Source organism: Nicotiana sylvestris, chromosome 6 (assembly GCF_000393655.2).
Source record: "Nicotiana sylvestris chromosome 6, ASM39365v2, whole genome shotgun sequence".
Classification (NCBI taxonomy): domain Eukaryota; kingdom Viridiplantae; phylum Streptophyta; class Magnoliopsida; order Solanales; family Solanaceae; genus Nicotiana; species Nicotiana sylvestris.
The window spans coordinates 176,383,470-176,527,648 of NC_091062.1; the positions used below are offsets into that span (position 1 = coordinate 176,383,470).

The 144,179-nt window shown below is 38.3% G+C and overlaps 6 protein-coding genes, 1 non-coding gene and 1 pseudogene across 10 annotated transcripts; 2 read left to right on the forward strand and 6 right to left on the reverse strand.

Moving 5' to 3' along the window:
* Window positions 1-12,076: 12,076 nt before the first annotated feature.
* LOC138871727 (uncharacterized) lies at window positions 12,077-12,481 on the reverse strand. Its single transcript, XM_070149625.1, has one exon. The coding sequence runs from the start codon at window positions 12,479-12,481 to the stop codon at window positions 12,077-12,079; it is 405 nt and encodes a 134-aa protein (XP_070005726.1).
* A 14,202-nt stretch (window positions 12,482-26,683) lies between these two features.
* Window positions 26,684-33,675, reverse strand: LOC104228553 (uncharacterized). The gene is made up of 9 exons (XM_009781030.2): window positions 33,491-33,675; window positions 33,200-33,321; window positions 31,822-32,328; window positions 28,907-31,161; window positions 28,555-28,824; window positions 28,399-28,479; window positions 27,380-27,488; window positions 27,218-27,284; window positions 26,684-27,041 (listed from the first exon to the last, which is right to left on the reverse strand). Exons 2-9 carry the CDS (start codon window positions 33,309-33,311, stop codon window positions 26,945-26,947), a joined length of 3,498 nt encoding a protein of 1,165 aa, XP_009779332.1. The 5' UTR covers window positions 33,312-33,321; window positions 33,491-33,675; the 3' UTR covers window positions 26,684-26,944.
* Window positions 33,676-34,172: 497 nt separating this feature from the next.
* TRNAP-UGG (transfer RNA proline (anticodon UGG)) lies at window positions 34,173-34,244 on the reverse strand. The gene has a single exon. It is a non-coding gene; the product is annotated as a tRNA-Pro (tRNA).
* A 3,350-nt stretch (window positions 34,245-37,594) lies between these two features.
* LOC104228554 (uncharacterized) lies at window positions 37,595-44,155 on the reverse strand. The gene is made up of 2 exons (XM_009781031.2): window positions 44,077-44,155; window positions 37,595-41,217 (listed from the first exon to the last, which is right to left on the reverse strand). Exon 2 carries the CDS (start codon window positions 41,095-41,097, stop codon window positions 37,897-37,899), a length of 3,201 nt encoding a protein of 1,066 aa, XP_009779333.1. The 5' UTR covers window positions 41,098-41,217; window positions 44,077-44,155; the 3' UTR covers window positions 37,595-37,896.
* Window positions 44,156-59,963: 15,808 nt separating this feature from the next.
* Window positions 59,964-67,590, reverse strand: LOC104216023 (bifunctional 3-dehydroquinate dehydratase/shikimate dehydrogenase, chloroplastic-like; annotated as a pseudogene).
* A 34,718-nt stretch (window positions 67,591-102,308) lies between these two features.
* Window positions 102,309-106,935, forward strand: LOC104217544 (FHA domain-containing protein PS1-like). 3 transcript variants are annotated; one of them, XM_070147653.1, is made up of 7 exons: window positions 102,309-102,661; window positions 103,281-103,489; window positions 103,740-104,930; window positions 105,249-105,384; window positions 105,500-105,882; window positions 105,986-106,241; window positions 106,331-106,935. In XM_070147653.1, the coding sequence occupies exons 1-6, from the start codon at window positions 102,355-102,357 to the stop codon at window positions 106,235-106,237; spliced, it is 2,478 nt and encodes an 825-aa protein (XP_070003754.1). In that variant the 5' UTR covers window positions 102,309-102,354; the 3' UTR covers window positions 106,238-106,241; window positions 106,331-106,935. The 3 variants fall into 3 exon arrangements, with proteins under 3 accessions (XP_070003754.1, XP_070003755.1, XP_070003753.1); XM_070147654.1 differs by having other exon boundaries at window positions 105,986-106,236; XM_070147652.1 differs by having other exon boundaries at window positions 105,986-106,935.
* Window positions 106,936-107,234: 299 nt separating this feature from the next.
* LOC104217545 (protein SENSITIVE TO PROTON RHIZOTOXICITY 1-like) lies at window positions 107,235-109,917 on the reverse strand. 2 transcript variants are annotated; one of them, XM_070147655.1, is made up of 2 exons: window positions 109,675-109,917; window positions 107,235-108,888 (listed from the first exon to the last, which is right to left on the reverse strand). In XM_070147655.1, exon 2 carries the CDS (start codon window positions 108,703-108,705, stop codon window positions 107,383-107,385), a length of 1,323 nt encoding a protein of 440 aa, XP_070003756.1. In that variant the 5' UTR covers window positions 108,706-108,888; window positions 109,675-109,917; the 3' UTR covers window positions 107,235-107,382. The 2 variants fall into 2 exon arrangements, with proteins under 2 accessions (XP_070003756.1, XP_070003757.1); XM_070147656.1 differs by having other exon boundaries at window positions 107,235-108,891.
* Window positions 109,918-110,879: 962 nt separating this feature from the next.
* On the forward strand, window positions 110,880-111,562 carry LOC138871728 (uncharacterized). The gene is made up of 2 exons (XM_070149626.1): window positions 110,880-111,104; window positions 111,251-111,562. Exons 1-2 carry the CDS (start codon window positions 110,880-110,882, stop codon window positions 111,560-111,562), a joined length of 537 nt encoding a protein of 178 aa, XP_070005727.1.
* The last annotated feature ends 32,617 nt before the right edge of the window (window positions 111,563-144,179 follow it).

A 144,179-nucleotide genomic window follows, 5' to 3' on the forward strand; every position in this document is an offset into this window, starting at 1 on the left:
TCGGCATACACAGCATTTAACTTCTCAAAACCAATACATACTCCCAAAACCCGGAAACCCATGAATCATAAGCTACGAAACATAGTAAAATGCTCTAACTCCGGAATGTCTACAATAACAGTAAAGATAGAAGGGTTGTCACTACAAGATAGAATAAAGAGAGAGACTCATCGGTCTGCGGATGCGGCAGATGTACCCCAAAGTCTCTGAAAGGTCGCCTCGCCTCAATAATGATAGGCCTGAGTAGAGGTATCTGGATCTGCACATGAAAAACATACGCAGAAAGGGCATGAGTACACAACATCGGTACTCAGTAAGTGCCAAGCCTAACCTCGGTCGGGTAGTGACGAGGAAGGTCAGGGCCCTACTGAGATAAAATAAATAGTAAGATGACAGGATAAGATAAGCAGTACAGTTGAAAACTAACGATAAGAATTTAATACAGGAAAACAAGGAATTAAATAACTGAAACAGAGGCAAAACAATCACAAGGAAATAACCGGGGATCTCTCAATATCCCGAGGATCTCTTAGTACCCTCAATATATGCCAGGGATCTCTTGGTATCCCGAGGATCTCTCGGTATCCTTAATGTATGATAGGGATCTCTTGGTATCCCGAGGATCTCTCGGTATCCTCAATATATGCTAGGGATCTCTTGGTATCCCGAGGATATCTTAGTATCCTCAATGTATGACAGGGATCTCTTGGTATCCCGAGAATTTCTTGGTATCCTTAATGTATGATAGGGATCTCTTGGTATCCCGAGGATCTCTCGGTATCCTCAATATATGTTAGGGATCTCTTGGTATCGCGATGATCTCTTGGTATCCTCATTATACGTGCTGGGGATCTCTTGGTATCCCGCACTTCAGCTCAAATCGTAAATGCGTGCAGAGGATTTCCCGGGATGTTGTCCCGTAGTCCCAAAGTAAAACACACAACAATGGCACAAGGAATACTCAAATAAACTCAACTCCATAACAAGGTAACATAGAAAATTCTAACCTAGCATGCTTCACGTAATACAAATAAGGCAGTTAAAGTAAATAAAGCAATTAAGTCAATTAGACATGCTTCTCTAACTAACAGCAGGCTTAAAAGTACAAGTAGAATAAATAGAAAGGGAAAACACAATTAAAGTTACTTCATGAAAATCGAATTTTCAACAATTAGCACAAGTATGAACTTGTCACCTCGTGTACAAGGCATTTCAATTATCACAATACCAATCCTAAGGGGAAAGTCCCCCACACAAGGTTAGATAAGCCACTTAACTCGAACCGGCTCAAAATCAACTCGAGACCACGTTCTTGCCACGAGTATTAGACTCCAAATGGCCCAAAACTATTCAATTCACTTTCATAATGTAAATAACACTTCAAGTAACTGATTCTACAATTAAATTCTAAGCTAATACGTGAAATTATGTAAAATGACCAAAATGCCCCTCGGGCCCACATCTCGAAATCGGGTAAAATTTACATTTTCATACACGAGTCTAACCATACCAAAATTATCCAATTCCGATACCATTTGGTCCTTCAAATCATTATTTTACATTTTTTAAAGATTTCACAATTTTCTTCCAAAATTCCATCCCAAATCACGAATTAAATGATGAATTTAATGATAGATTGATGTACTCTAGCCAAATCCGAGTTAGACACTTACCCCAATGAATTTCTTGAAAAACTTTTGAAAATCGCCAAAATCCGAGCTCTCTAGGTCAAAATATGAAATAAAACCCTAAACCTCGTATTTATAGTGCAGCTCCCGGATTTCTACCACTGCTAACCGCACAAAAACCAGTGTTGTTCGCGATGGATTTGATTATAGTGATAGGCTTTAGTATTTTGGCCATACATTTCTCTACAGAAGTCCAAATTGTGGTTTCTTTACCATTCTAGAAACTAGACTCGAAGGGCTACAACTTTCGTTTTTGAATCATCTCAAAATTCCTTGTAGATCAAAAGATATAAGCTTCCGAAGTCAGACTATTGAAACTTTCCTCACCGCGGACCGCACTGGATTTTGTACGGCTGCAAAGCCCCCACCGCGGCAGCACAAAATCCTGTGCGGACCGCACTGGTGGGTTCAGAGGTCTGCAACTCTTCTGGACCTGCACCAACTATGATTTTAGGCTTAAAACATTCTGTAACCTACCCGAAACTCACCCGAGCCCTCGGGACTTCAAACCAAATGTACCAACACATCCCATGACATCATTCAAACTTGTTCAAAACTTCGGAATGCTCACAACAACATCAAATCACCAATTTAACATAGGATTCAAGTCTAAGAACTCCAAGAACTCTTAAATTATGCTTTCGATCAAAAAGTCTATCAAATCTCATCCGAATGACCTGAAATTTTGCAAGCACGTCACATTCAACACTACAGAGTTACTCCAACTTTCGGAATTCCATTTTGACCCTTACTAAAAATCTCACTATCGGACCGAAAACTTCAAAAATTAGACTTTCGGCATTTCAAGCCTAAATTAGCTATGGACCTCCAAAACACAATCTGATCACGCCCCTAAGCCCGAAATCACCCAACGAAGCTAACGGAACCATCGGATTTCTATTCTAAGGCCGTCTTCACACTGTTCCGACTACGGTCAACTTTCCAACACTTAAACTCTCATTTAGGGACTAACTGTCCCAAAACTCTCTGAAACTCAAAACCGAACATCCCGGCAAATCAAAATAGCAGAAATAAACTCAGGGAAAGCAGTTAATAGGTAATCGATGTATTAATTCTTAAGATGACCGGTCAGGTCGTCACACCCATCATATCATCTTGGCCAATATGGGCAAAATCATCAACGTATACAAGCTAATCAGGTGGTGGTGCGTATATAATGTCATAACCTTTCTCATATCCCATATACATATATATATATATACATATATAACACCATCTGTTCATGGGTCAATGTATATGAATGCAATGCATAAAAAGTACATTAATAAAATCTCCTGGAGTCTCATAAGACCATTATGCCTTTGAATAATATCATAAAGTAAACCTTTTTATTTTTTCAACTTGCGTATTTTTCTGAGACCCATGCACAAATGATAGAATAACATAACACATGGGGAATCAAGAACATAAGCATCTCTATTATTTCTACGAATAGAGTCATTTATGGAAATTGTGCATTTGCTCGTTTCGTTTATGCCGTATAGATCATGCCAAGAGAAAGAAGGGATAGCCTTAACATACCTGAACCGATTTTTTTGACAATCCCTTTAACACCATTAATTGCGATAATGCGCAACGGAGGATCGATGTAGGGAAGAATCCGTATGATATTCTTTGAGAAAGATTGCATTGTACTCCCTTTGAATCGCAAAACCTCATTGCTATAACATCAGTAGTCTCGTATGATCTTTTGTAGCAAAGTCGCATTAATGGAATTTTGAATGAGTTCCTGAAGCTTCACTTCATTTTTTAGATTCAAAGATTGATTTTGAAACGTTTTCTTAACCTTTGGGAGTGGGTCCTACTATGTGGCTTAGTTGGCCACCAAACTCCTTTAAAATGATACCTTGAATATTGATTTAATAGTCATATATTATGACTTTGTGGGCTGCCACGCTTGGGGTGGTCAGTCTTATCCAATCAATGTATTAATTAATTTCTTAATTAATTTGCTAATCCCCCATTAACCAATTATTCACATACTTAAGAATTACCTCAAATTATTTAAAATACTACTCACTTTTCACATGCCTTATATATCTTACTATCATGGTCATGTAGTACCTTGTATGGTACTAGTCCATAAATATCGGGTATTAATACTCGGCCCGTATTTTATCCCAACATGCCAAACTTGAACGAAAATTCATTATCTTTGACTTGTTTTCCCTCTCACCTTTACGAATTTACTCGCCACTTATTTGAAATACATTAATACTTATAATCTCCAAATAATCTTGTCCTTGAACTTATGTCAATTATCTTACGACAATTCAACGTACATTACTACATGACGTAACATTGTCATAATATAATACTGCAGGGCGTAATATCATCGTAATATATTACTGCGGAGCGTAACATCATCGTAATGTAATACTGCAAGGCGTAACATCATCGTAATATAATACTGCAGAATGTAACATCATCGTTATATAATACTGCGGGGCATAATATCGACGTAATATTGGGGGGCGTAACATTTCGCATGGGCTTTGTTCCTTTGGCATGAATTGATGATAACATACTGATTTTGGTTAGATTCAGAGCATTTGGAGACCGGATCGAGAGGCAAGGGCATCACAGAGTAGATTTTCGCCCGGTTTGAGGTAAGTAACGATTGTAAATCTAGACCTGGGGGTATGAAACCCCGAAATTTCATACTGTTTGATAAATAAGGTGACGCACATGCTACGTGACAGGCGTGTGGTCATATACCCATAGGGATTGTGACTTGGTTCGTCCTGTGGCAACTCTAGAGTTGCATATTTTTATAAACTCTATATGAAATCTATGTGTTTAGAGATGATTCTGTTAACTTGGGCTAAATGCCATGTTTGGGACCTTGTGTCGTACTATTTGGACCCTCAGGGGTATTTTACTATTATCCTCACACCGTTGTGATTTGAAAGCATATCCTCAGTCATGATTTTTACTTGTTTATCGTTTGATTCAGTTTCATTACTTTACTTTCAAATATATGAAAACTTTTTTGGCTGAGTTCCCTGATTTTTCACTTAAATGCCCAAGTGACTGTGAGGTTGAGGACGGAGAGAGGTCGAGGGCCGGATGGTGAGGATTATATACTAATGGATCGGACTCCACGGCGCAGTGATATATATATATATATATATATATATATATATATATATGTATATATGGATCGGGTTGCACGCCGCAACGATATAGCGCTTGGGTTGTAGGAGCCCCTCCGGAGTTTGCACACCCCCAGTGAGCGCGGTCGACTATATACAATTACGGATCGGGCTGCACGCTACAACGGTTATTATTTTGAGATATCTATTGAGCGGGGGTGCTGAGTGTGAGTGTTGATGGATGAAAGTCGAGTCACAAATGACTAGAAGGCTTGCCCGAGGGGCTATATTTATTAGTGATACCTTGCCGAGGGGCTTGTTTATGAAATTATTGTTTTCACTCTTCTTTTATACTGAGCCTCTATTGAATAAATATTTTAAATAACTTTTATTGAAACTGGAGTTTTTACGAGATGTTCGGAAATTGACCTACGGATTTGACTTTGTTATTCCTATTGAGTTTTTACGTTAGACTATGTATATGATTTAAATGTCCGTCACTGCACTCAGCCTTTATTTACTTTGGTTACTTACTGAGTTGGCGTACTCACGTTACTCCCTGCACCTTGTGTGCAGATCCAGGTGCCAGAGCATCCAAGTGAGAGCATCCAGCAGCTTTTGAGTATTTTTCGGAGATAGCAAGATAACTGCATGGCGTCCGCAGTGCTGCTTTTCTCCTTCCTATCCTTAGTATTATATATATTTCAATTTTATCTTGTATTGAGTAGACAGTATTGGACAGTATCTTAGTGGCTCATGACTAGTGACACCAGAATCGAGCAGTGTTTGATGTATTTGCATATTTGGTTTCCGCTTATTTAGGCATATTAAAATGAAAGACTTGTGATCATAATTGATTTGGAAATGAATTTACAAAAGACCTTATGTAATTAGTGTTGAATGGGCTGGCCTAGTACTGTGATAGGCGCCATCACGACCGGACTGGTTTAGGGTCATGACAATGCCACAGAAAAAGCAATAATATTTTGGAAGCCAGTCTCATTCTGTTGTATGTTCAATTATCTAATGGCCAAGAAGATCTCATGTCATTGTAAATGTTTAGAAACTCACTTTTGAAAGGAATTGTAATCTAGAGTTTATGAGTCCATTAACATATCAGATATTTTCTAGTTGTAATGATAATAGCTAGTTGTTACATCTAATGGTTTCTCTACTTTTTTATACACTAACTCATGTCTGTCTTGTAATTCGGTTTGTAGTCATCACGGATTGGGGCATCCAAAACTAGTATGCCAATGTCTCTTTCTTTGCCTGAAGAAACTTTGTCATTGTTAGATCAATGCCCTTTGCTACACATGAAGAGGATGTTCGGGATAGTGGAGATGGTAAGTCAAATGTGTTTAAGCTGTGTGCCTGAATCATCAAAAAAGAGTGTACCATATTTAATCAAGTCAAACTAATTGTGTAGCTGTATGATGTTAAACTTATCCATATTCTAATTAATAATGTATTCGTCACAAATGTTTAGTGAAGCCTTCCAAGTAAATAAGTGATCTATACAGCCTTTTTGGCATCTAAGAAATTAATAATGTAAAGCAACCATTTCTTCACAGACATGTTACTATCTAATCCAACTTTGGTCTTTACTGGTCTATAAAATGATTTTTTTATAAGTTGATTAATGAGTCCCATGCATCTGAATCTTAATTCTTCTGATGACTCAATTGAAATAAGTGTTTCAAAATTTTTAGTGACCTCTAATTCCTAGTGTATTCGAGAATTTTGTAGTAAGCTGTTAAAATGTTATGATAAAATATTTGATTTTTTCTCTGCGCTTCGACCCTTCAAAAATTGATTAAATGAACAAAGAAATTACTCCTGCTCCTGAGAATGAGGACAGGGAAATCCCTAAAGAGGAAGCAGTTTGTAGGATCAAGGCAATACGTTCCAAATGGAGTGCAGCTGCAAAAGATGACCTAAGACTTGTTCATGAGGACTATGCGATCATGTGGTTTAGCATGAAAGGGAACAAAACTTGTGATGTTTGTCGACAGCAAGTTTCTAATTACCTGTGACTTTGCTTCGGGTCCCAAGTACTAGTCAACGAGATAACAGACAGGAGCACAACAACTCTACAAGAATAAGGTGAACGTACATCACGTGAAAATTACGATTTTTTCACACAGTTGTATTACACGCTCTAAATTTTTCTTTGTTTTTACATTGATTGTTATACGTTTGCTTTGGGAGATTTGAAGAAGTTCAATCTCTGGTTTCCGTTTGATCCTTTCAATTAGTGCTTCTTCAACATATGTCTGCATTTAATATTAAAAAATAAATTGAATTCTTAGTTGTGAATAGTGGGATTTTGAATTTCCGTCATTGCAGTGCTTGGCAAGACTTCATGGTGCTTGTTTTGATAAGCACAATATGCTATTTCTTCTTCCTTGAATAGTTACTGGTGAGTATTTTAGCTTCTAAATAGAATTTTAAAAATAACTTTGGTTGAGAACCCCACCCCCCTCCTCCCAAAAAAGAAAAAAGAAAACACACACAACTGTTGGAACATAGAAAAATAAAACTTATGTGTATCTCGAAAATATTTATTTATCTGATCCTTGGATGCCCCTATTTCCTGTTCAGCTGCTTGTTTATCCGAGAGTTGGATAGGAGTAATTGAACAGGGTCTTTTGGTAGTGTTATTGTACGAAGTGCCACCAGTTATATTGATCAGGTTCTTATCTGAGCCACCATCCCGTTTTCTTTACCATAAAATCTAGAAAAGTAGGAAAACCATAATGTGTCTCCAGTGGTGGAACTAGGATTTGTTCAAAAAAATAAAAAAAGAAGGAACTTATCGGAACAATGATACAAATTAGTTGTTACTTGGTTAAAAAACAACAACATGAAATGCTTTGTTGTCCTCTTTTTCCTTCCTTTTTTTGGGTTGGATTTTTGTGTGTGTGTGTGGATTTTCTCCCTCTTAGTTCTGTTGTTGTGTATGCATGTGCGCGTAGGTAACTGAGGCGGATTCAAGATTTATAGGTTGTGGGTGCTTCACTGATTTTAATTTAAATTCTAGATGACCAAACTTTCTATCTATATAACAACCTGTGGGGGTAAAACTGATTATAAGAAAATAAAAGTTGAATCCAAAGTTCGAAAATCACAAGTCTGAGTAAGAGGAGAGGCAATCAAGGCCCTACCTAGATGATTGCATAATATGCAGACAAATATTCTCGAAAAGTGATGATTGAATAAGTGAGAGATAATCTAATAATAAGAAAATCCTCAAGCTCCAACCATGATGTTGGGCTTTCGAGTCACTGAATGAGCAAAGTAGGTAAAGCCATCGCTTGGCTCCTATTGGATTGAGGTTTATCATATCCAAGAAAAAAAAGAGAAGATTCTGAAGCATAGATGACATGATCTTTATTACTCCCTCCGATCCACAATAATCGATCAATTTATTTTTTTATTTTGGTCCAAAATAAGTGTTATATAATCAAAAAAAAAATTAATTTTTTTCCAATATTACTCTTATGTACGTATCCCTAAAAAGTCTTTTGCTCCTCACATTAAATTAAGTTGCATCATTTAATTAAGGGTAGTTTAATCACATTAACTATTTTTGTCTAGATTTTAGTATTTCTTTAATGGGTGTACCAAAAGAAAATTGATCACTATTGTGAATCGAACGGAATAATTATTTTCCACTATAAGTACGTCTATCCAATAGACAAAATGATATTTTTACTTTGATTGAATATTGGGTTTTGAGAAATATCCATGTGATAATTATTTTTATATGATTATAAGCTCCCCAATGAGCCTGGTTAGAAAGAATGTCCCTTTAGAACATAAGGCAGCCTTGGCCTCTGCCTGCATCTTTTTATTACACTATGTTATATCATTCTGTCACGACTCTAAGAGCTATGATTCTAGGTCCTCTGTCCTGAGAAATAATTGAGCTCAGATTTTTTTAATAGCTAGAAAATGAAAAATTACAGCATACTCCCTCCTTTTCAATTTTTAAAAATTGTAACATTTGTGTGTATTAATATATAATAGTATATAGGTTGTACTGAAATCATAATTACAAGAGAACAAAAGGAAAGAATAACTAATCTACATTGCAATCAGTATTCTAAAACTTCTAGGATTGATACAGCATGTTCTGGGCACTTCTGTTTACAACAACAATAACTACCCAGTAAAATCTCACAAAGTGGGGTCTGGGGAGGGTAATGTATACGCATACCTTACCCCTACCCTGATAGGGCAGAGAGGCTGTTTCCGATAGACCCTCGTCTCAGAAAAAAGAAAAAGAGAAGGAGACAATTCATTAGTAACTCCAGTAGAAACCATAATAGTAACAGAAACATAACAACCAAAAGATAAATGACATGCAATAACAGTAACCAGTAACTAAGGCCTGGGGCTAAGATAAACAGCAAGGATAGTGTGGATTCAACATAAACTGCAAGCTATATAAGATCAACCCTAATCCAACTCTACCTCACCCCCGGTATAAAGTACGCAAAGCTCTACTACCCCCTAACCTACAACCCTAATATTTGACCTCCAAACCTTCCTATCAAGGGTCATGTCCTCAGAAATCTGCAGTCGTACCATGTCCTGCCTGATCACCTCTCTCAAATACTTCTTAGGCCTCCCTCTACCTCTTCTCGTACCCACCATGGCTAACCGCTCACACCTCCTCACCGGAGCATCAAGGCTTCTCTCCGTACATGCCCGAACCATCTGAGCCTCGCTTTCCGCATCTTGTCATCTACAGGTGCCACGCCCACCTTCTTCCGAATATCTTCATTCCTAATCTTGTCTATCCTAGTATGCCCGCACGTCCACCTCAACATCATCTATGCTACCTTTATCCTCTGGATATGGGAGTTCTTAACAGGCCAACACTCTGCCCCATACAACATGGCCGGCCTAACCACAGCTCTATAAAACTTACCTTTGAGTAACGATGGTACTTTCTTGTCACACAAGACTCCCGATGCAAGCCTCCATTTTATCCAGCCCGCCCATATAAGGTGAGTGACGTCCTCGTCGATCTATCCGTCACCCTGGATCATCGACCCAAGATACTTGAAGCTATCTCTCCTCCCCGCACTTCTGTTTACACCAAAAATAAAAAATAAAAAGAACGTTACTCAGTTTGATCTTCTGCACTGAATTGCTATTGTCTTCAAAACATCTAGAGTTCCTCTCCTTCCAGATTATTCACCATATACATGCAGGGATAGTCCTCCATCTATCTATGTTTCTAGCTTCATCCCAACTAGTAAGCAACAACAACAATAACAACAACGACCCAGTAAAATCCCACTAGTGGGGTCTAGGAAGGGTAGTGTATACGCAGACCTTACCCCGACCCCAAGGGAGTAGAGAGGCTGTTTCTGAAAGACCCCTCGGCTCAAGAAGACAAAAAGAAGGCGAAAAGAGGCAATCTATCAGTACCCTCAATGGAAGCCATAGAACAAAGAAAAGCATCACCAGAACCAGAAAATAAGTAAAAAGCAAAATAATAACTAGTAGATAAAGTACATCACTAAGAGGAACAAAAAAGTAGTGTGAACTCAACATTAACCACTAATAGTCAAAGACCAAGTCCTAACATACTAACTTCACTCTGCGGCGTCGTAGAGATATTTTCAACTACCTCCTAACTTACAACCTAAATGCTCGATCTCCATAACTTCCTATCTAGGATCATGTCCTCGATAATCTGAAGCCTCACCATTTCCTGCCTGATCACCTCTCCCCAATACTTCTTAGGCCACCCTCTACCTCTCCTTATGCCCACCAAAGCCACTCACTCACACCTCCTCACCGGCACATCTGGGCTTCTCCTATGGACGTGCCCAAACCATCTGAGTCTTGCTTCCCGCAGCTTGTCATCCATGGGGACGACACCCACCTTCTCCTGAATAACTTCATTCCTAGTCTTATCCATCTTGGTGTACCTGCACATCCACCTCAACATCCTCATTTTAGCTACTTTTATCTTTTGAATATGTGAATTCTTAACTGGCCAGCACTCATGCCCATACAACATGGCCGGTCTAACCACCACTCTATAAAATTTACCTTTGAGAATCTGAGGCATTTTCTTGTCTTGCAGGACTTCAGACGCTAACCTCTACTTTATCCACCCAACACCTATACGGTGTGTGCTATCCTCGTTGATCTCCCCATCCCCCTGAATAACCGACCCAAGGTACTTGAAACTGCCCTTCTTGAGGATAACTTGTGAATCAAGCCTAACGTCCAATCCCGCTTCCATCGGCTCAGTGTTGAACTTGCACACTAGGTACTCCGTCTTAGTCCTGCTCAACTTGAAACCCTTAGATTCAAGGGTCTATCTCCAAACCTCCAGCATCTCGTTGACGCCGCCTCACATCTCATCAATCAGCACTATGCCATTAGCAAATAACATACACCATGGTACCTCCCCTTGAATATGGTGTGTCAGTGTATCCATTACCAGGGCAAAAGGGAATGGCCTGAGTGCAGACCCTTGGTGTAACCCCATAACAACCGGGAAATGCTCTGAATCGCCTCCCACTGTCCTTTCCCGAGTCTTAGCTCCATCATACATGTCCTTAATTACCATAACGTAAGCAACCGACACACCTTTTGCCTCTAGGCGCCTCCATAGAACCTCTATAGGAACTTTGTCATAGGTTTTCTCCAGATCAATAAACACCATGTGCAAATCCTTATTACTTTCCCTGAATTGTTCCACCAACCTCCGAATAAGGTAGATAGCTTATGCGCTAGAACTCCACGGCATGAACCCGAACTGGTTGTCTGAAATAGATATCGTCCTCTTCACCCTCACTTCTACCACTCTCTCCCAAATTTCATGGTATGACTCAGTAATTTGATACCCCTATAGTTGTTACAACTCTGGGTATCACCTTTGTTCTTATACAACGGAACCACAGTACTCCACCTTCACTCCTCCGGCATCCTCTTCATTATGAAAATAACATTAAACAACCCACTCAGCCACTCCAAGCATGCTCTACCCACACACCTCCAAAATTCTACCGGAATTTTGTCTGGTCCGGTAGCTCTGCCCCTGCTCATCTTACGCATAGCCTCCACGGCCTCCGCAACCTTGATGCGTCTACAATACCTAAAGTCACAATGACTCTCGGAATGCCCCAATTTACCTAGCACAATATTCCTGTCCCCTTCTTCTTTCAGAAGTTTATGAAAGTAGGTCTACCAACTCCGCTAATTTGATCATCCCTCATCAACACTCTACCGTCCATGTCTTTAATGCACCTTACTTGATCCAAATCCCAAGCTTTCCTCTCTCTCTCTCCTTGGCCAGCCTGAATAGCTTTTTCTCCCCGCCTTTGGTCCCAGGTCCTCGTATAGACGAGCAAAAGCCGCATTCTTAGCCTCCGTAACCGCCAGCTTCGCCTCATTCCTAGTTACCTTATACATCTCATTGTTCTCTCCCTTCTCCTCCTCGCCAGTGCTCTCTACTAGCTTCAGGTACGCCACCTTCTTCGCTTTAATTTTACCTTGGACCACTTCATTACACCACCAGTTACCTTTGTGACCACCAGAGTAGCCCGACGAGACCCCTAACACCTCTCTCGCCGCCTTCCTTATATAATCCACCGTCGTTGACCACATAATGCTCGCGTCTCCACTACTCCTCCAAGCTCCCATAGCTGCGAAGCTCGCTTCCAACTCTTGATCATTATACTTAGTCAAGGCACCCCACCTGATCCTCGGGCGTCCTTGTACAGACCTTTTTCCTCCTTATCATAATACCGACGTTCATCACCAAGAGCTTATGTTGCATCGCGAGGGACTCACCCGGGATAACCTTGAAATACTTGCACAACCCTCTGTCACATCTTCTGAGGAGGAGATAGTCAATTTGCATCTTTGCCACCGTGCTTTGGAAAGTAACCAAATGCTCCTTCCCCTTGTGAAAACTCGAGTTAGCAATCACAAGCTCAAATGCCTTAGCGAAATCCAGCAGCGAGGTACCTCCTCCATTCCAATCCCCAAAGACGAAACCGCCATGCACCTCACTATGGCCTCCTACACACGACCCAATATGTCCATTGAAATTCCCTCTTATAAATAACTGTCACGACCCAAAACTGACCCGGTCGTGATGGCACCTATCGTGAAACTAGGCCAGCCGACACAACTCTCGAATCAACCATTTTCTAATAAAAGTTGTTTTTTATACCATTTATAAACAATAATTTTCATAATGAAATTTTTGAAAAAAAGTACAGAATAATTACACAAGCCCGACATCGGGGTGTCACTAGTCATGAGCATCTACCAAGTTCTGAATACAACAAAAATCTAAAAATGTACTAAATACAGTAATGAAAAATGAGGGGAAGGAAAGCAATGTTGCGAACGTCGTTCATCCACCTTGCTAACTCCGATGACTCCGCCTCCGAGCAATCAACACATGCTACCGGGTTCCGAAATGCCTAAATCTACACACGAGGTGCAGGGAGTAATGTGAGTACTCCAACCCAGTAATTAATAAGAGTAAATAAAGACTGAGCAGTAGGAAACAATGAATCCACATTTATGATAAACTCAATAAGCACAACATGCTTTCAAATCAGAATACGAGTCAATCGTCTCATTTAAAATCCAGCTTTTGGTAAAAATCATTTGAAAATGCTTTCCAATAGTTTCAGTAGGGGTTCAATACCATTTATAATAAAAGAGATGAAAACCATAATTGGCCCCTCGGGCAAAATATAGTTCGCATACAGCCCCTCGGGCAAAAACAGGAATCATAAACACCTCATAACATAAAAATCTCAGAGGAAATAAACAAGCCAAATCAGTGATCGAATTCCGAACATCTCATAAATACTCCAGCTTAAATGAAAGTTGTTTAAAAGCATTTTTTCAATATTTTCAACAAAGGCTCAGTATAAAGAGGAGTGGAAATAGCAATTACATAAAAATAAGCCCCTCGGGCAAAGCATCACTCATATATGTATACAGCCCCTCGGGAAAGTCACTCGAGACTCAACTATCATCAATCAATGCTCACACTCAGCACTCACACTCAATAAGTACCATATAGTAATCGTTGCGGCGTGCAGCCCGATCCATATATCGATGCGGCGTGCAGCCCGATCTTTATATATAATTGACTGCGCTCACTAGGGGTGTGCAGACTCCGGAGGGGCTCCTACAGCCCAAGCGCTATATCGCAGCGGCATGCAGCCCGATCCATATATATATATTGCAGCGGCGTGCATCCCGATCCATAAATGTATAATCCTCACAACCAGGCCGTCGACCTCTCTCAGTTATTAACCTCACAATCAGACCCTCGGTCTATCTCAGTCATCAACCTCACAATCACTCGGACCATCAGTAAAACAGGGAACTCAGCCCAAACAGTTTTCACATTTTTAAGAAGTAAAGTGATAAAACCAGATTTAAACAATAAACAGGTAAAACATGACTGAGGATATGCTTTCACAACAAATAAAGTGAGGAAAAATAGTGAAAGTGCCCCTAAGGGTCTCAACAGGTCGGCACAAGGCCCCTAACATGGCATACAGCCCAAAATATAATATCATTCTCTAAAATATGGAATATCATAAGATTTCAAATCAAATACACGACTTATCAATCGTACGGGACGGACCAAGTCACAATCCCCAATGGTGCACGACTCCACGCTCGTCATCTAACGTGTGTGTCACCTCAAAGTAGCACAACAATGTGAAATCCGGGGTTTCAAACCCTCAGGACAGTATTTACAATCATTACTTACTCGATCCGGTCCAAACTCTAGCCCGCGATGCCTTTGCCCTCACGAATCGACCTCCGGATGCTCCAAATCTAGCCACAATCAGTACATAACTATTAAAATATGGTAAGGGAACAAGGCCCACTCGAAAATATCCAATTTAAATCAAAAATCCCGAAATTGCCCAAACCCGACCCCCGCGCCCACGTCTCGGAATCCGATAAAAGTCACATCAATAAAATCCTCATCTTCTCACGAGTCTATACATACCAAGAACATTAAAATTGGACCTCAAATGGCCCCTCAAATCCCAAATTCTAGGTCTCCAATTACAAGCCCTAGTTCTTCAATACTAGGCTTAAATTCCATGATTAATTAGGTAGAATTCACATAAGAAATGAGTATAAAGTCATAAATCTTACCTCCAAGTGATTCCCCTTGAATCCCTCTTCAATCCTCTTCAAAAAGCTCCAAAAACGACAAAAAATGGTGGAAATAAACCCCAAAATCGCGGACAAGACGACTATTTAAACATTCTGCCCAGGCCTGAAATCCTTCTTCGCGAACGTGGTCAAAGCCTCGCGTTTGCGAAGTACAAAATAACTTTGACCAGAATTTCCTCTTCGCGATCGCGACCTGCCCATTACGAACGCGATGCTTCCTCAGACTAAACCTTCGCGATCACGTTACAACACTCGCGAATGCGATGAATAAAAATGCCTCAAGTCCAGCTGACCAAATTACTCTACGCGAATGCGGTCCACTCTATGCGAACGCGATGACCAAACATCTAGCCCTTCGCGAATGCGTAGCCTTCCTCACGAACACGAAGTCTTAACTTCCAGCCTTCACCAACTAACCCTTCGCGAACGCGAGGGCCTACTCGCGAATGCGAAGGACATTTCTCTGCAACACTGATCATCAATTTTCTGCAATTCCAAACAAAATGCAATGGTCTGATTGACCATCCGAAACTCACCCGAGGCCCTCAAGACCTCAACCAAACATGCCATATCCCATAACCTCATTCAAACTTGTTCCGACCTTCGGAACGCTCAAAGCAACATCAAAACACCAAAATCTCATCAGATTCAAGCCTAAGAATTCAAAGAACTTCCAAATTACGCTTTTGTTAAAAAATCCAACCAAACCACGTCCGAATGACCTGAAATTTTGCACCCACGTCACAAATAACACAACTGAGCTACTCCAACTTCCGGAATTCCATTCCGACCCCTACATCAAAATCTCACCTATCAACCGGAAAATGCCAAAATCTCAATTTCGCCAATGCAAGCCTAAACCTTCCACGGACTTTCAAAATGCATTTCGATCACGCTCCTAAGTCTCAAATCATCTAACGGAGCTAACCAAATCATAAAAATTCTGATCCAAGATCATATACTAACAAGTCAAATCTTGGTCAAACCTTTCAAATTCCAAGCTTCATATTGAGAACTGTTCTTCCAAATTCATTCTGATTACCCCGAAAACCAAAACCGACGATATACATAAGTCACAATACAATACACGAGGCAAGTCATGCCCGAGAACTGGCGAGCAAACTGCAAAAGCTCAAAACGACTGGTCGGGTCGTTACATCCTCCCCCACTTAAACATACGTTCATCCTCGAATGTGCCCAGAGTTGTTCCAAAAGTCAACCAATCGCTGAATAACCTTACCATGCATATACCCGAAGGTGATCCCATGCCACCCTATCTCGTATAGGTCCGATAACATAATATAACTGAAATTTCACAGTCCAACCTAGCCCATGAACCTTAGAACAACATTTCCACTTTTGAAATCATCCACAAGATCAAAATCTCACATCTATACTTTGACTAAGCCCGAACAAGTTGTAATAACCCATACCCACAACCTTGGTGCAATTACATAATATACCACATAACTCAAACGCTTGCAGCAATAACTTCTAATCACAGCAGCTGCACACAACAACCGAATATCGATAGAAAACCTCATATCAACTAAAGTCTCATTCCAACACTTTCATATACTGCCAATAATAAATGACACACGCAGTAAGCCATAACCATTTTCTCATATCAGCAATTCATGAAACCACTTCTCCTTTGGCAAAGACCATAGCAAATTTCTGCACCGAACCTCGATGTTATCCTTCCAACATACTGAAATCAAATCCGTTTGCAGTCATTAAGGATCCCGACGATCTCATCTAATCCAACACAACTACTCTGGTGACATTGACACATCAATGCAGACTAAAGCCACAACTTGTGCAATCCGTGCACCAAAAAGCCACAATCCGAACTTACTTAAATCATGAAAATAACTCAAATGAAAGAGTTGTACCACAAGTTCACTAGTACCACCACAACAAAAGGCTGAGAACCCGCCACACATTGTAGAAATAGAACACACGAATCTAACCCGTAGGATCATAGCTTCGCTCCAATGCGCGACCTCATCCAAACACTAGTTCGCATGAAACACCTTAAGTCACTATGCTCAAAATCGACAACCGTGTGCAATATGATGTCTAAAGCCAAGGCAATCATCATAACCACCGTGAAGCAATTACATAACACCACACAACTTGAATCATCCACCGAGCAATACCCTGTACTCTTCCCGCTCGAATTCCACTGAGAGGCCCTAATAACACCGCACCGCATGTGCCTATAACCAACAAATCCTAACGGCTCGCAACACAAAAAGGTAACTCATAGATACCCCTGATTACGAATAGCTTAATAACAACCAAATCAACACATCCCTCACCAATGGCAACTCGAAGTCAACAAAATCGTCTCGATGCAAAACACACATCCATATAGGTCTACCAATGAACCACGCATCAACTATAGTCACACACAATGGATAAATAATCCTCCGAAGGTTCACACTGACTGAATCATAGCACACACTATCATCTGACTAACTTACTCACATCTTTGCCGTACACAACCATGAGCTAACCTGTATATGAGAACTTCTAGTCTCCAAGTCCATAAAGCACACGAATTACCATATCTGATCCCAATTCCGCCGCTCGCATATATAACACACCTCTAGTACTATATCATCTCATGAGAGGTACACCTATAATTCTTCTGAGCCACCAAGCAAACTCAAATATCATCCGTCGATCAGACAAGATAGTGCCGAAATACCAATAAAGCATCCGTAACTCAAACACATCGCCATTTTCTGAAATGTTATACCCTCATCAAGCCACACCAATCAGTGATCTCATTTATCTAGTCACCTGAAGCTGCCCATGATATCTAAGAATTTGTGACCTTCCTTTCAAATCTGAAACGTGTCCTTACACATGCAAATCTCAATCCTACACAACATACCGCATAAACCATACCATCCTAGGATAACCACGAGAACTTCATATCCTTTCCAGGCCACAAGAAGCTACGTACTCAATTAGCCAAGAACTTTCCATTGAACCCATCTAGAAGAAAATCACTACACCTCCCACGCTCCTCATGCTAGTAGAAAACGTACACCTCCAAACCGTAGTAGAAAGCCATCAAGAACTCTCCGAATTTTATTTGCACAAAACTAAACCGTCAGGACTGAATCCTTATAACTCAACCAAGCTACGCAGGCCACTAAAACCCAAGAGCATTGTCGTAAAACACCTGTATAAACTCATTACCTCATAAGCATCCAAAGAACTAATCATATCCCTTCCACACCGATCCGGCCTACTACCAAGCTATCCCACCTATCCGAGCTTCCTTCTGATCTACCGTCAGCTTGACACTTCTTCTTGATACAACACCACAATTCCTCAACTCAGACTCACCACACGAGACCCAAGCACAAACGCACACCGTCTAAGACTCATAAGCCGCTGAATACTCTCTTAAATATTCCCAAAAGCACCACATTCAAAATACTTTACTCTGAAGAGACTTCCTGCGAATCTAAATCCGTTACCTTTACCTTCCTGATACTGATACATAGAATCCCATAATTGATATAGAAATGCCACAGATCTTGACATCTTCCAATGAAAACTCAATTTCTAGCCACACATACAACTTGAAAATACCCAATTGTTACATGTAAAATCTTTAACACAATAGAACCATTCTCGAGAGTCATCCACTCTACTCAAACCGCAATTAGCCCGATCAAAAGAACCAAACAACTTGTGCCTCATTAGCACTTCAGACACTGTAGAATGCAACCTCATCCCAATACAACCAAGCAACTTCCTGCTCTATGCACCGAGCATCCTTTACCAACAACAATTCAAGACATTCCGTAATTCTCACACACCTATGAAGCATACTACAACCTTTGTCAAAAAATTTCCTTTACTCGAGCCATCCTTGGTCTTAATCTCCGTAGGCCATAACTGATTCACCAGTACGCCTCAAACTGGAACCAACATAGCACATAACCATGCAATCAACTAATCAATGGCAGACTCCCCCACTTGGCTTGAAGCCATAGATCAAAACACACTCAATAACTCATAACGCATATACTCTATTATTTCCATAATATCATAGTGAGATTAAACTCAACCCTTCATACACTCGTGAAACACAGACCACCTGGTACTTTAAATCTTATACAAATCTTGCATTCACTCTCGTAACAGCTGAACCCCACTCTCCTAAGCGACCCAAATTTAAATTGCAACACATATATACACTTGTAAATGAGATCTCCTAACAGACAATATAAGGATAACACAACCTCAGAATACTCCGCAAAAGATAACCCACTTGCTTTGCCTCCAACTAACATTTCTGTATACCTTCTACGGTCATAAACATTACGTAGTCACTTAGTCTTCCTAAGTCTAAACTCATACCGCAACATGAAATTTACTTCACTCCCAACTAGGAAACATAAAAAGATTCTTCACACGCCCATAACTCAAGGCTATACCTCAAATTGAGATGAAAATCAAGTACCTAATATTTCTTGCTGCCCCAAAGCAGACCTTTCTCGTCTTATTCGATTCATATGAACACATCTCGCAGTCACTTCACCCTCATCACGTAGCTATCCAGTCATTACTTCCCTTAATAGGGATACCACAGAACATATAGATCTAGAATCACGCGCTCACGCAATCAACACCTCAAGGCTCAAGCTATAGGCAAAAATCTGGCCCCTAGTCTTCCAGACTGGCCCAACATCAACACATAGAGATCACATCTCGCCCCTCGATCAGGGAATCACAAGCCATCGATGCATATCTGATACTGAGCGCTAATGCGCGCATACGAACGCGTGGAAGGAATTCAAAGAGTTACTTTTCAAGCTGAATCAAGGATGCACGATAAGAATTCAAGAATGTGAAGTTTTTCCTAAAGGTTTTGTAGCCTCCTGAGGATAAATACAGACGTCACCGTACCGATCCATGAGACTCTACTAAACCTACTCATGACTCATGAGACTTATGTAACCTAGGCTCTGATACCAATTTGTCACAACCCAAAACTGACCCGGTCTTGATGGTGCCTATCGTGAAACTAGGCCAGCTGACACAACTCCCGAATCAACCATTTTCTAATAAAAGTTGTTTTTATACCATTTATAAACAATAATTTTCATAATTAAATTTTTGAAGAAAAGTACGGAATAATTATATAAGCCCGACATCGGGGTGTCACTAGTTATGAGCATCTACCAAGGTCTAAATACAACAAGAGTCTAAAAATGTACTAAATACAGTAATGAAAAATGAGGGAAAGGAAAGCAATGCTGCGAACGTCGTGCAACCACCTTGCTAACTACGATGACTCCGCCTATGAGTAATCAACATCCGCTACCGGGTTCCGAAATACCTGAATCTTCATACGAGGTGCAGGGAGTAATGTGAGTACTCCAATCCAGTAAGTAATAAGAGTAAATAAAGACTGAGCAGTAGGAAATAATGAATCCACATTTATGATACACTCAATAAGCACAACAGGCTTTCAAATCAGAATACGAGTCAATCATCTCATTTAAAATCCAACTTTTGGTAAAAATCATTTGAAAATGCTTTCCAACAGTTTCAGTAGGGGTTCAATATCATTTATAATAAAAGATATGAAAACCATAACCGTCCCCTCGGGCAAAAAATAGTTCGCATACAGCTCCTCGGGCAAAAACATGAATCATAAACACCTCATAACATAAAAATCTCAGTGGAAATAACAAAGTCAAATCAGTGATTGAATTCCGAACATATCATAAAAACTCCAGCTTAAATGAAAATTGTTTAAAAGCATTTGTTCAACATTTTCAACAGAGGCTCAGTATAAAGAGGAGTGGAAACAACAATTACATAAAAACAAGCCCCCGGGTAAAGCATCACTCATATATGTATATAGTCCCTCGGGCAAGCCTCTCAGTCACTCGAGACTCAACTCTCATCAATCAGCGCTCACACTCAGCACTCACACTCAATAAGTACCATATAGTAACCGTTGCGGCGTTCAGCCCGATCCATATATCGCTGCGGCGTGCAGCCCGATCCATATATATAGTCGACTGCGCTCGCTGGGGGTGTGCAAACTCTGGAGGGGCTCCTACAGCCCAAGCACTATATCGTTGCGGCGTGCAGCCCGATCCATATACATATATATATATATATATATATATATATATATATATATATATATATATATATATATATATATACCCGATCTATAAATATATAAGCCTCACAACTAGGCCATCGGCCTCTCTCAGTCATTAACCTCACAATCAGACCCTCGGTCTATCTCAGTCATCAACCTCACGATCACTCGGCCCATCAGTAAAACAGGGAACTCAAACCAAACAGTTTTCACATTTTTAAGAAGTAATGTAATAAAGACAGATTTAAACAATAAACAGGTAAAACATGACTGAGGATATGCTTTCAAACAAAAAGAGTGAGGAAAAATAGTGAAAGTGCCCCTAAGAGTCTCAACAGGTCGGCATAAGGCCCCAAACATGGCATACATTCCAAAATATAATATCAATCTCTAAAATATCGAATATCATAAGATTTCAAATCAAATACGCTACTTATCAGTCGTACGGGACGGACCAAGTCACAATCCCCAATGGTGCACGACTCCACGTTCATCATCTAGAGTGTGAGTCACCTCAAAGTAGCACAACAATATGAATCTGGGGTTTCAAACCCTCAAGACAGCATTTACAATCATTACTTACCTCGATCCGGTCCAAACTCTAGCCTGCGATGCCTTTGCCCTCATGAATCGACCTCCGGATGCTCCAAATATAGCCACAATCAGTACATAACTATTAAAATATGCTAAGGGAATAAGGACCACTCGCAAATATCCAATTTACATCAAAAATCCCGAAATTTCTCAAACCTGTCCCCCGGGCCCACATCTCGAAATTCGATAAAAGTCACATCAATAGAATCTTCATCCTCTCATGAGTCTATACATACCAAGAACATCAAAATCGGACCTCAAATGGCCTCTCAAATCCCAAATTCTAGGTCTCCAATTACAAGCTCTAGTACTTCAATACTAGGCTTAAATTACATGATTAATTAGGTAGAATTCACATAAGAAACGAGTATAAAGTCCATAAATCTTACCTCCAAGTGATTCCCCTTGAATCCCTCTTCAATCATCTTTAAAAAGCTCCAAAAATGGTATAAATAAACCCCAAAATCGTGGACAAGATGACTATTTAAACATTCTGCCCATGCCTGAAATCCTTCTTCACGAACGCGGTCAAAGCCTCGTGTTTGCGAAGCACAAATATTTTTGGATGCAATGGTCCGATTGACCACCCGAAACTCACCTGAGGCCCTCGGGACCTCAATCAAACATTCCAACATATCCCATAACCTCATTCAAACTTGTTCTAACCTTCAGAGCGCTCAAAGCAACATCAAAACACCAAAATCACATCGGATTCAAGCCTAAGAATTCCAAGAACTTCCAAATTATGCTTTTGATCAAAAACCCAACCAAACCATGTCCGAATGACCTGAAATTTTGCACACACGTCACAAATGACACAACGGAGCTACTGCAACTTCCGAAATTCCATTCCGACCCCTATATCAAAATCTCACCTATCAACCAGAAAATGTCAAAATCTCAATTTCGCCACTTCAAGCCTAAACCTTCCACGGACTTCCAAAATGCATTCCAATCAGGCTTCTAAGTCCCAAATCACCTAACGGAGCTATCCAAATCATAAAAATTCCAATCCGATATTATATACTAACAAGTCAAATCTTGGTCAAACCTTTCAAATTTCAAGCTTCAAACTAAGAACTGTTCTTCCAAATTTATTCAGATTACCTTGAAAATCAAAACTGGTGAGCAAAGTACAAAAGCTCAACACGACCGGTCGGATCGTTATAATAACCTCTCGGCAGGCAGAATATTACACATAATCTCATCCAACCCCTCCTGAAATGCCTTTTAACCTCCTCATCCAAGCCTTCTTACGGCGCATAAGCATTTATGACATTTAGGGTACACTCACCAACCACCAGCTTAATAGTCATTAGTCTATTATTCACCCGTCTAACCTCTACCACATACTCTCTAAGATCCCTATCTACCAAAATTCCCACTCCATTTTTACCCCACAGGACTCTAGAGTACCACAACTTATACCAATCCACATCCCTCGCCCTCGATCCTATCCACCTAGTCTCCTAGACACACGCTATATTAACCTTCCTCTTCTGGAGAATCCTATCCAACTCTATAGACTTACCCGTCAATGTTCCTATGTTCCATGACCCAATTCTCAACCTATAGGCTCTCTTGTTCTCCTTACCTCCCTTGCCTTCTGTCGCACCCCCTGTCCCCCGCCCCACCTCTTACCCCTCCTGAGGACATGACCTTATCCCAAACTGCAGCCACTATACCTACAACAGGCTAAGGAAGAATCACACTACAAGCACGCTAGTAGTATGATTAAACTAATGCAAACTAAAAATGAATACAGTTTAGGTAACCCCAATTAGAGGGTAGAGGAGGGGGAGGTACCAACTCCCGAGAATAGAACCTGAAATTGTCTTTGTGTATTTGATGATGTTGCGGCACCTGGCACGTTCCCGTCCAACTTCCTATTGTCCCTTTCTGACGCTCGCCATATACGCTCTCTTATTCTTGTGCGTGCGCTTCCCGCTCGTCTCTAATACCACCAAATTTACCTATAAGACACACAAAACAGCGCAGAGCAAAAATAAAATGAGGGGAGGGGCTATCACCGCTACCACTGGTGAAGCCCAACTGTGGCAAAAAGGGAAGAAGGGAACCCCTATAGTAATGGTGAACTAGTAGGACTAGATGTTACTCAAATGAAAATTCGGTATGATACGCACTAATTTGTTAACTAAATAATGATGAACTACAATATTGCAATAATTTTTAACAAAATTTTTAATTAATAATGGTGAACTAATAGAACTAATCTATTAACTAAATCAAAGTAAACAAAAGGGGGAGGGAAAAGGGAAAGAAGAAGGGATAAAAGATAAAGAAAGAGAGGGGCCGAAAGGGGATAAGAAGGAAGGGTCGCCAGAACTAGGGACAACGATGAGTCAGCAGTCGCCGGAGATGTCCGCTACAATTAGGGTTGGGGTGGGGAGGAGAGGAGAAGGGGGGAGAGAGAGGGGGTGAGAGGCGAGAGAGATGGGGGGTCTTACCTGCCGGGGTGGTCGCCGGTTCCCCACATAGAAAGCACCGAGTTTAATTTAGATGAGGAAGTTTGACTCGACACGGAGTTTAAGAGAAAGAGGGGCACTTTTAATACTTGTGGTCTTAAAAGCTTAAGGGGTAAAATCTTTGTGAGACTATGACATTTGTATGGTTATAAAAACTTCTCATTAAAGGTAAAATGGGTAAAACAAAAAGTTTAAAAACTGAATTATTTCCAATTATAGAAATGTGTCATTCTTTTTGGAATGGGCTAATAAGGAAAGTGTGTCATCTAAATTGAAACAGAGAGATTAATATATTCTAGATGAGTAAAGCAAAGTGCAACTATATGGCATTTATTTCATTTCCCCCAACTTGGTTCCATAATGTTGGAAAAGCTTAAGATGTCCGGCAGTTCCTCTATCTCAGTGTTTCCTATTCATCCCTGGTGATGCATTCAAAAGATATAATTTTTCTCCAATATATAGTCTCTGCATAATTGTGTTGTTGTCTCACAGTGGCGTATTCAGGAATTTGAGTTCGTGGGTGCTTAACTTCATTTAATGTAAAGTTACCGTCAATCAAATCGTATAAGTGCGCAACTATTTAAACACGATAAAAAATTAATGAGAAACTCATAGTATTAATATTACAAATGCCATAAAACTGTGATGGATAACGCAATTGACGAGAAAGAAAAATAGTGGATTTTATCGGAGGAACTCTTTATTTTTTTAAAGCAAACTTTCATTTTATTTCCTTGCTATAGTGAATTAGATGAAGTAGAAGGAAAAGCAAAAAAAATCAAAATCAAAAGAAATTTAAAAGAAAAACAGTATTGGATCAAAAAATCGATGGTGAAAAGCAAAAAAGATGACCTAATAATTGGAGGAAAAGAAAAATAGTACTTGATTATATAAGAAAAGAAAAAGGAAGTAAAACAATCTTAATCCTGCTAGTCAGTTTCGATCTCTCAACCTTCAACTTTCATAACCCTCCAATACCCATTCTAAACCAAAGCACCCACTAGCTTTTGTTACTTGGGTGCTTGTTGTTTAATTATATTTGTTCCCTTAAATTTTCTAATGTAATTATACGTACTTCGAGCGGAGTTTAATGGGTGCTCAAGCATCCAATTTTTTATATGTAAATCCACCCCTATTGCCTCAGAAATTAGACCATTATCTTGGTCCTTTTATTAGTTGCCTAAAAACTCCACCTTACTTAGGAAGCAAAAAAAGGGTCATAAAGTTTTATCAAACAATAATTTGTAGAATTGATTACCTTTCCTTTCTCAATTAAAAACATTAGTGTGTGTGTCAACTGCATTTTGATTGTCAGCATTAGAATAGAATATATGCACATCCATCAGCTTATATATCTTGTGCCAACTCTTAGGTAGAAAGGTGGAATTTGATGACGCCAACTACGTGGAGTGGAATGTCGTCCATCAACTTTTATATCTTCTTCCAACTCTTAAGTAGAAAGCTGGAGTTTGATCTGATGACACCAACTACATGGAATGAATGTTATCTTTATATTTTATTATTTGTGCTTTGTGGAATTCATATTTTAAATCTGTTTCTTTAAGGTTCAACTCAGGCGCTTGTGATTGCTGCACCATTTGCGGTTACACAGGTCTTTTGGCATCTATTTTTGCTGTCATCCTAGGTACGTCTGAGCGCCTAAATTTTATTTATCAAATACTAGCCGACTTAGCTTGCGTTATAAATTTTTCATTCAAAATGCAGCTATTAGAGAGTACATATATATATATATATATATGGACATATGCCTGCCGCTCTAGAGTTTGCTCTTGTGGCCATGTTTTCTACTCTGGGAAGATTACGCAGTTGGTATTTGATAACTCTTGGATATTTTCTAGTCTGTCCATCGAGGATCCTGTGCCTTCTTTAACCATAACAAAATTTCTAGATTCACAACTCATGCAACCAAACCCAATGCAGAAAAGAAAATTGTGCGCGCACACACCACACTTTTGGCAGATATGAAATGAGGAGTAATCTTGTCTTTTGGCAGATATGAAATGAGGAGTAATCTTGTTGCAGGCAGTCTATTCAGTAATGATAGCATCAATCAGTATTGAGTTTTGGTGCTTCTATGAGTCTCAGTGTATGTACATTCGATACTATTCCTGGCGAGTCCAAAATGGAGAAATGATGAAGCTGTATAGGAGATATTGTAACAACAACAAACCCAGTGGATATTGTACATGCTTCTTTTTCACGTTGAAGATGTATTTTCTTTGTATTATTTTCTCTTATTTCTTTTCCTCATCATCTTATGTGATGAGGTGGTTGATACCTCAAGAAATCTGGTAGTCAAATGCGTATACCGATATAGGTAAGGTAGTTATCGCTTGTCTTCTTTCTGTGTCTAGTACTAGAGAATAGTAGCTCCATGTAGATGAAAAAAGACCATGTGACATTTGAACCACAGTAGATGAAAAATTGCTGGCACCTAACTTGAATTATCTTTTTTGGATGTCCATTCTTAGTCGGAATCTGGAGCCAGTTCAAGATACAACAGGACAAGCTGTCTGGAAAAAGACCGTGGAGGACAAATTATATAGCACAAAATTGCATGAAAGAAGACTGAAACGCTATACATTAAAAACAAATTAAATTTACAGACACCCTACACTTATGATACAAATGCCTCTTAAAGGAATGCATACGCCACTCTTTTAAAAGACAACTAAGCCTCAAGCCTTATTTGCATTTTGCAACAGCGAGGTATTGATTGTTATTTTTCTTCACCCATACTGTTGAACGAGTTCTCTTAACATAATCTGTGAAGAGGCGGTACCTGCAGGACAAATATGGCTGGTTAGACAAGGATATTCATCTTCATATCAGCAACTAAAATTCGGAGGCAAATGGGATCACATATTGCAATATTTTGGCTGAACCATCCACACATTCATGCACCCAAATTCTCATCATTATCATAAATAATCGAAGCAGTTGAAATTAAGAAACCACCTGTCAAACTCCAGTCTCTGAGTAACTATCCCATTCAATAGGAGCTCCGAACTATACACTGTTGATCCTGTAGATGTAACAAGGGATTGCATTTGCATGATTATTCAAATTTAATACAAAACTTCTTATTGATTTTACAAGGTAAAAGAATAAGAAGTCTACCTTTCTCAAGGAAAGGGATGCAAACTTCATAGTCTTCTTCACAAGATAAAACTAGAAGATCGTCGGGAACATCCTCTTTCATAACCGATCTACCAAGTCGCTCCACTGCCTGAAAAACATTTGGAACAGGCGTTACCAAGCACGAACAAACAGTCAATAAAATAGTTATAATTACGGAGAGAGGATTGTGCCTGAACAAATACAGATTGATTATGGAACTCTCGCATGGAGGGTGTGATAATGATTAACACTAGAAACACTAGTAGACACTAACTTCAAATTATAGGAATTCCAAAATATTTGACGTACTTTTACACATAACCACAGAGTATAAGTTTCAAGAATTCAAATCCGCCCATTTGTAGTGTGGATTATAATCCATACCACTTGTTTTCCCTATCAAAGAAATCTTCCAAAAAATTGGTTACAAATGTTTGCTTCAGCTACCGTAAGTCAAACTAATGATCGTTTTTCTCTTCTGAAAATGGTAACAGTGTATTCATCAGCATTAAGGAAATGCTGGCCATCCTATTTACATATCAAAGTCAAAAGTCAAAACTAGTGAAGATCTTAATATTAAAAAAGTCAAACTAATGATCTTTACTATGTCATCACTTATCACCTATGTTACCATGGACATCATCTTGAGCACACACTCAAATATATGATATTCAACATATTTAATAAGGCTGGTTCTAATCTTTCATAACTAATCATGTTGCATTTATAGCGGATAGGAAGCATACACTCTACCATATCCTCCTGACCATACAAATGAAAGACTGGTTTTGTCTCAGGTATTCACAGAAGCACCAATATATGAGAAGATGGACTGAACCTTTTGAATCTGCTTGCTTTGGACTTGAGACAACACCTTTTTTTCAAACCGGAACTTAGTATGGTACCAAATTGTGGCATCGAAGATGATTCAGGTGAGTGGATAGAGCATATGAATATCTTATCCAGGATGGTTGAATTTTAAAGTGAAATAAAAAAGGGGTAAAGAGTAGAGTACACACCAAACCATGAACTGCCTTCACCAAACTTGCCAATATATCTTTACCAGGCTTTGTATTTGGAGTGGTAAAAACTCTATATCCCTGAAAATAAATTACTATGAGAAAAGGAAAAGCACAGCTGCTGCATCTAATAGTCACCCAAGGCAGCATGTTTACCAGTAAAAGGGGATGTTGGCATGCTCGTGCTAATGAAACTGGCATGCTGAAGCAGAACTCTTTTTCCTTTCTTGCATCTCTCAAGATATAGTTTTTCTCATCAATAAGACAGCTAGCTTGTCCACAACTCTCAAGCCATAGATGTGTCACCACAGGTTTCCCTACAGCAATAGCTTCTAGCATGTTTCTAGTGCGAACAAATTCATCAGCCACAAAATGAGTGGCATCGGACATACATGATACGCTTGAGGCTCCTAACCGGGCTAAGATCTGCAAGAAGAGATGATAAGGTGATTCCAGTTTAAAACATACAATATTTGCACAAACAAAGAAAATATCATAGCGAAATTACCTTCTTTTGCTGTTTAGTACTATCTGCATCCAGGTGCTGACTGAACAAGACTCGAACATTAGTCATTTCTCGCCTCTTCCTAGAATCTTTTAAGGTGGAGCCAATTTGTGTTCCAGTAGAATGTAAGGAAGTGATTTCTCTCAAAAGAGATGATCTTGACATATTCTTCCTGCACGATTGTTTATGATACTCATCACCCATACAAATAGGTGACACAGCATTCTTCTGGATTTTTGAATTGGTGGGAGTGGTGCATGCTGAAGCTGACGCTTTACACTGCTCTCCTGTTGAAGATTCTGTTCCTTGTGCTTCATCAACAGATCTTGTTATCTCTACATTAGTTTTCCTATTAGAATCTTTTATGGACTTATGTAGAATTGTTTTTGCACTTCCATCAGCAAAAGCATCATTAGTGCTGTTACCATCCAGATGTCTTTTATCTATGCCTTCCTGTAAGAGCTTCTTACGAGACCCCCTCTCTGAGGATGCAATATTGGGGAGAGTGCATTCAGGTGTACACTTTCTCCTTTTTGTGCTGACATTAATTGAAGTACTTGTCTGGTCACCTCTTAATCTTTTTGACCTTCTACAAGATTGAGTAGTGGTCTCTTGCCCCATGGTAGGCATCTTCCGGTGACTTCTTCTTCCCTTGGGATAGTCTACAGCAGAAAGGCTGGCCCACGTTGATTCCATATTTCTTAGGTTGGCAGTTTGATTGGTAGCAAGTGTACCTTGATCCATCAAAGTCTCACAAGCATCAGCATCTGTCCCGCTTCTATCAAAAGCGGCAGTGGCAGACAGACGTCTTTTTGGTTGACTCTCTACCTGCCGCTGCCTAGTTCGACGAGCCACAGGTGTGGAGTGACAATCCTTGACAGACAAGGAACCTGCGCTTGCTTTTGGTGGTCTTTCTTCCTGTCTTAACTCTTTTTCTCTTCCCTTTGAAGCATGGAGTTTCGTCATATTTGGCTTGATCATTTTTAATCCGGCCCCTTGTTCTTCATTGCCTTGCTTCTCGATAGTTTTCTGTTGTTTCACTCTTTCTCGATAGTTCTCTTCAACTAATCTGGCATCCTTCTGCATTGTGCTTATGGACATTCTTGAAGATCGTGCTTTTTTCTTGGAGGACCTTCGCTTTGACAGACTCTCATCATCAATTCGATCTTCGCAAGAACCATCCGTTAATGTCTTCTCATTGCTACAATCATTTTCCAGCGCAGGAGCTCCAAAGCATAATGTTTGCATAGCTTCAGCAGCTATTTGAGTATCTAAACCAACATTTAGCATGTCAGGAACATCGTCTCCATTACCATCGTCAATCATTCCATCACCAGCGCCCGAATTCAGTTGTTCATCCAACTTCTTAACAAAGTTTTTTCTATATCTGGACTTTGATAGTTCACTTTTCACTCTACTTCTACTAGACAATAACCTAGAATCAGAACGGGGGGAACCCTTCAACTTTTTGCTGCTCAACGGGTGCTTTTCCTTTTCTCCACTACCTTTAACTCCCCGTCTTAAGGGATCAAGTGAACCACGCTTCGGAGGTTCAGTAGCAGGACTCCTGCCAACAAGAAGTTCCTTTTTCTTCTGGAAAAACTCTCCACCTCCTTCATCTTCACGATTGTCATCCCAATCAAAAATCTCACCCTCCGCATCTGCAATTCCAGCTGCTCTCCGAGCCAAACTTTTTGTCCCTTTTGCAGCAGAGACAAATTTCGATTTTCCAATGGATGACTTACCAAAGTCAATATGTTGATCAAAATCCAAAGGATTGAGCTTAAGAAACTTGTCAACAACATCTAGTGCATTGGCCTGAGACTCCTCTCCAGGTTCTTGAGAATCTACATAACTTAAACCTGCCAATCCATCTTCATAGGCAAATTGAGGCAAGTCCACTGTCTTCTGAGCATCATTGTTGCCATCTTCTGACCCTTTAATTTCAACAAGTATCTCATCTCTGAAAAGTTTCCTCACAGCTGAACTACCAACTTTGCACCGGTTTCCATTACCTACATCATTCATTTGTTCGTCATACTCCTCACAAGCATTCGGGTTAAGCTCCTTCCTGACTTCAGATTGAGGTCCAACCATAGATGTCACATTTTGGCCAGGACTTTCCTTCTCCAGAAGATTGCCATTTTTAATAGACCGTGTACTTCCTTTTGTCCCTTTATGGCTCATGTCATAAGCAGCCAAACCAGAAGCCCTGACAGATGCAGCACGGATTGAAGTAAACCCTCGTTGCAGAGATCCTGAAAAAAATACATGATTATAAGACCTCCAAAATTCAGAAGCAGCTTTGTTATCAAATCTTCAAAGGCATTCTGTCTGATAACGAATATGGTTAGAATATAGAAGTTGAAAACATAAAAGGAATTCATCAACCACCTAAAAGTACCAGCATACAAGTGTATATTAAATACTTTCATGTACTGAATAAGAGAAGAGAAATCCAGATTCTAAAATATAAAACAGAGAAAGCGAAGACCAAGCCTCTCTTTCAATAGTAAAGCTTTTCCTGGATACAGCAGAAATGACCAACTGTAGACACATAGAGTTCAGAACCATAGTCAGCAATTACATACTAAATATCAAAATACATAATAGTTGACGCACTGGCAAAGAATATACAGATCCAGCTAAGTGAGGAGGCCTATTTACAGTGAATTTTAAAAACTGGATGGCGCAAAATGTTTTGTCCAATTTTTCACTAGTAGAAGAACATTTCAATTAATTGCAAATTTAAGGAATGGATTAAGAAAGGGAACTTTTTGCTCAGTTATAGTTCCATGCAGATCCTGCATAATCAAAATGGAAGAAAAGAGATGGTAAAATGATAAATTTAGGCCAAACATGTACAGCGTTAGAACTTGATTAAAACGAATTATCTCATGATAGCGAAACCAATTTACCTGATTGATGCTTGTCATTGCTTAGAACATCTGATTGTGAAATCGAACTCTCATAACCCGTGTTGGAATTGTTGCTTTTAGTAAACTTCACCTGATCAATAGAACTGAGGCTGTGTTTCATTGAATCATCATCTGATAACTCTTCAGTATCGCACAAGACCTCAGTTCTATCACTTCCTTCACTATCTACGGCAACTTCGACGTTGCACTTTTCAGATGTCCGGATGCGTTCATTTTGTAGACCATCATGATCTTCCACCACTTGGGTTTCACCACCTAAATCCACCCGTTGAGTTTCACTACAAAAATCCACCACTTGTGTTTCACCACCAAAATCCACAACTTGTGTTTCACCACCGAAATCCACCACTTGTGTTTCACCACCGAAATCCAAAAACTGGTTTTCACCACAAAGATTTACAAGTTGGGTCTCAAAGGCATCATTGAATAAAAGACGGTCATCAGCAGGAACCATACTTTGGTTACGGTACAACTCAGGATCCTTCCCTATAAATATAGACCAAATTGTATCGTTAGGGGAAAAAGCAATTTAGAATTAGAGTTCCAAATCTTAGAGAGAGAAAAAAAGTATCTCCCATATATTTCACTAACTTTGCATTTTCTTAATCTTCTGAAACCCCCTTCTCATCCTAAAGAAAAAGGTAGTACTCCCTCCCTCCCACTTTATGTGATGCGATTCGGAGTACAAGGGTCAAACTATCTAATTTTAGGTGTAAATTCGAGCATAGGATCTTCAAATTTTTTGAAATAAAATTAACATATTTGGAAACTACGTAAAAAGTAGTATAAGTCACAAAAAATTTAAAACATTGAAAAGGCATCGAGGTCAAAGAAATTTTTTTTTTGACTCTCCGAATTGTAACCACATCACATAAGGTGGGGCAAAGGGAGCAGTAGTCTTGCTTGAAGAGTTCCCTCTCTGAACAATGGTATCAGTGATAATCGAAAACTTAAAAAGCACAAACAAAATAAGTAACATCTCAAACTTTTCATTCAAAAGATAAAACAGAGTACACCGTATCACACTTATTTGGTTAAAAATCCAAACTTGAGCATATGTTCTCTTTTATTCTTTAGCAGTTAACTAACAATTGGCCATGGCTAATCAATACAACCACGTCACAGCAGTTTCAATCTGCTTATAAAATCAAACTCCAAGTAACTTTATAATGCAGCAAAGATTATTGATGCACTGAAGATATCTTCTGTTAATAAAGGATTCAATTATTTTTTTTCTTTATCCTTTACAGGCAAGAAAATTAAAACTTTAAATTGAAACCCTTATATTAACATTTAGGAATAATCAACATACCCTAATTTACCCCAAAAAAATTAGAAAAAATAAAAATAAACTTGCCTGGGAATGACTCGGGTGAAATTTGAGTGTCCACTGGCTGTGTATTGTCATTACTCAAAATACCCCTATTCGGGTCAGGATTGTTCGCATTCTTTTTTCCACCGTCTACCATCTTAATTCATCTACAATTACATACCAAAAAAGAATAAATAAATCATAATCATAATAATAGTGATAATATTAATTGACACCAAGCCAAATATTATGCCTTTAGAGCACAATATCCCAATTGAATAAATAAATTTAGAAGAAAAACAAACTGGAAAAAGTACACAAAAATAAAATACTTACTGCATCAAATCGGATTGAATCGGAAACGTCGGAGAAATACGCCGGAGAGGTTGTGGGTGTAGTTGGGGGGGGGGAGTATAGGGTTAGAGATTAAAGGAGGGAAAATAGGGAGAAGTGGGAAAATTTCTTAATTTGGAGGGAAATTTCTGCCTTTTTATGTTCTCCCGAGTTTCTACTGCTACACATAACACACTACCGTGGCCTTTGGTAAATGAGTACTTTTATTAATTTACTTTTCCTTTCCTTTTCCTTTATTTATTTCAATTTGTACAATTAACCCTCTTTGGTTCTTTGGAATAAAAATGCGTTTTGAAAATGTTACATTAGAATGTTTAAGCCACTTTAATTTTTCCTTAACAGAAATTCCTTCCTTAATTGGTTCAAAATTTTATATAGTATCAGACATCAATTCGTTAGGTTATAAATATACTTATATAAGTATATCTATTTTGAATCACGACTTTTATTTAAAATATTTTAAATGCTTCTCAAATAGTATTTACAATCGTATAAAATGAGACATAAGAGTAATAATCTATATTAGTATCAATTATTGGATCTTGTCTTTTAAAGAACAAAATTTATTTTATTGCTTCTTTATTAGTAGAAGTTATAAAACAGGTAAACATGTATATATGCTAGTGTTGAAATTGAGCCAAAACAATTTAAGTATTGAGCAAAAGGGGCATTCCGAGAATCGAACTCGGGACCTCTCGCACCCAAAGCGAGAATCATACCACTAGACCAAATGCCCAGTTGCTTTGAAAGTTCAATTATTTTTATATAATTCATTTTAGAAGACGGATGAATCATCAACTTTTGATCTTGTTTGGAGTGGTCATTGCAGTGTTATTTTTATGGAGATACTTCTACACAAGCTTGTGATAAACTTTGATTGGATAACGGTAAACTTTTCTGATGATATTCGGTATGTTATTCTCCGAATATTTGTGATTTGATCGTTTCTTCAATTATGGTGCTCCTAATTTATTTTTTTATTTTTTCCACACTTCTTGTAATTCTAAGAAACTTGTCATGTATACTAACAATCGCATCTTTATCGAGATTAAGATAATAAACTACAAGAAAAATTAACAATCGCATCTTTATCGAGATTAAGATAATAAACTACAAGAAAAATTATCAACCGCATGGAAATATATTTTTATTTTTTGTAAAGTTGTTGACATGTAACAAGCGGTGTAGTCATTCTGTGTCAAGGGAGGGGAGAAATTCAAAAATAGCCAGATTTACAAGTGGTCATTCAAAAATAGCCACAGTTTCAAAAGTAATCGAAATTTAGCCATTTTTTATGTAAAGATAAATCTGTACGAAAACACTATTCAAAATCCGAAAAAATACCCCAACATAATATACTAGAGTTCCGGTATAATATACCGATCCAGCATAATATACTGGAGTTTGGAGTACCGGTGCTCCAGTCTCCAGTATATTATACTGGAGCCAGCAAAGTATACCGGTCCAGCATAATATGCTGGAAATTCATACACAGGTGCACCGAACTCCAGTATATTATGCTGGACCGGTTTCTGTTGCAGCAAAATAGTGATTATTTTTTAATAACTTGGCAAATGCTGGTTATTTTTGAATGACCAGTCCGAAAACTGGCTAGATCGTACTATTTTAACTTAAGGGATGGGAAAGGGGCAAACGCATACCCTTTGCTGAAAAATATATTACGTGTATAAGTTAAATACTGCGTTATATGGTTATATATTATAAATTGAACACCCTTAACACAGTTGAATGAGCGGTTTAGGATGTTCGAAGTGAAGTGTTGTTCATGGGTTCAAAGTTCTACCCATTTTATTTGGCATAACTAAACGGAGACCACCATGTATGGTCTATTTAATTCTTTTTCAATGTAATAAAATAACTCTTAAAACTTAAAATTTATGGAGAAATAAACAACTAATCTTAAAAGTAATAGTTTTTTAACTAAGAGTATATTTGGAAAGCCACCTAGGAATTGGATTTGAGTATAATTGGGTGTTGGCATGTTTGTCTGGCCAAGTAATTACTTGGTTAGCATGGAGTTGGTTGTAATTACACTCTCCAATTCCCAATGGGGAGGGTGAAAATTGATTGTACTTACACTGTATAATTGAGCAGAGGGTCTTTCGGAAACAGTCTCCCTACTCCTGCGAGGTAGGGTAAGGTCTGCATACACATTACCCTCCCCAGACCCCATTAGTGTGATTTTACTGGGTTGTTATTGTCGATGTTTTTATTTTAATTTATTTTCTTTATAATTTTTATTTCCATTATTTTAATTTCTTTTTATTTTATTCTTACTTTTTAAGTTCTTTTTTAATTTTAAAATATATTTTTTCTGTGTACGATACTTATCTATTATTTCTATACCTTTACTTCTTATAATTCCATGTAATTGCTCGTATATTTTATTTTTTATTTATTTTATTTTCTTCATTCAGCGTAACTGCGTTATTATTCTAGTTTTTGAAACTACACCTCCTAATATTAGAGATAATGAGTTATTAACAAACTTGGCATATAATGAGTGATGTCATTAAAATAGAATTTTGTTGTTGAATGAGGTTATAAACTTGCTATGTTTCTTAATCTTAAGTTGTATTCGAACTTATTTTTATTATGTTGGAATTTGACATATGTTAAACTCTTTTTTTTTTTTGGATTTTGAAATTTTGTTATATTTATGGTTCCAATATACTTGTTTTAATAGTACTGGCTTGTTATTTCACATTGCATGTTATTCGTATTTTAGTTAGAATTGATAGATTGGTTTTGTCAAATATTTGAATAATGTTATAATATTATATTAATAAATATTAATTCATCTTATCAAACATGCATTACATGATGTTCTTACAAAATATATGTTTTTAGTTTTTATACTTAATTAAACTAAATCTTATTAATTTAAAAAATATATATCAATTTTTTATACAATATTAGTTATAAATATATGATTACTAATTGAGGTATATTCAAGAAACAATATGCATATTAAATACCAAATCTAATATCATTTATGCTTATAAAAAATCATTTATAAGCATATATTTATTATACTAACTTTTAAGTTTATTGCTTCATATAAAATTTAATTTGATAGTGTAATTACACTTGTGCAACCAAACAATATGTTTGTAATTACGCTGTAGTTATGTTATGACAAATAAACAGGTCGTCGTAATTACTACATTGTGTAATTACTACCCTAGTAATTACACAAATTTTAATTACCGAATGGCTTTCCAAACAGACCCTAAAAGTTATTTTATAAATAAATTTTATAATTTAAAAGTCAAGCTTCAACAAAAGCTCTCTACAAACTATAAATCCTTTCAGCTCTCTCTTGTCTTTGGTATGCTTACTTTTTATTAGTAAAATTTCTAATGTGTTTTTTTTAGTTATTTTAATTTTAATTTATAAAATTATAGTTTTATTAAATTTTTTTTTATTGGTTAGCTAAATGTTGCGCAGTTTGATCTAAAAATTTTGGTACACCATTCATCGACAAAAAAGTTATTGACTTTTTAAAGTGTGAATGTCTTTGACGAAATTCCTAGCTACGCCACTGCATGTGATCAGGAGGTCACAGATTTGTAGCCTTGGAAACAACCTCTTGCAGAAATGTAGGGTAAAGTTGTGTATAATAGACTTTGTGGTCCGGTACTTCCCCGGATTCCGCGCATAACGTGAGCTTAGTGTACTGGGCTGCCCTTTTTCGTCATCTTTCTTTTTTAAAAAAAAAAAGAGAAGTTTGTTTGCACAAGGAGTGTATTGCATCAAAGTACTAACTGTGAACACAATGTGAACTTGAACGGAAAGAAGAGAGTTACTTACAATGTTGAAGCACAGTTTTAACTAAAAAAGGAACAGTATGGTATTCAAGTAATAACAGAAACAATCACCACAAAGATCGTATACCTCCTTGAGCTATTGACATCTGACAAAAATGTCTGATCCAAGGCAGGGTACAGTTGCTCAAAATCTAGTCATATTCAAACGGAACATCTATCTTCAAAAATACTTGCTCATTAGCCTTGTGAGCAGGAGAGTGCAGGTGAGGAGATCGATCCTCCAGTAAAGCTCAGGACTTAAACATAACATTCAACTGGTAACAAGGCAATGAGCACCCATTACTCATAATTTAGCTGTTCACAAAAGCTGCATATCAGTTCAAACAAAGACTATTAAACTAAGTTCAAAGGCCTGGGGAGCATTTCAGCATATGTATCAAGAGTAAACTAACTCCTGTACAAAAACCCTCACATTCTGGGCTAGGATATAAACTAAGAAAAGATAAGTTAATAGGCATGACCATCCTGTACAAATATCCACACATTTTGGGCTAAGTAAACAAAGAAAAGCTAAATGCTGCTTCACGTCGCCTTTGTTCAGTCTGTACAAAGTAAATAAACAGGCATTGCTGCTGGATCAAGCTCCCAGAAACCTCGCACGATGCCACCTCTCTCTTCTGTCAGACGAAAAGCAGGAATTTGATGAGAGAACCTGAGCTGCTCAGCTAGAGATATTTTCACCGTTCCATTTGCCTGTTCTTCCACTTGAGGCTTGTAGACAGACTTAAAACCATTTACCCGTATTAGGAACTTTAAGGATATGTACTTATCAGTAACATCCACAACTTCAACAATTTCATACTCACAATCTTCTAGTTTGTCACATTTCAGCTGAGCACTCCAGTTTTTATAAACTGCCCAAACTTCACCTGTTCTGGGGAAGATCTTGTAGACACCCTTCTTCTCCATAGGTTGTGGTCCTACTTGATGCGAAAAAGCATTGGTTTCCGTATATGTGTTCAGCTTTCTATTTTTAAACTTAAACATTCCACAACCAATTGGCATTGTTTTATCACGCCACTGTATTATGCCTTTAGGTGGTGGACAGGCATAAAACCAAGCCACGTGCAAGGTAAAATTAGGGAAAGGATCTATCTTCTTTATCTGGCCATAGTACCTCGGCATGCCGTCTTCATCACCGTAAATTGCCCAAAATTGACCAACTCGAAACTTCTCCAGTGATCTCTCAGCGTCAAAGTTGTGGAATTCGGGTTCAGGAACCTCATTAGCTACTGATGCAACACAGTTTTCTGCAGAATTTACTGAATCCATGCGACTGTACATCATACAGTTAGCTGTCTCTCTTTGGTCTAAGGATAAATTATTTCCTAAGTTAATTCTGGATTGTCTATCAGCGGGATGTGCATTTCCTTCAGACTTCCCCTTCAGATCAACAGAAGATGTATCTCCTTCGGATTTTAGCTTCACTTCCACCCCATCTGCAGGAGGTAAAACGTCCCATGGCTTATCATCCCATTGTTCCATCCTGTCTAGAGGTGATATATCTTTATCAGACTTTGCCATCGGTTTCGAATTTATTGCAGAAAACGGATAGTTTTCAAACCCTGCGTTTGATTTTGGCAAAGAAGGGGCCTCTCGTCTCACCCTCTTTGCTGGAGATCTAGGACAAGAGACATCATTGTATGCATTCCCATGCTCGACGTCAAGATCTGCAGACGCAGAAATGCCTAGTTGGTCAATGGGTAAAGAAGCAGGGTCTAGTTCGAAGGATCCTTCAGGAACATCATTCCTCTCCATGCCTATCATCTTAAATGAAGGAACTCTATGAGAGAATCTAAATATCTCCTTTGCAGGAATTAGAAACTGGCCACTTTCCCCTAGTTTTGTTGCAGCTCGATGAAAAAGACAAGTGAAGCCTTTTACTTTACCCAAGTATGCAACATGAGCACCAATATCATCAGCATAGTCTGACAACACCTCAACAAACTCATAATTGTACTTTTTCTTGCTCTCAATATGAGAATACCATTTCATATCCCAATCTTTAAAGATTGCCCAAGTTTCTCCTTGCTGTGGAAATATCTTCATCGTATTGGAACAGCTGCTTTCATTTTTTGCACAGGCCAAATGTGAGAACATAGGATGATCTTCAGCGTATTCTGAGCTTCCCAATTTGAACCTACCACAAGAAGCTGGAAAACCCTCAGATAGCCATTTGGTTTCATTTTTATCCAGCGGATCGGGCTCTAACCAAGTAATGCGCAACTTAAACACAGGAAAGAAAATCTTCCTGATGACTGCATAGAATCTCGGCATGGCATCCAGAGTATCATAAACAGCCCATACTTGCCCAACCTTAAAGCAAGATTCCTCCCTATCCTTTTCAAAATCACTAAAATCTGGGTCTGGATATTCAAAAGTTTCTGGCTCAGTCATAATAGAAGGCCCTAGATCTGAGGGAAGATCAAAGGTTTGTCCACAGCCTTTTTCAGGTACAGCCGCTCTTGCATTTGCATTCTCAGCTTCCTGCTCTGTGTTCTGCAAGCTCTCTTCAGAGAACAAACTTTCCTTTAGTTTCTTCTTTTCTTCACTGGGAGTTGCTGCCTCAGACAAATTCTGAATCAAAGGGTCTTCTTCTTCTTCTTCACCACTTAGATTCGCACAGTAAGTGACACGCTGTCTGGACCGAGTAGATCTTCGCTGTTTCTGGTCACCAAGACATTGAGAATTCTGCCCAGGCGGATGATCACACTCTTCAAAATTTACATCTTCTTCAGAATCTGTGCTCGTTGATGAATCACAATTTTCACTAGATTCTACTGATATCTTCTTTCTCTTTGTGTTTTTCCTTTTACATTTCCCTGATAAGCCCTCCTTATTCATTTTTCCATATGCATTTTCCGAGTTTCCACTGCTACCAGACTCCCGACCAACCTCTGAGGGAAGCTTTGACTGTATAAATTCATCAGCAGCCTTCTTCTGACAACTTCTCTTGGTTGCAGGGCTCATACAAGTGTATTGGGAGCTATCTTTAATATGATCTTGGTTTGTTGTATCATTCTTCTTGGATGTAGGCTGACTCCTATTGGTTCCGGGTGTTGCATCTGAAGCAATTACTTCATGACCTGTGTAGGACTTTTTACAGTTTTGACACCATAAAAGCCTATTCATCATGGTCTTATAATACTTATACTTAATAGAACAGAATGGGCATACAGTCCAAAAAGTTGGTTGGCTTCTAGGAACTCCTGATTGAGTGCCGTGCTGATTCATGAATTCTGATCTGACATTGAACTTGTTTTGTACCCAAGGATGTGACCTGATATCTGGCTGGCCGCAGCTTGTTTGCTGCATTGGTACTTGAGATCTTCCTGAAGGAATGCGTCTACTGTTATACAACATTCGTTTTTCTCGATCCAAAAGCACCATTTGAGCTTCACCAATCAGCGTAAAGGCATCAGCTGCACCAGGGAACTTGTTCTTATCAGGATGTAGCAAGAGAGCTAACTTGCGGTATTGCTTCCTGATAAGAGAATCATCAGCTGTTTGATCCACATTAAGAATATCGTACCAGTTTCTCTCGTTTCCAAAAGTTTTATTCTCCGCAGAGCAATGCACGTCACAAACCAAAACCATCTGCACAATGTTCTCCAGATTAGGAAAAAGCTCCTGGGCTTTAGATGCAAGCCTTTTAGCTCCAATGAAATCTCTATTTTCCATCTTCTTTTCAGCAATCCCTCTAGCCCTGATCGCCTCTTCTTTGTTGCAGTCCAGCATTGGTCTACAATTTGATAGTAACGCTCCTCTATTTACCTTATGCTTCAGAAGGTAGAATTCAATAGAAGCAAATGTTTAAGAAACTATAATATCCAGATCAGCTGTTCAAGTTCATGTAACCTGCAAAATATCGGTCAACTCTCAGCTTAATTGAGAAAGAAAAAACTAAAATGATTAGTTGTTCGGAAATGCAGGTCATGCAGCTAGACGTTTCCTATTTTTACAATTTTAATGAGAAAAAGCAATGGTAACACTCTAAGCAGTTTAAATCGAAAAGGATTCACATTTGACAGTGGAAAAGAAAGAATTGAAAAGGTGTTGCCAAGCATGGGGCGGGTTAGATATCAAAATCAGTTACTGTATAATTTCATCTAATGACTACACAATTCAACCCCAAAGTGATCATCTAAATACCTTGCCAATTTAAACAGTACCAGGCTTTCAGTGGGGAAATAAGTAATGTTTAACACACTTTATCACTTTCTTTCTACCCACTTTACAAAAGATTAATTCTGACTTAATTCAATGCTTTGCTCTATAAATAATCCTCTTTTAGCCCGTAAAATTCAAAGTCAAGTTAAAGAACATACACCAATATAACAACTAGAACCAAGCTTCTAAAGATGTGCTCTCTCAATCAGATTATCTAACAAACTAATTATGATTAGAACATAAAGAAAAGATAGATAATCTACCATACTAATCACCAAAAAAAGTTCTCCTACTCAACAGAAAGAGCAATCCATTTCTAGTTATCTACCAGAGAGGAAAATTAAATGAGGTGACACAGCTCTGAAAATGGTTGGGTTGGCCAAGAATATGCTTTAAATTACTACACACTCACATCTAATCTGAAAGCTTCTTTCTATTCATTTATATTTTCACACACATTACCATGTTAATGATTTTCACAACCAAAATATTGCTTCACTAAAGCAGACACTCATTCTCTTTCCATGCTTTCCTCAATACCAATTGCTTAGATTTCTCTGTTAACCTGAATTCTATCAAGACTTCCCTTGACTACAACAAAGCCTATGCTTATAATTCAAAGAACTGCTAATTTGAACAGTTGCAATGTCTGAAATAGAATCTCTATATTTCCAATTTGTGATAGCAAGCTTTTCAATCTTTGATACTCAACTTAAACACTTAACAAACCAAAAATTGCTCTTCACTGTAAAAAGAGAATACATCAAACCTAAAATTGCTTTTCAATGCAAAAAGAGTATGCATCAAGCTCATTTGAACTACATAAATACACACATGCAAGTATGTGCGAGTGTACACATACATCCATATGTATGCACGTATGCATCATTATCATAACAAAAGATGCAGGATGTTTATCAAGTATTAACCAGCTTTTATCATATTATCTCGTAATTTTTTGGATATAGTATCATTTTACCGGCTATAGGGGAAAGAGGGAGTTGAAACCTGAGCCAAAGGGAAGTTTATGATTGAAGTCTTGCTATAAAATTAGAAAAGCAGTTTACTTCTATACTCTCAGTCTCAAAACGAACATCCAACTTTCTTCTTAGTTTTTTCCATATTATGTGCTAACAACCGACTTCTACCACATACTATTATTATACTAAACCAAAAGTTACTTGAATCCCACCTTTACCTCGCTTTAAAAAAGTTTTTCTCTTTACTACTTTTCAAAAAAAGTAATAAGTAGAAGCAACTCGTGCACCACAAATATTCCTCCTTTAATGTTAAATGACCCACATCTTGGACTTCAATTCAATTTAGAAGGGAACTTAAACCAACAACAACTAAAATCTAAAATCCTAAACTAGAGGGGGCCCATTATATGAATACTCTTGCATCCATTGTGCTCTATGTGAGCCCATTCCATCTTCCTACTCAATAAATTTCCTTTTACAACAAATTATGGGTTCTCCCATGACTTTGGTTCATCGGCAAAGGTAGTACGGCGCAAGATGTCTGCTAGGTACAGTTCACTAGGAAAAAACTTGGTATTGCGTAAAAGGCAAGCCAAAAGACTTCTCAGTCATCAAAAGGAAATTTTTTTTATGGGTTCTCAAGAACGTATTTTTTTATCTAAGTTTCTTCCAGTGCATTAGCTATCTCCACCCCGCCCAGTGGAGGAGCTGGAAGGTTTACCTACAGATTCGGCCAAATCCGTAGTTTCAGTCAAAACCCTTATTTGTAAAAGAAAATCTACTACATACCTATAAAAATTAAAATAAGACCTAGTTACTAACACCTAATGTTTCTACCCTAGAATTTAGAACTCATAAAGTTCAAATCGTGGCTCCACCTCTGCCTTTGTCCCTGCCTCCGACCCAATCATAGAAGTTTTGAACTAAAGGTTCTCTAAAATCTCTCATTTCTACTATAATAACATACAAATCTCCAACCAAACTGAAAAAACTCCGACAAAAAACTAAATCAACAACTAAAATGGAAGCATGGACAATTTTACTTGCATGTATTTCGTACTCAGTAATCCAGCACTAATGGGAAAGAATCTCACTATTCGTGTATCAACAAGATCACAACTTTCAAAGAAAATGATTAAACAGCCAAAAAAAAAATCTCACCTTTCTCATATAACGGCAAACAAACAAAGTGGGTGTTTTCAGAAACTAAAAAAATTAGACAAAGACGCCATTTTTAGTGCTTCCCGTTAAACATGCAACGCTATAGTTAACATTTTCACGCAGTGTACTTATACCAAATACAATAAACATTCTAAACAGAGTAAGTAAAAATAAGTCATTCTCGCCAAAAATACATCCAAAGTAAAACTTAACTTGCACAAAAAACCCTACTTTCACCCGGAAAAACAAAATTTTATGCAAAAATACAAACCCCAAACTGGCGGATCAAAAAAAAAACACAAAGAAAAAAAAAACAAAAAAAGCACTTTTACATGTAAACAAACAAGAAATGGCTTTTGATCAATTTTTGTTTAGAAAGAAGCATAGAGTGTATGAAGAAGCTTACACATTGGGTTTAACGTGGAGTTGATGAATTGTTTGAGGAGAAGAGAATGCAAAATAGAGAAGTGGCAAAGGGACTGAAAATTTGTATATGGAAGATGAACAATGAACAGTAAGGGAAAAGTATCAAAAGGTCCTTAGAGTTGGGCTTAATTACGGATGTTTCTGTTGGTCTTTTTCCTATTTTGCCTAAGTTCAGGGGCTAGGAAAGTTTTAATCTTTTCCAATTATGCCCTTGACAGAGCAATTAATTTGAGTTTTTTGGTCAAGAATGGCATTGGATATATAATTTTGCGTGATTGTAGAACATTTTTAGTTATTTTTAATATACACAAAGAAACGTTTTTGTATAATTTAATTATACTTTTGATCCCTCGGTTGTTGATAAATTTTATTTTTAATCCTTGAGATATTTTACTAAACATTTTATATATAAAATATGCTATATTTAGATTATTTTTAGAAAAATACTATTTTTAAATCCAAAAAATTAATAATACAATTTTAACATAGCACATGGATAATAGAATTGTTTAAAATTTAATAGCTTGTATAATTTGTGAAATTTCTCCAACAAAGGGATCAAAATTGTGAATCTCAAATAATTAAAGGTGGAATGTAGTGTATATACTTTTTTTATATTATTTTATCTTCTTTGATACCTAGTTTTCTTTATTGTTAAATTAAGAATCATTAATTATTCTTTAAGGAAAAAGACTATGGAAGTTTCTCAAATTTGCTATAGAAAAATAACACACTAGAAACATTGCTCGTGGATAGTAATGCTTCCATAGAATTTCTCAATCGACCTTCATACACCTAATCTGATACGGAAGCAATTAACATATCAAAGAATTGATGAAGTGGACAACTTCACACAAAATCTAAGTTTAGTATTTTTGAACCTTGCATTTCTGAGATTGGAGTATCAGATTCTTCTTCTAGATCTGCTTTAGATCTGCTTCTTCTATAATACACACACTTATATTAACGGGTTGCAGATCGGAGCTTCTGGCAGATCCGATTCAATTCTATATTTCTTCTTTCTTTGGTAAGCTCTATCTCTCTCATCAAAATCAGTGAAATTTACTCTCATTGTCAGCTCATTTGCAGTTTCAGCTCTTTTAATTTTTTAAACCCATTTTCGGTTTATAAGCTTTGTGACGCTGAGATTAAACCGGTGTTTTGGTTTCCGCATTTAAGAAACTGTTACTACAAATTCTTAAAGTCCTTGCAATTACTGAAGTTTTAGTTCCGTCAATTTTAATCGGAGATTTTCGTTTAATTTTTGAAAAATGGGTTTCTTCACTATTTGTTCATCCTAGTATAAGGTAAGTGTATTCCATTTTTATTTACTGTTTCTTCATTTTCTAAGGTAGATTTCAGTTCAGATTCGTTAGGGTTTTGGGAGTTGCTCTTTTATTTACTGTTTCTAAGGTAGATTTCAGTTCATTTTCTAAATTTGAGGATTCCCTTCCTGCTCTTAGCCAAAATAAATAAAACAAGAGGATTCCCTTATATTCTCGTTTTCTTCTTCTCCTTTCCTGGTACATTTTATATTGTTGGGGCTATACCAGTGGTAGCGGTGATAGCTCCTTCTGGTTTTTGGGTCATGGTATTTTTTGTGTTTTCAGGAATTCTCAGAGTATTGGAGACAAGTTGGGCGCACGAGCACTGGCAAAGGAGAGCAACCTGGGCGAGTGTCAGCAAAGGGCGGTAGGAAGTGGTGCGTGAGCGTACAACTACATCGAGTACAGCAAATCAGCCACAGGTTTTGTTATCGGGAGTTGGTACCTCCTGTTTTACCGTTTCCCTTTTGGTGTTAGCTAAATTACTGTTACTTTACTTAGCAATAGTTAAACCTTTCAACTAGGATACTAGTTACCACTTGTTTCCTTCTAGTTTGATTTGTGTACGTTGTGCACTAGCGAGTCTTCTCTAGATTGTTGTAGGTGTAGTGGCTGCAGTCTGGGATGATAGAATAAGGGCATGTCCTCGGGTGGGGAAGAGTGTGGGGCTGGGGTCAGAGGGTGGGTCGGGTAGTAGGGGGTAGAGGGGGCAAGGGAGCCTATAGTTTGAGAGTCGGGTCATGGAACATAGGTTCACTAACGAGTAAATCCATAGAGTTAGCGAAAATCCTGCAGAAGAGGAAGATTAATATAGCATATGTCCAGGAGACTAAGTGGGTCGGATCGAGGGCGAAAAACGTGGATGGGTATAAGTTGTGGTACTCTGGTGTCCTGAGGGGTAAGAATAGAGTGGGTCTCCTGGTAGATAGCCATCTTAGAGAGTCCGTAGTAGAGGTCAGACGGGTGAATGATAGACTAATGACTATTAAGTTGGTGGTGGGTGTGAGCACGTAATTTTTGCCCTATATATGATTATTCCCAAAATCCCAAACAAAATAATTTTTCTTTATTTTTACAATTTTTGTGCATTTTGGTGTCATTTTCTGATAATTGTTGCATTTTTATTTGCGCATGTTAATTTTTATAAAATACAAAAATATGCATTTTTGCATTTAGGTTTTAGTTTTATATTTTTAGTATCAATTAAGGGTTAATTTGTTTAGAACAAAACATGAAAAATCACAAAATTAGTTCACTTTTGCATTTTAAGGATTTTTTTATTGTGAATTTGTCATGAAATAGTTTTTAAACAATTTTAGGAATTAATTAGTCTTTATTTTGAAATAATTAGGACTTCATGTTAGTTTTACATCTTTATAAAAATTAGTAAAAATTATAAAAAAATTTAGAGAAAGAAAATAAGAATAGAATAGGTGGTCTTAAAAAGACCCAAAATCTGGGCCAATTCCGTTCTTAAACCCCCCCAGCCCAAACGGATCCCAACCCAAAATCAATACCCATTCCAACCCCAGCCCAAATCACGCTCCATCAGCCCATAACCCGTTCCCACCCGGTCCAATTGTTTAAACTTCAAACGACGACATTTTGGATCAGTTAATCATGGTCGTCCATCACCTTTCATCCAACGGTTCCTAATGAATCTCTGTTTCAATTAAGGCTTTTCTGAAGCCTTAGAGACAAATCAGTCTCTTCCTCGTACCCCTTCTCATCAACCTCGTACTTCCCTGACTCCTCACCGGAATCCTCGCCGCCGGTGAACCAAACCCGCGCCACATGCCTCCAAATTAACACCATTGATTCACCATACCCTCCTCTTCCCATTCCCCATATTGCCATCCCTCGAATCCTTCTCCATCTCGTCGAATAATCGTTTGAAGATTTTCCGGCCACGACGAGACTTATGCCAAACGGTCCCAAATCTACACCGTAGGATCGTCGTACCATCCTCTACCCGAACCCCATAGTGGTATCTCTCGAATCTGGCTAGAATTGGCCGAATATTGGAAAGAAGTTTTCCGGCCAAGCACCTAAGGTGTCCAATTGCATGCAATCGACAAAATAGGGTTCCTGGACCTCCATCGTAAGGAATTGATCGCCAATAGAGCTCAAACGACCCTAGGTATGGCCGAATTTAGAAATAATTTGACTGGCTGGCATCTTCTGTTATCAGTAAGGTTCTTAGCTCCTTCGTTGATGGTTTCCTAGTTGCTCTTAAATAGTTAATAACTGGCCTTACTCATCTTGTGCTTTAATTCACACTTCATGATTTGTTTCATCAATTTGATAAATGAAGGTCTGTTGGTGATAAGTGTAGTTTGCATCTTAAATTGATTAATTGTTTTAGTCGTCAAGATATGTTTATTTGTTTTTTAGTTTTAGGTGTTTCAAACTAACTTCATATGGGCATTTGATTGGGTGTTAATTGTTGTGGTAATGGGTTCGAAATTGGTATTAGTCGATTAAACTCTTTTGGTTAGCTAGTTGTAGTTCAATCAAGGTGGCAGGTTAGTAATTCTATAATTAAGCTAGGGGCAGTTGGGGAAATTCAAAATACACTAAGAGCTTCTAGATAGGGGTTTGTAAGTAATTTATAGAGAATAGTGTCATTTACTTGTGTGGCAAGTTAGAAACAGAGGGGATAAAAAAGCTAAGAGAAAGAGGGACTAAAAGGAAATAAAAATTGATGGGCTGCCTATAAATAGTCATGGCATTTGCCTGGTGAAAAAGGGGGAAGAAGGGAGAAGAAAATCAGAGTGACATAGCCATTACTAGTTCAAAAAATATTTTTTTTCATTTCGAGTTTTAGATCTGAAGAGAGGGTAGATTTTTGAAGGAAATCACTGTTACATTGAAGACGTTGTTGTAGTTTGCTGGTAAAAAGGAATTGTTGTTCTGCTATTTTTCCTGCTCGATTTGGGTTATAAGCTGGTTCTGCTGTTGGATTCTGTTGACTGTTGCTGTTCGATATTGCATCTGCCAAGCTGATCTTCCTCTTTTCCTTGCTTTTACTTTTCCAGGTACATATTCCTCAAACCATGTAACTTGGGGCTCAAGGTGGAAGTGGAATAAGGAAATGGGAAATTTGTTTGACATTTGTGATGTCCAATTATGTTCAACCATAGTTTGTATCACCTCACTATACAAATTTTAACTGTGAGTTTGTTTGATTGAGTGCATCTGAGAGTGGTATGTTTGATTAATTCGTTCCATGTGGGTTAGATCCAGTCCCTCCATGTATCAAACATCCAAGCTCATTCATGTATAGCTTAGGGTGTGATACTTTGATTTTAAAATATTCACACCTGCGTCTATTGAGTAAGGTTGCAAACGAATTTGGGTTTACGACTAGATTTGAGATTGTTTCTATCTTTGGTTGAATTTAGGAACTGTATTTGTTGTTCTTAGAATGTTGTGTGAGACTTCACGGTCTAAAATGGTCCTTTAAATAATGGCCTAAAAAGGTTTCATCTTTGTTAGCTCATGATTAATATTCTGCTTTTCTCTATATATCTTTACCTACGTCGCAAGGGTTCGAAACTGGATTTTATAGTTCAGCTCTAGTGGTTAGTTTATTATCTCTGTATAGCTATCTCTTTGAAGTCAGAAAAGATTGAGTGAAATTGAAGCTGTTAAACGCTAGCATGTGAGCACGCAAATTGAAAATTAGCACATAGGATTATAATTGTTTAAAAATTCGATAAAATCACTTTTCTTAAAATCGGGTGCGCATTGATGCGGCCCAAATCTAAATCTCGATGAAGTCGAAATGTGTTGACAATTATGGGCGCATTGATTGCGACGGGGTTCGAAACGCGTTTTCACGACATCGTAATTCTTATAAAATAAATAATGATAAAAAAGAGGTTCACAAATTGAGATGAGCTCCACCGAACGAAAATAAATAAATGTGGGGCCCTCAATAAATGGTTATTAAAAATGATTAGAATTTGGGAGGGCCATTTAACGAACTTCACGGTTTCTCCCCAAAATAATATTATGTTAGAATCTTTAGGCGCGATTTTAATTAAGTGACCTTCTTAAACTCGGGTGCGCATTGATGCGACTCAAATCCAACTCTCGACGAAGTCGAAATGCGTTGATAACCACGGGTGCATTGATTGCGACGTGGATCGAAATGCGTTTTCACGACGTCGCAATTCTTTTCAAATAAATAATGATAATAAGCGGTTTCACAAGTAGAAGGCACATAAGCTAGCATGTATTAAGATTAGATACAATTAAATACAACAGTTAAGCGACCGTGCTAGAACCACGGAGCCCGGGAATGCCTAACACCTTCTCCCGGGTTAACAGAACTCCTTACTCGGATTTCTGGTTTGCGGACTGTTAACAGAGTCATAAATTTCCTCGGTTCGGGATTCAATCGGTGACTTGGGACACCATTAATCTTCCAAGTGGCGACTCTGAATTAATTAATAATTAAATCCCTCTCTGATTGTCCTTTAAATGGAAAAACTCCTTACGCCCTTCCGGGGGTGTAGTGAAAAAGGAGGTGTGACAGTGGGTGAGGGTACTTTAAATGTCGTTAGTGCGTACGCACCGCAAACAGGCTTGGATGAGGATATTAAAAGGCGCTTTTGGGAGGGGTTGGATGAGATTGTTCGTAGTATACCGCCTTCTGAGAGGTTATTCATAGGAGGAGATTTCAATGGTCATATTGGGTCATCTGCAGGTGGGTACAATGAGGTGCATGGCGGCTTTGGTTTCGGGGAGCGGAACGGAGGGGGCATTTCGCTGTTGGACTTTGCCAAGGCTTTCGATCTAGTCATTGCGAACTCGAGTTTTACGAAGCGGGATGAACATTTGGTTACTTACCAAAGTTCGGTGGCGAAGACTCAGATTGACTATCTCCTCCTCAGGAGATGCGACAGAAGGTTGTGCGAGGACTGCAAGGTTATCCCAGGTGAGACCCTCTCAACGCAGCATAGGCTTTTGGTGATGGACATTTGTATTAGGATAAGGAGGAAGAAGAGGTCAGTACAAGGACGCCCCAGGATTAGGTGGGGCGCCTTAACTAAGGATAAAGCTAAGGAGTTGGAAGGAAGGTTATCGGCAATGGGAGCTTGGAGAAGTAGTGGGGACGCAAACACAATGTGGTCGACGACGGCGGACTGTATAAGAAAGGCGGCGAGAGAGGTGTTAGGGATATCTATGGGCCACAATGATGGCCACAAAGGGGATTGGTGGTGGAATGCAGTTGTCCAAGGTAAAGTGGAAGCAAAGAAGGCGGCTTACCTGCGGTTAGTAGGGAGCACTGACGAGGAGGAGAAGAGAGAGAACATTCAAAGGTATAAGGTAGCTAGGAAGGAGGCGAAGATGGCAGTGACGGAGGCTAAGACGACAGCTTTTGCTCGTCTGTATGAGGAACTAAGGAACAAAGGTGGGGAGAAGAAGTTATTCCGACTCGCTAAGGCGAGAGAGAGGACAACTCGGGATCTGGACCAAGTGAGGTGCATAAAAGATGATGACGGCAAAGTTTTGATGGGAGATGACCAGATTAAGAGAAGGTGACAGACCTACTTTCATAAACTTTTGAGTGAAGAAGGGGATCAAGATATTATACTTGGGGAATCGAGGAATGCCGACAGTCACCATGAATTAAGTAATTGTAGGGACATTGAGATCGATGAAGTCATGGAGGCAATGCGTAAGATGAGAAGGGGCAGAGCTACCGGGCCAGACGAAATTCCGGTTGAACTGTGGAGGTGTGTGGGTAGAGCAGGCTTGGAATGGCTTACTGCATTGTTTAGTGTTATATTCAAGACTAATAGGATGCCTGAAGAGTGGAGGTGGAGTACAATGGTCCCGTTGTATAAGAACAAAGGTGATGTCCAGAGCTGTAACAACTATAGGGGCATCAAATTACTAAGTCATACCATGAAAGTTTGGGAGAGAGTGGTAGAAATGAGAGTGCGAAGGACGGTGTCTATTTCAGACAACCAGTTCGGGTTCATGCCGGGGCGATCTACCATAGAAGCTATCCACCTTATTAGGAGGATGGTGGAACAGTACATGGATAGGAAGAAGGATCTCCACATGGTGTTTATTGATCTGGAGAAAGCGTACGATAGGGTTCCAAGGGAGGTCTTATGGAGCTGCTTAGAGGATAAAGGGGTCTCGGTTGACTATATTAGGGTGATTAAAGACATGTATGATGGAGCTAAGACTCGGGTTAGGACAGTAGGAGGCGACTCTGAACACTTTCCAGTTATTACGGGGTTGCACCAAGGGTCTGCGCTCAGCCCATTCCTATTTGCCCTGGTGATGGATGCACTGACTCATCATATTCAAGGGGAGGTGCCATGGTGCATGCTATTTGCTGATGACATTATTCTAATTGACGAGACACGAGGCGGCGTCAACGAGAGGCTAGAGATTTGGAGACATGCTCTTGAGTCTAAAGGTTTCAAGTTGAGCAGGACGAAGACGGAATACCTCGAGTGCAAATTTGGAGTTGAGCCGACGGAAGCGGGAGTTGAAGTGAGGCTTGACTCTCAAGTCATTCCCAAGAGGGGTAGTTTCAAGTACCTTGGATCGGTTATTCAGGGGATCGGGGAGATTGACGAGGATGTCACACACCGTATAGGGGTGGGGTGGATGAAGTGGAGGTTAGCGTCGGGAGTCTTGTGTGACAAGAAAGTGTCACCGTTACTAAAAGGTAAGTTTTATAGAGCAGTGGTTAGGCCTGCAATGTTATATGGAACTGAATGTTGGCCGGTAAAGAACTCACACATCCAGAAGATGAAAGTAGCAGAGATGAGGATATTGAGGTGGATGTGCGGGCATACAAGGATGGATAAGATTAGGAATGAAGATATTCGAGAGAAGGTGGGCATGGCCCCCATGGAGGACAAAATGCGGGAAGTAAGACTCAGATGGTTCGAGCACATTCAGAGGAGGAGCATTGATGCACCAGTGAGGAGATGTGAGCGACTGGCTGTAGTGGGCACGCGGAGAGGTAGAGGGCGACCTAAGAAGTATTGGGGAGAGGTGATCAGACAGGACATGGCGCGACTTAGGATTACTGAGGACATGGCCCTTGACAGGGAATTATGGAGGTCGAGCATTAAGGTTGTAGGTTAGGGGAAAGTTGTGAATATTTCTACAGCACAATAGAGTGAGACTAGCCAGTTAGGAGTTAGACTAAGAATGTCATTGGTCGTCTATTGATGCAGGGCTTTACCTGCTAGTTTTTACTATACCAACCATCTATTTCGTATTTCGTATTCTGTATTTCATATCTCTTATATTGCTGTTATTTTATTATGCATTTTTATGGTACTAATATATCGGCTCCTGTTGCTTTTTTTGAGCCGAGGGTCTCCTGAAAACAGCCTCTCTACCCTTCGGGGTAGGGGTAAAGTCTGTGTACATATTACCCTCCCCCAGACCCCACTTGTGGGATTATACTGGGTCGTTGTTGTTGTTGTTACATTTTTGAGATTGAGCAAAAGATGTCTCGGGAATCATATACCTTCCAGCTTAGGGATAAGGTCTGCGTACACACTATCCTCCCCAGATTAGGGGTGGACATCGGTCAGTTCAGTTCAGTTATGAATATTATCGGTTTAGTATATCAGTTTACAAATTTGATAAACCGATAACCGAACCGATAAAATATCGGTTATCGGTTAATCGGTTATTGATCATTATCGGTTCGGTTATCGGTTTACCCGATAAGATAACTCAATATAAAGTTAAGCAAAAAAGAGAAGAATTCACATATAGTATACTAAAGACTTACGCTAGAAGTAACTAGTAAGGTCTATGAAGAATGAAGATGAAGCAACTGAAGAGTACGGTTGAGAAAGAATAGGAGAGAATGAACTGAAGCCCTAGCATTTGTATATACTTAAGGGTAAAGTCATAATTTTATTAATTCTTATTGGGTTATCGGTTAACCCATTGACAAAATTGGCAAACCGAGACCCGAACCGATAACCCAATAGTGAAAAAATTCTAAACCATTATCGAACAGTTAACTCAATAACCCGATACCGATAACCCAATAAACAATTAACGGTTCGGGTTATCGGTTTTACCCGATACATGCCCAGCCCTACCCCAGACCCCACTAGCGAGATTTTACTGAATCGTTATTGTTGTTGTTGTAATCAACATGGAGATGGCTTCTCAAAATCCAAGACATGGTTCCATTTGCCACAACTTAAATCTAAGTTTTTCTTCTTTGACAAATATTGTTCTACTTTTGAACTGATGCTAGATTTTTTCTCTAAAGGTCAACGTTAAAAGTATAATTCACAATAAAATTACTTTTCTTTAACTATGAAGGAAACATCGTACTATACGTACATGTCAGGAATTGATCTTTCTTAGAATTTATTATGGTAAAATTCATATTGAGCTTGAAAACATAGGTGCCATATAAGTTTTAAATATTTCGCATAACAATCTCACTTGAGCAATTGTTGTTGTTGTTTCCTGTATAGTACTTCTTATCTGGTATAAATATGGAATGATGGAAGATCAAGTTTTAATTTTTCCACTCTTAGATATATATTATTCTCTTTATCAGCTACCTACAGCAGTAACATACGTAAATATAAATGATATAACTGAAACAAAAATTAATTTCCTCCCAGGATAGAACGAATTACACACTGGTGTAGCGGTACTTCAAACCCCAATATTTCAGCGAACGCAAAGTTCGGCAGCAAATCACACTTACAGTTGCTTTGTTTGTAGTTTTAAAACAATGCAGAACAAGGGAGGAGAACTCAGAAGTCGAATGGAAATTCTGAGAGGAAGGAATGCAATGTATAGCCGATGTTGAATTCTTACTGAAGAGGATATTAGATTGCAATTCGTTTTTCCAGTGTATACACAGTGTATACAGAGTGTAGTTTGAGTGTATACATAGTGTATATCAATTATATACAGAGTGTATATCAATAGTATACTGAGTGTTTCGAGTGTTTTTTTCCAGTGTGTTCTACTTTCTCTACAACTTCTGCTCTATTTATAGTAGTCATGTGAGAGAAATCCGCCCCCTCCATGGTGGAACAAGCATTAGGATATCATGGAGGAAGCACTTACATAGTGGAATGAACATTTGCTTGGTGGGAGGAACACTTGGCCATGGTGGGAGGTGCACTAGGCATCTTGTTGCTTTCTTGGTGCAACACAATACACGGATTGGAAAACATCCGTTACAAACACGGATTATATCACGTTAATATTCACTATTAACAAATAAATTTGGTCCAAATAATTAATCAATCGATCGATCATTTGATCAAATTCGAATCCAAATCCAAATCCCATTTCCCATTCACCCTCATTTTAAGACTATTTCATCAACAATCCAAAACTCAACAATCCCCCACATGAATGGGGAATGGCTATATCACGGAAGTATGCATGAAAAACTTGTGTGATTTGCAAGCAAGAATTAATTGCATCTGGATAAGTAGGTTTCCCTTTGAACTTTCCGTAGTGAACTTATGTCGGATATACTCGGTCAATCGGTAGATTTGATATCTTTGAACCGTCGAACTTTAGTGTATACCTAGACAACCATAAGTCACACAATCAATCCCTTAACCGTCTTTGGTTCTCATTGTTGTGTTCGTTTCAGCCATGAACACTGCCTGGTTTCATAAGTGCGTAGAGAATTGGCCTTGCAAAATTCTCCTTGAAGCGGCTAACACTTCACACTTACATAGGTGATTCCTAAACGTGTCATCCCGTAGATACACTATTTGATATACCCTGTATCAAATTTAGAAATCATTAAAAAGCCTTAATGCTTTATCCTTGGTACTGAACATTGTCTCATCACGAGAATGGACTAAAAAACAAATTTTGTTGACAATGTTGAACCGTCATTAATGACTTTGTTTGATCTCCTTGAACCTAGATCTTGGGATCTCCAGTCTTCTAGGTAGAGTTACCGCCACAATGACTTGTTCTCGGCCATAGTCTCATTCCCTCGATGATTTCTCAACTACCTCTCTAGTTAGGCCTTTTGTAAGTGGATCCGACATATTATCACTTGACTTTACATAGTCAATCGTGATAATTCCTCTAGAGAGAAGTTGCCTAACGGTTTTATGTCTTCATCGTATATGACGAGATTTACCGTTATACATAACGCTCCCAACCCTTCCAATTGTCTCTTGGCTATCACAGTGTATGCATATTGGTGCCAACGGTTTGGGCCAAAATGGAATGTCTTCTAAGAAATTCCGGAGCCATTCAACTTCTTCACCGGCTTTATCTAAGGCTATGAACTCAGCCTCCATTGTAGAGCGGGCAATACATGTTTGTTTGGACGACTTCCAAGATACTGCTCCTCCACCAATAGTGAATACATATCCACTTGTGGACTTCGAATCAGTTGAACCGGTAATCCAATTTGCATCACAATATCCTTCAATCACCGCAGGATATTTACTGTAGTGCAAATCAAAGTTTTAGATATGTTCTAAGTATCCCAAAACTCGTTTCATTGTCATCCAATGAGATTGACCTGGATTGCTCGTGTATCGACTTAGTTTACTTATAGTATAAGCTATATCTGGTCGTGTACAATTCATGATGTACATTAAGCATCCCAATACATGAGCATAATCTAATTGTGATATGCTTTGGCCTTTATTCTTTGCCAGTGCAAGATTTACGTCAATTGGAGTCTTTGCAACTTTAAAGCCCAAGTGCTTGAATTATTCAAGTACTGTCTTAATATAATGAGATTGTGACAATGCCAGACCTTGAGGAGTCTTTTGGATCTTAATCTCCAGAATTAAATCCGCAATTCTCAAGTCCTTCATATCAAACTTGCTAGTTATCATACGCTTAGTAGCATTTATGTTGGCAATGTTATTACTCATTATCAGCATATCATCCACATATAGGCAAACAATGACTATGTGATTTGGAATATTTTTAATGTACACACATTTATCACATTCATTTATCTTAAAACCATTTGACAACATTGTTTGGTCAAATTTCGCATGCCATTGTTTGGGTGCTTGTTTTAGTCCGTAACGGGACTTAACAAGTCTACATACCTTATTTTCTTTACCTGAAACCACAAACCCTTCAGGTTGTTCCATGTAAATTTCTTCCTCCAACTCTCCATTTAAGAAGGCCGTTTTAACATCTATTTGATGAATTTCAAGACCATACACTGCAGCTAATGCTACTAACATCCGTATGGACGTAATCCTTGTAACTGGGGAGTATGTATCAAAGTAGTCAAGACCTTCTCGTTGTCTATACCCTTTGACAACAAGTCTTGCCTTAAATTTATCAATAGTGCCATCATCTTTCATTTTTCTCTTAAAAATCCATTTAGAACCCAAAGGTTTATTTCCAGGAGGAAGATCAACCAATTCCCATGTATGGTTGTTCAATATGGATTCTATTTCACTATTGACTGCCTCTTTCCAGAACAATGATTCCGAAGAAGACATAGCTTCTTTAAATGTTCGAGGCTCATTTTCCAATAAGAAAGTCACAAAATCTGGTCCAAACGAAGTAGACGTTCTTTGACGTTTACTACGTCTTGGATCCCCCTGATTAAATGTACTTTCTTTTGTTTCTTCCCGAGGTCGTTTAGATCCTTCACCAATCGACTCGCATTCCTTTTTATACGGATATATATTTTCAAAGAACTCAACATTATCTGATTCTATAACCGTATTATTATGAATGTCGGGATTTTCTGATTTATGAACCAGAAATCGATATGCTTTACTATTAGTCGTATATCCTATGAAAATACAATCAACTGTTTTCGGTCCTATTTTTACCCTTTTGGGTTTAGGAGCTTGCACTTTTGCCAAACACTCCCACACTTTAAAATAATTCAAGTTGTGCTTCTTTCCTTTCTATTTTTCATATGGAATGGATTGTGTTTTGCTATGGGTACTCGATTTAGTATTCGGCTGGCCGTAAGAATGGCTTCCCCCCACAAGTTATGTGGCAAACCAGAACTTATCAACAATGCGTTCATCATCTCCTTTAATGAACGATTCTTTCTTTTCGCAATCCCATTGGATTGGGGCGTGTAAGGGGATGTTGTTTGATGAATAATTCCATATTCTAAACATATTTGTTCAAAAGGAGATTCATATTCACCACCCCTATCACTTCTTATCATTTTGATTTTCTTGTTAAGTTGCGTTTCAATTCATTTTTGTATTGCTTGAATGCGTCTATTGCTTCATCTTTACTATTAAGTAAGTAAACATAGCAATATCGAGTACCATCGTCAATAATAGTTATGAAATACTTCTTTTCACCGCGAGATGGTATTGACTTTATGTCACAAATATTGTGTGAATTAAGTCTAAAGGATTTGAGTTCCTTTCAACCGACTTATAAGGATGTTTAACATACTTAGATTCCACACATATTTGACATTTTGATTTTTCGCATTCAAACTTAGGCAATACTTCCAGGTTAATCATTTTTCGCAAGGTTTTATAATTGACATGACCCAAACGTACATGCCATAAATCATTTGACTCAAGTAAGTAAGAAGAAGCTGAAGTTTTATTATTAGTTTCAACAACTATTACATTCAGCTTGAAAAGGCCCTCAGTAAGGTAACCTTTTCCTACAAACATTTCATTCTTACTAATCACTACCTTGTCAGATACAAAAACGCACTTGAAACCGTGCTTTACAAGAAGTCCAGTAGAGACTAAGTTCTTCCTAATCTCGGGAACATGAAGGACGTTGTTCAAAGTCATGACCTTGCCAGAAGTCATCTTGAGAAATATCTTACCGTATCCTTCAATTTTTGCTGTAGCAGCATTTCCCATAGAGAGCGTCTCTTCGGGTCCAGCAGAAGCATATGTAGAAAATGCTTCCCTCACAGCACAAACATGGCGAGTGGCTCCAGAATCAATCCACCACTCCTTTGGGTTTCCTACCAGGTTGCATTCAGAAAGCATGGCGCACAAGTCATCAACATCATCATGCTTTTCTACCATGTTTGCTTGACCCCTTTGCTTGTCTTTCTTCCGAGCACGACACTCCGTAGATTTGTGTCCGGTTTTCCCACAGTTGTAGCAGTTTCCACTGAACCGCTTCTTGCTTGGGTTGTATTTCGGACCAGAAGCCTTCTTTCTCTTTTTGTTATCTTCAACAATATTTGCTCCCATTATTGTTGAATTTCCACGGCCTCTTCTCTCAGCAGCTTTATTGTCCTCTTCGATTCTCAATCGAACAATGAGATCTTCAAGGGACATCTCCTTTCGTTTGTGTTTCAAATAATTTTTAAAGTCCTTCCACAATGGAGGCAACTTCTCAATTATTGCTGCTACTTGGAATGCATCGTTGATGACAAGACCTTCAATGAAAATTCCGTTAGTAAAATTACTAAAAATTTTACTTTCAACATTAGCATTCATTTGAAATATACTTTTAGCAAGTAGATCATGAATAATCACTTGTAACTCCTGGACTTGGGTAATAACAGACTTGCTATCTACCATTTTGTAGTCCAAAAATTTTGCAGCGACGAATTTCTTCATCCCGGCATCTTCAGTTTTGTATTTCTTTTCAAGCGCATTCCACAATTCTTTTGACGTCTCCACGCCACTGTATACATTATACAGATTATCCTCCAGTCCGCTAAGAATATAATTCCTCCACAAGAAGTCAGAATGCTTCCACGCCTCAATCACGAGAAAGCTATCATTCTCTGGAGTTTCATCTGGAAGATCAGGAACATCTTCCTTGATGAACTTCTGTAGACATAATGTAGTAAAGTAGAAGAACATCTTTTGCTGCCAGCGCTTGAAATCCATCCCGGAAAATTTTCTGGATTTCTCTGTCGGTGCCAACGCCGGAGTTCGACTTGTCGATGCGTTGGCAGTCTTCATCGGAACAGCTTGATTTCCGTCATTCGCCATTTTACTGTAAAAATGACACAAACAAACGTTTAAAACTGGAGTGAAAAATCACGTAGATTTTAATCTCCAACAAAACGCCACGAAGGCTTTACTCTCCAAATGGGAGTACACAAAACCACAAAGGTTTTAAGTTTCTAGAATAATAAAAGTAACACAAATATAGAAGTTAAAATTATTAAATTCCTTAAGCTTGTTGTTGTTGTTTCCTGTATAGTACTTCTTATCTGGTATAAATATGGAATGATGGAAGATCAAGTTTTAACTTTTTCACTCTTAGATATATATTATCCTCTTTATCAGCTACCTACAGCAGTAACATACGTAAATATAAATGATATAACTGAAACAAAAATTAATTCGAGCCCACTAAATTCATAGTGTTTCCTTAAGGAATTTAATCTGCTCCTAGTACCCAAGGTTATGGATTATTTCCTCCTAGGATAGAACAAATTACACACTGGTGTAGTGGTACTTCAAACCCCAGTATTTCAGCGAACGCAAAGTTCGGCAGCAAATCACACTTACAGTTGCTTTGTTTGTAGTTTTAAAACAATGCAGAACAAGGGAGGAGAACTCAGAAGTCGAATGAAAATTCTGAGAGGAAGGAATGCAATGTATAGCCGATGTTGAATTCTTACTGAAGAGGATATCAGATTGCAATTCGTTTTTCCAGTGTATACACAGTGTAGTTTGAATGTATACAGAGTGTATATCAATTATATACAGAGTGTATATCAATTATATACAGTGTAAATATTCTCTAATTTGCATAAAATTGGATGTTTAGATCTCTCTGATAACAATTTGAGTGACAGAATACGTGATGAGAACTGGCGCTTCATTCATTGACCATCTACAATAAACAACAATTTATTAGGTGTTATTTCCAAACCTAAAGGTCAGCTCAGTACATTTGATGAAATCATATACGAGGACAATCCTTCTCTTCGCGGACCGCATATGTATATTAATTGCAACAATATTCGATTGAAATATCTCTTCTACTAAAATAGTGAAAATGAAGAAGGTGAGTTCGGGAGAAGACCGGTGAATCAAATGGTCAGCACCCTTCACCTACAACTCCAGGATCGTGGGTTCAAGTCACTAAAGAGCAATAACTCCAACAAAGAGGGATCAAAAGAGAATCAATGCGGAGGGGAATTAAAAAAAAAAGGGTGAATATGTAAACATGGAGATATTCTACGTAAGTCATTCCGTGACTTATCCTATTTTCTCCTTGGGATTATCATAACTCTTTGTATAAATTATTAGTATGAGTTAACAGCTTAAAAACTCCATAAACAATCACATTTTTGCACACAACCAAAACCAACTATTAATTCACGTCTCTCAAGGGAATGGGACATAAAATGAGTCTATTCCCTTTTTATCTTTCTTATCTTCTTTTTTTACTTTTACTTTTTTTTCCTTCCTAATTAATAATTGAACCAACTATTTTCAAATGAAATCTAGAAAGAATTAAATGACACATGTAGTGCCACTCGACACTTTTTTAAGTGTTTTACGAGAGTAAACACGCACATATTTAAAAAAAAAATATTGAACTAGGGGTTTAATCCTTGAAAGCTATAGCTCAAGGAGTAATATAAACAATAGTATATAGATAGTTTAAACATAAAATATGCAAGCATATAATAGTTTAGGAGGGTTTTAAATCATTAATAAATGGCTTTTCTTTGCAGAGAACCTTGTATTCTTATGCTACTATTTTGTGGTGGATAAATTTACCATATCTTGAAAGTAATAGTTTCATGAGTTAATTAATAAACTTGTCATTCTATGGTATAATACACATTATTGGGAAATAAAGATAATTTGGAGTGTCCGTCAAACTAATTTAAGGTATTTCTGTTGTCCCAAGACAGAAAAATTGAAAATAATTTTGATACTCATGAATATATTGCCTATCTGGCCAAAATCAATCATTAATTGGCTAAAGCTTTAATGGATCAAGGGAATGTACAAGCCTACTTGCTGTGGGGTACAAGTAAATAAACTTATCTAAGAAACAGAAGGATTTGTAGTTGCTCAAACTATTTTAATGAGTAATGAGTAGATTTCTGGTTTCGTATAAAAAATTAATACATCAAATAAAATTTTGCATGTACGTGATGTATACATTATTGTTTGACTACAGCAGAATACTAGGCAAGGTAAGATTGGCTTTTATTTTTTTCCCCTCGATTACAACTCATGCTATTATTTTGAAATTGTTTTAGTATTAGATATTTGAATTTTTTTTTTCTCATATTTTTTGAAAACAACATGACAAAGTTGTTGCTCTTTTCCATTTTTTGTGTTTTCTTTCATATTTCAAGAGGGGCAATAAGATTTCAAGATTACACCTATCACAGGGTTTACATGAAGTGATAAAAATACGACCAGCTATGATTTTATTTTTGGAATTATAGTACCCTCTGAGAAAACAGTGAAACACATGAAGCAATTCTTGAATGCTGGGTATGAGCTAATTGAGGGAAAAAGTTTCCAAGAAAAAGAAGAAGTAAAAGAATAAGAAAAAAAAAGGGATCTCCACCGACCCCCCAAACAAAATGAAATTAAAAAACTCTGTCCCGTTCTAATTTATAAAGCTTGTATTTTTAATACTGAACCCTCTTTGTTTACCCATTTACTGTGCATGATATTAACCATGCAGCTGTTCAACTAATAAGACATGGATTCAATAACAAGTTGTTTTATCTAAGACGAGTAATGCAAGGAGGCAAACCTTAGAGATTGGTGTATCATCAACCTTTGGTTGCATGCCAATGGAGGTGGTATTTGCAAGAATCATGTCATTTTCTGGATGGAAATGGCTAAGCTCGTCAAGAGACAAAGCCTGACCTCCAACTACATCAGCAAGTTCTCTCGCTCGTTCTTCAAGTTATCAGACAGCACATCAGTACAAAGTAACATATTCAACTTCAGCAATTGTCATTAGCTACACGGAATTTCACTACCATAGGTGCGGTTAGCAATCACCACCCGAGCCCCCTTTTCCTTTGCACCATAAGCAAGTGCCTTGCCAGCGCCACCAGCACCAATGACCACAAACAATTTACCAGCTAAGGGTGACCCAGACATAATAGGCTGTGAGCCTGTACAAGGAAATAACAAAAGCTCAAACATTAAGAAGCTCTAACTTCAGAAAAGGATGTTTGCAGCTGATAAAATGATTCTGACCTTGCAACGCTTCTTCAATGGCGGAGATTGCACCCACAGTCTGTATTGCAACCAAACAACTTCCCATCAGGTCGCCTTACGACACAATTGACAGCCCCTATCAACTGCAGGATAATTAAGAAGCCAAGTAATTGCATGTGATATAACAAATCATCAGAATATTTTGCAATATTGATCCCTGTAAAAATACAAAACAAACAAAAAAACAACAGCTGAAAAGCATTATAAGATCATGATATAACTAATACCTTAGCGGTAGGATCAACTTCATCACAGCAGTCAACAATGGCTTCCTTGTGAGGAATTGTACAGCTGCACATCATAAAATTGTATAACTACTTCAAAACAATAAACATGCATATGAATTATATTTATTAGGCATGGACGACACACACAAAAATTTGGAAGAACACAACAAGGATGACCAATGAAAAACAAAAATAAACAGAAAGCAAAACATAAAAGAAAAATCCAGTACGTACATTCAACCTCATGAGATATGGTATATACATGTAGATGTACATGATACTTTCTAAGCTGTGAGAATGGCATGACTACCCTGATGAAACTAAAAGACAACTGTATAAACTACCAGTTTCTGTTTTGAGAGCAAACCTGAAGCCACCAAAATCTAAAGATGAGTAAGTCTGAAAGAAATTTGCAACATTATCTACCAGCAAAGGCATATAAACACCATTAAACCCAACTGATCTGAAAGCTTCATTATATAATAAAGGTGATTTGCTATGGCTAACAGGCTTCCCGATAATGCCAAATATTCTGGTATCTGGTCCCAACTGTCTGAAATTGTATATATTCAAAAGATCTTTAATTGTTGGTTGCCCAGGAGCTGAAACTTTTCCCACTTCAAGAGTACCAAATGTGAGGTATCCACCAAATTTTGGGCAAACTATTCGAGACATCAAACCCTTCTCTCCCATGACCATGGCTATTATTGGTACCTATTTGAACAAAGTGCAAGAAATGCATTAATGTTTAATCATGAGAAGCATCTCAGAATGCAAGCAAGCTCACAGTCAAGCAGCAAACTCAAAAGAAAGAAAAAGAAAGCCAGAGGCTCAAGGAGATGGAGGACAAATATATTATGCATAACAAAACCTAAATAACAAATAAATACATTTCTGCATTTATGCATGTGAATAATATTATAGCGGGAGCAGGAAAAAACGAACTTCAACCATGATGACAACCAGCTTATGATTGGAGCCGATTATTTTTATATTCAATATAACATACAAGGTTGAGACTGTCAGTTTCACAATATTAAGTCCCTAGAGCGGTCCATCCTATAGGGTCTCACCAAATAAGAATCCATCAGTCTTAACTAGAATCCAGTGATGTTATAATCTATCACTCACAAATCAACTTTTTTCAGCCCAACAACATGTAATACAACCTCATCACTTGACATGCGAAAGGCCCCTTAATTGACAAGGGATATCAAATGTCATTCACTTGAGAAAATGTCTCAAAGGCATCAACACATACACCAATATTGTTCTACTATTTACCTTTGAGTTCTTCTTGCAATGGGAAAAATCATTGGATAATTAAAAAAACATTAACAAACCCCCATCTTTTTCAGGGAGAGGGAAAGAAAGACAGTTAATTTTGGAAGCTATTCTCAATGTCTTTGTCCCTCTCATTGCCCTTAACATATATCTAGGTTATAAATATATGCCCAGTCTGAAGTTTAACCAACAATACCTAACTTATTGGTGTGTATCGCCTAATACAAATCTACAAAAGGTAGCCTGCTTCTAGATTCAAGCTATTATTATCACGCACCAAAACCAACTCAGGAGAAACCATGATTTATCACCAAACAAATTTGAAAGCAAGTTATGGTTTGAAAAACTTGCTATACCACTTACGCCGCTTACTTGAGAATGTACAGTAATTTGGAATACACGTGCAACATCAGTGACATCCAGTGCAGTTGTTGCAAACTTCACAATGTCAGCTCCAGATGCCTGTATTCTTGCTACTAGATTGCCGAGCTCCTCAGATGATGGTGTATTATCATAGTTGTGAGAAGAAACAATAACTTTGCATTTTGCTGACTTATTTCCATGTAGAGCAGTATTGAACTCGTCAATAGCCTAAAGGAGTGGGAGAAAAAGAAACAAAAAGCATAAGGAAAGCAACAATTATAATTTATTGATCAAGTGCCTGTCAAAGCAAAAAGGAAGAAGAAATGAAGACTCAAAATATAAAGAATGTCGATTTAAAGCTAGCAAAGGTTTAGATATCATATATTTAACATTTATATGTAACCAACAGGAAGTGATCCTTAGTTTGCAAAATTGATCAATGTTCCTTCATGCAAGAAGCATGACAGGCCATCCATTTCAACAAAATCACGTTAAAAGTCTCAATACAAGACTGGCAAGTTAATACACCTATTCTTATGCTTTAACTGAATTCCGTTTGAGGACAATTAGCTGCAGCTACTCAGGGAAAGACCATCATTTTTTATAATTTATTTTATTTTCTGGGATAAGGTGGGAAGGGCCATTGTTGTTTAAAATCAATACCTTTAGCTCAACATCAATGTAATCAGCTCCCAACTCCATTGCTAATCGAAGTGCATCCAGTCGACTCGCTTCATCACCAGCATACTGACCACCTTCCCAAGTGGGCCTAGAAACATGGGCAACGTAGGAAAATTTTAGAATGCACTTCTCAATGTCTAGAAGTAAGAGAAAAACATTATTTGAAATAAAGTAAGAGGAGAACTATAAATCAGGAAGTAGAGCTATAATTATAAACGTAAATTGTAATTATATGTCCCTTCCCTGGACCCGACAATAGTGAGAGCTTAGTACGTCGGACTGCCCTTTGAACAAATATTTGTTATCACTTGTTCGCAACAGCTGCTACAAATTCTATTATAAGGTTGAACTCAGAGCTAGTCAAGCCCTGAATATCTTGCATGAAGACACAGAAGTGTCCTAGTTTTATAAGGTTGAAACTGTTTAATAGCCATTACACCAAAATCCAGCACATGCTTATCCTGCAGCTGCTTGTGTTATTGAAGTGTGGTTCAGAGATTTCCATGTGTAAACAAGAAGCACAGGTTTTTGACGAACAAGAATATCAATATAAATAAAGAAAATGGCTCATTTACGTTATACTAAGCCAGACAGAAAAATTAATATCTTTCTGAGTTCATGCAATTGGTGTCCTGAAAAAGCCAGTGAATAGAAAGTCAACTGCTCAAAACTTATATAGAAAAGATCCTAGTGCCATTAATGTCTTCCCGAGTGCAGGGACAAATTAGATAAAGCAGCAAGCAATCATACCTCTCTGCCTTTAGAACGGTCTAAGCTAGATTTTAATGCTCCTTATGTGTGTATCTACAGGATATGTCAGATATTACCTTGATAATATTTACCCCCTGCCTCACACCAAAATATAGCTGCAAATCGAAGAACATACTGTGCACTAATCAAAGGCGAAGCGATCAACCAGGGGAAAGTATTTCCATTCCTTTTCATCCTATTTTTAAGGCAGCGCTTGCAAGTAGGGACTCGTTCTGTGCTCTAATTTGTTGCAAGTCAAGCCGGTGACAAGTTTTTAACCGAGAGAAAAGAGGTCACATCTTCTTTTTTTTGGATAACCGAGAAATCCTCGAGGGCCCGTGGGGCGCGGTTCAAACTTCAAAGCTCAGTGGATACTAGCCCCCCTCCCCAACCCTTATCCACTTTAAATACCAGGTTTTTGTTTGCGACAGAGTTCAAACCCGTGACGTGCACCTAACCTGCACATCACGAATTGCGCTTTACCACTAGACCAAAACCCTAGGGGCAAAGATTGCATCTTAACAAAAAGGGATGTAACCTTCCATAGCAACAGATAAAAAATATACATTTTCAGTATGAATTTGAACAGAACAAGGCTTCAAAACAAACTGGAGGATGGAGTGTTATAAAACTTCAATGTAGAAATTGGCTAGAGATTCAGCGGAGATTCGACATATCAGTCAATTTCTCTTTTAAACTGATGCATTACACTTCTTTATGAATACAAAATTTTGAAGCTATAGCATTTCTTCCAGCTAAAAGCTGACTACACTTGGCTAATCTTATCAACCTAAGCACAGGTCATGCTTAAGGCCATTTCATTAAGGATCAGAGCATTAATCAGGTAAGTCTCTTGTTCAGTTCCAGAGTCCTCTTCTCTCAATACGGTAACCCCCACCCCCACCCCCCCAAAAAAAACTATCTCATCGGAATGAGGCGAGAATGGGTTTTCCTGCTTGTCCCCTTGGTGACTCAAACTCTCCACCTCATGGTTGGAGCCTTGGAGGTGGAAAGCCTTTTCCACTAGACTATCCCTCCCTTATCAAATCAAGAATTTGCTACTGTATGCTACATATCTCTCCCCCACTCATTTTTAATTTTCCTGTTTCAGCTTGCAGTAAGAAGTCCTGAATCCTTAAAATTAATACTGGTCAAGCTTATTCTCCTTATTATTTTTGGATTTAACAAGAAAAGAAGATAGAATCTTAATCATCACTATTCAGCTTCCAGCTATCACAAACACAAAAGAACCAAAACACACACACACACACACACACAAAGGAACAAACTTTAGCAACCCAATTCAGATATAACACATTCACTAGTGTAAAGAGACAAACTTTGGAGCTTAAATTTGGAATTAAAACCTGTAAGTGAAAAGGGTAGGCAAAGGGGACTGTTTGACAATAGTATCAATATCTGATTGAGGATTAAAGCTTTTCAAGCTATCCAACCGAGCCTCCACAAGATCAGCACCGCTAGTTTTAGCATTTTGCATTAGATTCAACATTTGATCCACTGTGTCAGCTATAATTGGTGCACAAATTAGAGTTTGGTTCCTACTCATTGCCTCTCCCCCCTCCATCTTCTTCACCCCTGATTCCACAACCTGAAAAAAAAACCTCAACCTCCACAATTCAAGAATCTCACCCCACAAAATATAAAAAGAAAAAAAAAGAACTTAAACATAAAAATAAAAAATTGTTCTTTTTGTTTTTTCGAAAGTTAAGGCAATGTGGGTTGGTACATGATGAATAGGCTATAATTACGTATTTTAGTCGATTATTACACTCTAATTTACTGCACTTTAGTTGAGTTTGCGCTTTAATCGCTAGTGTTTTGCACTAATTGTGTGTTTTATGCCTCGTAGATGTGATTCCGAGCTATATAGATGTTATGGAATGAATTTAAGTGGTTTGGAGCTTTGAAGTCTGAGTAAGAGCTCAAGGAATTAAGCCGGGATCGCGTTCGGGGATCAACGGATGATAAAACAACAAAACGAAAACTCGAAGAGGCATATTGCGCACTGTCTAGTAAAATAGACATAACTCTTTGCTCAAAACTCCATTTGAGCTCCATAATATATGGTTGGAAAGATAACTCAAAGGGTTACAACTTTTATGTTTTACGTTTTTCCAAATTCCAAACGGAACAGGGTGAAACACCGCGGTTACGGTAGGACTCGCGGCAGAACCGCGACAGAAGGCAGTCGCGGACAAATGAAGAATCTGAGAGGGTGTTTGGCCGCGGTTCCGGCGTAACCGCGGTGGAACCGCGGCAGGATGTGTAAATTTCAGGGACCAAAGTGCAAAATACGGGATTTTAAGCCCTAAACCCTATATTAAACCAAGGAAGCCGGCCAAGAAAAGGAATTGGACATATTTTTTATATAGATTTGACCTAAGGAGGCAGAGACACAATAGGAGCAAGGCTTGGGAATTCTTCTACAAGTTTTTTCTTTCCTCTTCCTATTTTTCATTGTTGGTTATGACTTTTAGTATTGTAGTTTTACATACTATTATGAATAGCTAATTTGTTATCTAGGGTTTTGATGGAACCTTTTGTAGGATAAATTCTTGTTATATTTTTATATAATTTAGCCGTAGTATAATCTCTATTTGTTCAACTACGTTCTTATTGTAGTTAATTGAAGAGCTCTCAATTAGTTGTGCCTATTTAGTATGCATAACTCGGGAGAGAGTGCATATTTAGGTAAGTATTGAACAACATCACTCCCAAAATATAAGAGGGATCTATAACTGCGGGTTTAAAGGCGGGATTCGCAATAACGAAGCCTTGGGTGGGATCTGAAGTGAGTTGTATTAAAAGCCAACTAGCGTAGCTCGGGAGAGTGCGTCTAGTAAATTGTTGTGATTACTCGGGAGAGAATTACAACACGCAAAGTGCTCATGATCGGTAGAGAATGCTTAGGCGAAATTATAGAAGACATAGCGGGAACGATTCCGACAATTGGGAAAATCATAACTCTAGACCTCCTTAATCTTGTTTCTAACCCTTAGTATATTTAGTTGTTAATTTAGTATTTTAATTTGTTAGTTAATTAGTTAAACACAAGAATCTAAATATCTATAAGTTAGGAATTGTTCAAGTTTGTCTTCTTGGTGATAGTGAACAGCTGTAGCTAAACCTTAGTTCTCTGTGGGATTCGACTCCGGACTTGTAAACTGAATTATATTTGCAACGACCGCATTGTCCTTTTTATAAGGCATAGTTGGGCGTGATCAGTACAAGTCTAACAAAGTTAGGTGACTGAAGGAAGCTAAACCAATTTTAAATTCTTTTAACATTTTTTTTTGAAAGACCAATATTAAAGGAAATTCAAAAATAAGGAAGTTGTTAAAGGAAAATAGAGGACTCACCAACTCCATTAGCAAGTACAGGATTGCGTATAGATGTTTGTAATACGCAAAGGAGACAATAACAATCGTAGGAAGATCTTTTCGTGCTTAAAATTTATTTACATATCAAAGATAGGATTGAGTCGTAGCTGATGAAGAGAGTGTCGTTTCAAAGATAGTGCAAACAGTCTATGTGTATCCATACCGAGACAAGATCATTGCTCTCAACTCTTTGATCAACGAAACCCGCGAACAAATTGAACAAAAAAACTTGTGCTGAAATTTTTCTCAAAAACCTCAACTCTAATTAGAAGAACAAGAAACACTTTTCTTGTAATTGTATTTTTTCTCTTGGCTTTGTATTGCAATCTCACCTTCACAAAATACTTTTTCTTCTCAAGGATTCAAATTTTCTCTTTTCCTATTTGGTTTAGGTAATGATTTAGTTAGGTTAAAAGATATTCCAAAAATAAACCTTATCGAATTTTGTATGGAAACTTTGTAGTCCCATTCTCGAAGGGCTACGTTATTGTCAAGATTCAAAGGACTTTCCATAAAGTCCAAACATAAAATTTTCCTTAATCCCATTCTAAATGGATTGAAGAACTCGGAACTTTTCCAATTCAATTCTAAATTGGATTCTATGTTATAAGGAATTAATATTTGTATACATTCCTTATATAAATTAAATATTAATTATGAATACCACATATATATCAAATATATATTTCAACCAAGAGATATAATTTAATTTTTTATTCCAAATAAAAAACTTCAATTTGTTCACAATATTAATTATATCATTTGTGCTAGCAAAGAATATAATAATATTTCATTTGAACTAATAATTTAAATTATTTGACTAATTAAATTCTATAATTTAATTACCAAACAATAAAATAATTAGTCCTTTAGCAAAGAGCAGAACACTCGTTAGTGTGCGACCCCACATGTTCAATACTAAACCGGTAGTAAATTGATCATATCAATATACTAATCAATGGTGCCATCTAGCAACATTCCTTAACGATCGGATATAATGAAGTATATAATTTACTCTCAAGAACTAGTAGAAGAATAATGTAATAATTCCTTCTGTCCTTATAACTATGAGTCACCCTAGGATATGGTTTAACTGTCAAATCCTAATAGGCGACCAACTATGTGTTCATGTCAAATATAATCGACTGTTGAATGACCTAAGAAACTCTTTTCTTCTTTCATTCAATTGCCCTTGCCAAGGTCTTAATTTGGTCATTTTATAATTCATGACAACATGGAGCTTAAACTCATTACCAAGAGCTGACAGATTAAATCTTGATCAATCACTAATTTTACAAGTATTTAATCGTGCCCAATATCCTTTCAACTATCGCCCAAGGGCCATAGGTGTCTGGTATCAAAACACAATAAATAACTTGTGAATTACTATGACGATCTCAAGTCAAAGGAAATTCTTACATCACATACTTCAAGAGAATATCTTATTGACAGTTTATGGTAATTTTAACCATTAAGAATTATCCAATGAGTCGGTTCAATGATCATATCTCTATATGCATCGTCTATTTATGTGATCTAGTTAATGAGATCAACTAAGCTTTATCCCATAAAGACAATCACATAAATATTAATCTAACCGGATTACTAATGTCCAAATTAATAATCCTACGATCAAGAATAAATTTAGATTAAATTATAAGAAACTTCACTCTCATTATCATGATCTCCATCACAATATCAAGTCTCAAAATTTAATCAAGGACCTTCTCAAGTTAATCAAATAATTAATAATAACTATAATAAAAGAATATTAGATGCCATATATTTTTATATCAAATAATATTCACAAAAATATGTTCAAATCATCAAATATGAGATTGGATCTAGGGCATATCTACTATATCCCTAGCAATCTCCCACTTGCACTAGAGTCAATCGCTCTTGTACTTCATTTCCAATTTTCACTTGTGCTTGGCAAACTCCTTTGCGCCAAGAGCTTTAGTGAATGGGTCTGCAACATTTTCCTTTCCAACAACCTTTTGAATCTAGACGTCTCCACGTCCAATGATTTCTCTTATCAAGTGATCCCTTCGCAGAACGTGTTTGGATTTTTTTAGTGTAATTCTGGTTCTTTTGCTTGAGCAATGGCTCCAGTATTGCCACACAACAATGAAACTGTACCTTTTATTGAAGGAACCACACCAAGTTCAGTTAAGAACTTTTTCATCCATACAACTTCCTTAGCAGCTTCACTAGCTGCTATATATTCTGCTTCAGTCACTAAGTCAGCTACTCAAGCTTGTTTGGAACTTTTCCAACTCACTGCACCACCATTTAAGGTGAATACATAACCAGAAATAGATTTGCTATCATCTTTATCTAAAGAGAAACTTGCATAAGTGTAACCTTCAAGTTTCAACTCAGAATCTCCATAAATGAGGAATTGGTCTTTAGTCCTTCTTAAGTACTTAAGAATGGTCTTTACCACCTTTCAATGTTCCTCACCAGGATTTTCCTAATATCGGCTAATTACTTATAGTGTATAAGCCACATCAGGACGTGTACATGTCATGGTATAGATGATAGCTCCCACTGCACTAGCGTATGGTATCCTACTCATGCACTCTCTCTCACTTCAGGTATTTTAGGACAATCCTCCCTACTGAGAGTAATTCCAGTGCCTGTCGATAGATAACCTTTTTTGGAATTATCCATGTATACCTTTTCAAAATGGTATCAATGTACAAAGAGTGGGAAAATCCAAGCAACTTCCTCGATCTATCTCTATAGATCTTTATTCCTAATATATAAGTTGCTTCTCCCAAGTGTTTCATGGAGAACTGTTCAAATAGCCAAATCTTGGTACTTTGCACTGCCGGTATGTCATTCCCTATGAGCAATATATCATCAATATACAATACTAAGAATATAAGAGTGATCCCACTAACCTTTTTGTATACACAAGGTTCTTCTTCGCATCTAACAAAATTGAACTTTTCAATTGTCTTGTTAAATCGAATATTCCAACTTCGAGAAGCTTGCTTTAGTCCATAAATGGATCTTTGTAGCTTGCAAATTTTATTATGATCAGACGAGGATGTAAAATCTTCGGGTTGTGTCATGTACACATCCTCTTCTAGCTCACCATTAAGGAAAGTTATTTTTACATCCATTTGCCATATTTCATAATCATAGTATGTTGCTATAGCAAGCAAAATCCGCATTGATTTGAGCATTTCCACGGGAGAGAACATCTCTTCGTAGTCGACTCCTTCTTTCTGACGATATCCCTTGGCAACCAGACAGGATTTGTAGGTCTCCACCTTTCCGTCTGCTCCAATCTTTTTCTTAAAGACCCATTTACAACCTATAGGTTTTATATCTTTTGAAGGTTCAACTAAAGTCCATGCTTTATTTTCCTTCATGGATTTCGTGGCCTTTTGCCATTTCTTATAATCAGAACTTTGCATAGCCTCTTCATAGGTCTTAAGGTCATCATCATTATGATCAACGTCATTTGATACATCATCTTGTACCATTATATTTAATCTAGTTGGTACATGACGTTCTCGTGTAGACCTTCTAAGAGGTACTTGTACAACATGTTCACCTTGTGCTGGATTTTGTTGTTGTTCAACTTGGCTTGGAACTGGTTCATTAACTTGTTTTTGAACTACATTTAGTTCTTGAACTTCAACCGTTGAAGATGGCAACTTCCTTGTCAACTTCAAAACATCCAATAAAGATTCTTCAACTTGTATCTCATGATCTTGATTTTGTGTTAATTCATTAGTTTTTTGAACTTCATCAAGTTCTATTTATTCACAATAATTTTCTTCCAAAAAAGTTGCTCCTCTAGCCACAAACACTTTATGGTCAGAAAGGTGATGAAAATAATTTCCCATTGTTTCCTTGGGATACCCAATGAAACTACACTTATTAGATCTTGAGTCAAGTTTATCAAACTGTAGTCTCTTAACATAAGCTGGACAACCCCAAACTTTAATATGTTTAAGGTTAGGCTTACATCTTTTCCATGTCTCATATGGTGTTGTAGAGACTGACGTAGTGGGAACTTTATTTAAGTAAGTATGTCACTGTTTCCAAAGCATATCCCCGTAAATTTATTGGAAGATCAGTGAACCCTATCATAGATCTCACCATATCTAATAAGGTTCGATTTCTCCTTTCAGACACACTGAGAGAATTACATTCTCTTTGAGATATCTGGTAAAATCTTCACTAAGATATTCTCCACCTCTATAAGACCTTAGTACTTTGATACTTTTACCAGTTTGTTTCTTAACTTCACTACGGAACCTTCTGAACATTTCAAAAGATTCAGATTTATGTTTCATATGATACACAAATCCATATCTTGACATATCATCAGTGAAGGTGATGAAGTAAGAATATCCACGTCTAGCTTGAATTTTCATAGGCCCACAAATATTTGTATAAATTAGTCCCAATAATTCAGAAGCTCTTTCTCCACTTCTAGTAAATAGAGATTTAGTCATTTTTCCTTTGAGACAAGATTCACAAGTTGGATATGATTCAAAATCATACTTGTAAAGGTACCCTTCCTTGTACAACTTGTTAATTTTTTTCTCTCCAATATGACCAAGCCTATAATGCCAAAGGTATGTATGATTTACATGATCATCTCTTTTTCTCTTAAGACTTGAAACATGCATAATCGAATTAGCATTCACATTAGGTAAGACATAAACATCATGTTGGAGAAAATTATCACCATAATAAATATAGCAAATACCATTTCCTATGTTAATGCGAAGTCCATGCTTATCCAACATAGAAGCTGAAATTATGTTCGAAACAAATTTAGGAACATAATAACAATCATCCAGCATAAGTACTTTGCCCGTAGGCATTATTAAAGAAATTGATCCTACAGCTACGACCTAACTTTTGCACCATTTTCAACGTGTAGATTAACTTTCCCTTTTTTAGTCTCGTACTTATCTTGAACCTTGCAACACATTGCAGATGTTATAACCACTGCCAGTATCTAATACCCACAGTGAAGAATTAGTAGTAGCTAAATAAACCTTCAAAATATTTTTTCATTAATGTCTCACCTTGTTTCTTATCCTTTAGAGTTGGAATATACTCCTTGCAGTTTCTCTTCCAATGCCCTTTCTTCTTACAGTGAAAACATTCATCATCATGTGCTGACTGCAAGATCAAATCTTTAGAAAGCTCTTTACCAAGTGTGATGACCCAAAATATCATCTTTTGTTTTAGAATCTGTTTCCTATTCTGAGGCCTTGAAAACCTCCTTTTATCTTTTTTCGATTTGCATGCGCAATACGGGCGCGATACCGAAAAGCTTTTGTGTGAAAAATTTTAAAAAAAATAATTTTTGGCTTAAAAAGATGATTTTAGTTGACTTCGGTCAATATTTTGGGTAAACGGATCCGGACCCGTGTTCCGACGGTCCGTAATAAAATATAGGACTTGGGCGTAAGTACGGAATCGGATTTCGAGGTCCCTAGCCCGAGAAATAAATTTTTGAAAAAAATTGTTTAACTGAAAATATAATGGTTTTTGAAAATTTAATAAGATTTGATCTTGTTGGTATCAGGCTCGTATTTTGGTTCCGGAGCCCGGTACAAGTCCGCTACGGTATTTAGATCCTATATGTGTTACTTGGTGAAAAACGGAAGAGATTTGATGTAATTCAGACCCTTAGTTGAGAAAATAGAAATTTTGAACTATCTTGAAATTTTCATGAGTTTTGGTGTTGAATTCATAGTTCTAGATGTTATTTTGGCGATTTGATCGCGCGAGCAAGTCCATATAATGTTTTAAGACTTGTGTGCATGGTTGGTTTGGAGCTCCGAGGGCTCGGGTGAGTTTTGGATAGGCTACGGAGTGATTTTTGAACTAAAGGAATTGCTGGTATGCCTCAGCTGAGTTGCAGGCCTCAGACCTTGCAAATGCGAGGTCAGGGTTCGCAAATGCGACCGCTATCAATGTCGCATTTGCGAGGCTTCCATCGCAAATGCGAAGGAAACTAGGCCTGGGCATGTTCGCAATTGCGAACTATTCTTCGCATTTGCGAAGTAGTCAAGGAGGGGCAAATCATCGCAATTGCGACCAAATGTTCGCAATTGCGACAATAGCAGAAATGCGACAGGTTCGCATTTGCAATGCATGTCTCGCATTTGCGAGCTTCACAATTGCGAAGCTCTGGTTGTAAATGCGACATCTGCAACTGTTCAAAATGAAACTTGGACGGGATTTTTACCCATTCTTCACATTTCTCAAATCTTAAAATCCTAGAGGTGATTCTCCCAAGACCAAATCTTCCCCAAAACTTTGGTAAGTGATCCTAACTCGCTTTTTTTCACTTTCCCATCACATTTCATGGATTTTCAACCAAAAAACTAAGACTTCTATGGTAAAAATTGGGGGTTTGGGTAGAATTAGGAATTTTTATAAATTGGAGATTTAGACCTCAATTTGAGGTCGGATTCCAAAATCAATTGTATAGCCGGGCTCGGAGGTGAATGAATAATCGAGTTTTGGTCCGAATTTCGAGTTTGGACCAAGCGGGTCCGGGGTCGGATTTTTGACTTTTGGGAAAAATGTTAGAAAACCTATAATTATGCATTAGAGTTGAGTTATTTAGCATTTATTGATGTTATTAAGTTAATTATGGCTAGATACGAGTGAATTGGTGGTGGAATCGAGAGGTAAAGCGGTGATTGAGCTTTGAAATACCCGTTGGCTTGAGGTAAGTGTTTGGTCTAATATTGACTTGAGGGATTAGGGATCCCCGACTTATTTGCTATATGTAATTCCATGTGTGTGGCGTATAGGTATGGTGACGAGGACCTATGCACCACCAAATTAACATTTTAGCTTTCTAAATCATAAAAATTCTCCTCTGCTTTCTACGAGTACTTTTGCTTTCGGCATATTTGATCAGCATTGTCACATAATAGTTGCCTGTTATTAAGACTTAATTTGTGCTAGAATTATTGACCTAAGTGGGCTTAAAATTAGACCTAATAAGTAATTGATGGAGTATATTTTTTGGTTGATGACTAGTTTTTTTTCTTAGGGTTCATGGTAACAACACCAAAAATAAAACTAAAACATATATAACAACCACCATTACTATTGTTCTGCCGTTAAGTGGCTGCAAGTAAGGTGGTTTTCATTATGGAAAGCTTTTGGCGGAGAGATGATTTTGGGCATTATTCTTGCATGAAATAGTGAGGTAGCCACAATTAGGGAGCTTTGAGAATTTTTAATATTTTATGGAATGAGGGATATTGAAGGAGGCGTAGACGATGGTGTTTGAACGGGAATGTGGTGGGGCAATGAGATGATTGAGTTGATTAATATTTATGGGTGTTCTGAAAATTTATTTATTGGTGTAGAAATTTAAATCAAAACTCAAAAGCGGTAAAGAATGGAGGAGATCGGCGGCTGAGGGTCTGGTGGGGTGAAATTGTTTTGACAGCTGTGCTTCACAGTACACTTGTCATATAATAAATCCCTCGCACAAGTATTATGTGGCATATCTCAAACATAATAAAATTTCTCGCGCGAGACACAATTTTATTATGCGTGAGACTAGGGGTGTTCATAAAAACCCAAGAAATCGAACCAAACCGAAAACCAAACCAAACCGACAAAAAAAACCCGATGCTTTTGGTTTGGTATGGTTTTGATTTTGAATTTTAAAAACCGATCAAATTTGGTTTGGTTTTGGTTTTAATAAAAAAATAACCGAAAAAACGAACCAAGCCGACTATATGAGTAACTATTTCAAATTTATTATTGTCACACCTCCTTTTTGCGCGCCCTGCCCCGAAGGGTTAGATGCGCGGGTGGAGTTTTTCCAATTTAAGTGACAATATTCGAAATGGGATTATTTATTTAATTCAGAGTCGCCACCTGGGAAAGGTTTGGTTTTTGGTGTCCCAAGTCACCGGTTTATCTTGAATCCCAAATCGAGGAAATTTTCGACTTTTCCAAATGAAGTCTGCGAACCAGAAATTCTAAGTAAGGAATTCTGTTGACCCGAGGGAAGGTGTTAGGCACCCTCGAATCCCGTGGTTCTAGCACGGTCGCTTAAATTGTTATAATGGCTAAATATCTGATTTAAATACATGTTGTGACCTATGTGCTTTTATTAAGTTTCAATTGCTTTTACTATTATCAATTATTTTACAGAATTGCAACGTCGTGAAAATGCGTCTCGAACCACGTCACAATCAATGCACCCGTGATTGTCGACACATTTGGACTTCATTGAGATTTGGATTTGGGTCACATCAATGTGCACCCGAATCTAAGAATGTGATTTAATTAAACCGCGCCAACAGAGTCTAACGCGCTATTATCTTTGTAGAAGGCCATGAAATTTATTAAATGGCCCATCCTAAATTCTAGATAATTATCAGGGTTATTTATTGAGGGCCCCGCAATTTTGCACCTTTATTTGGCGAGGCTTGTCTCTATTTTAGAAAAGGGTATCCTAAAGTGGCTACATTTTTATATATTTGCGTCAAAAAAAACTAAAAGAGAAGAAAAATGCTAAATTAACTATATGCTTTTGTCTAATCCGGACTCTTATCGATTTCTGATTGATTATTTACAAAGCGGAAGGATGCCATAACTTATGAAACATACTTTAATTGGACAAAGAAATTACATTCGAGATTGACCCAATATTATACTTGTGTCCAAACGTTTCTTGAATTGAATTTTACTAGACTTATTGGGGCTGAAATGAAGGAATTAACTACTGGGCGTTGTTACTAATGGGATTTGAACATGATATTATGTACTGCCTAACGAGACCCAGCAAAGACTAAAATGAAACAAGTCAGCATAGTGTAAGTTTGGAGTATCCATACTTTGTATTAACAAATAGCTACGAACTAAAACCTGAAGGACCAAACTCAGAAGTGTATTAGTTAACAATACATTTTCGTACTATTGAACTGGGAACTAACAACTACACAGGCCCCTTAATATGCCATGAATATTACAACAAATGATTCTGAACTTCTTCAACCTTTTCATTTCATGCTTTCAAGCTGTTTCAATTACATCAATATGGGCCTGAAATGTGTACCTGGAAATGCTGAATGTGCACAGGAGAAAAAGAAGAAGATGTTGAGATCAGCAGCAAAATAAACAGGACTAGCAATAGCAGCAGGACAGAGCAGCAGCAGAACAAAACGAGCAGCAGAAAAAGGGCTCAAGTGCAGAAATGCAGCTATGGCCAATAGAAAGAAATAGCCAAACGAGAGCACAACCCAGTGAAGTAGAATCAAGAACTCCAAGCAGACCAAACCAATAGTGAACCAATGGAAAACACTTGACTAAATAGACACAGCTGGAACTTCAAACAATCAGAATGGATTTCAGCGAGTTAAACGACTGAAAATCCAAATAACAAATAGGAGGAAACAATTCCCGATTGTAGATTGTATAATTTCTGTATCTCTTTGTATGTCTTTCAAGCTTTCTCTTTCAACACTCCTCACAGTGTGTGTATTTTCTTTCTTAGTTCTGATTCTCTCTATCTTTTTTATGCTCCTCCTCACAGTGTATCTATTTTCCTCTTCAGCTCTCTTTCCCCAGAAAATCCTCACTGTGTGTTTATTTTTTCTTTTACAGCCCTCAAGGTCCAGTGTGTATATCCTCCTCTCTATATCCCTGTCTGTTCCTCTTTCTAGATGGTCCTCCTGTCCCCCCTTTTATAAGTCTCAAAACTATCTTTTTTAACAGCCCTTTTTTTTCAGAATACCCCAGTCCCTCCCATGTGCCTTCCATTTTCAGTTCCACTTTAGCTAATTAAGTATTAAACCCCATCCTTCCCCTGGCAGGCTTAAACTTTCCCATTTTATTAACTAAAAGCAAGCATGGGCAGCAGGATGTTGTCAGACTATTTTGTCAACACATTTTAAATTTGAAAGCCCCTTTTAAGAAGGAAACAGGCTGTGCACAATGCACATGCTGTGCACAAGTGCACATGCCATCGACTCAGATTTCAATTAACAGACCAAGCCTTTTCTGAAATCATATTAACAGCTATAAGTAACTGGACTTGGTTCTTAATTGTTTTCAACAAATGTTCAACAGAAGCAAATCGATTTACTACGCTCAGACAGTTGAAATTAATTGACGACACATGTCGACTCGACTATATTAGTATTAACATACACAATCGTAGCCAAAAATCAGACATTCAGAAGTATGGGACACATGACTCAACTTATACTGATTAAAACAGAATTGTACTTTGAGGATTTAGTCAGTACAAATTCGGAATACCACCAATACACATGCCTTAACAGAATAGGAGGGGAGGGATTCAGACAAACACAGAGGTTCAAACAAAGTGGACAAACAAAAGTAGATAAAATTAGAACAAATATGAACAGTCTTTTAAAACAAATCATACGGACTAAAGCAAATAAAGGAAAGAAAGCAGACTCACCTTAAACTTGAAAAGTTAAAAAAGTTTGAACCCGGATTTGGACAGACCTTTCTTAAGGCTGAACGAACTTTAATCGAAGTGTTTCTCAGATGAGAAACACTTCGATTAAGGTCCATTAAACCTTAATCTCTTTGGCTCGGACTGGCATGGGCCAGCGATGAAGAACTACAAAGTTCTCAGAACTCAGATCTGGGATTCATGCTTCCCTGGTCAGATTCGGACCAAACCAAGTATGGTTCGGTCACGAGGGGGGTCTGGGGAGTATCTGGTACAAAACTGGGATTGGTTGGGTCAGATCGAGTTTTGACTCGAATCTTCGAATGAAGATTCGAGGACCTGGGGGGTGATTCGAAACATGGGGTTGGTAGATTTGGGTTCAGGATGGCCTGGGGGTCCTATGGTGTTCAAGGGAAGGTCACCGGCATCCATGCCGCCGGCTTTCATGGCGGAAGTATGCAGAGGCGGCTAGGGTTTTAGGGCTGTTCGTTTGGGGAGACGAAGCAGCCGGGGTATTGGATAGGGGGGGTAGGGTAGTGTTATGTACTTATATAGTTAGTGGGCAAGTGGATCCTGGCCGTTGGATGAGACGAGATGAAGGGCCAGGATCCTTCGGCTAACAGGGAACGACGTCGTTCCAAGGGTGAAGGGTTAGGGTCGGTCCGGGTGAGACGGGTCGGGTTTATTGGTGGGTTATGGGGATTGATCTTGGACCGTTGGATCGGCTTGGTTTAAACGGTTGTGATGGGTTGGCATCGAAACGACGTAGCTTTGGTGTTAAACTACGTCGTTTCATGGCGGGGGTGGGCTGTTTGGACTGGTGGCTTGGGCTGAGTTCGTTGGGCCAATTTTAACAAATTGGCCCAAGTCCGGAAGGGCCTTTTCTTTCTCTTTTTTTTTTATTTTTATTTCTTTTCTTATTTATTTTAAAACAAAACTAAGCCAAAAAAAATCAAATTAAAATTAAATACACACTCAAATATAATTATTTGCGCACATACTAAAGTATTTCAAAACCGGTAAAGTCAAACCAAACAAAATCACGGACGAAAAATGCCTATTCACGATTTTCTATTTAATGACCGAATTACGGTTTGAATTACGCAGGACACATATATATTTTTTGAACTTTATTTTAATAAAGTAAATAAATAAGAATGGGCCAAAATCACAAATAAATCCACAAGGTGCCGCACAGAAATCCGAAATTGTACAGCGGGGCCAATTATATATTTTTTATTTCTTTTTGGAGCGATTGTCGTGTGAAGCAAAAATCACGTGCTCACAGCTGCCCCTCTTTGTTCGGAAACACGAAGGGTTTTCGTGCAAAGATCAAGTGAGCGTGTATGAGCGATTTTTGCCTATAGACCACTCCGTATGAAGCATTTTTTGAAAGATCTGACCGAATCTTGCTTCAAAGATTTCCTACATATCCTGGGCTAAACAGGAATCAGGTCAATGTAGTTCGAGAAGTTTTGGTAGCTGGGGCTACCATGGGACTGCAATGCTTGCCGCTACTGCTGCTGCTGTTGTCACTGCTACGTCACTGACCGCCTTATTACAACCAAGCGAAAATTGGAAACTGAACTTAACTACTTTTATGCATGTCAACTGCTAGTTACAAGATTCCTATCTATGATTCTTTTACGACTTGATCTTGGGTCTTAGCTGATTCTGCTTGTAGACTCTGATCTGAATCTTGATGCTTGCGAGTTGTGGCGACTTGTTTTTTTTTTAATCTCCGGGATACCGAATAAAATGTGTCCGGCAGAGGTCAGGACGTTAGTCAAATGTTGGAGTCGATTTGCTTTCCCTTTACTCTGATATCTCGGGATATCTCTTTTTTTGTCTTTTTCTTCTTTGATTCCGAACTGGGATTCATCTCGTGGGTCATTTCGATTCATGTGGCTCGAGGTCAGACCTGCGGGAGAAAACAAACGAACGAAATTTTCTGCCCCAGTTTCACTAGGAAAATTTCGTTAATTATTCACTAGGTAGTTCATAAAATTGATGAAAGAGGATATGCATGCTCAGTTCAGGGTTGGAGCCCTAATATCGACTAGCTGGGGAAAAGTTCAGTGTAGGGTTTAAAACCCTAACGCCGAACAAAGGAAGAATTCAGTTTAGGGTTTAAAACCCTAATGCTGCCTGAAAGGAAAAAAAAAGTTCAGTTTATTAAACCCTAATGCTGACTAAAAGGAAAATTCAGTTTAGGGTTTTAAAACCCTAATGCTGATTGGCTGGAAAAGCTCAGTTTAGAGTTTAGAACTCTAATGCTGGCTGAAAGAAAAAAGTTCAGTTTAGGGTTTAAAACCCTAATGCTGACTAAAGGAAAATTCAGTTCAGGGTTTAAAACCCTAATGCTGATTGCACGGAAAAAGCTCAGTTTAGAGTTTAAAACTCTAATGCTGGCTAAAAGGAAAAAGTTCAGTTTAGGGTTTAAAACCCTAATGCTGACTAAAGGAAAATTCAGTTCAGGGTTTAAAACCCTAATGCTGATTGGCTAGAAAAGCTCAGTTTAGAGTTTAGAACTCTAATGCTGGCTGAAAGGAAAAAGTTCAGTTTAGGGTTTAAAACCCTAATGCTGACTAAAGGAAAATTCAGTTCAGGGTTTAAAACCCTAATGCTGATTGCACGGAAAAAGCTCAGTTTAGAGTTTAAAACTCTAATGCTGGCTAAAAGGAAAAAGTTCAGTTTAGGGTTTAAAACCCTAATGCTGACTAAAGGAAAATTCAGTTTAGGGTTTAAAACCCTAATGCTGATTGGCTAGAAAAGCTCAGTTTAGAGTTTAGAACTCTAATGCTGGCTGAAAGGAAAAAGTTCAGTTTAGGGTTTAAAACCCTAATGCTGACTAAAGGAAAATTCAGTTTAGGGTTTAAAACCCTAATGCTGATTGGCTAGAAAAGCTCAGTTTAGAGTTTAGAACTCTAATGCTGGCTGAAAGGAAAAGTTCAGTTTAGGGTTTAAAACCCTAATGCTGACTAAAGGAAAATTCAGTTCAGGGTTTAAAACCCTAATGCTGATTGCACGGAAAAAGCTCAGTTTAGAGTTTAAAACTCTAATGCTGGCTAAAAGGAAAAAGTTCAGTTTAGGGTTTAAAACCCTAATGTAAAGGAAAATTCAGTTTAGGGTTTAAAACCCTAATGCTGATTGGCTGGAAAAGCTCAGTTTAGAGTTTAGAACTCTAATGCTGGCTGAAAGGAAAAAGTTCAGTTTAGGGTTTAAAACCCTAATGCTGACTAAAGGAAAATTCAGTTTAGGGTTTAAAACCCTAATGCTGATTGCATGGAAAAGCTCAGTTTAGAGTTTAAAACTCTAATGCTGGCTAAAAGATAAAAGGGAGTTTCGTGGAAGCTTACCTTTCGAGTGAATTCCTCATTGCCAAAGTATTTCTTGTACCTGTGTACCTTCTTCTTTGGGCGACACCTGCTTCTTGCACGGTTGTCTTGGATTATACCTGTTTCAACTTTTCAGACAAAGAACAATTGTTAGTTCGGAAATGACGGTCGGTTCGGTGACCTTGATCGTTCCCAGTTGCTATGTTGCGTCCTTATTTCTGTCGCGAAGTCCCGCCGTTGATTCAATTCTAATGGCGAAACTCTTTTGACTGCTTAGGCTTTGTATTTCCAAATTCTGTGATGATTTGCCTCGTAAGGCCCCCTTTTTTTTTGTGTCCCATCTTGCTTGGAGATTCTCAACGGGGATTTTATTGGGGATACTCTGTGGGGATTTGTACAAGAGGAAGCTCTGTGGGGGGAATATTTACAAAGCGGATTCTTTGTGTGGATTTTCGTACAATGGGCATGCTGGGGATTTATTTCCAAGTGGGATTTCCAGGATTTGTTGGGGCAAGCCTGTTGGGGATGTCTACAAAAGAACTCGCTGGGATGTGCTGGGGAGATTCCATTTTTTCTTTTTCTCTCTTTTTTTTTTTTTTTTTTTTTTTGATTTGGGGAGATTTTGTGGGAGATTGTACAAGACTCTGTTGGGATTTGTACAGGGGGAGACTCTGTGGGGATTTGTCCGAAGGTGGACTTGCTGGGGAAGATTTCAGGATTTCTCTCTTTTCCTTTACTCCGGAACACCATCAAACGTCATGATTCATCATGCTTGGGTAATCATATCAACGAGATGAGGTGCTTTCCTTCATGAGATGGGATTCCGTGCGAACAAACCATGCCACCTGCCCTTTCCGGTGCGTCCTGAACTCCGGGTTAAAATGCAAAAAGGGATTCGAAAAGAAACAAAGCAGGGGAAAATAAATCAGAAAAGGAATACCCTTTTCGGGACGAGAAAGACTTATCTGAGGAAGATAACGCTGGCTTTAAATGACATGACATGCCTTTTGGACTGGACGTCTGACCTTCTAAGAGCTTGCGTTTTCCTGAACCAGAACAGATCTGTGATTCCAAAACTGGTGGAACTTTGCCGAGACCTTCTTGGGGTGGCGTCATTCCTTTTCGGCCAACAGCGCCCTTTGCGGGTTTTCACTGGCTGACCTCTCTCATTTCTCTTCCTGTCATCGCTTGATAGCACTCTTTGCGAGTTTTTACTAAACAAGCTCTCTCATTTTGGTTTCTCTACTCCCGTCGCCTCGTGGTGCCCGAAGGTTTTCACCGCCGAGACTCTCTCATTTTATTTCTCTCAACTCAGGGTGTGCCGGTTTCCATTTGTGATGCTTATTGGTTTCCCACTATCTTTGGTAATTGATTTGAAGGCTTGTACTTGGTAAAGAGAGGTAGCTGATACTAAACTTCTCAAGTGTCCGACATGCCCCGGTTTTCAATTTCAGGGTGAATGGGATTTTGTTGTTGGTGCGACTGAACCTCAGGGAGAGGCTGCCTACGTATCCTTTCGGAATCAAGTCAAACGTAGTTCAGGCCTCAATCAATTTTTTTTTTTTTTTTTTTTTTTTTAACGGCTCAAAAGGTGGTAGCGAGAATTGGGTAGTGTTTGGGGAGTAGTGGGGAATAAACACCTTCGCCCTTTTCAACGTGTCAGGACCACTTGGAGTGTGATCTAGACGTAGTACCTCTTGACTGCATCTGCATTCACCGCTGTGTCAGGGTCATTTCCTTCGATATCACCTAAATACAATGCTCCTCTTGGCAATATTTTCCTTACGATGTATGGGCCTTTCCAATTTGGGGCAAACTTTCCTTTTGCTTCTTCATGATGCGGCAGAATACGCCTCAGTACCAATTGTCCTACTTCGAAATTCCGAGGTCGGACTTTCTTGTTGTAAGCACGGGCCATCCTTCGTTGGTATAACTGTCCGTGACAAACTGCAGCCATCCGCTTTTCATCAATCAACGTCAATTGCTCCAGTCGAGTCTTAACCCACTCGCTGTCCTCGATTTCTGCTTCGACAATGATTCGAAGTGAAGGAATCTCTACCTCTGCCGGTATTACGGCCTCGGTTCCATAAACCAAAAGATAAGGAGTCGCTCCCACCGATGTGCGCACCGTAGTGCGATACCCCAATAACGCAAAAGGTAACTGCTCATGCCACTGTCGGGAACTTTGTATTGTTTTCCTCAAAATCTTCTTGATGTTTTTATTTGCAGCTTCTACAGCACCATTGGCTTTTGGCCGATAAGGAGTGGAATTCCTGTGTGTTATCTTGAATTGCTCGCACACATCTCCCATCAAGTGACTGTTCAAGTTTGCTGCATTATCTGTAATGATAGTCGCAGGAATACCGAAGCGACAGATAAGATTTGAGTGTACAAAATCCACTACAGCTTTCTTGGTGACCGACTTGAGAGTGACAGCCTCTACCCACTTTGTGAAGTAATCGATGGCAACCAGTATAAACCTGTGTCCATTCGAAGCCTTTGGTTCAATTGGTCCAATGACGTCCATGCCCCAAGCGACAAATGGCCAAGGTGCGGACATGGGATGCAGTTCCGTGGGAGGTGCATGAATCAAATTACCGTGCACCTGACACTGATGACACTTCCGGACAAAGCTAAAGCAATCCTTTTCCATGGTCATCCAGTAATAACCTGCTCTAAGGATCTTCTTCGCTAAGACATACCCGTTCATGTGAGGTCCACACACACCTGCGTGTACTTCGTGCATGATCTTTCTCGCTTCCTCGATATCGACACATCTTAAGAGATTGAGGTCCGGAGTCCTCTTATATAACAATTCACTGCTCAAAAAGAAACCACTTGCATGTCGCCTAATGGTCCTCTTTTGATCTCCAGTTGCATGCTCGGGGTATTCTTGTGTCTTCAAGAATCTCTTGATGTCATGGTACCAAGGCTGCGTATTTGATCCCGCCTCGATTACACTGCAGTAACCGTGTCTTTCCTTGATTTGGATTTCCAAAGGATCGACGTGGGCGTCGCCCGGGTAGGGTAGCATAGAAGCCAGAGTAGCAAGTGCATCTGCCAGTTCATTGTGACACCTCGGAATATACCTGAATTCTATTGAGTTAAAGCGCTTGCTGAGGTCCTCCACATGTTGTCGGTATGGGATAAGTTTGACATCCCGAGTTTCCCATTCGCCTTGAACTTGCCGGATGATCAGGTCAGAATCTCCCATAATCAGTAAGTCTTTGACATCCTGATCGATTGCCATATGTATGCCCATAATGCAGGCTTCATATTCAGCTGTATTATTTGTGCAGAAGAAACGAAGTCTAGCTGTGGCGGGATAATGCTGACCGGCAGGTGAGATCAAAATTGCCCCAATCCCTATACCCTTGGCATTCACGGCTCCGTCAAAGAACATCTTCCAAACATGAGCTTCCTCTGAGATCACTTCTACGGTGTTTACCTCTTCATCTGGAAAATAGGTATCCAATGGCTGGTATTCCTCATCGACCGGGTTTTCGGCCAAATGATCTGCTAACGCCTGGGCTTTCATTGCCGTGCGAGTGACATAAACTATGTCGAATTCCGTAAGCAAGATTTGCCATTTAGCCAGTCTCCCAGTAGGCATTGGTTTCTGAAATATATATTTCAAGGGATCCAACCTGCTTATGAGGAATGTAGTGTGGGCTTGGAGATAATGCCTCAGCTTTTGAGCAACCCATGTGAGAGCGCAACATGTCTTCTCCAACAGAGTGTATTTGGCCTCGTAGCTGGTGAATTTCTTGCTCAGGTAGTAGATCGCTTGTTCCCTTTTCCCGGTCACATCGTGTTGCCCCAGGACGCAGCCAAAGGAGTTCTCCAAGACTGTCAGATACAAGAAAAGTGGCCTCCCTGGTTCGGGAGGGACCAAGACTGGGGGATTCGAAAGGTACTCTTTGACTTTATCAAAGGCTTCTTGACACTCCGTTGTCCACTTAATCGCCGCATCTTTTCTTAACAACTTGAATATGGGCTCACACGTGCTTGTCAGCTGGGCAATAAACCGACTGATGTAGTTCAGCCTGCCCAAAAGACTCATCACGTCTTTCTTCGTTCTTGGGGGAGGTAGATCTTTGATAGATTTTATCTTAGTCGGATCTAGCTCGATACCTCTCCTGCTTACGATGAAACCCAAAAGTTTACCCGACGGAACTCCGAAAGCGCATTTGGCTGGATTTAGCTTCAAGTCATACTTCCTTAGCCTCTCGAAGAATTTCCTCAAGTCTTGGATGTGATTATCCTGTGTCCTGGACTTGACTATTACATCGTCCACGTACACCTCTATTTCCTGATGCATCATGTCATGGAAAATGGCGGTCATGGCCCTCATATAAGTAGCCCCAGCATTCTTTAAACCAAACGGCATGACCCGATAACAGTAGGTGCCCCAAGGCGTGGTGAAGGCAGTTTTCTCGGCATCCTCTTCATCCATCAATACCTGATGATACCCAGCGTAACAATCTACGAAAGACTGTATCTCGTGCTTGGCGCAATTGTCAACGAGGATGTGGATGTTGGGCAGCGGGAAATTATCTTTAGGACTTGCTCTGTTCAGATCTCGGTAATCTACACATACTCGAGTTTTCCCGTCCTTTTTCGGTACTGGAACCACATTCGCCAACCATGTTGTATATTGGACTACCCGGATCACTCCTGTTTTCAGTTGCTTGGTGATCTCCTCTTTAATTTTGTCACTGACCTCGGTTTTGAACTTTCGTTGCTTTTGTTGAACCGGAGGACAATCAGGATGAATCGGCAATTTGTGAACCACTAGATCGACACCTAGTCCCGGCATGTCATCATATGACCAAGCAAACACGTCTTTAAATTCAAGAAGAAGTTGAATTATCGCCTCTCGCGTTTTCTTGTCCGTGTGAATGCTTATCTTGGTCTCCCGGATTTCTTCCGGGGTTCCTAAATTTACCGGTTCAGTGTCATTCAGATTTGGCTTAGGTTTATTCTCGAAATATTCCAACTCTCGGTTTATCTCCCTAAAAGCCTCTTCCGCATCATATTCTGGTTCTGGATCCATTAATTCGCAGTTAAATAGCTCATTGTGATCCGGGCGTGAAGTCCGCAAGCATGTCATATTTAAAGCCGCATTATTAGGACTGAAAAGGAAGATAAGAGGAAAAGTAATAAAATCAGAACGAAAGAAAGAAAGGAAAGCAATGAAGATTTTTTTTTTCATTTTCTTTGGAAAATTGGAAGACAACAACGTTTACAACTAGGAATTCGGAACAACAAATGAAAAGAAGAAAACGTTCAAGTTATGTCCCGGAGATAACTTGTGATACAAGAAAGGTGGCAGGACAGGTCTACCCGGACTTCCGTCTAGTTGGGAATGGCGTGATCTCCCAGTTTTGGAGCTTGGCGTTTGGCCCCATGTATATCATCTCAGCAGTGCTCGTGCCTTCGCCTGGTTGAACCATATGGACCTCGTAGAGCATTTCCCTCATTGCCCCACATATTTCCTCGATTTCCTCAACTGTGAAGACCTCATCTTCTTCTTCTTCAGTGTACCCTGGCCTGACAAAAGTCGCATGTAAATCCGGCAGTGGTTGAGGCAACTTCCAGCCCTCATTTCTCCTTTTCTTTGCCCATTTTTCGTCTGCTGGAGTAGGTTTGAAACCTAGTCCAAAAGGTTTCTTGATGACTGGTAAAGTAATGGGTTCCGTCGTTCCCTGAAGATTTCGTCCAAGCCCCTTCCCCGGCCTAAATCCGTGTCGGATCATCTCTTTGGCCACCATAACCGAAGCGTTAGACAAGAAAGGCTGGGGGCAAGGTACTCCCTCTTCGTGCTGCTCTGCCAATACCACCTCGAAAGCTTGATAGACCGTATGCTCACTCCCTTCTCTTGGTTCAAGATACGGGATAGATGGGTCCCGATAAATGGCATGTTCATCTTCTCCATGGACCACGATCTCTTGGTCTTCATACTCGAACTTCACCATCTGGTGAAGAGTAGAAGGCACGGCTCCTGTCGCATGGATCCAAGGCCTTCCAAGGAGGAAATTGTAAGATGTGTCCATGTCGATCACTTGGAAAGTGACTCGAGATTCGACTGGTCCTATGACCAGCAACAGGTCTATTTCTCCCATGGTGTCTCTCTTGATACCATCGAAAGCTCTCACGCAAACGTTGTTGGGTCGGATTCTTCCGGTCTCAATTTCCATTCTTTGCAGCGTGGAGAGCGGGCAGATGTCAACACCTGATCCCCCATCCAGCATCACCCGCTTGACATAGTAGTCCTCACATTTGACTGTTAAATGCAATGCCTTGTTGTGTGCTGCTCCTTCCGGGGGTAGATCGTTCTTGCTGAAGGAGATTTGGTTGACGGCGAAGAATCTTTCTGTCATCCGCTCTAGTTGCTCCACCGAGGTTTCGACCGGTACGTATGCTTCATTCAGGGTTTTCAGCAGGATCTTTTGATGCTCGGTTGACCTCATTAATAGTGACAGCATGGACACTTGCTCAGGGTGCTTGCGCAGCTGGTCTATCACTTCGTAATCCGGCATCTTCATCTGCTTGAAGAACACTTCCGCTTCTTCAACACTCACAGGCTCCTTTGGAGGGAAGCGCCTTTGTGTGGCGTTGTTCAGTTCTTGGGTATTTGAGTACCCTCCAACGAAAGTATTTTCTGGAAGTTCTTCCATGACCTCCTTACCTTTATACGTTACCAAAGTCTTTTGATAATTCCACGGCACTGTGGACGGGTTGGTCATTGGCTTTTGTGGCACGCGTCCGATAACCACTGGCTCATTCAGCCGAGGTGGTTGAATCGTCCCCCGGACCACATAGGCCCCTTTTGGCACGTACATAGGTTTTGCCTTTTTGATCCCGAAGTTCTGCGTCTTCTTGGCTTGACCCCGCGGTACGTAAAGAACTCCACCCTTTGCTGGTACTACTTTCTTCTCCACCTTCTTTTCAGGCTTGCTTTCTGCAGCCTTGGCCTCTTCCCCCCTTTCTGATTTCTGGTCTATTTCAGGCCTCCTCCCTGTGTCGACAATGGCAATTATGGCTTTCAAGGCAGGGTCGAACTCTTTGTCTTCACAAATCATGCCGATCAGCGGCCCATTATTGTGAGCGGGCAATGGATTGTTAGTTACATTTGGGATCTCTTCGTCCCTTAGCACTATCTTCCCCTGCTCTATCAAATTTTCGACCACTCTTTTCAATGACCAGCAGTCGTTTGTATCATGTCCTTCGGCCCCTGAATGATAGGCGCATCTGACTCCGGCTTTGTAAGAAGGAGATGTCGGGTTTTGCCTCGTTTGGGGAATTGGTTGCAAGAAACCCAACTGGACTAGCTTAGGGAACAATGTGGAGTATTGTTCACCGATGGGCGTAAAAGTCCGCCGTCGAGGCGGCTCTTGGGGGCGGTAGTTATTTTGCGGGGGTTGTGGGTTATAGTGGTTGCGGTAAGGAGGCTGATTTCTGGGAGGTGGAGCTGGGCCTCGGTTGGCTTGTTGTGGTGAATGGTTATAAGGTTGGGCATTCATGACCATATAAGGTTGATGAGCATATGCCACATTTGAGTGGGGGTAGTAGTGTTGTGGGGCCCTTTCCGGAAAATGGGGCCTGGGATGACGATACTCCCTTGCTTCAGAGGCTGCCATAGCCGTTTCTTCCTTCTTCTTCCCCCTTGTCGTTCCTCCCGACCCGCTTTGGACGGCCTGGGAGGTTGCCCTTAGGGCTGCTTGACTCAGAATCCGACCCGTTTTCAGCCCATTCTCTACCATCTCTCCTATCTTGATTGCTTCCGCGAATGGCTTACCCATGGCCGACATCATGTTTTGGAAATAGTCAGACTCTTGAGCCTGGAGAAAGGTAGTGACCATTTCCACTTCATCCATGGGAGGCTTCACTCTCGACGCCTGTTCACGCCACTTAATAGCATACTCTCTAAAACTTTCCGAAGGCTTCTTCTTCAAATTCGACAGAGAGTTTCGGTCTGGCGCAATGTCGATGTTATACTGGAATTGCTTTACAAAATCTCTGGCGAGATCATCCCATATATGCCATCGGGACATTTCCTGATCCATATACCATTCCGAAGCTATCCCTACTAAGCTTTCCCCAAAATATGCCATGAGCAGTTCTTCTTTTCCGCCGGCTCCCCGCAATTGGTTGCAGTATTTCTTAAGATGTGCAATGGGGTCACCGTGCCCATCATATTTCTCGAATTTGGGGGTCTTGAAACCCGTTGGCAGGTGCACGTGAGGGAACATGCACAGATCGGCGTAAGAGACGCTCTTTTGTCCACTCAACCCTTGCATATTCTTCAAACTTTGTTCAAGGCTTCTCATTCTCTTAGCAATCTCATTTTGTTCTGCAATCCTGGGGTTCTGATCCTGTCCCGGTGCGAGTTCGCACTGAGGCGGTAGAGGATTATTGTTGGTAGCGAACCTGGTTGGTTCCATTGAGAACGATGGTGCTTGGAATGTAAAAGAGGATGAGTCAAAGCTTGGCTTGTATGTGGCAGGCTGTGCCGTAGCCGGGCAAGGCGATGCAGTAAAGATATTCATGCTTGCATCGGTGGCCGACATTCGGGGATGAGGCTCAGAAGGTGATCCGGCGGAGAAAACGGAGTTGGCTGGGTACCCGAATGGGGTAGCAGGGTAATTTATGGGGACATTAGAAGTCCCACCTGACCTGGAGAATAATTCAGGGAATCCGGGGACGACACTTGGCGGCTCTTTCCCATTGTTCCAATCATCCAGCATTTCCAACATGCGGAGCCGCAGGATTCTATTTTCTTCTGCAGTTGCGGATTCAGGCGTGAGGACGGCTGAGATTGAGCTCTCCTCAGAGACGGGGACTGTTTGCAATGGAATTTCCGAAGACATTTCCACACTTCCTTTTGACCTGGTGAAGTAGGTGTGAGTACTGTTTCTGGTCCTAACAATAGGTAGTTGAACACCTCTCCTTGACCTCGTGAAGTATGAGTGCGAGGCCAGACTTTCACCAAACCAACCGTCTTTTCAAAAACCCTGGAAACATGCTCAATGACAAGCGCACGGTTAATTTGCAGCAAATAACAGATAGTTAATCTCACGTTGGGCATGATGCACCTATACAGTTAAGTGGATTACTATATGTCTGCTACGAGAGCACGCGTCATTCCGGTATTTTCCTCTTATTTTTTCTTTTGTTTTTTTTTCTTTTATTTTATTTTCATTTATTTTTCTTTTATATTTTTTTTGTAGCAAAATAAAATGCGATCGGATCCGATGAGGATTGCCTACGTATCACGATACTCACGTGAATCAGATCATTACGTAGTTCGAAAACACAAATGAGCATGAAAGAAGCAAATTCTTTATTATTGAAGCAGTCTATTACAAACTACATTTTGCAAAAGAAAAAGCAAACTTTGAAAATAAACCTAGACTCAAAAATAGACTAAAAATCACCCTGATGAAAAAAAAACAGGCAGAAGATGCTAAGATACAGATTTGACCTATGAATGCATTATGGTTTTAAAAATTGGTTTCCGCGGGGCGTCGTTCGGCCTCGCCGCGGTCCTAGGCGTGAGATCCCTCTCAAGTTGCTCTAGCTCGTGCATAGTCTGCTTGACATAAACCATTACTGCCGAGAGGAAGGTAACACTAGACATGTTCTCACATCGTAGACATCGTCTGGTGATGGCGTGGGCAACGGCTTTGATCCTATCTCTGGTTTGCTTCTTCTCTACAAGCAGGTGCTTTATCTGATCGCTGCATATCTTGAAGACTTGAACATCTTGCACGTGTTGATGCTTCAATCGCCGTACTTCCAATTTCATATGGGCTATTGTGTCATACCAGTATCTGCTTTCCATTTGGAAATCCTTGGCCTGACTAGCTGCTTTGATTTCAAGTGCTGCCATCTCTCTCTTTATTTTAGCAATAGTCTTCTCGTGGTCGCCTTCCAATTGATTCAGGTGCCTGCGATGCTTATCCGTTCTTGTATCCCACTGTGCTTTGAGCTCTGCTATGATGTTTTCAGATTTCTCCAAACCATCTCGCCATTCCCTGATTTCACCTTTTAGCCCTTTTATCAGCTGCTCGTCCGATCGACGCCTTGGTTGTCTATCTGCATCCAACCTTATCTGTTTGATCTGGGCTCTGAGCATTTCATTTTCTTGAATCAACCTGTTCCGTTCTCCCAGATCGGTAGCAACTTGCACGTTGTGTTCATATTTCAATTTTTCCACTTGTTGCTTTAACCCGCTGATTTCGGTGCAATAGCCTCTTTCTTTTGCTAACCAATCCCACTGCTTTTGTGATGATTCGGTAAAATTCCGGATGTGGGGTCTCTTAGCTGGCCTTTCGTGCTCGAGTTCCCTTCTGTACCATGCAAGGTAACCTGGCGCCGTTTCTCCTTTGGCTTGATCCCGCACGCAAGTATCTGATTTCAAATATTGACCCTCATTCCAGATTTGGCGAATCTTTGCTTCTGGGAACTGTCCGTTAGGACTTATCTCGATTGCTTGAGTGCTTAGATCTTCCTCATGAGGTACTGTCTGGCATTTTCCGAACTGTCTTAAAACTCGGCCGGGTGCGTAAGGTTGAATGCTCTTAAGCCCCATTAGCAAGAAATGAGTTTTAGTCGCTGACATATATAAGACCTCATCAACGGGCAACCATCCCAACTTCCATTGTATTTGGCTGGCAGTAAGAGCTTGAAAGAACGAGGTCCAAGCCAGGACTCCTTCGGGCAAACTGATCTCTTTGGCTCTTGCGTAAGATTCTTCTATGCGGGTCTTATCCGGGGAACCACGGCTCAAAATCTCGGAATGATGGCAAAGGTGCTCGGTCATCCATATCTGCAGGAGCAAGTTACAACCTTCGAAGAAATTTCCCCCAGCTTTACAAGCTGTGAGAGCTCGAAAGATGTCGGATACCACCATAGGCGCGAGAGTACTGTCACTTTGCGTGAGTAAAGTGCTGACGACCCCCGATATCTTCAAATCAATGTTTCCATCTTTCCTGGGAAATACCAGAAGTCCCAGAAACGTTATCATGAACGCCACCCGTCTGTGCTCGTCCCACTTCTGACGAACTCCTTTGCTGCACAGTTTGTTGATTGGATTATTGAATCCCCCCTCGTGACCGTATCTATCATATATGAAGCATGGAGTACAGAATCCGGCTGCTAGATCCGGGTTGTGGACTGTTCTAGGTATTTTCAATGAATCCAGGAACCGATGTACTGTGACGACTCTTGGGGCGACCAAGTATTTTTCCCTCAGCGGAAGTTCAGTATTCCCGATGTATCCGGCCATTTCTTCTAAAGTTGGGGTGAGCTCAAAATCAGAGAAATGGAAAACATTGTGCGCCGGGTCCCAATAGGTAACCAAAGCTCTTATGATATCTCCCCGAGGCTGGATTTCCAACAGACCCACAAGACCTTTCAGATTTTTCTTAACCTCATTTTGCCCTTCAACACCTAGATCATTCCACCATAGCCGTAACTTGATAGGGATTTTGGTCATTATTGAAAAATGTTCATTTTGCATCGTGCTCATCCTGCACATTTATTAAGGTGATTTTAACAAAAATGACTGACTCAAAATATTTTACAGAGGGGACCAAGCTTTGAACACGGCCTTTAAGCACTTCGGGGAAGAAGATTTTAAGGCTGTGTGGGTCTAAAAATGCTAATGAAAACCCAAAAGTGGCTATTTATGCAAAGTCAACCTTCCGGCGTCCCTTTCGAGAACATTCGGCTATTCATGTCAAAAACAGCATCACCTGACTTATTTATGACTCTTTAAAAAAATTTGAAACATATTTTTTTTTGATTTTGGCTATTTTAGCAAAATGGGGGTTGATCCCGACGAGGGTTGCCTACGTATCTCACATCCGGTGAGAATCAAACCGGCGTAGTTCGGGGATACCGCGAATAGAGAAAATTAAATAAACCTAAAAATCAGAAATAAGTATTTTTTTTTATTATTCTTGAAGAAAGATAAAGACTAAAGAAAAAATAATTTTTTTTGCAATATTTGGACTATCAGTCTGAATTTATAAAAAGGGTATTACAAGAGAAAATTTTTTTGAATTATGAGTTTTCCATTTTTTTTTACTTTTAAAAATAAATACCATTTCTTTTTTTTTTTTATTTTGAAAGCGAAAGAATTTTTTTTATTTTATATATACCCCCCTTTTTTAATAATTTAAACTAAGAAGACAAATTTTGTTTTTATTCTTCCTTTTTCTTTTTTTTTTTAGAACAATTCCGGTGAGGTTTTGACAATACTTGAACATTGGTTTTATTTTTCCAAAATAAGTAATTATCCTTCCACGTTGCTATTTTCCTCTTTTTTTTAGAAACCGGTCAGCATGCGGAACCGAAGCAAATAAATGCACAAAACAAATAGGATGCAGCAGGGTGGTCTTTTCAATTCAGGTTGCCTGTCCTAGACGGACCCAACCCCTGTGTTGAGCCCCCTAAGTCAAGTGCATCATGATGCAAATAAACGTTCCTACTAGGGATCCGGCATGAAGTTTCGTTATACTAGGTTTAAACCTTGGTATTTGTTCTAGACTGTGTACCCGAGCGGACCAACTCGAGTCGAGGAGGGGCTACGTACCGGGGACCCGCGAGATCGTCCGGCTTTGTAACTTGTCCGTCCTCTTTCTTATTTTAGGTATTGACATTAACAGAATAGGGAGTCTCGACCAGCGAGCTTCTCCCCGGAGGTAAGAAGAGAAGGGTTTCGGCACAGTTTATATACAGTTCAGATAATATCAAAGCGGTAAAAGACAGCATTTAGCACATTATGCAAAAAAGATCAGATAATAAAGCCAAATATAACAATTATTCTAAGCTCGAATTCTTGAACCCTGAACCAGTGGTTCTGGGTCCACTTTTCCCCAGCAGAGTCGCCAGAGCTGTCACACCTCCTTTTTGCGCGCCCTGCCCCGAAGGGTTAGATGCGCGGGTGGAGTTTTTCCAATTTAAGTGACAATATTCGAAATGGGATTATTTATTTAATTCAGAGTCGCCACCTGGGAAAGGTTTGGTTTTTGGTGTCCCAAGTCACCGGTTTATCTTGAATCCCAAATCGAGGAAATTTTCGACTTTTCCAAATGAAGTCTGCGAACCAGAAATTCTAAGTAAGGAATTCTGTTGACCCGAGGGAAGGTGTTAGGCACCCTCGAATCCCGTGGTTCTAGCACGGTCGCTTAAATTGTTATAATGGCTAAATATCTGATTTAAATACATGTTGTGACCTATGTGCTTTTATTAAGTTTCAATTGCTTTTACTATTATCAATTATTTTACAGAATTGCAACGTCGTGAAAATGCGTCTCGAACCACGTCACAATCAATGCACCCGTGATTGTCGACACATTTGGACTTCATTGAGATTTGGATTTGGGTCACATCAATGTGCACCCGAATCTAAGAATGTGATTTAATTAAACCGCGCCAACAGAGTCTAACGCGCTATTATCTTTGTAGAAGGCCATGAAATTTATTAAATGGCCCATCCTGAATTCTAGATAATTATCAGGGTTATTTATTGAGGGCCCCGCAATTTTGCACCTTTATTTGGCGAGGCTTGTCTCTATTTTAGAAAAGGGTATCCTAAAATGGCTACATTTTTATATATTTGCGTCAAAAAAACTAAAAGAGAAGAAAAATGCTAAATTAACTATATGCTTTTGTCTAATCCGGACTCTTATCGATTTCTGATTGATTATTTACAAAGCGGAAGGATGCCATAACTTATGAAACATACTTTAATTGGACAAAGAAATTACATTCGAGATTGACCCAATATTATACTTGTGTCCAAACGTTTCTTGAATTGAATTTTACTAGACTTATTGGGGCTGAAATGAAGGAATTAACTACTGGGCGTTGTTACTAATGGGATTTGAACATGATATTATGTACTGCCTAACGAGACCCAGCAAAGACTAAAATGAAACAAGTCAGCATAGTGTAAGTTTGGAGTATCCATACTTTGTATTAACAAATAGCTACGAACTAAAACCTGAAGGACCAAACTCAGAAGTGTATTAGTTAACAATACATTTTCGTACTATTGAACTGGGAACTAACAACTACACAGGCCCCTTAATATGCCATGAATATTACAACAAATGATTCTGAACTTCTTCAACCTTTTCATTTCATGCTTTCAAGCTGTTTCAATTACATCAATATGGGCCTGAAATGTGTACCTGGAAATGCTGAATGTGCACAGGAGAAAAAGAAGAAGATGTTGAGATCAGCAGCAAAATAAACAGGACTAGCAATAGCAGCAGGACAGAGCAGCAGCAGAACAAAACGAGCAGCAGAAAAAGGGCTCAAGTGCAGAAATGCAGCTATGGCCAATAGAAAGAAATAGCCAAACGAGAGCACAACCCAGTGAAGTAGAATCAAGAACTCCAAGCAGACCAAACCAATAGTGAACCAATGGAAAACACTTGACTAAATAGACACAGCTGGAACTTCAAACAATCAGAATGGATTTCAGCGAGTTAAACGACTGAAAATCCAAATAACAAATAGGAGGAAACAATTCCCGATTGTAGATTGTATAATTTCTGTATCTCTTTGTATGTCTTTCAAGCTTTCTCTTTCAACACTCCTCACAGTGTGTGTATTTTCTTTCTTAGTTCTGATTCTCTCTATCTTTTTTATGCTCCTCCTCACAGTGTATCTATTTTCCTCTTCAGCTCTCTTTCCCCAGAAAATCCTCACTGTGTGTTTATTTTTTCTTTTACAGCCCTCAAGGTCCAGTGTGTATATCCTCCTCTCTATATCCCTGTCTGTTCCTCTTTCTAGATGGTCCTCCTGTCCCCCCTTTTATAAGTCTCAAAACTATCTTTTTTAACAGCCCTTTTTTTTCAGAATACCCCAGTCCCTCCCATGTGCCTTCCATTTTCAGTTCCACTTTAGCTAATTAAGTATTAAACCCCATCCTTCCCCTGGCAGGCTTAAACTTTCCCATTTTATTAACTAAAAGCAAGCATGGGCAGCAGGATGTTGTCAGACTATTTTGTCAACACATTTTAAATTTGAAAGCCCCTTTTAAGAAGGAAACAGGCTGTGCACAATGCACATGCTGTGCACAAGTGCACATGCCATCGACTCAGATTTCAATTAACAGACCAAGCCTTTTCTGAAATCATATTAACAGCTATAAGTAACTGGACTTGGTTCTTAATTGTTTTCAACAAATGTTCAACAGAAGCAAATCGATTTACTACGCTCAGACAGTTGAAATTAATTGACGACACATGTCGACTCGACTATATTAGTATTAACATACACAATCGTAGCCAAAAATCAGACATTCAGAAGTATGGGACACATGACTCAACTTATACTGATTAAAACAGAATTGTACTTTGAGGATTTAGTCAGTACAAATTCGGAATACCACCAATACACATGCCTTAACAGAATAGGAGGGGAGGGATTCAGACAAACACAGAGGTTCAAACAAAGTGGACAAACAAAAGTAGATAAAATTAGAACAAATATGAACAGTCTTTTAAAACAAATCATACGGACTAAAGCAAATAAAGGAAAGAAAGCAGACTCACCTTAAACTTGAAAAGTTAAAAAAGTTTGAACCCGGATTTGGACAGACCTTTCTTAAGGCTGAACGAACTTTAATCGAAGTGTTTCTCAGATGAGAAACACTTCGATTAAGGTCCATTAAACCTTAATCTCTTTGGCTCGGACTGGCATGGGCCAGCGATGAAGAACTACAAAGTTCTCAGAACTCAGATCTGGGATTCATGCTTCCCTGGTCAGATTCGGACCAAACCAAGTATGGTTCGGTCACGAGGGGGGTCTGGGGAGTATCTGGTACAAAACTGGGATTGGTTGGGTCAGATCGAGTTTTGACTCGAATCTTCGAATGAAGATTCGAGGACCTGGGGGGTGATTCGAAACATGGGGTTGGTAGATTTGGGTTCAGGATGGCCTGGGGGTCCTATGGTGTTCAAGGGAAGGTCACCGGCATCCATGCCGCCGGCTTTCATGGCGGAAGTATGCAGAGGCGGCTAGGGTTTTAGGGCTGTTCGTTTGGGGAGACGAAGCAGCCGGGGTATTGGATAGGGGGGGTAGGGTAGTGTTATGTACTTATATAGTTAGTGGGCAAGTGGATCCTGGCCGTTGGATGAGACGAGATGAAGGGCCAGGATCCTTCGGCTAACAGGGAACGACGTCGTTCCAAGGGTGAAGGGTTAGGGTCGGTCCGGGTGAGACGGGTCGGGTTTATTGGTGGGTTATGGGGATTGATCTTGGACCGTTGGATCGGCTTGGTTTAAACGGTTGTGATGGGTTGGCATCGAAACGACGTAGCTTTGGTGTTAAACTACGTCGTTTCATGGCGGGGGTGGGCTGTTTGGACTGGTGGCTTGGGCTGAGTTCGTTGGGCCAATTTTAACAAATTGGCCCAAGTCCGGAAGGGCCTTTTCTTTCTCTTTTTTTTTATTTTTTTTTATTTTTATTTCTTTTCTTATTTATTTTAAAACAAAACTAAGCCAAAAAAATCAAATTAAAATTAAATACACACTCAAATATAATTATTTGCGCACATACTAAAGTATTTCAAAACCGGTAAAGTCAAACCAAACAAAATCACGGACGAAAAATGCCTGTTCACGATTTTCTATTTAACGACCGAATTACGGTTTGAATTACGCAGGACACATATATATTTTTTTTAAATTTTATTTTAATAAAGTAAATAAATAAGAATGGGCCAAAATCACAAATAAACCCACAAGGTGCCGCACAGAAATTCGAAATTGTACAGCGGGGCCAATTATATATTTTTTATTTCTTTTTGGAGCGATTGTCGTGTGAAGCAAAAATCACGTGCTCACAATTATTACACTAATACATATGTATATTTTTATACAAAGCTTCAAAAAATTTATGGTGAATGTTAATCGTTTGCACTTTTAGTACAATTTTTTTACCTTTATATTCTAGTTTGATTGGTAGTTTTCTTTTGTTAAGTGTAAAAATCTATTTCATGTTAAAAAAATATATATATTTTTAATTGAGTCCTTAAATTATTCATCACTATTTCATTCAATTATCATCAATATATTTTAGTAAATAATAGATTTCTCAAAGGGCAATTGATTTGATAGTATTACGTTGAAAATGTAGTCGCCGGAATATGTGTTTGGTAGTGTATGCCTTATATTTAAAAAAAACCCGACAAATAACCGAAAAAACTAACAAATAGCCAAAAAAACCGAAAAACCGATAAAAACAGCTATAAACCGAATCGAGAAAAAACCGACTTAATTGGTTTGGTTTGGTTCTAATATCTGAAAAACCGACTTACTTGGTTTGATTTCTTTTTAGGGAAAAATCGATACACCTGAGACATAATTATTTCGTGACAGATATAATTTGTATGAAAGTCCTCTCATCTTTCGCCAAGTGCCTTTCGGGTCCCACTTTATTGAGAGAGAAAAATATGAGACATTTTGTTGGAACCAAAGTCTCCTCTCTCAACGTAGATCTCTCTCTCTCAAATTTTAAGCTATCCTCTTCCTTGTCTTTCTTTTCTGTTTTTTTCATTTTCACAATATCTTTCCTACTATACAAAAAAATAAAGCTTAAACAAAAATCATAAAAAATTCTTCTCTGCTATCTACGAGTAATATAGCTTTCGGCATATTTGACCAGCATTATCGCATAATAACTGCATGTGATTAAGAATTAATTTGTGCTAGAATTATTGACCTAAGTAGGTTTAAATTTTGATCTGATAAGTAATTGATGGAGTATGTTTTTGGTTAATGACTGGTTTTTTCTTCTTTTGGGGTTCATGGTAACAACACCAAAAAGAAAACTAAAAAAATATGTAACCACCACTATTATTATTGTGCTGCCATAAAGTGTATGCAAGTAAGGTAGTTTTTATTGTGGAAATCTACTTCTTTGGCGGTGAGATGGTTTTGGGAATTATTCTTGCATGAAATAGTGAGGTTGGGGATTTTTTATATTTTATGGAATGAAAGAGGCGTTCATGATGGTGTTTGAACGGTGAATGGGGTGAGGCAATGAGATGATTTAGTTGATTAATATTTACGTGTGTAATGAAAATTTATTTATTGGTATAGAAATGAAATCAAAACTCAAAAGTGATAAAGAATGGAGATCGGCGGCTGAGGGTCTGGTAGGTGATATTGTTTTGATACCCGTGCTCCACAGTACACTTGTCATATGATAAATCTCTCACACAAGTATTATGTGGCATATCTCGCACATAATAAAATTTCTCGCATTGTACTGTGTAATTTTTTTTAATACTACGAGTTCATTTAAATGTAACTAAAGATAATCATGATAATTATCAAGTCAAGTTAACCCCAAAAAATAAGACGACTAAATTTTTAAGTAGTAGGTTAAATTGCAAATTACAAATGCATGCATTAGCATGGTTAAAGATAAAATTGTCCTTAAATTTCCTTAAAGCTAAAGAATATGGAAGGCAGTTTTGTAAGCAACTACTTTTCTTAAAATTATGCAATGCATATTAATTTTAATTACATCACACCAAACAATAGATAAAAAATAATCTATGCATAAGTAACCCATGCATTACTAATCTCTGCGTACTAGTATACCTTATTCAGTACTATTCTTATACACCCTACCAAACGACACCTTATACTATACTTTCATTGGATACCAGGGCAAGAATTCTTAGATAGATTTCTAGATTTCAATTTGCTACTCTTTCTTTCCCGATGTATGTGATGCAACTTTTCGTTTTTGTCTATAACTATTTTAAAAGTTATATATATTTTAAATAATTTCTACGAGACGATTTATAACCATACAGATATTTATGACTTTTTTTAGACCATATATTTTTTTTTATTTCTTTCTTAAACTTCACGCAAGTCGGTCAAAGTCGGTCAAAGTGTACCACATAAGATGAGATTGATAAAGTAATAAGTTTTTAAAAAGAAGAAGAATTAAAAGTAAAAATAACATGCAATTATATAATATATGTATAATAGATATATAACCGTGTATGATCACATTGTATAATTTACGTAAACAGATGAAAACAACAAAAATAACAAAACTTACATGTAATAGTTCTGGTTTTTTCCTTTTGGTAGAACAAAGCTGTCCCGTTTGGCCGTTTCACATGAGCAGTACTCCCTCTATATAAGCTAACGGTCACATTTGCAACATTTCATTCAAAAAACCCCACTCTCTCTCCCCCTCTCTTTGTGTCAAATTCTCTCTATTTCTCTTTCATGGCAGAGAATCAAGAATCTTTGGGAAAACCCAATTTACAGACTGAATTAGAGAAGAAGATTCCAGTGTTTACAGTGCTAAAGAATGGAGCCATCCTCAAGAACATCTTTCTTCTTGATAATCCCCCACCTATAACCACAACTTCTATTGAAGAAACGAAACCAGATTTTGAAGAGATTTTGTTGGTGGTTGGAAGACACCCAGATTGTAACATAGTCTTGGAACACCCAAGCATCAGCAGATTCCACCTCCGCATTCACTCGAATCCCTCTACTCACTCCCTCTCTCTTATTGATCTGTCTTCTGGTAATTCTTTAATTTCTCTTATCTTATTTAGACTATATATTCAAGCTCTGCCTTTGTAAGCCACATTTAAAAGAAGAGGGTTGTGGAAATTTTTCTACTCTTTTTTTTTTCATAATCTTGTATATTGGTGATTTTATTCATGTACCAAATGTTTCTATAAAAATTTTTTTCCTCTTGACTAAGACAAAATTTTTTATGCTTAGGGTTTCTCTTTGTCATCTTGCTTCAGAGTACTATGAACTCTCTGTATAATGTTTAACATGCTTCATTTCTCTTTGCTAGACATTTTGATTTTTTTTTTGGTTTCCTTCATTTGATTATGGTTTATCTAGTCAGTTGATTTTCTCTGCATATATTGATGAATTTCCAGTTAATTCACATTTCTTTTGTTGTTTATCACGCCCTCTGTCCCAATTTTGACATGGAGTTAGAAAAGAAAGAAAGACTTTGAAACTTGTGGTTTAAAACAAGTCATAGACATTTGCGTGTCTATGAATCATCTCATTAACGTAAATGAAAAGGTTAAAGTTAAATTATTTCTAAATATAAAAATATATAATTATTTTTGCGACAAACTAAAAAGGAAAATGTGCTGACTGTGGTTTTGCTGTTGTTTTAGTCCATGGGACATGGATTTCTGGCAACAAGATTGAACCAGGGGTTAGAGTAGATTTGAAAGAGGGCGATAAGATGCAGCTTGGAGGTTCAAGCAGGGAGTACAGGCTTCATTGGATTCCAATCAGCCGTGCATATGATTTGGGGAATCCATTTGTAGCTCCATTAAGTGAAGCAGAATCAGTGAAAGAAGCAGAGGAGAAAAAACATCAGGTGAGATGAAGAAGTAGTATGTGAAAATAGAAAAAGAGCTTCAGAACTATACCTGTATGTTTTCTTTGTATTGTTGTCTTGGGTCTATCAGAACAGCCTCTCTACCTTCACAAAGGTAGGGGTAAGGTCTATGTACATCTTACCCTTTCAAGACCCCACTTGCGGGATTCTTACTGGGTTTTTTGTTGTTGTTGTTGTCTTCACTTTTAACTAGTCTTTCACCTTATTGTCTAATATATCTATTTTCTAGGATGAGAGTGGCATTGCCCTTCAGAATGAGGATGATGATTCAGTGCAGGTTCTAGATTCAGCATTTTCTGATATGAATTTATTGCCATATGTAAAAAGTTTGACTCCATCAGCTCCTCCAATGCCTGAATATTTGGAGTCTTCATTTCCTGTTGGCGACGAGGCAGTAAATGTAAATCCACCTGAGAAAATACATGGAGAGAGTGAAATCAGTTTGATACAGCCTGCTTATGAACCTGACAAAGAAAACAGCACTCCGCGAGCGCTTCTTGTCTCAGGAGGGTCCCAAACAGAAAATGCACATAGTCCAGTAAGATCTCAGCAAAAATGTTTGAGCATTTGGTCTAGAAGGGGAAAATGTTCCAGTGTTCAGATTCAAACAGGTAGAGATAGAGCAATTATTGAAAAAGTTGACATTGATACTGAAGTTAACTCACTTAATCGTGAGAAGGTTGGAATGGGATCAGTTTCGAATGATCTTTTTTCTAGTGCAAACAAGGACGAAGAAGATGCATTCACTCCAGACAAAGAGAACCATACTCCTAGTTCTCTCTTCCTTGGGTCCGAGATGAATGAACAAACTACCAAACCTGTACTTTCTTGTTGTACGGATGAGAATGCTGAAGAAAGTTTTAATCTGGACAGAATGAATCTTACCCCAAACGCTCATTTGCTGCAATCAATGAAGAAGACGAGCAGTTTGGAACAAAATAAGCATCGAAAACCTTTTAGATCCTCCCATATGAAAGATATTTTTGATCCCACATTCCATGAAGCTGAAGGTCTTAAATACCACAAGAAAGAGAATGTCGGATCATCTACAGTGCTCTCAAATATTTGTTGTAATAGTGAAGAAATTTTCACTCCAGATAAAGAGAATATGATACCCAATAGTTGTTCAATGAGATCGAAAAGGAAGGGGAAAATGGTGGAAGTTAAGCATCTAAAACCATTTGAGAAAGAAAACTTGACTGGCAAAGTACTTGAAGAGCAGAAATCAGCAAGTGTTGCTTCCAGAAATATGGATAGATCGGAGGTAAATATACTGAAGGACAAAACAGATAGAGTGCCATTTCAATCTCTGCTTGTGAACTCCCCCAGCAACACCAATTCAGAATCTCCAGAACGGAAAATCAAGCTGAATGCGAATCCAATCAAGTGTCAACAAATTATGGAAGCAGGCCCCTTTTCTGTAAGTTCATTTACCTGTTTCTTATGTGAAAAACTTCTTCAGATTCATGATTTCCAATCCGTAGTATTAAGTTGTTAGCCTCAGAAAGTAATAGATTGTGGCCAGGACACAGGTCTGCTATATATTTTTTGTTATACTATTCTTTTACACTTTATTCAATGAGATGATTGACATTATAATTGTTCAAAGGTTAGCTATTAGGATGGTTCAGACCATACAGCTTAACAATTGTAAATTTGAGGTCTCTTGGATGACCACAACCAATGAGAACTGGGAGCGTTGATGATTCTTAATTTATCCTTTAAACAATATCTGCAGGATAACAATGCCAGGGAAGAGAAAAGAAGGTGGACCACGGTAGTGGACACCACTGCTTTGTTAAACAAAGAGTCAAGAAAAGCTTTGCAGCTTTTGCAAGGTCTCAAGGGGACTTACCTGATAATCCCCAGAATTGGTAATGAACTTACTTTGGCATTTCCTCAGAAAATTTCCTAACATCTTCAAGTATTTCAATAAATTTTGTTATGCAAAACCCCTTTACTTGATCTTTACCTGTTACTTGATGTTAGTATTAAGGGAACTGGATTGCATGAAGAGGCGTGCTAGCTTTTTTAGAAAAGCAACAGAGGTATCTGCAGCATTAGAATGGATAGAAGACTGCCTGGTAAATGCAAAATCATGGGTTCATGTGCAGAGTTGTGTGGAGGAAGCAAGGCCAATGGCACCGACTCCTCCTGCTACTGCACCACCGTCTTTGTTCAGTAAGGAGAATGGCATCTTTCCAGTTGGCTCGGTTCTATCCTCGCCATATTATGGTCTAGCGGAAATTGTTTCACCCACAGCAGAAGATCATATCCTTGAATGTGCCCTCCTCCTTAAAAGAACTAACAGAGATGGACAACTAGTTCTCCTTAGCAATGATCGTACCATGAAGATCAAGGCCATGGCAGAAGTAAGAGCACAACAAACATCATCGTCCCTTCCGCATCCTACCACCCCTTCTGATTGTGCCATGAACATCAACTGACACTTAATTTTTGTTTATTGACTGGCAGGGGTTAAACTGTGAGACAGCAGAGGATTTCCGAGAGAGTCTGGTGAATCCATTCTCAGAGAGGTTTCTTTGGAAAGAAAGTTCTCCCAGAGGAAGCACTTGGTCGTGTGTGGATGACTTTGTTCTTGGGGAGCCATACTACCCTGGTCCTCTAAAGAAGTCATCAAAGTCAGGACAAGCAGCAAAAGGCTTGAAGCTGATATTGCTTCATAATTCTCATTATAGGCAAATCTGTTCAGGCAGTGGCAGTTAGCTGAGTACAGTTACCCTTACCAAAGATGTGGAAACTGTTCTGATTGTGCCATGAACATCAACTGACACTTAATTTTTGTTTATTGACTGGCAGGGGTTAAACTGTGAGACAGCAGAGGATTTCCGAGAGAGTCTGGTGAATCCATTCTCAGAGAGGTTTCTTTGGAAAGAAAGTTCTCCCAGAGGAAGCACTTGGTCGTGTGTGGATGACTTTGTTCTTGGGGAGCCATACTACCCTGGTCCTCTAAAGAAGTCATCAAAGTCAGGACAAGCAGCAAAAGGCTTGAAGCTGATATTGCTTCATAATTCTCATTATAGGCAAATCTGTTCAGGCAGTGGCAGTTAGCTGAGTACAGTTACCCTTACCAAAGATGTGGAAACTGTTACTGCTCAATAGTTTTCATCGTAGGCAATTATGTTCAGCCAGCTGAACCAGTTAGCCGAGACAAGTCCCCCTTATCAAAATTGTTGGAGATAAATTCAGATCATCTGGCTACATCTAGACCTGTAAACGGCCATTGTTTCAATCTTTTGGAACTTGTGGCTATCATTGCAAATAGTTTCTAGATGATTCAGAGAATCTTTTTCATGAAATCAGAGTAAATTGTAGAGGTTTGTGTAAATCCATCTACATCTCAGTCCAATACATTCAGTACTTTAGTTCAATGGTTGCTTAATGTTAGCCTTCTCTTTTTTTCTCGTTGGGTTTTCTGAAGGATACAACAGCTCAGCACTTTGGTATATCTTGTTAGTTGTTATCATCTGACTTGCTGGCATCTATTGATTCTCTTGGCTAAGTAATTAAGAAGCACATTTATTAATGAAGTCCGTTTGTACCTAAAAGCAGCTTAATATTCTGATTTGTATCAAGCATATCTTGGAAATCTCTCTTCCTCTCAAATTATGTCGAAAGGTTTTAGACAGTTAATGCACTTCTTATTGACTTGCTGCAACTGAGTAGTTGCAAGAAGCTGGGTAAGAGGATTTGTAATTTAACAGAATCACACAATCGAGCCAGATATAGCATTTTAAGCAATCAATAAAGTGCATTATATATAATAAGAAAAGACTTCACTTATTCCCCAAAAGGAACTGACGAAACAGAATGCTATATGCCAACGACAAATTTCTTAGAGCTATTCCAGTTCAGTAGAACCTATATTTTTCCAGTCTTCGAGGGTAATTACATGAACCTGACAGCAGAAAAGAGAATGAGTTTTCTGGGTCCTCAAATGGTGGCCGAGGGAACTCTTGGAGTTCGCTAAGCTTGCTAGTTTCAATGTTCAACGGTGACAAATAACTGCCAGGATTATCTGCATCCTCTTTTACATTTATAGTATTTTGAAGCCCACTACCATTCTGAACATTTAACTCACAACCGATTCCTCCAGCCTCTGTCGTTGCTTTACCGGTGTGGCCTTGATCAGATGTCTCAGCAAAACCTTTGGTTTCCTCTAGAGGAATTGCAGGTGTATGTCCTTGGAAAAGGGAAATGTGTCGAAAAAGCTTATCTTTCCTGGAAAAGGTTGTTCCACAAGAACAAAGCCATTTATCTTTACCACAATGCTTCTCATGTGTTCTAAGATCTGCAATAACTGAAAATTTCTTTAGATTGCACCTACTACAAGCATAGCTTTTCTCACAGTGGGTTCTTCTGTAATGTTTTTTCACACATGAGATAGTTTTTAACGGCTGAAACCTTTTATGCTCCTTGTTGCGCTTGCAACCAACACAAGGACAGGAATACCTTTTAATAAGGGTCATCGTCCTAGAGCTGGGATCCTTGTGAGGCTGTGCAAGAGCAGCTGGAGTTTTGTACTCATCCCCATGACCCCTCATGTGCATCCGCAAATTGGCATCTCTCTTAAATCCCTTCCCACAAATTGTGCAAAAGTGAGTGTGAGGTGCAAGAATTTCCTCTTTTTCCAGCTGCAGAATCTCGTAGGAACCAGGAGGAAGGTTCTCTTCCTCATGGAATTCATCTTCATCGTTTGCCTCATGTTCATCAGCAGCATACTTCTGTTCAATGCCACAATCGCCCATTAGATCAACATGGTTGGACTGATCTTCCGCTTTAGTCACATTAACACTATGTGGTAGAGCACCAGCATTAATACCTTTTTCAGAAGGAACCGAAACACCACCAAACTGCGCAGGTTGCTTAGTAGTTGGGCTCGCGGAGGAAAATGTATGATGCTTCACGGTTGGAAGAAGACTCCCTGCAGTTGATATCAATTGAACAATAATAGAGGTAAGATCAGCAGTTATTAGCTGTTGTTGCTGACTTGAAAGGTCATTTCCCTGAATCCCAACTAGACTTCTGTGGTCAAAAATTATACGCACCAGCTCCTGGAGTTGATGAATCTTTTGTTCAAGAAAAGACATATTTTTTAGAATGGCTTTTGGATCCCAATCTTGTATTCTGGTAAAATCATGATTTTCACTCCTTTGATTAACCTGCTGTTCCATGCGAGATGCGTTTTCAGTTGGTTGATTAGATTTAGAAAATTGTTGCTCAATCCTAGTCTGCTGATCTGGAAATGAGGAACTTTTCCAGTTCTGTTGACGACAAAGTGTAATTGGTAATTGAGTGAGGGCACAGCTTTCAGCAATTCATTACCAGATGAAGAGCAGCAGGTTCTATATTCGAATCTGCTTCACAAAGTAACAAGATTCCAACAGAAAGAACCGAAAAGCAAAAGAAAAATTAGAAAATCCTTAACCAAAATCATGGAGGTGAAATAATTCAGTTAAATTTACATAAAAATTTCAGTGACTAATAATGACCAATAACAACAGCAATGAGCTTTACAAGAATAAGAATTAGAAAGAAAAAATAAAGAGGAACATAAAAAAATTGAAGTCTTGATCACACCAAATTCTTCTACATCTTAGGATGATACCTTATAAGTGTTATCTATTCTTTCAAACAACAGATTGTTCATATACTTTAAATCAAGTGTATTAATTCTACTTCCTATTCATACTATTTAGGCTTTCATGATTTCCTATTGATTTAATTTACCAACCTCAAGAAAGGCTCTAGAATATATACAAATCATAGTTCCTTCCAGCTTATTTAACTTTCTATTCGTAGTTCCAAATCAACATATTAAATGACAGCAACCCCATCTAACACCCTACCCCCAACCCTCAAAAGAAAAGTAAAAAAACAAAGATCTAAAAAATTATTCAACACCCCTGAAAACCCCCTCAATATGGTATACACATCAAACTCACATAAAAAAATTCAATCTTTCTCCAAAATGATGCTCAGTTGCAACTTATTCAAGCTGTTAAGTGGCAGAAATAATCAACAAATTAAACATTTGATCACCAAAACACTACAAGATCCCAACTACAAACTTAATAAATCCGCCACTTGTAATCTAATAGATGTAATCCAATCAAATTAAAGCACAAGTAGTGAAGACTAACCAAACCAGACAGAAGATAACCCAGATGCTCCTTTCCCTGTTCTAAGTTGAATTATTGCAAGAAAAGGGGAAAGAATGGTAAAAGAGGTGAAGCAGCAGAACCTAGTTGAGGATAGCAACAATGAATGTCTATTCTGGAAATCCCCATAATGGATCCCACACTCACTTTGTTGGTAAAAAGCGTCAGCCCGTCACCAACCTTTGGCTTTTACTGTGTAGAAATATTTTTGCCATTTAATTAGCTCAAAGTCAATCATGAATTACTGTTTCAAAAGGTGGAACGGAGCCCACCAATTAATCCCACTGCTACATGCATGCACAATGAACGATTTTTATTTAGGGGTATATATATATATATTTACCTACTTATTAAGGTGTCAGTAAGGTGGCTCCACTGCTGGGCGGGTTCACTTTATTATCTCCGAGTTTAGGGTGCCACAGATGGATTTCTCCATCATTAGAAAAATAACAATAAAAGGCTTTACTAATACTAATATTACCAGGTGAAAACATGTTTAAATAATCAATATTAGTAGTACCACTACTAAGAAAAGGAATGTCGTAAAACCAATTTGAATAGCGGGAAGAAGGACGCTACTGTCATATAAAATATTTATTTGGATCAGTCATGTATTAAAGCAATAAGTGCATCATGTGTGTATTTTGCATTGGAATTTTAGGGTGCACTGTTCTAGACGTGAGGGCGAAGATGGCTAACACGGAGTGGTATAAGAAGGCTAATAAGGGGGCGATGTTACTGCGGCTAAGACAACATCGTTTGGTTGGTTATATGAAGAACTTATTGAGGACAAAGGCGGTGACAAGAAGTTGTGCAATCTGGCGAAGGTGAGAGAGTGAAAGGCCCCTGATCTGGACCAAGTGATGCGCATAAAAGACGAGGAGGGTAGAGTCTTGTTGTAGGAGGCACATATTAGGCAGAGATGACAGTCTTGCTTCCATAAACTCTTGAATGAAGAGGGAGATAAGAGCATTGTGCTGGGTGAGTTGGAGTACTCGAAGAGACATCGAGATTTTGGGTACTGTAGACACATATGTTTGGGGGAGGTTGAAGGGGCTATGCGTAGGATGAGTAGGGATAGAGCGACCAGGCCAGACGAGATCCCTGGGGAATTCTGAAAGAGCGTGAGCAAGGCAGGCTTGGAAAGGCTCTCTAGGTTGTTTAACGTTATTTTTAGGACGAAGAATATGCCTGAAGAATGGAGGTGGAGTACGATGATTCCATTGTACAAGAACAATGGGGATATCCAAAACTGCAACAACTATAAGGGTATCAAGTTGTTAAGTCATACGATGAAAGTTTGCGAGAGTGTGATAGAAGGGAGATTGGTGGAGCAGTATATGGCGATGCAGACAGACTTGCATATGGTGTTTATTGACCTAGAGAAAGCTTATGACAAAGTCCCGAGAGAGGTCTATGGAGATGTCTAGAGGCTAAAGGAGTGTCTGTAGTGTATATTAGAGTGATCCAAGACATGTATGATAGAGCTAAGACACAGGTAAGGACGATAACATGAGACTTTGATCACTTCCCGATTGAGATTATTGGGTTGCATCAGGGATCATCACTTAGCCCGTTTTTGTTTTCGTTGGCAATTGATGCACTGACGAGACACATTCAAGGGGAGATGCCTTGGTGCATCGCAGACGACATAGTTCAGATTAATGAGAAGCGAGTTGGTGTTAACGAGAGGCTAGAGGTCTGGAGGCATACCCTTGAGTCTAAAGGTTTCGAGTTGACTAGAACCAAGACAGAATATTTGGAGTGCAAGTTCAGCGGTATTACCAAGAAAGCGGACGTGGAAGTGAGGCTTGATATGCAAGTCATTTCTAAGAGGGAGAGTTTCAAGTATCTTGTGTATGTTATTTAGAGTGATGGAGAGATTAATGATAATGTCACACATCGTATCGGAGAAAAGTGGATGAAGTGGAGGCTCGCTTCAGGTGTCTTGTGCGATAAGAATGTGCCATGAGACTTAAAGGTAAGTTCTACAAGGTAGTGGTTAGACCGACTATGTTGTATGGGGCAGTGTGCTAGCCAGTCAAAAACTCCCATGTCCAGCAGATGAGAGTAGATGAAATGAGGATGTTGAGATGGATGTGTGGGCATACTAGGTTAGCATTATACATAAATATACACATTTATACACAATTATACATAAGTATACGATACTATATAATTGTATATAAATACTAGTTATACAATATTTTTACTAGAAAACATCCTATGTCTAACACTACACAAACTGTAAACAATATATCAACCTTTATAAACATATATAATATTATATAAGAGGTATTTATACATTCATATACATTATTATACATTATTATACAATATAGTTACAAACTGCTACATGGTTATGCTTTTTTGTCCCAACTTCGAGTTGTAGCAGTAGGTATTGGACGATTCAACTCGTCAATAAATTCATAACTTTATGCGAACGATTCCGAATTTAACATCCAGACAAGATACATCCAGTTTTAGATTCGAGACTTCAAGGTCGTAACAATGTTGATCTAATTTCAAACTTCAAAATCTTCCAAAATTAGTGGTTATTTTTCAGCGCAAATCAAGTTTGAGAGCTACAGATTTTGGATCTGTGTGGGTTGTCATTTTTCTTTCAAAATCTTCAATTCTTCTTCTGCTTGCCACCATCGAATTTGGCGGATTTGGACTACGGAGGAGGAGCATGAGCCAGAATTGCATATGGGGTAAGCAGAGGAGGAATAGCGGAGGCTAGAGTAAGAGAGGAGAAAGGGATCTGTTTAGGTTAGAGAGAAAGAAAAGAGAGGATGTACCGAGAAAATTGGGTAGGTTGGGAATGAAGAAAAAAAGAAAGAAAAAAACCTTTTAAGTGCTTTGGGCTAACGGATGAAAATTATTTTACAATTTATGTATAATCTGAGTTAAATCGAGTAAGGACCTAAAATATGAGCCTAATTTTGTTGGTACGGTGGATCAACTGACAATGAAGATAATTTTCTCTATATTTAATGCATTCATGCTAGTCTCCAGTGTCGGCTCAAGGGCCAAGCAAATGAAGCAATGGCTTTAGGCCCCCAAATTTTTGGGGCTCCAATTTAAAAGTAATATGTTAATTCTATAATAGTTTCCTTTAAAAAATATTAAATATCTATGGTAAAACATTACAAGAGATGCATAAAATAGGAAAAGAATTATTTTGTCAATGTGATAGATGATGACTAAAGTTAATTTATATTCTAATATTAATATTTTATTTTTTCTCATAATATAACTTGTATTATAAATTCACTTTTTCCCCTCTAATTACTAAGCTGTCTATTCTCTTAAAAACAAGGGATGCATTTAAAAAAATCCATTATTCTCAGGTCCTCAAGCATTACAACAAACAAATTAAAATAATAGAATTTTATACTGATATCAAATTATAAGCTTCTAGAATCATGTTACTATTATAACTTTCTATTTTTGAGCTTTATATTTACACTTTAATATTTATTTTCTTATCTCAAGTAGCATATTACTTTTTACTTCCTCCGTTCAAATTAGATGATGTATTTTCCTTTTTAGTCTATTCCAAAATAAATGACATGCTTCTATATTTGGAAATAATTCAACTTTAAACTCTTTATTTTACCATTTTACCCTTAATGAGAAGCTTTTATAACCACATAAATGTCATGGCCCTATAAAGATTTTATCCATTAAACTTTTAAGACCACAAGTTTTAAAAGTTTTTTTTCTTAAATCCGTGTCGAGTCAAACTACCTCATCTAAATTGAAACGGAAGGAGTATCGTTTATCTTATGCACATATGTCAACTATAAAGCATTAATCAAATTACTTAATATGGATTTTTTTTTTAAAAGTTTGAGGCCTCCTAATAAAGTTTGGCTTTAGGTCTCCAATGTTCTTGAGCCGCCTCAGCTAGTCTCAAAACATACAACATGCTAGTTTGTCAAGAATTACAACAATTAAGGTCAACCCTGACATCTAATCCAAGTTATGTAACACAGCGCTACTACACTATCCAAATTCAACCAAAGATCACCAATATAATCTACACAAAAGATGATATACTGGTGTCAAGAACACCGGAATAACTCAGCATCCAAACTTAAGCTTTGGTCAAAGCCAAAGTCAAACACGCGAGTCAACCTTAACTTTGTTAAACACGGTCAAACCAACGGACCTATCCCATTTCTTGGTTACCCTTAACCTTATTAGTCCATAATCATTTACTACTCATCTATCTATTTATATATATATCTATATCTATATCTATACTATATTAAAAGCACGAAAGCTCTTAGCGAAATATCGTTCGCCTTTTTTACCCTTCAAGAATAGATTTTATATTGGACAATACTGCAATTTAAGTTAATTTCCTATTATTTAGGACTTCAAAATCAACTAAAATTTTTATTATTAAATTTTCCTTATTTAAACTTTGAATAAATTCCTAACATTTAGATTACATAAATCTTTTTCTTATTTTACTCGCGTAAATTAATAGCTTCTCCTTACATGTACATTATATATTTACTCATCATAATAGATCTATTTTAACTCTTTAAATATTGAAGTTGACTATATATACAATCTAAACGAAACATATAGAGACACATTAGTAAAAAAGGTATCTTTAAGTAAGTTTACAAACAACATGCCTACATTTGAAAATAATAATAATTTATTGTAATAATAAATATTACAATATACTTTAAGTTTTTTTACATGTTGTAATATATAGTTATATCAAATCGAAAGCTCAATTACAATATTGGATAAGTAAAGTGTAATGACCCGACCCGTCGTCTCGTGAGTTACTGCCCCGTTCTTCCCATTTTCTGCTTCCTCATGTTTCATTATTGGTATTGGATGCATTAGAATTTATTTGGAGCAATTTTGATAAGAAATGAGACATTTAGTCTCTTTTAAGAAGGCTTAAGTTGGAAAAGTCAACCGGATGTTGACTTATGAGTTAGAGGGCTCGGAATTGAATTCTGACGATTCGGTTAGCCCCGGGTGATGATTTAAGGCTTAGGAGCGCAATCGAAAGTAATTTTGGAGGTCCGGTGAAGAAGTTAGCCTATTTTGGTGAAGTTAGTATTTTGGCGATTTCCGGTTGATAGGTGAAATTTTGATCCGGGAGTCGGAATGGAATTACGAGAGTTGCTGTAGCTTTGTTATTTCATTTTCGACTTGTGTGCAAAATTTGAAGTCAGTCGGACGTGATTTGATAGGTTTCGGCATCAGAAATAGAAGTTGGAAGTTCTAAAGTTCACAAAGCTTGGATAGGAGGTTGATTCATGATTTTAGCGTTGTTCGATGTGATTTGAGGCCTCGAGAAAGCCCGTAATGTATTTTGGGACTGGTTGGTATTATTGGTCGGTGTCCCGGGGGCCTCGGGTGTGTTTCGGATGCCCAACGGGTCATTTTTGGAAGATTTTTGCCGTTTTGAGCATAAATATAATGATCTAAAGGTTCATTTTTAGTTATAGAGATCCAAATTTGATTTCGAGACTTCCAAAATTTAAATCATGAATTATAGGACTGATCTGGAAATTTTGGTTTAATTTCATCAAGCCGCGATTGGGTTTTTGACGCGAAATGTGAGTTAATTGTTTAACGAGCGAAATGGGTATTGAACTAGGCAAACGAGCTCCGAATTGAGTTTTGATTGAAGGGTTGTGTTCGTATTATTATTTGTGACTCATAGGAACAAGAATCGTATAATTCCGAGTTCGTATGATGGAGTTAGAGCCATTTTAGTGAAAAATGGCTGTGATGCAAATTTCTTAAAAAGCTGCTGTATTTTCTGCAGCAGTGAACAGTACCCGCGCGGGTGAACAGTGAACAGTGACCACGCACGTGAACATTAATCGCGCGGGTGTACAGTAATTCCGAAAAATCTGGGCAGCGAGTTTATACCCGATTTTGGGTCATTTTTGCACCATTTTCAGTCATTTTTGAGAGCTTTTGGACGGGGATTGAAAGGAGTTTCAACTGAGATCGATTAGAGGTAAGTTTTATGAGTTAAATACATGATTTTATTGAAGAATCATCCTTGAAATCCATGAAAACATAGCCAAATTATAAGAAATTAGGGCTTGAGATTGAAATTCTAAAATGGTGATTTGAGGGGTCAAATGGACTCCGATTTTTGTGAATTTGGTATGTATAGACTCGTGGCGAGATAAAGATCGTATTGATATAAAAATTGCTGAGTTTCGAGACATGGGCCCGGGGCTCGGGTTTTGCAAATTTCGTGAATTTCGACATTTCTCGATTGTTTTCGATTGGGTATTGTTCCTTTAGAATATTGTGATGTATTCGCTTTGATTTTGGTTAGATTCGACGCGCGTGGAGGCCGGTTTAATGGTCAAAGGCGTCGCGGGCTAGAGATTTCACCGGTTCGAGGTGAGTAATACTTGTAAATGATATCTTGAGGGTTTGAAACCCCGGATTTGCACATCATAGTGCTGTATTGAGGTGACTTGCACGCCGAATATGAGCGTGGGGTAGAGCACAGTTGAGGATTGTGACTTGGTCCGTCCCGGTTGTTGATTTTACTGCGTATTTGACTGAAATTACTTGTTATCATCGTAATTTGGGCTGATTGCCATGTTTGGGGCCTTGTGTCGACTTGTAAAATCCTTCGAGGATTGATATTACTGCTTAGCATGATTTGCATATCATCTAACTTCAGTCCAAGGTTTTAAATGCTGTTTTGCAAACCCAGTCGTATTTCTAAGTTTTGAAAACTTAAATGATATTTTAAATGCATTTCGGGTTGGAAACTTCGATTTTGTAAATGCCCAAGGGGCTTATTATATTATTTTCTAGACTGATTATAAAGTGACTTGAAACAGTGGTAACAATGACACTGTGTGATATACTTGAAACAGTGGTAACAATGACACTGTGTGATATACTTGAAACAGTGGTAACAATGACACTGTGTGATATACTTGAAACAGTGGTAACAATGACACTGGATGATATACTTGAACAGTGGTAACAATGGCACTGTATGATATAAATTGGTCAGGTAACAATGGCTGACCGGTCAGGTAACAATGACTGACCAAGATATTGCGCTTGGGCTGTAGGAGCCCCTCCGGAGTCTGTACACACCCCCAGTGAGCGCCGTCGACGATAAATAAATATGGATGGCTCGGGCTGCACGCCGCAGTGGGTACTGGAATGTACCATCATATGCATTGCATTGCATTGCATTCATGCATTTGTTCATTATTTGTTGTTGTGATATTTCTGGAGATATTTATCTGCTTTTGCTGGTGCTATCTGATCCTTGAGTGTTGGGGCCCGAGTGGCTGACCAGGAACGAAGATATTGCCCGAGGGGCGGGTTTCTGTGCATAGTGACACTGATGGCTGGAATTATTTTGCAACTGTTAAAAAGATTATTTTCAAAAGAGGTTTAAAACTGAGTCAGATATTTTATAAATGATTTTCATGGAATTACTATTTTCAAAAAGGGTTGTACCGTCTTAGATAGCATGATGAAGTGTTCTTACGTGATTTCTTATCGCTCAGTTATTATTTACTCTTATTACCACTGAGTTGGAAGTACCCACTTTACTCCCTGCACCTCGCGTGCAGTTGCAGGTACTGTTCACCCGGTAGCGGGTTATTAGCGGACTGAAGGTATACTATTGTAGCTGAGCAAGGTGACTGTCAGCGTTCACGGCACCGTATTTCTTCATTGATTCTAACTTCCATTCTGTATATTGCTGGTTTTGTATTAGTATTTAGATCTTTAGATGCTCGTGGCTTGTGACACCCCGATTTCGGGCTGAGTCGGGATGGTTTCCATTATTCTATCATGTTTACTTCGTACTTGTGATTATATTATCTGCGAATTAGACTTATTCTTGCTAAATAATTATAAAGAGATGTATTGTTTTGTTGTTGGCTGGCCTTGTCCCCACGAGAGGCGCCATCACGACCGGGTTGAGATTTTAGGTCGTGACATAAAGCATATATATGATACTCTAATTTATAAATTGAAATTTATAGCAATAAATTATACTGTAATTTATAAGAAATTTTAAGTTAGTTTTAAGTAAATCTTCCTACAGATTTCCTTATTTAATAATGTAGGAAGTCTTAATAATTAAAATTTTAGAATTAATTAATATAATTATAATACCTTATATGTTACTCTTTACAATATTGATAGAATTTTATCCAGTATAAAATTTATTTTTAAAGAGTAAAAATATCGATTAAAATTGTGTGAAATTAATTTTGAATGAAAATTCAATACAAAATATTGATCCATTTTTTTATCCTCTAAACATATATTTTACCTTAGACAAAATTATCATTTAATTACTTTGATATCAATTAAATTTTTCTTATTAAATCTTTTTTTATTTTAGCTATGTAGGAAACACTAATATTTACTCTTTTTAACTTAAATTATTGGCAGTATTTAACTGAGCACGAAGTTTAAAAAAGACGATTTTTTTAAAATTTATGGTCTAAACAAGCCACAAATATTTATGCAGGCATAAATCATCTTTTTAAGAGTAAATTAAAAAGTCTAACATTAAATTATTTTTAAATAAAGAAGTATGAATTTTATTTTTGGGATATATTAGAAAAGAAAGTATGACACATAAATTCATGAGACAGAGAGAGTAGGATTTTAAAATCTAAGGTTTTAGCTTATATAAATCATTCATTTAATGAATTAGCGGTAACATAACTATAATTCTTTCCAAAAATGTAGTAAGCCAAATTAAACAACTTTTTTTTATAGAAAAATCATTAGAAAATATGGGTTCAACATTCTCTTAATTGTCTTCAGACAAAATTAAAAAGTACAATAATTTTTTATAGCAAATTAAGCAACTAAGATAATCAATAAATTTGAGTTTCTCATTTCATGACAAAGCAAATACTTGTGCTAGATAGACACATGAGATTTTTATCCGTTTAACTGAAGGATCAACATTCTTCAGTTTCAGAAACTTACACTTTTTTCTTTCATTTTTTTTATTTTATAACTCAAGTATATATTTTATAATAGTTATATAATTTTTTACATACATGAATATGGGTACACGCGCAACGTGTGTATCCTAAGACTAGTCTATATTAAAAGCACGAAGGCCCTTAGCGAAATGACGTTTGCCTTTTTTACCCTCTAAAAATAAATTTCACATTGGACATAATTATAATTTAGTTACTTTCCTAATAATTAGGGTATTTGAATCACCTAAAATTTAAATATTTCCTTATTGAACTAAATAAGAAGTCCTAATTATTACCGTGAGTTTAAAACTTGACTTTCTTACATAACATATATAAATTAATAAGAAAACGTGAGTTTCTTAAACTTAATAGAATACTTTTTATTTATGAAATAATATTTACATACAATAAATGACTAAAATTTAAAACTAATGCTTTTTCTTTTCATTTCAAACTTGATCTTTATCACACATAAAAATATATTCTGAAGTTCCTCAATTTTATGTTAAATATTATAATAAACAATTCATATAATAGTTATTTAATTAATTTTTTTAAAAATTTTAGAGCTTAAAATTAATTAAAATTTACTTATTAATTTATTTCTTATATGAACCATGGAGAAAGTTAAAAAAAAAATTTTCTTTTGATTTTGAACTTTGTATAAGTCTAATGTGCAAACTATATATAAATGATAAAAAAATAAAATAAAGGAAAAACAAAAAGATTTAAAAAAGAAGAGGTACGAGTTCTTGGACAATAGCGTAGATAGCTAACTTTTTAAAAATATACAAGACTATTGCACTAATAATATTATTCAATATTATACTTTTAACTTTCAAAAGTTTTAAAACCACTATTATACTTATGAGCAATGTTGAGCAGAAATCAATAAAAGACGTAAAATTAACAAGATAATTTATGAGATTCTTTGATTTTTAATCCATGTTACATTTAGCTAAATATGAGTGAGTTTATTAGCTAGATTTCAATTGTAGATTCTCTTACTAGCTTGTTTTTTTTTGTTAAATGTCCCTTTTTGTTTATTATTGTACTTTTATTTTGTGTTTATTTAAAGTTCGTAGATTATTAGTTACCTGAATATATGTTGTAAATTGTATCCTTCAAGATTATTTAGATTTTCAAGGTTCTTGCCCGTGAAACTGAAATTCTGAAATTGTAAAGTTGGAACAAATTTTAAGTTGAATTATTTATGTTGAGGACTCATAAGATATTTTTTTAATTATTGAGTTATTTATACACAATTAATATTCATGATCATCTTTAGGAACATACACTTTTATTTTATAACTTGGTAATATATTTTAAATATTATACTCCACGCGCATCGCGCGTACCCTAAGACTAGTTATATATATATATATATATATATATAGGGAAACCCTCAATTTTACAGTTAAATCTCAAATTGTAAGATTAAATCATGCTTAGATTTACACATATATTTATATATGTATAATACTTAACAAGTATTAGGGTGTCTTATCACAATGCGAGATTTAAGTATCTTCAACTATGTTATCGATCAGTTAATTAAGTATGGATGTCAAATGGTCAAGTTTGGTCAAATTATCTGAACATATCAAAATCATGCGAAAGCAAGAAAGAGGGCAATGTTCGTAAATAATTTCTCATATTATTGGCAATCAAATAATTAAGTGTGCTTTTCAATTTCAAGAAAAACGAACTTTGAATGTCTCCCAATATAGGAGCCGTGGAACTGGGGAGCTACCTGCTCCCGAGTGCGAATAGCAGGAGTCTGGGCTCCTCCTCCAGCCTGAGAGACGACTGGTGATACAGGAAGCAAAATTGCCCGGGTGACACTCTCCAGAAGGCCCACTAGTCGGACCAGAGCATCTTGAAGAATTGGGGTAGTAATAAACCCCTCTGGGACCTGAGTTGGGCCTATCGGAACTGCTGGGGCCGGAACCTCATCATCAAAATCAACCTGAGGCTCCGCCGCTGGTGCTGCTACTTGGGGCTGAGCTCTGCCCCTACCTCAGCCTCTAGCACGGCCTCAGCCTCTGCCCCTTGTGGGAGCTACTGTTGGGGGTTCGAGCTGCTGGTCAGTGGATGAGGAAGTGTGTGTTCTCGCCATCTGTGAAAGAACAGGGTAGAATTTAAGTTAGCATTGAGAAACCAATCTGCACGACAGGAAAGAATAAATGTGAAGTTTTTCCTAACTTTGTAGCCTCTGGGGGATAAATACAGACGTCTCTGTACTGATCCCTCAGACTCTAATAAGCTTGTCCGTGATTGTGAGACCTATGAAACCTAGAGCTCTGATACCAACTAGTCACGACCCGAATTTTCCAGCCCCGGGAATCGTGATGGCACCTACTCGTAGAAGCTAGGCAAGCCGCTAAACATAGAAATTGCTGACTCTTTCATTTTCAACCCTTTTTAACAATCTGAATTAACAGGTAATCAACATTTAAATATTAACGGTAAATGGAAACAAGCGGAAGACTTAATCTAATATAATGACCAAAACCAGTACGATAAAGACAACAAACATCTCTACCTGGAATCCGGTGTCACAATATCATGGACACACTAAGATTTCTACAACAAATGTCTGAAAGAAATACATTCTGTCTCGAAATCAAATGAGAATGGATTACATAATAAAGTAGAAGAGAACGCCGGGCCTGCGGACGCCTGCAGGACTACCTCGGGATCTCTAGATGGACTGAAGGCAGACTCCTCAAGTGCTACTGTCCAAAAGCTGCTCTGGAATCTACACATAGTACAGAGTGTAGCATCAGCACAACCGACCCCATGTGCTGGTAAGTGTCTGGCCTAACCCCGGCGAGGTAGTGACGATGCTAGGACAAGACTCCAGATAAACCTATGCAGTTATATAATATACAACAGAAAATAAACAGGAATAACAATTAAAATGGGAGGGGGTACATGCTACGGGGGAAATATCAATCCAGCAGAAACTTAAGAGAAATATGAGAGAACAATTCAAGATCTACAACAAAACAATAATGACATTGTTGCGGCGCGCAACCCGATCCCTATCATTTAATACTTTTATGGCATGCAACCCGATCCCTATCATTTGACACTGCTGTGGCATGCAACCCGATCCATTTCTATCACTGTTGCGGCGTGCAGCCCAATCCAATATAATATTGTCGCGGCGTGCAACCCGATCCAATATAATGTTGTTGTGGCATGCAACCCGATCCATGTATAACATTGTTGTGGCGTGCAACTCGATCCAATATAACATTGTTGCGGCGTGCAATCCGATCCATTTATAGTATTGTTGTGGCGTGCAACCCGATCCATATATTTATATACCTTTAACAACAACCATACCAAGAGTCCCGGCAAGGGATCAACAAATAACTACACTATCCTGGCAATGGATTCGACAGTAAAAGTAAACACGTCCCGGCAAGGGAGAAACAACTATAACTAATCTTAACCCAACATCTAACCATCTCAGCTAACATCAATACTCTATCATAAGTAATTTCCATGAAAACAATCTTAATCCTTGCTCAATACCGAGAATCATCAATTAAAGCATCTGTAGTATCATTTAAGAACACAATAAATTGCAATTTAAGATTCACAGTCATGCTCGACACCAACGTATAGATACTTGTCACCATGCCTATACATTGTACTCAATAAAAAGCAAATAGCAAATAGGACACCACTCCTAATCCCTCAAGCTAAGGTTAGATCGAACACTTACCTCAATGCCACAAACACAACTCAAGTTTCAATTATAACTTTACCCCTTGATTCAACCGCCAATTCACTCGTATCTGGTCACAAGTTATTTTGTTACATCAATAAACGCAAAATGAATCAATTTGAATGCAGGAAAATGAATTTCCCAATGTTTTGCCCAAAAAGTCAAAAACCGCCACGGGCCCACATGGTCAAAACCCAAAGTTCGAACCAAAACCCAATTACCCATTCTCCCACGAACCCCAATATATAATTTGTTTTGAAATCGGACCTCAAATCGAGGTCCGAATCCCCAATTTTTGAAAAACTTAGGTTCTACCCAAAATACCCAATTTCCCCCATGAAAATCATTAATTTTAAGTTGAAATCATATTAAAAGATAATAATGATTGAAGAAAACTAGTTAAATGACTTATAACCTCAAAACCAAATATACACACAACCTCAAAAACATCCCACAGACTTATTCGTGTACTCATATCACTAAAATAACATCAGAAACATCGAATCAAACCTCAATATCAATGAAATTTCTCAAAACTTCTTTGAACATCAAAATTTGCATTTAAGGTCCGAATCACGTCAAACGGATTTCGTTTCTCACCAAACTTCACAGAATTATCTTAAATCACATATAAGAATTGTACCGGGCGTCAGAACCAAAATACGGGCCCGATACCAACATGTTCTAATCAAAATTTATTTTCAAATCCTTTAAAGAATTTCAGAAAATAATTTTCTTAAAAACTTTATCTCTCGGGCTTGGGACCTCGAAATTCATTTTTGGGCATACGCCCAAGTCTCATATTTTCTTACGGACCCTTCAGGATCGTCAAATCATGGGTCTGGGTCCGGGTCCGTTGACCCAAAACGTTGACCGATGTCAAATTAATTCATTTTAGTGTAAAAATTTATCATTTTTCAAATATTTTCACATATAAGCTTTCTAGCTATGCGCTCGGACTGTGCACGTAAATCGAGGTAATGCTAAAAGAGCTTTTTAAAGCCTCAGAACAGAATTTCATTTTAAAACAAGTGAGTCATCACAAGTGTGGCATGGTCTCCACGTAGATAGGAGTGTTATGGTGGCCTGATGTATGGGTGTGGAAATGGTCGTTCTGGGATGAGTAGTGGAGTGTTGTTTGGGGTAGGGCAGGTGTTGCATTGGTTCTTTGGTGGAGCAGCGTGATGGTGAGGTGCGGTATGGTTCTGCTGCTTTGGGATATTTTGAGGAGGTATAGGGTTTTGAGCATTGGGGAAGTTGATATCTGGGGTGTTGAGGGAAAATGACAGGTTTGCCAGATTTCGAACCTAATCGAGCTCTTCCTGGAATTTCAACAGTTTCTATTCGAGTTGTGACACATTCTCGTTAGAAACCGAAATACCCTGGCCATCAGTGGCCTCTACCTGTTCAACTGTGTTCTCCTTCCTGATGTTGTTTAAATCTTCCATTTTATACTTGCCTTTGTTCTTGCGTTTAGAGGGACTAAGAGGAGGAGTGGGTGGAGGGCCCCTGGACCTTGTGAAATTAGATGATGATGCCAGAGTGCACAAACTAACCTTTGGGAAGGCGAATAATAAAACAAAAATTAAACAAAAGGTAATCAAGTCAGTGAGGATTATAAAAAGTATTGCACTATTTAAACACATAGTGCAGGAATGTAAAGTGTGCCCTAATTTGCGAACCTCTTTGTTCCCGAGGTAGGCCTAGTGACAAATAGACTTGGAGAAATTTTAATGCTAAATGCCTTATTTTATTGATAAAGATAGGCGAATCCCAAAATGACACTAAATAAGCAAGAAATAAAAGTCACTAATGGCCATTGGCCTTATTACATTCATAAAGCGAAAAAGTAAATTCCTATCTACTTGGTCCCAGGAGGACCTTCCCCAGATTCGACATCCTTGGCTCCGTCGAACAACTTCCCTAATTCACGAAGTCCCAACAACAGGTATGCTCTAGATGTCCACCTTCGGTCCCTTCAGCCTTTTGACAGTCTTCAACCCTTTTGAGAAATTTTCCCTCTAGTTCTACTATGCCTCGCTCCAAGTATTCTAGCCTTTTGTTGGTACTGATAGCCATGTCTTTCCATTGCTTCTTGTTGGACTCGTGTATCTCCTGATGTTCGCTCTCGCATTCACGGATCCTTTTGCACAACTGGTTGTACTTGACTTGCGCCTCGACCTTTTCATCTATAATTCTGTGACCTCAAACGAACCCAGGCTGGCCTAGACCATCCCAATTGTCTTCCAACCAACCCAAATAGAAAGGGGTACAACCGACATGATATCTGTCTGGCTCGATGGTGTCTTTCCCCATTACGATCTTGCAGTGCACATGTGTTGGGCTTGGCACTTGTGGGGACTATCATCATTTTGGAAGTTAGCTCGAAGATGGCTCATCTTGTCGACCCTGGGTATGACTTGCTTCCTACCTTCTTGCCTCATAACTCGAAGAGGGACGTAAGGTTACGTTCCTCTTAGACCAATAAGTATCAGGAAAGGTGCATCTCTGGATCGGGCGATGAACTCCTCTATCAGAAACCACTCGAACATCCATTGAACCTGTTCTTTAGTTAGATTATCAAAGAGCTCAACCTATCCTTTGGCATTCTCAGGCTGAGCGAACATGTCGGGGATGTAATTCATTCGCTTTGGATGGTGGAATGTGATGTGGTCATCCCAGGCCCTTCGCTGATTTTTCTTGTCGGTATTCGCCCTTTTGGAGATGTTCTTTGAGCTAGCTGAAGTAGTAGATTGCAGCCTTCGAAGTGTCTCACTCCTCGTTGACACTTCTCTAACGCTCGGTATATGTCTGCAATGATCATGGGTACAATGCTGAATGTCTGCCCACCAATCCCCTCCATTAGGGTCTTGGTTACCATAGCCAGCCTAGTATGGATTCTCCCTTTCTTCATTGGAAACACGATCAGACCCAGGAAGCAAAACATGAAGACGAATACCCTACGATGGATATGTCCCAAGGATGTGATGTCAAACTCGTCATGGTAGGTACGGTATGATTTGTTGTGATCGTACCTTTCATACTGGTAGTCAAAAAGGATGTACGACTCCTTTAGGCATACCAATTTTGCATTCTTCTTCAAACCCATTATTTTTAGGAAACCCTTGCCTGAGTGGTTCTCAAGCATTAGCAAACCCGGGGTTTCCCATACTAGACCGGCCAGTCCTCCTATTTCCTCTAGCAAATGTGTCATTTTTATGTCCCTAAAGCGGAACACGACCCTTTCACAATCCCAAAATAAGGTAGCAGCTTCTATCATCATGTTGTTAGGTTGAATCTCCAGGTGGGATGGTAGATTACCCAGATATTTTCTAACAAGGGTTTTGTCACTAGAATGTAACTCTTTCGACCAACTTAGCAATCTTGGGTGGATATTGGTGACCATGCCGAATCTGGGGACTTCGTGCCTCACATTTCGGCAAGGGAAACAAGGTTAGACCCTTACCTCCACTAGACTCGACTATTTAATATCAACAATTACCATGAATCATTTAGTTCTACAAATTAATGCACAAAACATGGTTGCGGCTGTTGGGATTATCGAAAAGCCGGTGGACTTTGGATAAGTCTTATCTTAAAGGATCATTATATGGGCAACATAACTGATCCAACTAGGTTCGACCATGATGCATGCGCAATTTAAACATAGTAAGGTGTTTATGGGGTTTTAGACTGGTACCCTTGAGCAGACAACTCAAGGGGGAAGGCACGGAACTGTCGACTGCACCACTGATCGACTAGTTTTACTGCAAATAAGCCTTTATTAATTTAGGGGGTAATGATATAGGAAGGGCACAACCACTCATCAAGCGTTGCTATAGTATTTGTTTGGCACTAGTGGAGTATGATGTTGAGCATGATTATGCAATAATTAAAAACATGTTGACATGTATTTGCACGTAGAGAAAGCGATAAATACAACAGTTTTATAATTTAAAGCAGTTATAAAGGAAGGAAACAAGAAAGATATGTCAGTTTTGCTTTTGAAGAAGAAATTAAATGCTTAAAGGAATTAAACAAATAATTGCACATAGGGAGGGTACAAATTCACAAAAACGGTATGAAATGGTAAAAGCCTGAATATCCTTAGCAGAGTCGCCATGCTCTCGTGCCCCTTTTTTTCCTTCGCGAAATCGGGTTTATGACATTTTTGGTTGGGACAACTCTCTCCTTTTGGAAAGGGGGTTTGCATGTTTGAAGAGTCGCCACCCAACGATTTAAGGTGCGTTAGGGCACCTATGAGGTTCATTTACAACTACGTTTGGTAACCATAAGGGGAAGGTGTTAGGCACCCCTCAGGATCCACTAGTGTGGTTCCCGGCCAAACAGTTTTTGTGAATTTGTACAAATAGCAAATAAACAAGTATGGCTCAAATAGTAGGGGAATTAAGTTTAAATACACAGGCGTTTGAAAAATAATTAATGAAAAGCAAGATTTTAAAAAGAATTGCAATCTAAGCATATTTGTGAATGTAAAGGGGGTATCCTAGGTTTGTTTATAATATGGATCACATCAATGTAATACCCGGTATGACACTCCTCAAAGAGGAGCTACACGTGGTATTAACGCACCGGTCATCATATCTATATCTACCCTTTCCCACCCCGTGAAGGTATTTAAAGCGAGGGTTGGTCTCGACCCCTATTGCATGCTGTTACCCGTCCCTTCCTATCAGTCTAAGAGGAATTTAGGACTCCTATCCTATAAAAAGGGGTTGTAGGCAGACCCTCAAGTTTAAAGGTAAAATACTAAGGCGACATATAATAAACAAGTAGGACTTCAATTAAGGAGAGCATGGAAGACCAGTGAAAGGCTCAGATATACCTTCACATATAGTACACATAAACAACATGACTCATACACAATTAAGGCCTAAATTCAGATCCTAAACATGGTATCTAAATGACAACAGCAGAGTCCGATTTATGACATAACTCAAATAGGAAGTCCTAATCAAGCTTGACTACTAATTTTAACATGCTGACAGTCAAACAATAGTCACAAAGACGGTTCTGATTTTATTTTAAGGCTTAACCAGGCGTAAAATAAAATGTAGTAGTTACCAGAATTATTAAAAAATAGTTTGGAAGTTACTTTACCTAAAGCATGCTATTCTAAATGTTGCAAAGACATGCAGGGATTGTGACCAGTTTCACTTAAACAAGATAATTAAACATGAGACTATTTTATGTCCTTTTCATGCATCAGTAGTTTAACTTGGTATGACTGAGCGAGTGTGAACAAGATCCTAAAACAGGGTATCTAATGTGCACATATGAAAAATACAGAATGATTGCGTAATTCCCAAAGCATGATTTCTAAATGCCCGAAGAGTTACATCACAACTTCAAAACGTGCAGAAGCAACAGTTTTATGTTGATACTGTTATTTAGCCTAAAGTAGGATTTCTAAATGGTAAAGTGATGCCAAATAAGATGCTGAAATAGTAAACCTAAGAACATGGTATCTAATGCATGACATGCTTTGAATGGGTTGATCTTACATATGGATTCTAATGCATATATAGGAAATGTAAACCTAAGACATGGTTTCTACCCATTGATGTTGATAGCATATATAACTACCCTCCCCTTTTCACTAGCCAGCCCCCAATACTTGTTTACAACAGATTATTTCAGACCAATACTGAAAATGAATTAACATAAGTAAAAAAGAAAAACAAAAAGTTACACTATAGAGAGCCTGAAGACATGCCTAGATCCTCAACACCTGATTAGGACTTCCTCTCTGAGTTATGTAATAAATCACCTCAAATGTCAAGATTGTTCCATAGCCTTTCTCATATCCGAGTGTGTCAGAGTTCCCTAAGGACCTTAAGGGATCCCGGGCAGTGCTCACATCCAGAATTCATAACCAAGATAGAGTAAGTGCAGTGTGAAAAGGCCAGCTTTTGTGTGTCAAAGTTCAGAGGGAGCTCAAGGGTCCCAAGGCAATGCTTGCACAAAAGGGGCAGAACTTAGTGGTCTAAGAGTAGAGTGCTCGACATAGTTTTGAAGAGTTTACGTAAGAAAACAATTTTGAAAAAGGGTAAGCAAGAAACAATTTTGAAAAAGAGAGACTTAATTGGAATAGTTTATGCCAAAGTTTAACTGATGAAAACTATTTGAAGGAGCGTGCATACCAATCTCAGAACCAAAACAAAGTCAGCATCGCACCAAGGACCAAGAATAGTCCAGCAAGCACAAGCAAGGAAATGGGATTGGAGGGACAAGTATGGAGCATGTGAGGGAAAACGTGTAGCATGCAGGAACATATACGAGCACATAATCAGAAACTCCAACAGGTTCAGAGGATCAGGGGGGACAGTAGGGTATTAGATAGGTTAATATATCAACACCAAACAACTAAGACCATGATCATACCAATCATGGGGATTCACATAAGAAACATGCACTAAGTATATAGAAACATGTTGATTATTGACAAGTAAAACATAACTTAACATGTAGAGGAAACTCATGATCCTAATTACATGTTGAACCACAAAAATAGTGAATAAAAGCATATCAGAAGTACAAGGAATTGTAACAGTAATAGAAACATGTTGGTTTGGGGACTGAAATCTGAATTAGAACATACCAGTGAAGTGAAGAAAGCAAAAACACAAAGCAGAAATAGGAGAGGCACAATAGTTAGCCTTGGCTTGCATCTGACTAGCTTAGAATAGTAGCAAGTAGCACAGAAGAGAGAATCGAGAGTTGTAAGCACGTGATTTTTTCCCTATATGAGAATTACTCCCAAAAAATTCAAAAATAAAGTAATTTTTCTTGGTGTGCAATTTTGTGATATTTTGTGATATTTTGAATAATTATTTGTATTTGTCTGTGCATGTTTATTTGTTAAATTAATAAAAATACAAAAATATGTCGCATTTTGCATGTAGGATTTAATTCTACAATTGTTAGTAATTAAATTTGTTTTACAAAAAATAAAAATTACAAAAATAGGCATCGTTTGCATTTTTAGCATTTAATGTCCAAATATACAATTTTATGCTTAATTATTACTTAATTGTGCGTTAATTGTTATTGGGAGTTAATTTGCGCTTTTATAACTTAATTTAGTTCTTAATAATAGTTTAAGTATTTTTATAATTTAGTTTTAGAAAAATAAAAGAAGAAAAGAGAGCAAAAATATAAGGAAAGTCGGAATTGGGCCTCTTCTTCGATTTCAAGCCACAGGCCCAAAAAATGACCCAACCTTCCCTATGACCCAGTCCATTTCGAACTGGGTCGACCCAGTCCATAACCCAACACCCCTATTATCTTACAAACAACACAAAACAAAAAAAAAAGGGAGAAGAAAACCCTAAAAAAATGGTTAAGTCATCCGTCCCCCCCTCCTATCTTCATCTTCTTCCTCAAGCTCCCCTCCCTAGCATCAATGGCTGCCCCTCCATCCTCCTCACTGCACGCACACACACACGACATTCTCCATCGTCCCATCGACCCCAACACGAGCAGCCATGGCTGCTTTCCCCCGTTTCCCGTTGTCAAAACCAAATGACCATTGGAGTAGCCTCACGTCCACCACCGTTGCTCCGTCGTGCTGTTGCGTCACTGCGTCTTCAGCTTCACCATTGCTGCTGCTGGTCACGTTTTTGCTTCAGCTGCTCCTCGCCGCGTCTGCCTTCGTCCTCTTCGTCGAGCTCAAGCTTGAGCTCGACATCCATGGTCGCCACTGCTTCATTCCGCTTCAGCTTCCTCGTCATGCTGCTCACGCAGCTGTTACTGTTTCTGTTTTGTCCTCTCCATTCCAGCTGCCATGTCAAGCTACACTGCTGCTTCCATGGCCAGCTGCGGGCTGCTTCATCTTCCCTTCGTCTTCTTCGTTTTGTCAAAGGTCGAGTTTCTTTCGTTGAGTCGAAGCCCGGACGGATTTGTTTACAATCGAGTTCGTCGTTGATTCATCTTCGGTTAGTTGTTTTTGAGTTTTATTTTTGTCCATATTTCGTTTTTATATTTCTCGAAGTTAAAATCGTTAAATATTTGATTCTTGTTTTGTTCGTTGTTCATCGTTGAAATAATTTTCTAGTGTGTTCATGTGTTTTGATTGAATTAATTTTCAGATTTCAAATGGAAAGTTAATTAGTGGTTTTTCATGTTTATTTCATGTTTGTTTTATTGTTTAGGTAAGAATTTGTTAGTTTGATGTTTGTTAGATTCAAATTGAAATTTAATTGATTATTTCTTCAATTTGTTTCATGTTGTTATATATTTTCCAGAAATTATTAATGTTGGTTTAATCATTTAATCCGTCATGTTTGTTGTGTTAAAATAGACTCATTCATGTTCATACTTTGTTTGATTGTTCTTGAATCCGAAATTTGTATAGTTTGATTTCTTGTTTATCACTTATGATTATTTCTTGAATTTGTCTCATAATCTTGTTTAAGTTTAATATAGGAATTGTTTGTTGTAATGTTGTTAGAGTTGATTTTAAGTTCAATATTATTGAATTTGGAAATCTAAATATACTTGTTTGATTGTTGTTGTTGAATCTGAAAATAGGATTGTTTGTTTGCTAAAAAATATTGTTCAATCAAATTTTAGTTGTTCTTTGTTGTTCAATTTGTGTTCATGTGATTTGTTGTTTAAATTTGTGTAGAAATTGGTCATATTGGCTATATTTTGGTTGAGTGTGATTAATTGATTTGTTATAGCTGATGGGGTAGTTTGGTAATTTGCAGTACATTCAGGGGTAGTTTGGTAATTTCAGTAAGGTCGGAGGGGTAGTTTAGGAATTGTACATTTTGTAATTGTTTATATGAAGCATGGGGGACAAAATGTAATGGGGTGGGTTGTGATATAGTTGTTTAATATAAAGGGGGGACAAGACAAAATTTAGTGGGGAGGAATCTTGTATTTATTTATGTTAGGCATGGGGGACAAAAAATAATGGGGTGGTGTGATATATTTATTTAATGTAATGGGGATAAGTGGGAAGATAATGGGTTTGGTAGAGAAAATGGATTGATTTTAATTGATTAAAGGGTTGGTATTATATATAGGAAGTCTTGAACACAAGACACAGACAGAAAAAACACACACGAAGAAGAATAATAGATAGGAACTAATCTGAATATAGAGAATTAAAACACAAACAGAGAGAAAAAAAAGGGAGCTGAATATTTAAGAGAGAGAAAAATTCCGAAAAATATTCAAACTTTCAAATAAAAAAAAACTAAAAAAAATATTCTGCTTTCTTTCATTGTTTGAAATCTTCATAAAAGTTGGAAGCATTTTGTTTTGGGATTACTACTCCACCGGTCTGTTACTGGGTTATTACTTCTGCTGGACTGTTGTTGCTGTGTTGTATTGTTATTACTGCTGCTGATTCTCATCTTCATCTTCTTTTGTTTCCAATATCAGGTACACAACTGTAATTTTGGCATTTTGTAAGCCGAAATGAAGAATGGAGTGTTAAATTTTTAATTTAGTTTTAATTTTTTTGTATTGTATTTAGATTATTCATGTATTATTATTCTGTAAATCACTGTCATTTGGCATAATTAGGCATGTTATAGCGATATATTAAATAACGCCTTAACCGGATTATTAGGAAATATATTTAAGCCTGATTACTAATTAAAACTGTTTAATAATCAAAATAGAAGAAATAACGTAAAAATGGCGTTATTGAATCAGTTTGGCAAAAATTGACTAAGTTCCTTATTCATAAGGTTTTTTTTGTCAACGTTAAGTTAATCGGAATCATGTAGTTAATTTCAGTTAAAACATGAATTAGTTTGCCAATCAAGTATTAGGACATGATGTGAATTAAAACAAGGTTAGTTAAGGTTAAATTGTTTAATTTTTAGAAATATGGTTTAGTAACCAAGTTTTTTTCAATTTTCAGTATTTGTAAATAATTAATTTCAATAAGCTTAAGTCATACTAACAATATGAATTTTAATCCAACTATGGGATAGTTAGTTTTTTTTAATGTTTTTTTACAATCCCGTGTTGTTTGTAATTATAATTTTAGTAATATTACTTTCCATTAATATTCGTTTTAAATTAGTAATTAATATGTTATTTTTAAGTATGTAGAGATTGACTTCATAATTATAGACGAACTTAGTAATAATAAAGATGTAGTCATTAAAGGGTATTCATAAAAATAAGGGAGGATCTCACTAAAATAAATAAATAAATATAAATAATACAAAAAATTGCAGTCCTCCAATCTTATTTTTTATATAAGAAAATACCTAGATTCCGAGATGGGCGATTTAGTAAAATTCACAGTCCTACATAATAGTATCATAACGCGTAGTATTTTGGCGCATATTTAATAAGGTTATTTTCTTAAATACGGGTGTACATTTATGTAACCCAAATCACGATCTTGACGAAGTCAAAATGCGTCAAAAAATCACGTGTGCACTGGTTGTGGCGTGGTTCGAGATGCGTTTTCACGACGTTGCAATTTTGTATAAAATAAATAATGATAAAAGCGGTTTTAAAAGTTAAATTTGCATATAAGTTCTTAATTGTTTAAAAATCAGATAAATGAGCCAAATATGACAATTGAGCGACCGTGCTAAAACCACGGAATTCGGGAATGCCTAATACCTTCTCCCGGGTTAACAGAATTCCTTATCCGGATTTCTGGTTCGCGGACCGTAATACAGAATCATTCTTTTCCTCGATTCGGGATTAAAATTGGTGACTCGGGACACCCTAAATCTCCCAAGTGGCGACTCTAAAATAAATAAACAAATCCCGTTTCGATTGTCCTTTAATTGGAAAAACTCCCTTGTACCCTCTCGGGGGCGGAAAAAGGAGGTGTGACAGCTCTGGCGACTCTGCTGGGGACTAAAACCCAGAACCACTGGTTCAGGGTTCAAGAATTCGAGCTTAAAATAACTGCTATAGTTGGCTTTATTTATTATCTGATTTTTACATGATATATGCTTAATGTGCTAAATGATGCTTTTACCGCTTTAATATTATTTAAATTGTGTATATAAAACTGCTACGAAACCCTTCTTCTTTCTGAGTCTTCTGAATTTATGGTGTACACGTGCGTGTGGCCCACCTTTCTGTTAGAAGTCATACCAAATAAGACGAAGTTGGGACAAGTAACTAGGCCGGGCAGACTTTCGTGCTCCCGGTACGTTGCCCCCACTTCGGCTCAAGCTGTCCACTTGGGTAAGCCAGGGCTAGAACAATATGCCTCAGGTTTTTCACTTAGAATAACTCAGCTTCATGCCGGATCCCTAGTAGGAACGTTTGTTTGCATCACGTGCATTTGACTTTGGAGGCTCAACACAGGGGTTGGGTCTGTCTAGGACAGGTGTACCAAAAAATGAAAATGACCATCCTGATGCATCTTACTTGCTGCTACTTGCGCATTTATTTGATTCGGACTTGTGTGTTGACTGACTTTTGAATATCATGAGTAATATTTTAAAATTGAAAAAAAAAGAAATAGCGGTTAGGGAATTGATTGTTTATTTTTGAAAAAAAAACCAATGCCCAAATACTTTCAAAACTCTGCCGAAATTTTGAGAAAATGAAAAAAAAAAGTTTTATTAGTTTGTTTTAGTAAAAGCAAAGAAAAATAGAAAGAAAAAAAATCGTTGTTCTGTCTTATTTTACAAAAAAATAAAAAAAATAAAATATATATATAAAGGAAAATAGTTTGTCTTCTCCTGAAAATGACAATGAAAAAGAGTCTTACTTTTAAAATAGTTTTATTTATTTGTTTCTGAAAAATTCAAAATGAAAATGAAAAGAGTCGTGCTCTGAAAGTGGTTTTGTTATTTGTTGCTGAAAAAGAAAAAAAAATCCTGTTTTAAATAGTTCGGTTAGTTGGCCCGAACTACGCTGGTTTGATTCTCACCGGATGTGAGACACGTAAGCAACCCTCATTGGGTCCAACACCCTTTTTGCTAAAATAGCCAAAAACCAACAAATAAATAAAAAACGTGTCAAAATTTTAATTTTGTCATAAATAAGTCGGGCGGTGTCCAACCTCCCCTTTTGCTAAAAAAAATAGCCAAAAAATAATATATCAAATTTTAAGAGTCATAAAGAAGACGGGTGACACTGTTTTATCAAGACATAGCCGAATGTTCCCGAAAGGGACGCCAAAAGGCTGACTTTGCATAAACAGCCACCTTTTGGGTCATGTTTAGGATTTTGGTCCAGTTGACCCACACAGCCTTAAAAATCTTCGTCCCCGAGACACTGAAGGGTCGTGTTTGCAACACCACGTTTCATTGTAATTTGAAAAAAAACAAAGAGTCAGCGGTTAGGTGAATACCATTTGAAATTGTTTTGGTCAAATAAGCCGAGCCAGCTTCGGCCGCATCTTAAACCGTTCTTGCCGAAATAGACTTAGAGTATCTTTCAGTTGTCGAAAGGATATTTTCGTAAAAGAACGGTCAAGTTTGTAAAGTGTCAAAATAATCCTCCCCGGCCTCAAAATTCATGTGAGATTTGGAAGGGGTCACATTTGCAAAAATAGTCGTTTGGTTGCATTTGTCAAACGGGGAAAGGAAGATGGCCTTTTTGTTTCAAGGTTATAGATCTTTAATTAGAATATGTGGGTTGTTTGATTTTCGAGTTCGTAGGTCATCTTCAAACCTTTGAAACTCAGTTTATTTTAAAAATTGAAAAAAAAATGATTAGTATTGTTTATCTTTTATTGGTTCGAACTACGCAAGGTCTGATTCATGCGGGGTCATGATACGTAGGCAATCTCCATAAGATTCGACAACCACCAAAAAAAAAAGGAAGAAAGAAGAATAAAGGAAAGCGCAAGTGCATTGCATCTCTGATAGAACAGTTTAACTGCTTAGGTGCATTGCATCTCTGATATATATGATTATCTGTCAAATGCCCTAACACTAACGTGATGGCTTCCCTTTGCTGTGTTCATATATAGAAAAGTGGTTGGTTGTGGTAACTCCTCCCTGCAAAGCAAATGACACAGAACCTCAGGACAGGGTGGGTCGGTACTGATGACCGACAATAATTGGTCGAACAGAACAATTGGTTGGTAGAAGAAGTGAAAATGCTGAGACAACATGTGGCAGACATGTATCAGGCATGGATAACTGGGAAAGCACCACCCCCACCACCGCCAAGCTTTTCAAACTCTGGCATTACCCATCCCCCATACTCTCCATCCCAACCCACTTATGACAGCTTTCCTAGCTACCCGAGTAGCTCCATCACTCGTCCACGCTACTCCCCTCCCCAATGCTACTTCTCTCCACGAGATTCCCAAAGACGGGCTTCACTTTCCAAATACCCAGCTCCACAGAAGGCCTATCCACCCTCACAAGCCTACCGGAAGCCCCCTGGATCAGGTTTCCGGCCCAATCAAGCATTTAGGAACGAAAGGTTGCTGAAACGAGGAAAGGCTCTCACCCCTATCGGAGTATCTTATGCAAGTCTGTTTGAAAGGCTAAAGCATGCTGGCTTGATTGAGCCGCTCCCCGCATATACTCCAGATCCACATGCAAGAAACTTTGATCCGGCAGCGCAATGCGCGTACCACTCCAATGTCATAGGGCACAACATTGAGAGTTGTCGTAATTTGAAAAGGGAAGTAGAGAAAATGATCCAAGAAGGGCGGATTGTGATCGATAACAGTAACATGGAGCACTCGAACCCTATCGAGAACTTGTTGACGGAGGTTGATGATATGGAAGCTGATAATGGTCTTGGCAATACTAATGCAAAGCTTAGTGGCTAAGATGCCAATTTTGATAAAATGGGAGGACGCTCCGTTCCTTGGTTAGCAAGAGAGAAGCTGTTGGTGGTTTATTTTGTTGTCATTTCTGTTATCCGGATTATTCTTAGGGTTGTAATCCGAATATTGTCTTGTGTCAAACCTTCTTATCTTTCCATTTTTGTCGTATCAGTTTGTTTAAGTCTCGTTGATGTTGTGTTAAGATTTTATTCTGGTTGTTTTGTTTGTTTTTCTAACCATTTCGCCGGAAGTCTAATACAAAAGCCGGTCTTTTATTATTTCCAGTCATCTTTTTATTTAGTCCTTTTGTCATTTTCGTTCAATGCCGATTCTAGGGACATGACATGCGCACACAGTTTGGGCCTAGTCTATAAAGTTAATCATAAAACCCTGGGAAGGTGATCAAAGCATTTAAAGGAAATAAGAACGGTTTGAGATTATTTGAAGCCCGAGTCATGTGGAACTGGGGCAAGTAAAACATAAAGAAAACCGTTAAATGCAAGATTCGCCAAATTGGCATGAGGGTCGTTCATGAGAGTGAGAGTGTCGCCCAACAGTGCTTTAGATATGACAAATGAAAAGCAAGTGTTTAACATAATTGTCAAGTCCAGCACCATCGGAAGATACTATAAATCTATGTTCAATTGCGTTGTTTGCACTTGACATGTTTTAAAGACTGGAATGACGAAGATATTTTGTTCTGCTACCTAAAACACTTTATCCTTCGTTACCCCTTTTGAGCCTTATTTATTTTCTTTCATACCCCTCGTTCAGAATCAATAGCAACGACTAGGAAATACGAGCCTGGAAGGTAAAGAAAAAAAAATCAAAAAAGAAAACGAAAAAAGGAAAAGAAAAGAAAAATGATAACAAAAAAAAACAAAGGAAAGTCAAATGAAAAAAGAGGAATTGGGAACTACGTTTGACCTGATTCCTCAAAGAGGATACGTAGGTGCTTCACGGCTCGGTCATAGGGTGCATAGTATGCATAGTGTGCATGGTATGCATGGTGTAATAAAAGTAAAAAGAAAAAAAAAATTATAAATAAATAATCCCCAAGCAAAAAACTGGGGCAAGGGTTGCGCTAGTGGTAAGCAAAATTGGTTCCGAAGGTTGTAATTTTAAACCTCCAATTTATTTTGTTTTTGAGCCTTTAATACCCTTTCTTTCTAGCCTGTCCAAAAAAACCGCGTTACGGTCCAAAGAAAGACCTTCTGACCAGTCTGCAAAAGATGCCAAGTCAGACAAATGAGAGTTTTACCGGCGAACATAGCATTCTGTTCCACAGTAGAAAGCACTCTAATCTCCAGCAGAGAGAGTCATACCGGCAACACTCCAAATCCCCAGATGGAAAGTGATATAAACGAGAGAGTCTTATCGGTGAAAATCTTCGCGGACAACATAAGGCGATGAAAGCTGAGAGAAAAACCAAAATGAGAGAGGCTTGATAGTGAAAACCCTTCGGGCACTACAAGTCGAATAAGATTGGGAATCAGATGGGGAATTGTCAAGGGAAGATCTGGAAAGACGATTGACGACGGAGGATAAGCCGCATGGGCATGTCATGACCATTAGAGTCGGTGTCTGCGTTTGATAGGTTTTTATTTATAGTTTCTTTTGTTAAAGAGTCATCTTTTTCCTTTTGTCTTTTTTATTTTGTTCCCTTTTATCTTTTCCTTTCATAGAAATTTTCCCAGTAGAGTCTGTTTGGTCAGAACCAGTGGGAAATGATTTCAAAATAGGCCATCAGCTTTCCAAGATAAGATCTGACTAGTACATCCAAGTGGTATATTCAGGAAGGAACAAGCGCGAGGCCGGTGTCAAGAAAGATATCCCCAACAAAAGGATTGACGAGTGTCAAGAGGGATATCCTTGCCAAAATCAAAGGTTATAAACCTCAAGGCCAAGGCCTGTGGACAAATCAAAGAAAGCAATGAGCATGATTTGGGAAATTCATGCAAGACTAAAAGGTCGGGAAAATGCAAGTTTCCGAGCCATACCACGAAAGAAGAGGGATGTCCCCAGCAAAAAAGGATTATCCTCAGCAAATAATATCATCCCCAACAAGTTTTGGAACGCAGAGCAGGGAAGGAGAAAGGGAAAAGCCATCCCAGTAGGCGTATCACAACCAACCACCGCATTTCAAACTAACAAATTTTGTTTGATTTGAAACAGGTAAAATAAATGGCTTTTATAACGGAAATGCATGCCACAAGAAAGATTGTCAAACTGGGGCAGAAAATTTTCTTTTCAGTTAGAAAATTTTCTGGAAATCAGGTACCCATTTGAGGAAGAATAAAGATAACACCAGTCTCAAGGGAAGTGGTCTTTGAACCAGTGTTGCCTCCAATATAATAAGTTTCAATGGAGGAAGTTGTTCCCTAGCACACAGAACAAAGGGATGACACTTGTGCTCAGAAAAGCAAAAGCATTTATCATCCCCAGCAGCTTCCAGAAGAATGAAGCATCGATTTGTAGGGATAAAATTCTCCAGCAGCGTTATCCTCAACAACGTTATCCCAAGAAGGTAACACTTTTATCTCAGCAGTGTTGAGAGAAAATAAAAAATAAAAAATAAAAAAAAAATTGAATGTGAAGAGGGGAAGAAAGGAGACTCCCCCAGTGGTATTATCCCCAGCAAGCAAGAACAAAGCAGCGCAAAGGAAAAAGAAAAGAAAAGAAGAAATTGCAAAGGTAAGTTTCTCAAATCATTGATCTTTACATTTTCCTCTTAGGATAAAAAGTCCTAATCTGATGAATTTCCCTCCCGATACAATCTTGGTCCGATGAAATTTTTCTCCCAAGATAAGATATCAAATCTTAGTCCGATGAAATTTTCTCCTAAGATACCAAATCTTAGTCCGATGAATTTTTCTCCTAAGAAAGAAATCTTAGTCCGAAGAAATTTTCTCCTAAGATATCAAATCTTAGTCCGATGAATCTTTCTCCTAAGATCACAACAAAATGGGCCTAGTTTGATGATTTATCTCCTAGAGTCACAATCTTGGTCCGATGGAATTTTTCCTCCCAAGATAAGAAATTAAATCTTAGTCCGATGAAATTTTCTCCTAAGATACCAAATCTTAGTCCAATGAATTTTTCTCCTAAGAAAGAAATCTTGGTCCGATGAAATTTTTCTCCCGAGATAAGATATCAAATCTTAGTCCGATGAATTTTTCTCCTAAGATATCAAATCTTAGTCCAATGAATCTTTCTCCTAAGATAGAAATCTTAGTCTGATGAATCTTTCTCCTAAGATAGAAATCTTAGTCTGATGAATCTTTCTCCTAAGATCACAACAAAATGGGCCTAGTTTGATGATTTATCTCCTAGAGTCACAATCTTGGTCCGATGGAATTTTTCCTCCCAAGAAAGAAATTAAATCTTAGTCTGATGAAATTTTCTCCTAAGATACCAAATCTTGGTCCGATGAAATTTTTCTCCCAAGATAAGATATCAAATCTTAGTCCGATGAAAGTTTCTCCTAAGATATCAAATCTTAGTCCGATGAATCTTTCTCCTAAGATCACAACACAATGGACCTAGTTTGACGATTTATCTCCTAGAGTCAAAATCTTGGTCCGATGGAATTTTTCTCCCAAGATAATATAATAAAATCTTAGTCAGATGAATCTTCTCCTAGGATCAAAATCTAGTCTGATGAATTTTCTCCTAGGATAATTTGAAAAAAAGAAGAAGTTTGAATTTGAAAAAAAGGGAGTCATTTTTTAGTTTTCTTAAGATTATCAATGACGATTTATTGGTTGAAGTCAGGAGCCCCCCTGAAGAACAGAATGACGATGTATTGGTTGAAGTCAGGAGCCCCCTGAAGAATAGAATGGCGATTTATTGGTTGAAGTCAGGAGCCCGCCTAAAGAGAGGAATGGAATTTATTTTCAAAATTGTTGTTGAAGTCAGGAGCCCCCTGAAGAATAGAATGGCGATTTGTTGGTTGAGGTCAGGATCCCCCCTGAAGAATAGAATGGCGATTATTGGTTGAAGTCAGGAGCTCGCCTGAATAAAGGAAAGGCGTTTTTAAAAAAAGGTTGTTGAAATCTCGCCATCCAAAGAAAGGAATGACATTTTTTGAAAAGTTGTTGAAGTCAGGAGCCCCCTGAAGAACAGAATGGCGATTTATCAGTTGAAGTCAGGAGCCCCCCTGAAGAACAGAATGACGATTGATTGGTTGAAGTCAGGAGCCCCCCTGAAGAATAGAATGGCGATTTATTGGTTGAAGTCAGGAGCCCCCTGAAGAATAGAATGGCGATGTATTGGTTGAAGTCAGGATCCCCTCTGAAGAATAGAATGGCGATTTATTGGTTGAAGTCAGGAGCCCCCCTGAAGAATAGAATGGCGATTATTGATTGAAGTCAGGAGCCCGCCTGAAGAAAGGAAAGGCATTTTTTAAAAAAGGGTTGTTGAAATCTCGCTATCCAAAGAAAGGAATGGCATTTTTTGAAAAGTTGTTAAGTCAGGTGCCCCCCTGAAGAATAGAATGGCGATTTATTGGTTGAAATCAGGAGCCCGCCTGAAGAGAGGAATGACGTTTATTTTTCAAAATTGTTGTTGAAGTCAGAATCCCCCCTGAAGAATAGAATGGCGATTTGTTGGTTGAGGTCAGGAGCCCCCCTGAAGAATAGAATGGCGATTTGTTGTTGAAGTCAGGAGCCCACCTGAAGAGAGGAATGTCGTTTATTTTTAAAGTTGTTGTTGAAGTTCGGAGCCCGCCCATAAAACAGAGGCATACATTCAGTCTTTAATTTCAAGTGTTGAAGTTGGGAGCCCGCCCATAGAACAGAGGCATACATTCAGTCTTTTCATTTCAGGTGTTGAAGTTGGGAGCCCGCCCATAGAACAGAGGCATACATTCAGTCTTTTCATTTCAAGTGTTGAAGTTGGGAGCCCGCCCAGATAGCAGAGGCATACATTTCAGTCTTTATTTTTGAAAAGCGTTGAAGTTGGGAGCCTGCCCAGATAACAGAGGCATACATTTCAGTCTTTATATTTCAAGCGTTGAAGTTGGGAGCCCGCCCAGATAACAGAGGCATACATTTCAGTCTTTAATTTTCAAGTGTTGAAGTTGGGAGCCCGCCCATATAACAGAGGAATACATTCAGTCTTTAATTTCAAGTATTGAAGTTGGGAGCCCGCCCATACAACAGAGGCATACATTTCAAGATCAAGTCAGAGGACAATAAAACAAAGGGTTACAATAGGAATCCCCAGCAGGAAACAATAAAATTCCCCGGCACCGGGTAGCAGAAGGTTGCAACAAAAGGTCCCAGCACAAACTCAAGTGCATGTGTCAAAAAGAAGAAAAGCACCGGAAAAAATGCAAGCAGACAAGAAAGCAAGGCAACAAAAACAAATTGCAGTCTAGCCTAGCTTCTTGTTTTCTTTTAAGCACGGTGTAACAAGGAGATCGGTAAGCAGTGGTAATAGCATGCAACAACAGTAACATTACAGTCCAACGGTAGTCCCAGCTACCAAAGCTTCCCGAACTACATTGACCTGATTCCTGTTTAGCCCAGGATATGTAGGAAACCTTTGAAGCAAAGGTTCGGTCAAATCTTTTTCAAAAAATGCTTCACACGGAGTACTCGGATGGGCAAAAATCGCTCGCTTTATCTTTGCACGAAAACCCTTCGTGTCTTCGGGCAAAGAGGGGCAGCTGTAAGCACGTGATTTTTGCCCTATATGAGAATTACTCCCAAAAAATTCAAAAATAAAGTAATTTTTCTTGGTGTGCAATTTTGTGATATTTTGAATAATTATTTGTATTTGTCTGTGCATGTTTATTTGTTAAATTAATAAAAATACAAAAATATGTCGCATTTTGCATGTAGGATTTAATTCTACAATTGTTAGTAATTAAATTTGTTTTACAAAAAATAAAAATTACAAAAATAGGCATCGTTTGCATTTTTAGCATTTAATGTCCAAATATACAATTTTATGCTTAATTATTACTTAATTGTGCGTTAATTGTTATTGGGAGTTAATTTGCGCTTTTATAACTTAATTTAGTTCTTAATAATAGTTTAAGTATTTTTATAATTTAGTTTTAGAAAAATAAAAGAAGAAAAGAGAGCAAAAATATAAGGAAAGTCGGAATTGGGTCTCTTCTTCGATTTCAAGCCACAGGCCCAAAATATGGCCCAACCTTCCCTATGACCCAGTCCATTTCGAACTGGGTCGACCCAGTCCATAACCCAACACCCCTATTATCTTACAAACAACACAAAACAAAAAATATGGGGGAGAAGAAAACCCTAAAAAATGGTTAAGTCATCCGCCCCCCCTCCTATCTTCATCTTCTTCCTCAAGCTCCCCTCCCTAGCATCAATGGCTGCCCCTCCATCCTCCTCACTGCACACACACACACACGACATTCTCCATCGTCCCATCGACCCCAACACGAGCAGCCATGGCTGCTTTCCCCCGTTTCCCGTTGTCAAAACCAAACGACCATTGGAGTAGCCTCACGTCCACCACCGTTGCTCCGTCGTGCTGCTGCGTCGCTGCGTCTTCAGCTTCACCATTGCTGCTGCTGGTCATGTTTTTGCTTCAGCTGCTCCTCGCCGCGTCTGCCTTCGTCCTCTTCGTCGAGCTCAAGCTTGAGCTCGACATCCATGATCGCCACTGCTTCATTCCGCTTCAGCTTCCTCGTCATGCTGCTCACGCAGCTGTTACTGTTTCTGTTTTGTCCTCTCCATTCCAGCTGCCTCGTCAAGCCACACTGCTGCTGCCATGGCCAGCTGCGGGCTGCTTCATCTTCCCTTCGTCTTCTTCGTTTTGTCAAAGGTCGAGTTTCTTTCGTTGAGCCGAAGCCCGGACGGATTTGTTTACAATCGAGTTTGTCGTTGATTCATCTCCGGTTAGTTGTTTTTGAGTTTTATTTTTGTCCATATTTCGTTTTTATATTTCTCGAAGTTAAAATCGTTAAATATTTGATTCTTGTTTTGTTCGTTGTTCATCGTTGAAATAATTTTCTAGTGTGTTCATGTGTTTTGATTGAATTAATTTTCAGATTTCAAATGGAAAGTTAATTAGTGGTTTTTCATGTTTATTTCATGTTTGTTTTATTGTTTAGGTAAGAATTTGTTAGTTTGATGTTTGTTAGATTCAAATTGAAATTTAATTGATTATTTCTTCAATTTGTTTCATGTTGTTATATATTTTCCAGAAATTATTAATGTTGGTTTAATCATTTAATCCGTCATGTTTGTTGTGTTAAAATAGACTCATTCATGTTCATACTTTGTTTGATTGTTCTTGAATCCGAAATTTGTATAGTTTGATTTCTTGTTTATCACTTATGATTATTTCTTGAATTTGTCTCATAATCTTGTTTAAGTTTAATATAGGAATTGTTTGTTGTAATGTTGTTAGAGTTGATTTTAAGTTCAATATTATTGAATTTGGAAATCTAAATATACTTGTTTGATTGTTGTTGTTGAATCTGAAAATAGGATTGTTTGTTGCTAAAAAATATTGTTCAATCAATTTTAGTTGTTCTTTGTTGTTCAATTTGTGTTCATGTGATTTGTTGTTTAAATTTGTGTAGAAATTGGTCATATTGGCTATATTTTGGTTGAGTGTGATTAATTGATTTGTTATAGCTGATGGGGTAGTTTGGTAATTTGCAGTACATTCAGGGGTAGTTTGGTAATTTCAGTAAGGTCGGAGGGGTAGTTTAGGAATTGTACATTTTGTAATTGTTTATATGAAGCATGTGGGACAAAATGTAATGGGGTGAGTTGTGATATAGTTGTTTAATATAAAGGGGGGACAAAACAAAATTTAGTGGGAAGAATCTTGTATTTATTTATGTTAGGCATGGGGGACAAAAAATAATGGGGTGGTGTGATATATTTATTTAATATAATGGGGATAAGTGGGAAGATAATGGGTTTGGTAGAGAAAATGGATTGATTTTAATTGATTAAAGGGTTGAGATTATATATAGGAAGTCTTGAACACAAGACACAGACAGAAA

Excerpts from the sequence above, each read along its gene's own strand:
- LOC138871728 (XM_070149626.1), top strand. The coding sequence starts at position 110,880 with ATGCCTGAAGAATGGAGGTGGAGTACGATGATTCCATTGTACAAGAAC. Across the intron at positions 111,105-111,250 it reads ATGACAAAGTCCCGAGAGAG|GGATCATCACTTAGCCCGTT; the intron begins GTCTATGGAGAT and ends GGGTTGCATCAG.
- LOC104217545 (XM_070147655.1), bottom strand. The coding sequence starts at position 108,705 with ATGGAACAGCAGGTTAATCAAAGGAGTGAAAATCATGATTTTACCAGA.
- LOC138871727 (XM_070149625.1), bottom strand. The coding sequence starts at position 12,481 with ATGGGAGCTTGGAGGAGTAGTGGAGACGCGAGCATTATGTGGTCAACG.
- LOC104217544 (XM_070147652.1), top strand. The coding sequence starts at position 102,355 with ATGGCAGAGAATCAAGAATCTTTGGGAAAACCCAATTTACAGACTGAA. Across the intron at positions 104,931-105,248 it reads TGGAAGCAGGCCCCTTTTCT|GATAACAATGCCAGGGAAGA; the intron begins GTAAGTTCATTT and ends CAATATCTGCAG. Across the intron at positions 105,883-105,985 it reads AGATCAAGGCCATGGCAGAA|GGGTTAAACTGTGAGACAGC; the intron begins GTAAGAGCACAA and ends ATTGACTGGCAG.
- LOC104228553 (XM_009781030.2), bottom strand. The coding sequence starts at position 33,311 with ATGGTAGACGGTGGAAAAAAGAATGCGAACAATCCTGACCCGAATAGG. Across the intron at positions 28,825-28,906 it reads GTACTAAACAGCAAAAGAAG|ATCTTAGCCCGGTTAGGAGC; the intron begins GTAATTTCGCTA and ends CTCTTCTTGCAG. Across the intron at positions 27,285-27,379 it reads CATCCCTTTCCTTGAGAAAG|GATCAACAGTGTATAGTTCG; the intron begins GTAGACTTCTTA and ends TTACATCTACAG.
- LOC104228554 (XM_009781031.2), bottom strand. The coding sequence starts at position 41,097 with ATGCTGGACTGCAACAAAGAAGAGGCGATCAGGGCTAGAGGGATTGCT.